This window comes from Balaenoptera acutorostrata, chromosome 1 (genome assembly GCF_949987535.1).
Source record: "Balaenoptera acutorostrata chromosome 1, mBalAcu1.1, whole genome shotgun sequence".
Taxonomy (NCBI): domain Eukaryota; kingdom Metazoa; phylum Chordata; class Mammalia; order Artiodactyla; family Balaenopteridae; genus Balaenoptera; species Balaenoptera acutorostrata.
The window spans coordinates 104,213,740-104,332,768 of NC_080064.1; the positions used below are offsets into that span (position 1 = coordinate 104,213,740).

Sequence of the window (119,029 nt, forward strand, 5' to 3'; positions counted from 1 at the left end):
TACAACAGTGCTCCATTCAGCTCCCCAAGGCCTCATATCTCCCTTTCCTCCCCACACCCAAAGGTCCATCTGGCTCCTGGCTCTTCTTAGCCAAGGCCTTATTTTCCTTGACCTGACAGCACCGGGTAGCAGGAAAGGGGGCTGTGGCAGTTATCTGAGGGCAGAGGAGTTAACAGTGCCGCCATCCCGTCCTGCTCCGGCAGGGGCTAGGAGTTCAGGGGGAATAGGCATCTCAGCATCCTCTGTTCTCAGCCAGGAAAAGTCAGGGGGAGGGGGAGGGGGAGTGTCATGGCTGAAGGCTTCCAACCACTGTCCCCTAGGAGATAACAACTGTTCCCACTGGGCCTGGGGTCCCCTCACCTTTGTTTCAAAAGCAGCTTAGGCCCTGTTGTAGCCAGAATTGGAAATCAATCAGTGCCACCTAACAGACTTGAGAAAACCCATCTATTTATTATCTATGTGACCAACAGGGTTGCTTTAACACTCATTAATTTGCATTTCCAAGGATAGCAATTTATTTTTAATTATTTTATCAGGCACACACGTCCTCTCCAAACATAATTAGTTCCTCTGCAAGGGGATTATTGGTGGCTATGAGAACTCCCACAGCAGGCCTACCGGTTCCTTGAATTCATCTCCCTTTGTAGCCTCATTTGAAATACTCCAAATGTTTTTTTAAACAGGTCAGAGCATTTATTTCTTCTCTCTCAGGTACGGGAGCAAATTTTTCCAAAAGCAAAGCTAATGTCAAGATTTCTTAACATTGAAGTGTGATGTTCCCCTCCCCCCCCCCCGTTTTTTCCAGAAACCCGTATTTTAATTGAATATTGAAAGGAAAGAGAATAGAATTGAGCCCCATCAGAGAATCAGAATAGATCCTGGTGCTGCCCCCATTTCAGGTACTCTTACCCCCAACCACTGTTCTCCCTCCTTCCCTGAATACTGCCTTTCCGCTCTCAGCTCAAACACCAGTTTGTCACATTTGAATTCAGCACAGAGACTGCACAGACCAGACACTCAAATATCCGACTGCCCCACCCAGAGCAGAGCATGGGAATGATTACTGCCCAGTGAGCACCTCCTGGGTGTCCAGCACTGGCATGGGTGTGAGGGATCCAGTGGTGACTCAAGCAGACTCAACCCTGCTCCCCTGGGACTATCACCTAGTTTTTTCTGGATGCTCTGTTTTCATTAATGGGAACTAGATAGAGCACATTGGATTTTCTAGGAAGTCACACCGCACCATTTGGCTCATAGTAGTTTTCAGGTAACTGAAACCCCAGCGTCTTCTTTCTACCTTTCTGAACTTCTTTAGAATAAAATTTGTTTTCATCCAATTCAGCAGGCATTTTTACGTGAAACCTCTTCTCTCTCCAATTATGCCCTTGGTCATTTTAGTTTTTCAGACTTAACAGAGAAGTTTACTTTTACTCATTGATTTCAGCTTTTCTATTCTCTGTCACCACCTGGTTTTATTTTCAGCTTCTTGTGTTAGTAAATCCTCTTTGGCAACAGGACAAACCTCTGTCTCAGGAGTTGGCTACCTGTAGCCCACAGGCCAAATGTGGCCCACTACCTGTTTTTTAAAATGCAATTTGTTGGAATACAGGCACTCCCATTTGTCTAGATATTATCTATGGCTACTATCATGATATAATGGCTGAGTTGAGTAGTTGCCACGATAGACTCTATGACCTGCAAAACCTAAAATGTTTACGATCTGGCCCTTCATGGAAAAAGTTTGCCACTCCCTGCTCAGTGGCAGTGGCTAATGTTCTGTCAGTTTTAGCCATGTATTATGTTCCTGGGAAACTTGATTTGAGGTGTTATATCTGTATCTGTTATACATCTGATGACTTTAATAAATAATCTTAGGCTCTCCAGATTGGTGTCTAGTCCAAGAAGTTCTGAAGCGTGAATCCTCTCTCCCACACTCCCACGAACGCTGAGAAACTCATCACCCCGAGGTATTCCACACCATCAAGTCGAGTTGCAGGACAAGATGACACAAAGAGGAATAAGGCATGACTACGCTCCTTTCATTATTTTCAGTCTATTGAGATACATGGATAGGAACAACTGATTTATGGCGGAAGATGAATGCAGTTGGTAGAAAGTCATGTGCCATAATAGTTTCTCACAATCATACAGGAGTTGTTCATCATCCCAGAGTTTCACGGCATCTCCATGCAAAAGGGGCTGGTATTCCTTTCCTGCAGGTAAGGAATTGAAGCTCAGAGAGGTTGGGTTTATCCAGGATCACTCCACCATATGCAAAAGAGTAAGAGCTCAAAATTAGGCCCACTGACAAAAAGTTCTGGACTCCTTCCACAATCAACACTATGCTCAATCCATTGATATCAGAAAAATCTGGTGATAATAGTATCCACCTCATATGAGGATCAAATCAGATACTTACATGAAGATAAGTTTTAAATCATTTCAAGTCATAAATGAAAGTAGGCATAACCCAAGTTTTTCCAGGTCTTACCCATCTATGCACATAAATGAAACTGAATCAACAATAATAATCCAAGTTCTACATACCTTTGCCCCAGAGTCTTGGCCATCTATAAAGTGTTCTTCAAGCATTTCTAGGGCTTCCTGCTGTTCTGTTCACATCTATGGGCTCCCACTGCAGCAAGGATGCTGGAGCATGTGAGATGCCAAAGCTGGATGGTGGTAAGCAAGGAAGAGTGCCTTACCCTCATTTTGTCTTTGCATGACACTCTGTTTGGATTGCAGACAGGTCCAAGATTGTGTGTGCCCCCATGTCTCTAAAGATTTTCTTGTGAAAACAGTTCCTTTAGCTTTCGTTTAACATCTCCTTTCTCCATAGGGTCTAGACACCAGCCTGTCTGGAACCAGTCTGCGAGACAGGCTTCACGCTATGCTCTCCATTTCTTATTCTTGGCTCCTAGGAACCTCTGAAACGTCTTCATCACAGGCCCCCTTTCTCCTGCAACGTGGGTCATGCACATTGTGCTTGTGGGAGGCTCCCCACTCATCAGACAGGTCCGGAGAAGTTGGCATTCCCAGTAGGTTCAGCCCGGACTTCCGTTACGCTGGCTTTTAATTTTTACCCCCTAACACAGTAAAGTTCTATGGGCAATGAGAAATCAGAGACAACTTCACAAAGGAGGTATCATTTGAACTTTAAAATGTCAAAAAATATTATGACAGCAGAAGTTGGAGTAAACAGTGGTCTGGGGGCAGAGTTAGCTTCAAGTAAAGCATAGTGTATAGAATAGCTTTGGTTTGATTTAAGTGTCAGATTTATGGAGGGGAGCAATGGGAGATAAACATGGAAACGTAGTTAGGGCAAACTCTAACTATGGTTGGGGAAGGGCAGGAAAAGAAATCATGAACATGGGTAAGAACTTGGACTTCATTTGGTGGACAAGGTAGGCCATTGGATGTTATTTAGTAGGGAAAGAACAGTTGTTCTTTAAGAGAATTGAAAAAACAGTAGCTTAGGCAATGGATGAGGGTTGTGGGCGAGGGCTGTGGTAGAACCAAGGCGAAGCAGGGTAGCCATCCTCAGCAATCTCTTCTACTTTCCCAAGTTGTATAATGCAGATAATACCAATTTTGTGAGGGTTTTGAGAACTGAACAAAATTATCAAAAAGTTTCTTGTATTATATCAAGCTCACCGAGGTAGCTAATATATATCTGTTAAATACGACACATGTTATCAGATTCTTCTTCCGTTTAAAGAATATTTGTTAACCGAATTTTCTACTCAAAAGTGTAGGGATAAGGCAGAGTTACATTGTTCATTATTTTAACTGGCTTTTTATTTACTTTATCTTTTTGATACTTGCATTTATGTTTAATTTACTTGTTAGAAATTTGTAGTTTCTACCATGTCATCTCTGAATCCAAGGCTCCTTCTGCACCAGTTCTGACTGACAAATAGAGATGTTTTGACTGGAAGCATATTTATCACATTGAACAATTTGCTGAGATGTAGGACCACACTGGATAAGGAACTATTAATAAGTTCATACATTGTAAATAACCAGCAAATGAAAACTCAAGTTCATTACATCAGGATGGCTAAAATTGAAAAGACTGACAATATCAAATGCTCATAAGAATTTGGAGGAACTGGAATTCAATACACTGCTGATGGGAGTGTAAATCTGTTCAACTATTTTGCAAAATAGTTTGGTAGTTTCTAATAAAATTAAACATACATTCACCCTATGACCTAGCACTTGCCTTTACCCAAGAGAAATGAATGCCTATGTGTACCAAAAGACATACACAGGAATATTTATAGCTCTATTCATCATTGCTAAAAACTGGAAACAAACCCATTGTCCATCAGTAGTCGAATGGATTAATTATAGTTTATATATACCACAGAATACTACACATTAAAAAACAATGAACAGGGCTTCCCTTGTGGCGCAGCGGTTAAGAATCCGCCTGCCAATGCAGGGGACACAGGTTGGAGCCCTGGTCCAGGAAGATCCCACATGCCGCAGAGCAACTAAGCCTGTGCACCACAACTATTGAGCCTGCGCTATAGAGCCCGCGAGCCACAACTACAGAAGCCCACGCACCAACGAAGAGTAGCCCCGGCTCGCCGCCCAACTAGAGAAAGCCTGCGTGCAGCAACAAAGACCCAACTCAGCCAAAAATAAATAAATAAATAAATTAATTAATTAATTTTTAAAAAATGAACAAACTACCAACTTACATGACAATATGGATGAATCTCACAGCATTGTTGAGTGAAAGAATCCAGACACAAAAGGGTATGTAGTCCAAGAATGAGCAAAATGAATCCATGGTGACAGAAGTCAGAATAATGATTTCCTCTGGCAAGGGGAGCATTGACTGCGAGGTAGCATGAAGGAAACTTCTGAAGCAACTGAAATGTTTTTTATCTTTATCCAGGTGGTGGTTTCATGAGTGCATGCATATGTAAAAAGTCACTGAGCTGTCTTAAGATTGAGTACTTTACTGTATGTAAATAACTGAACTTAATAATATATAGTTTAATACATATTAATATAAATATTATAATAATACATAACAATAGTTTACTATATGTAAATAACTTAAACCCGAGTTTTTAAAAAGGCATCTTTTGGGACTTCCCTGGCAGTCCAGTGATTAGCACTCCACGCTCCCAATGCAGGAAGCCCCGGGTTTGATCCCTGGTCAGGGAACTAGATCCCACATGCCACAACTAAAAGCCTGTATGCCGCAATTTAAAAAGATCCCGCGGGCTTCCCTGGTGGCGCAGTGGTTGAGAATCTGCCTGCTAATGCAGGGGACACGGGTTCGAGCCCTGGTCTGGGAAGATCCCACATGCCGCGGAGCAGCTGGGCCCGTGAGCCACAATTGCTGAGCCTGCGCGTCTGGACGGGAGGGGCCGCGATAGAGAAAGGCCCGTGCACCGCGATGAAGGGCGGTCCCCGCACCGCGATGAAGAGTGGCCCCCGCTTGCCGCAACTGGAGAGAGCCCTCGCACGAACCGAAGACCCAACACAGCCATAAATAAATAAATAAATAAATAAATAAATAAGAAAATCCTTAAAAAAAAAAAAAAAAAAAAGATCCCGCGTGCTGCAATTAAGACCCAGCGCAGCCAAATAAATATTAAAAAAATAAAAAGTAAATTAAAAAATATCTTTCTTTCAAAAAGTATTTGAGAACCAACTAGATGACCAACACCAAAAAAGGGATTGTAATATAAAAGAGAAATAGTTTTATTTATTCCATAAGCATTTTTCTGATATCTAACATGTACCAAGACATACACTAGGAGCTAGGCATGCAGAAATAACTGACATCATCCATTTCCACAAAGAGGAAAGGGGAAAGAGATTAATGAGTTATGAGGACTGAATCTTTATGACAAACTTGTGAAGAAACTGAGGTTAAACCACAAACCAGGAAAATGCAGTTAAAGTGTCATGCCTAAGGTCACCTAGCCTTAAGGGGCAGAGCGTGTGCATGGACTCCAAAAGCAACGTTCTGTCACAGTATGCTTCCTCTAGCTGTAGAGATTCTGCCATCTCATCATGAGCAAAGATCTGTACACATACAAGGTAATGAGAAGATCATTGGGACGGAAAACAATGACAGGTGCTTGTTTTGTCACACGCTCTCTAACTGCTGGTTGGCTCTAGAAAGGGGAGATCAATTTGGATTGGAGGAGCACTCCTCCAATCCAAATTCATTCAACCTTTGCACTCTTTGTCTTGGTTCCCACAGATTTCCATTCAGCTCAGCACATGTTGATTGAATGGCTACTCTGTGCTGCCTTATGATGCTGTTCAAATAGACACACGAGAGCATGTTCTGTTATGGTCTCCCATGACTAAAGGCAGATGTTATGAGTTCTTCAGTCTGTCTTTAGGGAATCTTTGTATTGTTTAATGGTCTGTCCAACAGCAGCTACTTGTACCACCTGCTGGCAGCAGGAAATTGTTTGAAGATTCTTCTGTTCTCAATACCCAAGATAGGACCAGCCCAATAAAAGGACCCAAGTGTTAGAATGGCCTTTCTTCCCCATATGTGGGCCAAATATCTTCTAGCCCTAAAATTGACAAATAGGGCTGCTTGTGCAAAAAGCACCACTATTGAAGCAAAAAAATGAGCATGTTACAGGAGTCTGAAGCGGTTGTGGGCTGGCCTTAGCTTCCATATTGAGTAAGGGTTACTGGCTCTGTGTAGTGTCAGCTCCTAACACTCTGAACTGTCGTTTGCTCTGTACTTGTGCCCTTCATGCCTGTTTACATGGGTCAGATGGAGTAAGTTATTTGAGTGCTACATGTTTGGTATTTTCTGTTGTATGTGCACACACATGGGTAGGGTGTACAACTTAAGAGTAAAACCATTCAAGCATGCAGAATTTCCCCACCTACCACTTAGCCATGCTTCAGCTCTTCCATCAGATATAGGTGATTACTAAAGTGGCAGGAATGGTGTCATCACGAAAAAGTTTCAGGATGAAAAGGGATTGCTTATTGCAGAGCTCTGGGTGAGAATACAAAGAACCTGGAAGATCCTCTTTCATAGCCAATCATTAATGTTGTGTTTGTCTCTTCTGGACCAAAGGAGAAGTGTTGAGGGTTTGGAGGGGTGGGGTAGTGGGGAAAACAGGAGAAAAAAAGGAATGGGAGAGAAGAAATGGTCAATTAGCACATAAGAGTGAGAAAGCAGAAACTGAAGCCACAAACTACAGAAAGAAGATGCTCACAGCCCCGGCCCCACCCAAGCTCTTCTCTTGGGCTCAGGTGGGTCTCTCTGATTCCCTGCACCAGGTGCCGGTGGCTTCTGAAGGAAGAAGACCACCAGCTTTCAGGAAGAAACCCTTCAGATGCCAGGAGAGGCAGCAGTCCCACAGCACTGGGGCAAGGCTCGTCGTCTCTCTGGAAGAGTAGAGAGCAAGTTCTGTCTACTGTGTGTGGAAACAGGTCTGTCAACTTCTGCTCAGAGTAAGCTGGAAGTCAGTCCAGGAAAGGGAGGGTGAGAGACTACTAAAGAAGAACTGAAGAGCTAGGAAGAGCTAGATCTTTTGAAGGGGATGTCCTGGGCTGCCCAGGAAGGCTGCCTCAGATCTTCATCAAAAGAATTATTAACTCTTCTTCTCATTGTTGGATTGTAGCAAACCGCTCCCTTAGAAACTTCCTAGCCTTCATCCAAATGCATGTAAACCTTGAGAGAGGACCAAGAGGGAGAAGAAGGGCATTGCAGATTAGATAAGATGTGAGAAGTGACAGGTGCTGTGAGGCAAATCAATGAGACAGGAGATGATGTGACTGAATGGGAGCCTTCATCCTGAAGAACTACATCACCCTGAGGCTTCTAGGCTGCTACCTGTGCTGCTCACCACGAAAAGAAATCACCCAGATTCACCTCACTTCCTTTTCTGCCATGCTTTGCAGGCTGGGACATCAAGGGACAGCTATAGATAGAGCATGCATGACCTGCAGTGGGGTATTTGAACAAGAAGGAGCAACGTGGCATTAATGAGACTCCATGTGTGACTGAATGACAACACCCAAAGCGTGATGACCAAGGTGCCATGTTTACCTGGAAGAGAGCTCTCCGGGTTGTGCTAATGTGTCTGCCTTGTTCAGCATTTTTACTGGCAACTTGGATGAAATCAAAGTGAGCAAGCTTGTCAAGTGTTCAGTTGACACAGAGCCAGGAGATAGCACTAATAAGTCAACTGACAGGAACAAGATTCAAAAAGATCTAGACAGGTTAGAATGATGGATCAAAACTAACAAGATGGAAGATAGAAGCTATAGTTAAGTTCAAGCAATTAGATGCACCAGGTAAGGGAGATGAGTTCATGCATGAGTAATGAAAGCAGTGGTTTTGGTTGATTTCACTCTTGATATAAATTACATATATTTACATATATTACATATACATGTATTACAAATTACGTATATTACATATTCCATATATACCATATATTTATGTATTCCAAATTACATATTACATAGCGTAACATTTGTTAAAAAAGAGAGAGAGAAAAAATTTTTGCAGATTTATATTGCATACATAAAGTGGTCATATCCAAAAAAAAAGGAGATAATTATCTCACAGTATTCTTCATATTGAATTCTATTTGAGATGACTCAAATTAAGCAAACATTCATTGAAAAATGCCCACGAGGGGGTCTGGCGAGGAGAGAAGTAATTGAAGCAGTTGGAGCAGTTTCTCTGAGGAATTTGAGAATATGTGCAGAGTGTGGGGAGGATGAGATAGTCATATTCAAATATTTGAAAGTGACATTGAAAAGAATTTAGTGTCTTATGTGTAACTCCAGATGACGAGTAAAGGGAAGTTTCAGACAGAAAGATAGATTTCTGCTCAATATACATTAGAATTAATTGACATTTTGAGATACCCAAATAGAGAATTTGCTGTGACAGGAATTTTCCAACTTGGACCCATTAGGGATGATGTGGAGTGGATTGGGAGGACACACTAGGTGACTTGAGGGTCCCTTCCACTCTATGGTTTAATTTATTTCACTTAAAAGGTATGTATTGAATTTCTACACACCGTGTGTATAGTGAGTGGTGAGCAAAACATAAGCTGCTCTCTTGGCACCTACATATATAATCGATGGAGGAAACAGACAATCAACAGGTAAGCGACAACTTACTATAAACTAAATGCTATGTAGAAAGCAAACAGGGTGCTGAGATAGAGAAAGATTAGGAAGGCCCTCCATAGATAAAATGGTCAGGGAAAGTCTCACTGAGGGGATACTTAAGTGAGACCTAAAGGGTGAGGGGATAGGCTTTTAAAGAACTAGGAGAAACATTCCCAGCAGAAAGCACAACATGAAAAAAGGCCTCCTTGGTAAGACAAAGCTGGGCACACTGAGGAAGGGAAAGCAGGTCAGGGTAACTGGAACACAGGAGGCAAGGAACAGGATGGCAGAGGTGAGAGGGAGACATAGGCAGAGCCAGATCACATGGAGCCCTGTGCGAACAAAGATGAGAATTTACACTTTTTCCCTAAGTTCAATAGAAAGCCACTGAAGAGTTTTAAGCAAGGAGAGACAGAATCTGATTCACGTTATAAAAAGGTTGATGAGTTCTTTAAGACTGTTTTAGTGCTGAAAAATAGCAGAAAACAGAGGCTGTTCTGTTCCAGCACCGAGGTTAACTCAGAAGGGAAATGTAGGGAGAACCAGCCAGAACTCTGCCAGAGTTTCCTCAGCTCTTAAGAGCCCAGCCCCTAGGGAGGCTCAAAACATCATGGTAGAGGGCTTTGAAGCACTGGGCAGTGTATTCGTTCTCAACTTGAGAACCTGGAATCTACCCTAGTGTCATTTGTGGCCTTCCAGAAGAAATGCAACTCAGAGTGACTGCCAGAAAACAAGTACAGAACCACAAGTGGCCTTGAGACTCTACGTGATCTAATCTCTAAAGAGGCAAGCGTTTTACAAAACAAGTGAGAAGTGTCCTTTCCTTCTAGTAATATTTGGAACTGGAGTTGAGGATAAGGTTAGAATTAAGCAAAATAACTAGAATAGAGTTAAGGGAAAAGAGATCTTGCTATAAAATTGAAATTCGACATCAAAAAGGAAATGGGATGAATTAAGAAAACACAAGAAAGGATTAATTACAGGAAGGTCAGCATTAAATAGCTAGATTGAGAACTAAGCAAGTTTAAGAGGTGCTGTGGTGAGGTGTGGAGATGTGGGTCCTACAACTGATAGTATAATAACATTGCAGGCTGTATAGAAAAATGGGGAAAAAGAGAAAAAAGCTACCAGTAAGCCTTCCACCTTAATTGGCATTATTATTAATTTTGTGCATGTCTTCTGTTATTTTTCCCTTGCATCTGCTTTTAATATCTTTATTAGATTTTTGTTTAAGTCGTAAGAGCAATACATGTGAATTGCAGAAAATGAAACCTGCTCTGGTCTCCCAACCCAACCTCTCAGAGGTATACAAATGGAGTATAGTCTTAAAAGTTAATAGTTTGTTAAAAGAAGTCAAAAGAAGATGAGATATATCTATACACACATACACACACACAATGGAATACTACTCAGCCATAAAAAAGAATGAAATTTTGCCATTTGCAGCATCATAGATGGACTTGGAGGGCATTATTCTAAGTGAAATAAGTCAGAGAAAGACAAACACTGCCTGATCTCACTTATATGGAATATAAGAAATATAACAAACTAGTGAATATAACAAACAAGAAGCAGGAAGAAGGAAGAAGAGGGAAGAGGAGGAGAGGGAGGAGGAGGAGGGAGGTGACCGTGCCGTGGCGGAGGAGCAGGAGGGGGATGGAGAGGAGAAGGCTCCTGGGTGGCATGGAGCTCCTGCTCCTCCAGGCGCTGCCCAGGCCCCCGTCAGCCAGGGCTGAACCCCCGCAGGATGAGGAAACCTGCGTGGGTCCCAACAATCAAAGCTACATCTGTGACACAGGACACTGCTGTGGACAGCCTCAGCACTGCAGCTACTACTGTGAACTCTGGTGCTTCTGGCTCGTGTGGACCATCACCATCCTCCTGAGCTGCTGCTGCGTGCGCCACCACCGCCGAGCCAAGCACCGCCTTCAGGCCCAACAGCGGCAACATGAAATCCACCTGATCGCCTACCGGGAAGCCCACAATTACTCAGCGCTGCCATTTTATTTCAGGTTTTTGCCGAACTCTTTACTGCCTCCTTATGAGGAAGTGGAACCGGCCTCCAACTCCTCCCCCACCATACAGTGCCTTCCAGCTCCAGCAGTAGCAGCTGCCTGCAGTGTGGCCCTACAGGCCTACTGCCTACCGTGTGGCCGATCTCACCAGGGGCTCCCAGGGGCCTCCGAGCAGCCCCTCGTCCGGGCCCAGTAGAAGCAGCATGCGCCCCCCGGGCATTGCTGACCCTGAGCAGCCGCCAAAGCCCCTGGGACGGAGCCCAGCGGCTCTGTGGCCGGCCTGGGGGAGGTGGACCCTGGGGCCTTCCTGGACAAGGATTCCGAATGTAAGGAGGAGCTGCTGAAAGGGTGCAGCTCCGAGCAGGGAGGCGCCCTCCCTGACAGCAAAGACAAGACGTCCGGCAGACATCACGGCTTCACAGGTGACTCGGGCACAGAGGTGTGTGTGCGCAACCGGGGCCACCATGATGACGACCTCAGAGAGTTCAACGTGCTCATCGACGATGCTCTGGACGGACCCCTGGACTTCTGCCGCAGCTGCCACATGCGGCCTCCTGGCGATGAGGAGGAAGGGCTCTGCCAGCCCTCGGAGGAGCAGGCCCGGGAGCCCGGGCGCCCCCACCTGCCGCGGCTGCCTGCCTGCCTGCTGCTGAACACCATCAACGAGCAGGACTCCCTAAACTCCCAGAGCAGCAGCTCCCCCAGCTAGAGCAGGCCCTGCCTGCGCCCGAGAACTTGGCGACGCAACCAGGGTAGGGAACCATGAGAGAAGCATTAAGTGACTGTGTTCCTTTTTTTTTTTCTCCCCCTCTGCTCCTGCATTTTCCTGCCTCTCCATGTACAGTTTGGGGTGTGGGTGCCTCACCCCGCATAGAAACACAGTGTCGTGGAGGGCCAAGAAGTTGTCCTGTGACTCATTCCTCATACCCCACCCCGTCCCCCTTTACCTCTTTTCAAGTCACGTGTCACTACCTGCTTGGGTCAGAGAGATGTGTGTTTCAGAAGCCCCCAAGGAGGGGGTGAGACTGTGCCCTGAGGTGACTCTTGGTGATGGAGTGGATTCATGTTCTGGTGTGAGATTACAAGAACCGCGCTGCGTCTCAGTCCGAAAGAGGTGGCAGGTCTCAGCCCTGGGTGAAGCCCCCAGAGGTCCGGAGATTGTCGTTCCTCGCTGCCAGTGTCTCCGCGGCCGGAGTTGGGCCCCTCCTGTGGGAGGATGAGAGCTGACCGGCGGTTTCGTGGTGGGTTGGTAAAGGGCTTGTGCTCTCAAATTCCAGGTGACGAGATCGAGGTGGCACGATGCATCCTGGAGGGGCCCCTTCCCAGCAGGTCCTGGCTGGCTGCGGATTGGTTCAGTGCGGAAGATTACACCTGCCTTCTCTTGGTTTTTTTTCTTTTTTTAAAACAACAACAACAACAAAAGTGAGCTGAAAATAAGAACTTGACCAGTGGGCAGGCAAGAATTCTGTATTAGAAAAGGAAAATTTGTGGCTTTTTCCCAACTTGGCCTTCAAAGAGTCCTGGCTACAGTTGAGCCAGAAGGAGATGTTTTGTGTGCAGGCTTGGGCGGGAGCTGTCTCTGGAACTTCTGCGGGTGAGCAGGAGGCCCCGCGCTGTGGCAGTGGATAGAGGGGCAGCTTTCCGCATCTCTGCCCTTTGATCTGTGCCCACAGGTGACCAGTACCCTCCCCCATCCCAAGCACACATCTGCCGGCCTTCATGTCTCACTGTTCTCTACGAACAAATGAGGAAACTGTGGGTCCTGAGAAAGGGCGGTCCCGCAGCCTGACTCTCACACAGTATTTTCTCTTGATTCTGAATAAGCTGTTTTGTTTATTTGTTTGTTTTTTCAGACTGACCATTTGGAAAAAAATGCCTTGGTTATCTGTGGTTTTCGTGCCCTTTCCCTGCTCCGCGCCCCCTTGAGTGGGGTAATTAATTTTTGTAGCCTATGTCAAGTGTCTAAGTGGCCCAGGTAGGAGGGTGAAGGCAGCCATCCTGAAGGACCACAGGATCCTTATTACTGTAGTTTGGCTTCAAAAACCAGTTGAGCTTTGACAGGAATAATCTGAATGGAGAAAGCAAACTGCCGAAACTAACATTCCCTGTCCAGCCCTGTTCATATGAAGAGTTTGGTTCTCCTCCCACTCTTGAACGATGACATTCAGACTAGGCATTGATGTTATGGTAAGAAAGGAAGGTATATATATATATATATATATGAATACACACGTATATTTGTGTGTATGTGTATATATATATATGTATATATACACATACACACAGTATAGACAAATCCAAGGCTGTGAGGTGAACGAGTGTCTGAGTTTGGAGTCCACAAAACCAAAATCCACGTTGAACAAAGTGCAGTCCGTATACAGCGACTTTTTGGATAACCTGTGTGTGTCTGTCTGTTGTGTGTGAGCCCCCAGCCCTGTTTTCCTGTGACTACACTTTGAACGGCAGCCACTCTGCTCACGTTACCCACGCGTTTGGAGCAGGCGCGGCCCTCTCAAGGTAATTTATTTTACGCATTTACTGTTTGCTGAGCAAATGTCTGACTGTGCACTTGGGTGTACTCAGCAGCGCTGTCGGCGGCAGTCCCCACGTTTGCCAGAGATGCTGTGCTCCGAGTAGAGGTTTTACTCTACCCATCACTGCAATTTGCACATTGCTCCGTGGACACTCGGAGGCCTGCGTTCTGCTCCCTGTAAACGGAAACGTGCTCTGAGCCTGTCTGCCTCCCTCAGCTGCTCCTGGCCCTCGGCGTCAGCCCCCGGGGGTGTCCACAACCGCTCGGGACAGAAGGCCAGGGTGGAACCTCAGACAGAAGCTGGACTGGATCTTCAGTGTCAAGCTCGGACTGGCGGTGGCCCAGACATCAGCCCTGCCCAGAATTGCCAGGAGGGTTTGGCGGCCTCCACAGTGTCGTAGGGCTTACCTCCCTCTGCTGAGGTCCAGCGCGTGGCCGGAGTGTGGCGAGAGTGGGCAGGAGTGTGCCAGCAGCCCTCAGATGCCTTTCCTGCCACCTTATTTTTTGTTTTTTGTTTTTATCCCAAACAACTCACTGAAGTGTCTCAAAGGAGATCAAGTTTTACCAAAATGAACCCTGCTTGAGTTAACTGGTTGAAGGGATGGATTCTGGCCCTCTCAGGATTCCTTCTCCAGTCAGAGTGGGGACCTGGTCCACGTGTTTACTGCTGGGTTCACTGCAGCATCCAACGCGAAAGGCGTGAGAAGAAGAAAACGCAGGCGGTGGAGCTGGGCTCGAGTCCAGAGTCACAGCCTGGCCCCTGCTACATGAGGCTGCCCCGCACGACGCAAGACGGAAGGAGGGAGCTGAAGGACTCGGGAGGGGGCCGGGGAGATTTGAGGGAGTCTGGTGTTCCAGGTGAACAAGAAGAAAGGGTTGGTGGAGGGTTTGGTGCTACAGTCGGAAGATTTGCAAATGCTAACACGTTCCCCGTGAGGCACATCACCCTCTGTCAGTTATTGCGAATGTGTGTATTTTAAGCAATAACATTCAGCTGGTCAGACTTTTCGGGGCAGTCTCGGTGATGCATTTCCTGTGCTGTGATTGTTCTGAAGACAGAGTGGCTCTAACCACTGTGAGAAGCCCAAATAAAATCGATCCCCGAAAAAAAGAAAAAAGAAGCAGACTCACAGATATAGAGAACAAACTAGGAGTTACCAGTGGAAAGAGGGAAGGGGGGAGGGGCAATATAGGGGTAGGGGAGTAAGAGGTACAAACTATTAGGTATAAAATAAGCTACAAGGCTATATTGTACAACACGGGGAATATAGCCAATATTTTATAATTACTATAAATAGAGTATAACCTTTAAAAATTGTGAATCACTATATTGTACACCTGTAATTTGTATAATATTATACATCAACTATACTTCGATTAAAAGGAGTTAATAGTTTGTTGTTAAAAACATTTTTCAAAGGACTATAATTATAGTATATATGCAATTCTATTACTTAACATTCTACAAACATTAACATTATACGTTAATATTTCTTTGATCTCCTTGAGTTAATAACAGTTAATGTCAATTTTGCTTAGGTTTTAGTTTAAGTTTCATACAAACCTTTAAAGGAAAAGGCCTTTCAAGACCATTATAAAAGAGGAAGATGGGGGCTTCCCTGGTGGCGCAGTGGTTAGGAATCCGCCTGCCAATGCAGGGGACACGGGTTCGTGCCCCGGTCCGGGAAGATTCCACATGCCGCGGAGCGGCTAGGCCTGTGAGCCACAACTACTGAGCCTGCGCGTCTGGAGCCTGTGCTCCGCAACAAGAGAGGCCGCGATAGTGAGAGGCCCGCGCACTGCGATGAAGAGTGGCCCCCGCTCGCCGCAACTGGAGAAAGCCCTTGCACAGAAACGAAGACCCAACACAGCCAAAAATAAATAAATAAATAAATAAATTTATTAAAAAAAAAAAAAGAGGAAGATGGTGGCTAATAAGCACATGAAGAGGAGCTCAACATCAATAGTCGTTAGGAAATGCACATTAAAACCAAGCTGAGATATCACTTCACAGCTGCTAGAATGACTATAATAAAAAAGACAGACAATAACAAGTGTTGGTAAGGATGTGGAGAACCTGGAACCTTTATATGTTGCTCTTGGGAATGTAAAATGGTACAGTCACTTTGGAAAACAGCTGGTAACTCCTTAAAAATTTACACATAAACTTACCACCTGACCAGCAATTCCTCTTAAGGTATCTATCCAAGAGAAATGAAAAAAAAAAAGTCTATATAAAGACTTGTTAATGTTCATAACAACATGATTGCTAGTAAACCCTAAGGGAAAACAATCCAAATATAATGGAATACCATTCAGCAATAAAATGATTGAAACTTTGATACACACTACAACACGGATGAACCTCAAAACATTATGCTAAATGAAAGGAGACAGAGGCAATGGACTACATATTGTATACTCCATTTATAAGAAATGTCCCAAAAGGCATACTTATAAATACAGAAAGCAGATCAGTGGTGGCCTTGGTGCTGGGGGTGTTAGTGGGAACTGACTACATACAGATTTGAGGGAAGTTTTGGGGGGTGATGGAAATGTTCTAAAACTAGATTGTGGTGATGGTTGCACAACTTTATAAATTTACTAAAAAAGTATTGAATCGTACACTTACCAAAAAAGAAAAGTGGATGAAGGAGGGCCTGATTTGAACCATTTTGGGGATAATATTTTAAGACCAGTGACATTTGGAACGTAATACAAAATATGGTACAACAAAAGAATTTGTAAAATCTCTTCATTTTTCCAATTATAACCAGATTTGTCTTTACTATATTCTCATCCTGACTGTGCCTTTATCAAAGTTTAAAATGGTCATATATTTGAAAGGCACAAAATAAAATGAAATCGAATTACCATTACATATTGTTAAATAAAAAGAATGAAAACAGCAGAAAAGGTGGACCTTGTGTTTGGCTTTTATGTTAATATGCTGCTACCTAGTGATCATTTATAAGATGGCAGGACTTGGTTTGTTTTTTTATCTTGGATTTGTTGAGCCACGTCTGTATAACAGAAATATCTGAATGCTTGGTTATGTGTAGGTTAAATACCTAAATGAATCACTGAATAATTTATGCTGCCTAAAAACACTGTGGTGGCAAGAACTGGATTGGGAGTCCCCCCAAAATAGCTTCCAGTCCCTGATCTGTCCAGTGTCAGCTTTCTGACTTTGAGCCAGGAAAACATTAATCTTCTGGTTCCAAAGTTCAAGGAGAGGCTCATAAGGAAGTGGCTAATAGCATGGCCTTGGGGCAAGCTCCTTAACTACTCTAAACCTTGGTGTTCTATTCTTTAAAATGGGGATAGAGGAATACCCACTGCCAGGGTACCTGTGAGAACTACATGTAAGAATGCGTGTAAAAGCACTTATCTCAAAATATACCTCAGAAGTTAGGCTACAGTGATGTTTCCCTATAGTAATAATGTGCCTCATGGGGACAAAAAATCCTTTATCTACTGTTTAAAATTAGTTACCACTCCCCACCCCAAAGCAATTAGCAAAAAACCCAGAAGGATATAAATTCAAAATATACTTAGATTATCAGCTAATTGGAAAAACATATTCGGACAATTTCATTTTTAAAATAAGGAGTAAAGGTAAAGGTTGCATAGAACTTTGAATTTTACAAATAACTTGAAATTTGGAATTGCTGATTATTTTAAAACAATCCAGACGGTGACAGGGATGTCAAGGGGTGACTTCTAGCTGATACTCTCACCACCAGTATCTTACGGATGCCTGTCATATTTAATATATGCCAGCCAGCACAATTCTGACCAGATAAAATACAACTGTTCCATTTCCCCAAGAATTAAAATGAGTGTTTGCTCCACTCTGGATTTTATTCCACAAGTCAGTGAACCATTCTGCTTAAGGATTAATACCATCTAAAACTAAAGGGTTTCTACTATTTACTCCTTCATCCATTAATTTCCTTAGGATGTCAAAACATCTAGGTGATTGATCTTAGGTTTTATTTTCCATGCAGATGTTTTGGCATTGCTTATACAGTGTATCTTTGTCTTTAACAGCTTTATTGAAAGATAATTTAGACACCATAGAATTCACCTATTTAAAGTGTACAGTGCCCTGAGTCTTAGGAAATGTAAATAGTTGTGCAGCCATTACTACGATCCAGTTTTAGAACAGTTCCATCACATACTTTACGTTTGACCAGCCCCATACAGAAAGAATGTATTGGCTCATTAACCTGTGGATTTAAACCATCTAGCTCTAGGACTTAGTCTAGCCATTCATTTTGAATCAATCAAGTTTTAAAGAAAAACAAACTCAAAGTCTCAACTTTACTCAAAATAGGGGTCCGTAAAGCACATCGTGTCCAAAGGGCTCTCCAAGAGTCTACAGGCTAATTAAGGATATAAATTAAAAATAAGTTAATATATACACACTAATGTATGTATTTTGAAAAGTGTATATTGTATAATTCACTATAGTTTATGCCAACATTATGGCCACCTTTCACAAAAAAACTTGTTTGTATTTTCACTCTTATAAATATGATTAAGTGGGACAAACTGTCCAGAGCTTAAACATTTTGTTCTAGCATATCCCAAATTTATGGGAGAAATAGTTCCCCTTTCTGTGATTTGGCTGTGCACATTTTCATGGGGTTGGACCTGATACTGGCTTGAATACTTGCAGAGGAAGAGCTTCTTCCTCAATGGGATATTTAAGAGGCCCCAATTTTGTCTTATTTGTTTCAAAAAGATATTATTCAAGAAATAATTAAATTATCATGCCCCTTTTCCTGCAAATCCAGTGTTCATGGTCCTCCTCTCTTAACACAGCATCTATTAAAAATGTGCATAAAAAACTCTCAATGCGAGAATTACAATCTGGGAATAATGAAAATACCTCTATTTATTTATTTGTTTTTTGCTCCTTTCCTGTCTCTACATTTATCTATAGGTGTTTCAGAAGGGATAGTTATGTATAAACTAATTCCACTTTGCTTCCAGACACATCTTTATCTAGTCCTACAGAGTTTACTGCTAACTCCACTCATCTTGACATTTAAATACTATTTTACATTGTTATTTAAGTGTTCAATATGTGCTAGTTCTGTCTCCTCCAAATACTGAGCAAACTCTTTGTGGTTAGAATAGTCATCTTAAACTTTGTATATGAAAAAATGAATTGTATATTTCTCAAGCACCTGGTCCACACTGGGCACACAGAAAGCTATTTAATAAGGACTCATTTAATTAATAAATGATACCTTGGGGCTTCCCTGGTGGCGCAGTGGTTAAGAATCCGCCTGCCAGTTCAGGGGACGCGGGTTCGATCCCTGGTCTGAGAACATTCCACATGCCACGGAGCAACTAAGCCCGTGAGCCACAACTACTGAGTCTGCGCTTCTAGAGCCCGTGCTCCACAACAAGAGAAGCCATCGTAATGAGAAGCTGGCGCACCACAACGAAGAGTAGCCCCCGCTCGCCGAAACTAGAGAAAGCCCGCGTGCAGCAACAAAGAGCCAACGCAGCCATAAATAAATAAATAAAATCTATTAAAAAAATAAATAAATGATACCTCAAGTTTGTCTCCCCTCCTCTGGAACCCCTAGGACATTTACATTTATTATATAGCCCAGATTTCCTAGAATTTGCAGATTTCCTGTCCTACGGTCTCCATAAGTACAGTTGCACACGCCATATGTCTGGACATATGGTCCTCAGTAGTTTTAAGACGAAGCCATCTTTCTTGCAATAAGTCTCTGATTTCTATTCCTCCCTTTTTGTTGACTAAGAGACCTGATTACGATTTCAAATAGTCCCTTTCTTTTAACTTCACCCTCGATTTTTAATATTACAAAAAGCATACTAGTAGAAAAAGTCTGACAATACAAAGTGTGCAAAATAAAACTCCCTTTCACCAAAGGCAATCTATTTCTCCTGCTGTTTCCACTTTGACATTTCTAACTCAGGTCTCCTACACTGAGCGCCTAGAGAACATGCAGTACACAGAGGAGGCAGCTGCGCTGTCCCCTGGGCACCCGTCGGCAGACGGCCCACTCGCTAATTCTCTGACCTCAGGTGAGTCACTCAAACTTCTATGAGTGTCGGGGGTCCTTAAAATGCTGCCCATGTCACCAGGTTGTCAAGAGAGACATGTATGGGTTAGCGCTTTGTGTTGTGTAGCCCTAGTCTTTATGCCTGCTCTACGATAGACTTGCCAGTTCACCCCGCAGCTTTAAAGGACGCCCCATCGGCCCTCACTCGCGCCCCGCCCCTCGCCCCTAAATTGCAAATCCAGTGCCTCCTCCTGCGGTGGCCCCTTCTCAGGGACTCCTCCCCTCCCCAGTGACCCCTCGCGGAGGCAGGGCGCCCACTAGCGCCAGGCCCCGGCTCGCAGATGACCGCGAAGCTCCAGGCGCTCTTGGACTCCGGGAGAAGGCAGCTTTCTTTGCAGAGGAGTTTGTAACGTCTGTTTCCTCTAGGGCCGCCTCTAGATCTTAAATGAATATACGCTAGAGTCGCCCCGCTCACAGTCCCGTTCTTTCGTCTTCCAGGACCTGCAAAGCAAAGCTTCCCTCGTCCGGGAAGCCCTGCCAGCCCCCAAGCCTCCCTCTAGCACCAGCCACGCCCCACCAGCCAGACCAGGTTTCCCCTCCGCCCCCTCGCCTCATTTTTGATTTCGGCGCGCCGCGAGCCTAGGGCGGCTGTGATTTGGTTGCAGGTGAGCACACTCCCCGTCTGATTAACGGATAGTAGCTGGGGTGGGTGGGGCTAAGGCCGCGGCGGTGAATTATGGGGGTTAAGACTACAGGAGGTGGGTGACGATTGGTTCCTGAATGAGGGGGGCGGAGTAAAAGGCGGAAGCAGGCGTTGTAGGTGGGGGTGGTTTCGGGAAAGAGGAAAGAAGCAGCGGGATGGAAGTAGTTGGGTGTCCGCAGCACGGTAGGAGGTCAGGGTCCTAGGGTCCTTCGGGGTCTGTCAACCTAGCGTGGCGTAATCATTGTCGACCTTCTCTCCTCAGGGACCTTATGTATTCTGAAGACCGGCGTCCGAGATGGCCCGAATAAAGGAAAGAGCTTCTACGTGTGCCGGGCGGACACATGCAGCTTCGTGCGGGCCACCGAGTAGGTCTCGAGCTGGGCACGATTCCCTGCGACTGCGCGTGGCCTCCCAGGAGAATTCTCCGGCTCCCCGCTTCCCACAAGGACTAGGAGAGCTGGGACCCCTGGTCTGCGGAGCCAGGGCCCTTTAAGTAGTTGGAAATCCCAGGAAAGTGTGGCATGTTAGGGACACGCTCCGCCATTGCTTCCTGTGTGACCCAAGGCTGGTTACTTTCCCTCTCTGGGCCGCCAATTCCCTCACTTATAACTTGGAGGATTGGCTACATCTGGATCCTTCTGGTCCTTTTCAGTTCTGGGTTTCTGTTCACCTGTCAGGCCTTGACCCTCCCTTCTCCTGCTTGAACATTACCCCCTTCCCATTTAAGTGAGGCATACAGGCATAGCAGAAATTAATTGGCGCCAGCTTTGCACTAGTTTTAGGCAGAACTGGTTTTTACTTACTTTTAAAATTTTATTTATTTATTTATTTTTGGCTGCATTGGGGCCTCGTTGCTGCGCGCGGGTTTCCTCTAGTTGGGGAGAGCGGGGGCTACTCTTCGTTGCAGTGCGCAGGCTCCTCATTGCGGTGGCTTCTCTTGTTGCGGAGCACGGGCTCTAGGCACGCGGGCTTCAGTAGTTGTGGCGCATAGGCTCAGTAGTTGTGGCTCTCGGGCTCTAGAGCATAGGCTCAGTAGTTGTGGTGCACAGGCTTAGTTGCTCCGCGGGATGTGGGGTCTTCGCGGACCAGGGCTCGAACCCGTGTTCCCTGCATTGGCAGGTGGATTCTTAACCACTGCGCCATCAGGGAAGCCCTCCAACTGGTTTTTAAATGTTTGAAGTTAAAACACTCTGGTAGTCAGATTAACAGCCCCCTTTAAAAATAGTATTCTCTGCATTTAAGTGGTGAGATTGATATTCCAAAGAAACAAATTACTTTAGGGATTAAGGCTGAAAGAAACATCAGAAATCTGATTCAGCAGTCTAGTTTTTTACAAAGGTGAAAGCTGAGACCCAGAAATATTAAGCATCTTCTCTGAAGTGAGGAAAGTTAATACTGTTCTCATAAAGTGTTGTTAATGTTTTCACAGTACCAAGTGTCCACAGTTTCTATGTGAAATTTTAAACTGTCACATCATTATGCATTTTTCCTGCTCTCTACTGAACTTGGTTTAGAAAAGGTATTTTTCTACATACGTAAGGCGCACATAATGGATATCAATACTAGAAAATATTTTTTCAATACGTATATTAACTTCTCATGTTTCCCCCAAATGATTTAGATGATTTGTGTTCTTGTTATGCTTTGAAACTAAGTGGAAGATTTTTACCCTTTTTCAGATTTAGAAAATAAATTTTTAGAGAAAATATTTCCTTAGCCTTCTAATAAGTTTTTACATTTGAAAGAAATTACTGGGATCCAATTTAATTAAATACAAAATGACTCTATTTAAATCAGTGTTAAATCTTAAGATAGAAGGGACCAAACAAAAATACTCAAGCTATCAACACCATATCATTATGTCAGAGTTTACTGTTTAATTTCTGATATCTATATGGAGCTTCTTAGGTTCAGTACCTAGCTCAAGTTTCATGAGACATGAAAGCACATTCAGATTTGCAGGAGTTAAACATTAATGGAAGCATAACATTTGGTTTTAAGTGAAGAGAAAAATGCCCTTATATGGCGTACCATTTATAAGAACATATTGCTATACAAACTAGTATAATAATATTTGACATGAAGATGGTTATTTGATAAATTCGACCTCTTTGGAATGTCTCGTAACCAGAATATAAGCAAAAAGACAGAAAGAAAATGCCACAGGTCATGTGAGAGTACTTTAGATCGTCACTCTCAAATGTTATACATAAATTCTTTCATAATAAGAAGTTGGAAGGGAGGAGTTGAACTTATGCCAACCAAGCATGAAGCAAATTAGTAGAGTGTGTTTGCAGAGTTCGCATGCCAACAACACTGAGTGACAGTTAACAGGTTATCAGGAAAAAGGATGATGCAAGAACCTGGGGAAAATTCACAGCTTGGAGGTATTGCAGTATAGTGGTCACATAGCACAGTATCGTTTTAAACTTGAGTCCTCAGGAAAAAGATAGGTATATTTACTGTCATGTTTTATTTGGGGGCATGAGAAAAGATGAAAGCTGTGGGCCCTTTCCGCAGAGGAATGCACCTAGACATAAAAGTGTGTGGGATTTACAAACCCAGTAGAGGTCATACATGGACCCTTAAGTTTAAAACCCATATTCTGGATTTAATTTTAGGATACTGACCTCTATTCTTTGCCTCCTAAAACAAAATTTCAATTTTTTTTCCCTCTAGCATTCCTGTTTCTCATTGTTTATTGCATGAGGACTATGTGGTAGAGCTTCAGGGTCTGTTTCTATCACAGGGCAAGAAAGAATACAGGTAAGTGTCCAGAAGGAACAGCTAAGTGTATTTGTTTTTGATTTTGTTTTGCTTGGCCTGGTGGGGTTACAGTCAGGTGTTTTCCTAGGATTGACTATTCTTTAAAAGTCATTAAAAAACAAACGGTATTTCTATATATATTGAATATCTTTTGGGCTGTCACTTCCTAACTTCTGAGCTACTGGTTAATGTGAGAAGCCTGACTTCTGGTTAATTTCTGGATAAACTGCTCTACCTCTCCCCCTCTCCAGCTCTCAAGTAGCCAATTTAACATCAGCCCACCAATGGTCATTAACTTGTACTAACTTGTCAACTTTCTCATTCTGGTAGTAGAACGAGGTAATGTGTAAAAATGTCTAATGTATGTTAAGTACTCAATAAATGCTAGTTTCCCTTCTATGGGAACTCAGAGAAAGGGCAGAGAAGTCTATATAGGTGACAGATATTTGTCATGAGTATTGAAAAATAAGTAGGAATTCGCTAGGGGCAAAAAAGAGGTCATATTTAACAGATCAGTATCCTGCATTAGTGTACAGGGGCATGAAGTAATTGCAAGCATTTGGTTCAGTGGTAGTTTAGCATATATTTAAGTGGAGACTTCAGAAGATAAGACTGGCCAGGAAGGCAGGGGCCAGATGTAATGTTTTTATATGATATTCTGTGCAGTTTGGAATTTATATATTCTAGATAAATTTTTCCCCCCAAGTATAGGCATTCAAGTACCATCTTCACAATTTTTACATAACTGAAAACTGCCTGTACTACTATATTTCTTAACTGAGTTATGCATGTGGTAAAATGCACAGTTCTTTTAAGTGTTCAACCGGTTGAGTTTTGAAAAAGATATATACCCATCCTTTATAACCAAGATCCCAGTCAAAATATAGAATATTTATTTCCATTACCCCATTAAGTGCCACTGGATCCCTTCTAGTTAATCCCCCCACCCACTGTAGCCAATCATTGTTTTGATTCATACTGTATGTATTCTTTAGTATCTGGCTTCTTTTATGTAACAGTATCTGTGAGATTCATCCATGTGGTTGTGTGTATCAGTAAGTCATTTTTTTAAAATGAATTTATTTATTTATTTATTTATTGGCTGCGTTGGGTCTTCGTTGCTGCGCACGGGCTTTCTCTAGTTGTGGCGAGCAGGAGCTACTCTTCATTGCGGTGCGCGGGCTTCTCATTGCGATGGCTTCTCTTTGTTGCAGAGCACGGGCTGTAGGGCGTGCAGTCTTCAGTAGTTGTGGCGTGCAGGCTCAGTAGTTGTGGCTCGCGGGCTCTAGAGCACAGGCTCAGTAGTTGTGGCGCATGGGCTTAGTTGCTCTGCGGCATGTGGGATCTTCCCAGACCAGGGATCGAACCCATGTGTCCTGCATTGGCAGGCGGATTCTTAATCACTACGCCACCAGGGAAGTCCCCAGTAATTCATTCTTTATTATTGCCCGATTGAATTCCATTTTATGAATACCATTTTTAATACCATTTATGAAAACCATTTTGTTTCATGTGGTTTTTTGCCATTTCTGTATATCTTCTTTGATGGAGTATCTGTTTAAAATTTTTGCCCATTTTTTAAATTGAAATTTTTAAATGAGATAATTGTAGTCACAAGCAATTAAAAGAAATATTGATAGTACAGATAGATCCTCTGTAGACTTTACCTAATGGTAACATTTTGCAAAATTTAGTATAATATCATAACTAGGATATTGATATTGATAATCCACTGATCTCATTTGTAAAGATAGTTTTACTTGTACTAATTTGTGTGTGTACATATACATTTAGTTCTATACAACTTTATCAAGTGTAGTTTCGTGTATTCAGTACAACAGTCAAGATATTGAGTGGTTCCATTCCCAGAGGATCCTTCTTGTTGCCCTTTTATAACCACACCCACCTTCCTCGTTTCCCCCTGTTCACCCCTGCCAATCATGAACCTGATCTCCAGCTCTAAAATTTTGTCATTTCAAAATGTTACATACATGGAATCATACAGCATAACTTTGGGGGATTTTTGCCTATTTTTAAAATTGTGTTGTCTTTCGTTATTGAGTTGAGAGAGTTCTTTATGTATTCTCTGTACAGGTCCTTTGGCAGATATATGGATTGTGAATGTTTTCTCCCAATCTGTGGCTTTCATTTTCTTGACTGTCTTTTGAGGAGCAGAAGCTTTTCATTTTATGAAGTCCAATTTATCATTTTTTTATGGTCTGTGCTTTTTGTGTTCTCTGAGAAATCTTTCCCTACCTCAAGATCATAAAGTTCTCCAGTGGTTTCTTCTAGAAGTTTTATAGTTTTTTTTTTTTAATGGCTTTTTTGTTTAGTCTATGCTTTACCTCATATTATCAATAATTTGGGATACCTCATGAGATTCAAATTGAGGTTCATTTAATTTTTCATATAGTAATGAATGAATGTGATTCAATTGTTTCAGCACCATTTTTTGAAGGCTTTCCTTTCCCCATGGAAACGCTTGGCACCTTTGTTGAAAAATCGGTTGACCACCACGTGTGGGTCTATTTTTGGACTTGCTAAGCTCTTCCATTGATCTATTTGCCTATCCTGACACGATCAGATAAGGTCGTGTGAATCCAACTTTCCTTTTCAAGATTGGCTATTCTAGGTCCTTTACATTTCCATACAAAATGTAGACTCGACTTTTAAAATTTCCTCAGAAAACTCAGTTGGGATTTCATTGAACCTATATAGATCAGTTTGGGGAGAACTGACATCAGTATTGATCTTCCAGTTCATGAGCATGGTATATTATTTATTTATGACTTTTAAAATTTCTTTCAGCCTTATGGAATAGTTCTCATTATAGAGTACTATACCCTTGTGGTTAAATTTAGTCCTCAGTGTTAACGTTTTTTGACACTGTTATAAATGGAGTTTTTTTTTTTTTTTGGCTGCACCATGCGGTTTGCGGGATCTTAGTTCCCCGACCAGAGATTGAACCCTGACCATCGGCAGTGAAAGTGCAGAGTCCTAACCACTCAACCGCCAGGGAATTTCCTATAAATGGAATTTTTAAAAAATTCACTTTTCTGTTGTTTTCTACTAGTACAGTGGTGCCAGTAAGCCTCTAGCACATGAAGTTAGGATGTTCTCCTTTACACACTACTGGGGGCCCTGAATCATACAGAGATATTGTTCTATGTGGTAGGAAGACGCCGAAGAATTTTTCATTCAATTTGCATTAAAAGAAGAACTATTGAAGTTAGATTAGGAAGTGAAGGCAGTGGAGGCACGGAGCCCACTGAACTAATAGCTGCTATTGAATGCCTACTACGTGGCATGTTCTTCACCTCTTATCGTCATAGAATCTGCTGTGAGAGGTTTCAATATCCCTGTTGTATAGACAGATGAGGAAACATTTAGAGAGGTTAGAAAAGGAATCTGAGGTGCCATGGTTATGATGTGGCGTCGCTGGGATTGGAGCCTAGGTCTAACCAACTCCAGGCACACCCACCTTCTCTCAGTGAAAGCTGGGTTTGGATTGAAGCCCTGGCAGTGGAGTTGGGTGCACTTAGACTGCAGAACACTTGCTGAAATGGACATGGCACATTCCCTGGTAGGGTGTTTAAGCACGTTTAAGCATGTTCTTTCCTCCATTTACTCAGCTGGGACAGTGGTCATGGTAGCCCCGATTTCACTGGGTTGTGAGGGTTCGCTGAGGCCGTGTGTGTGCTGCACTTAGTCTGGCATTCGGCACGTGGTCAGTGCTCAGGAAATGGTTGCCTAGTTGGGTTTATGGATGATGAGTTTACCATTAAGCAAGACAAGGAAGGAAAGGTAACATCAGTAGAGGATGGCTAACACATACAGCTTTGGACTCATTGTGTCTTATGTATGTATGAAACCAGCTAGCAAAGTGAGTGGGCAGCTCCGAAGAAAGGTCTAAGCTGAAGACAGAAGTTTGAGAACTTGTCTCTAATATTCTTCACACTAGGTAGATGAGGCTCAGTAGTTGTGGTGCACGGGCTTAGTTGCTCCGCGGCATGTGGGATCTCCCCAGACCAGGGCTCGAACCCGTGTCCCCTGCATTGGCAGGCGAATTCTTAACCACTGCGCCACCAGGGAAGTCCTACAGTTTCATTCTTTACATTTTTGTTCCATCTTGAATTTTTGTGTAAAAGAATGAGGTAGAAATCCAGCTTTATGTTTGTCCGTTGCTGCATATATAGATGTGAACCCATATTTCTAAGGTCCCTGTGACACAATTGGGATAAGAGACACACGGAGGTTGGCGAGCAGTCCGATCTGCACGTTAGAGTGCTATATTGGATGTGTTCAAGTGCCAGATGCTTCTGTGACTGTAAGACTAACAGTAGGAGATTAAGGCTGATGAAGGTTACCGAGAAAGTGGAGGAACTGAGACTTGGATTTGGCCTTGAATGACCTCTTGCTGGTTTCTTCATCATTATTGTTCATAACCTATGTCCTGGAAAATAATTAATGAATATACTATAGAAATTATGCTCTTTTTTCATAGTGGAATCAGTATTTGCTTTCTCTATGAGAATATATTTCCACTGCTTTCTCTGTTGATTTACAATTTAATGAATGTAAGAAACTTTTTATCCTAAAAGCAGAGAAGCCCACCCAAATTGATTTTAATAAAAATGTAAGTAGAAGCATTTTTTGCACTGTGCCTAGCACATAGTTGATGCTCAGTGTGTGTTATTTTCTTCCCTCTTTCTCCAAATCTTGCCCTTCTTCTGAAAGTCTTTGAGGCGTGGGCTTTAAAACAGATACTATAAAATATTCTTTCAGTAAAGGTTTCAAGTACTTGATACACTTTCAACAACAGCAGGAATTTGTTCTTGACTTATTTTCATAAGTAGTAGTACTCCCTAATAGTAGCCAGTACTTTGAATTTTTACGCATTCAAGGCATTTCAGAAATTTTCAGAACTATATGTTCAATATAGTATCCTATTGCAGTAAGATAAATTAGAGACCAATACATGTTTTTTAAAATTGTGAGCTTGAATGGGAAAATTGTGAGTTTGTATGAGAGGGGCTGGTCCTGTTTTCTTTTTAACTTGACTTTTATGGAATACTTGTCCATTTGGGGCTTGTTATCTTTGCTTCTATGTCCAAGCGAAGTATGGCGTTGAGGGGTCGTAACCTGCTCAGGATTTGTTTTTGAGTTAGGACTCAGACTGTTGTGATTCCTGTTGTATATCACAGGACTAATTTAAGAAGTTTGAAAAAGAACAAGAAATTAAACAGAAAGAAAGCAGAAAGAAGGAATTAGCGCAAGTAAAACTGAAATTTAATGAGTTAGAAAGCAGCAAAAAGAGAACTAATAAATAAAACCTAGAAGCTAATTGATGAAGAAAAACAGAGAAGGCTCTAATCCACAGTATGAGATATAGATAGTTGCCTTACGGATATATTAAAACACATGTGAAATGACATATACAAAAGGTTATTCGTTGTGATATTGCTTTTAATAGGAAAGAATTGGAAACAACCAAACTGTCCCCATCAAGAGGGTCTGGTTAAATAAATAATGGAACATCCTTATAGTGGAAAACTGCAGCTGTGTAAAAAACTGTGCAGCTGTAGAAAAAAAAATATATATATATAAGGAAGTCCTTTATGTGTATGTTTTTATAGAAAAATCTCCAAGACATTGTTAGGTTTAAAATAAAAAAAAGAAACAAGCAAGGTATTTAGTACCTTGAGTAGAGAAGGAAGAAATAAAATATTATATTGATCTGAATATGCATTAAAACCATCTCTGGAAAGGCAAACAAAAAATTAATGGAAATGGTTACTTGGGAGGGATGTGAACGGAACATATGAGGAGGGGGTGCTTTTCACTGCCATTTTACACTTTTTGATTGAGTATATTACCTATTTAAACACTTAAAATATGTATTTTAAAAGCTCTTTTTTAACTGATTACATGTTTTTGAGAAGTCATTTGGGGTAAGGAAAAACTCAGTTGGTTCTGTTTAATTCAGCAATACTTAACTATTATGTACAAAAGGCGAGGCTTAGTTAGGAATGAAGAAATCATATATGGTTATAGCCTTCTGGTTGCTGAAAATATAGTTGGGCAGGCAGGCAGATACAAGTGTAATACAACTATATACAACAAAAATACAGAAGTAGTACAATGAATGAGCAGGGCAGGGGATATGGGAAAACCTTGCAAAGGAGGTGTGTCTTGAACTAGGTGTGGAGGGACCTGTAGGACTTTAACAGCTGTTGATGGGGTAATGGTGGGCAAATAGGGATAAGGAGGACATCCTTTGGATGGAGGATGGTACACATGCAAAGTCCAGTAGGATGGAGAGTGCGTGGCTTAGTTTGAGGATGGGACAGAGTAGCCATTTCTGGATAGCTGGAGTGTAGGTAGTGTTTGTGTGAGCAGGGACTGTCTTGTACTGGGATGTAAGTCTGTATTCAGTCTTTTTTTTCTTTTTTTTTTTATTCCTCTTTTTTTTTATTGTGGTAAAATATACATAAATAATATTTATTTTAACCATTTATAAATATGCAGTTCAGTGGCATTCAATACAGTCACAGTGTTGTGTAACCATCACCACTGTCTATAACCAAAACTTTTTCATCATCCTCAACAAAAGCTCTGTAACCATCAAACAGTAACAACCCCATTTTCCCTCCCACCAGCCCTTAGTAACCTCTATTCTATTTTCTGTCTCTATGAATTTGCCTATTCTAGGTACCTCGTGTAAGTGGAATCTACAATATTTGTCCTTCTATGTCTGGCTTATTTCACTAAGCATAGTGTTTTCAAGGTTCATCCATGTTATAGCATGTAACAAAACGCCATTCCTTTTTTGGCTTAATAAATCCCACTGTGTGTATATACCATATTTTGTTATTCATCGGTTGATTGACACTTGGGTTGTTTCCACCTTGTAGCTATTGTGAATCATGAAAAGGAATGTAGAGCTACCATATGATCCAACAACTCTGCTACTACCTACACTGCACATCTAAAAGAACTGAAAGCAGGGATTTGAATAAATATTTGTACACCAATGATCATAGTCTTTTTTTTTCTTAATGGAAGATTGGAAATATATACAGAATTAGGATAGAATAATACAGCACATGAGCTTCAACAATCACCAATTCATGGCTAATCTTGTTCCATATATACCCTACCCACTCCACCCCCCAACTCCTGCCATATTTGGAAACAGATCCCAGATAATGTCATTTCTTCTGTAAATATTTCAGTGTGTAGCTCTAAAAGATATGAACTCTTTTTTTTTTTTTTAACCAGTTGGAGTACAGATTTCCAGTAGATTCATAAATGTTATAAATAGTTTATTTTTTGGTAGTTTTTGTTCATTTGCTTAAGTCAAGATCCAAATAAGGTCCACAGATTGCAGTTGATTGATAGGTTTTTTAAGTCTCTTAAGTAGGTCCCCCCAATCTTATTTTCTCCCTTGTGATTTACTTGTTGAAGGAATCAAGTTGTTTATCTTAATAGCATTTCCCACTGTTAAGAGTTTGCAGATTACATCCCCTGGTCTAGTTTTATGTGTTCCTCTGTTGTTTGTATTTCCTGTAACTTGGTAATTGGATCCAAGTTTGACCAGATTCAGGTTAGTTTTTGTTTGTTTTGGTTTGGCTTGGTTTTTTTGTTTGTTTGTTTGTTTTTTACTTTATGGGAAGTATTATGGCTTCCCATTAGGGACACATAATGTCTGTTTATCTCCTTTTTTCTGATTTTAGCAGTCCTTGCTGATCAGTGTTCCCATGTCAGTCATTCTGTAGAGTTAAAAGAATAAATCTATGAATATCCTCTGGTTACCATGACATCTGTATCCTTTCACTTCTTAGCTCTTATAAATATCCTGTGAGATAAAGAATTTTTAAATGTCATACATATAAGAGTAATTGGTTTCAAGTGACCTTTGAAAGCTGATATCAGATAATTGTAAGATGTTTTCTTGGGTTAAAAACAAATTTATCTCTTGTTTTAATGTATTTTCACAAATTTGATTATTTCTGTTTTATACTTCATTAGGTTATTCTTCCGATGTGTTAGAAGTAAGGCAGAGGGGAAGCAATGGTGTGGAAATATCCCATGGCAGGTAGGAATTATTCATCTGTTTTCAAGCCTGACTATTAAGATTGTTTAATCTGTGGGATCACCTGAAAAGACCCTGAAGTCCAGTGTAAACTGGTTTTCATTGTACTGTCTCTGAAAGACAGTTCTTTTCTTTAAGCATGGTAGACCTTGTTGGGACTCTTAATTCAAAGGACTATTTGGGTCTTAAATATAGTTAGTATCCTGCTATTTAGGGAAAAATTTAAACTTACTTGACTAACTTCAGCATGTTTTTATAGGCTGATATCTATTTGATGTTGGTATAAGCTGAGTATAATTCATAAGCTTCCAGAATGTGAGAATTAGGAGAGACCCTACAGAAATCCAGTACATGAGGAGCTAGACTGTGCAAGGTCATGAAACTTGTTTTTGTAGGGAGATAGCTTGGACTTAAGATTCTGGATTTGCACCGTGAAACCTTCCTAAAGCCAAAATCAAAGCAAGTATAAGGTACTGTTTAGGTTTGGGGAAAAGTTCATCTTGAGAGAATAGTTTTTCATGAAAAGCATACATTGTGGCTATTGCTATTATTAAAACACTTTGACTTGGTCACTACTGTTCCTTGAGGCCTGGAAAAGCAGTGATCACGGACAGAGAAGGAACCAAGCATTGAAAGTACTGTTAAGAAACGAATACTTTGTGAGTTTGGCAGTCCTTTCTAGAGGGAGAAATGCTCCCAGGAACATTCAGAAAAATTGGACTGCTTTTACTGTGTTTCCATTTCCTCTGAAAAAAGGTATTCTAGATGTTAAGGTTGCTTTAATATTTTATATTAAGATTATTTCCTTTGTCTTTTAGGATCCTAATTCCAAAGAACATTCTGTAACCAGTAAGTCTCAGCATGCCTCTGAGCCATCTCGTTATCCTTCCAGCCAGCAGAGAAACCCGTTCAAGTTAGTTGACAAGAATCAAGAACCATCCCTCCGGAAGCAGTTCATCAAAGGCGAAGATGAGGAAAAGACAGCTGGTAGGAAGCAAAGGGAAAAGGGAGATCCACTTCTGGATCAAAAGAAGGAACAGAAGCCTGAATCTAAGTGCTGGATGGAGAAAGATCTCTCATCTGGCCTGGCGGTAAAGAAAAAACAATCTGCTGTTCAAGAGACGCGGCGAGGGGAGAAGACAGAGTTTCATAGTGCAGCAAAGGAGGTTGAAGGGATGCACAAAAGAAACCTTTCTGAGATGAAATCCAAACAGGTCCGTGGGAGTGAGCTGAGAGGACCATCTGCATCTCAGGAGAAGTCAAATGGTGAGAGTCATTCTGTCCAAAAAGAATCAGAACCTCCAAGGGAAAAGGAAACTGAGACTTTGCCTCGAATTGTTCACAGTCAACACCCAATAAGCCAGCCCCTGAAAGGGGGACACCTCAGCAAGGAGCACCCCAAGAACTGGGAAGCTAGAGAAACAAAGGCAAAGAATGACCCAAGCACGCAGACCCGCCATAAGAGTCTGCTCCAGGGCCATTTGCAGGCACAGCTGGAGGCCCGGGACACACCTGCTCCAAAGGGACCGGCTGCTCAGCCTGCACCGCCGGCCGCAGGGCATCCCCAGGGAGAGAGGCGAGATGCCGATACAAGCGGTGGTGACAGTGAGGAAGGTGACGTCGTTTTTGTTTCCTCTAAGCCAGGGAGCCCCTTGCTCTTTGACTTGACTCTAGACTCACAGAAGAAGGAGAACCTTAAATGCCCTGGTCAGAGTGTGCAAAGAAAAATTCCTCCTGACTCAGGCGTTTCCAAGAAGGGAGAATCTTCAGACCCAGCAGCCCAGCATGTGTACCTCACAACACAGCTGAAACAAAAGAAGGTACTACTGACCTGGTGTTTTGTTTATAAGTTTGGAGCATTGCTTGCTGTGGGCAGATAAGGGACGCCACAAACAAGTTAAATATATTAACGTGAGAAAGGTTTTTTTTTTTTTAAACATCTTTATTGGAGTATAATTGCTTTACAATGGTGTGTTAGTTTCTGCTTTATAACAAAGTGAATCAGTTATACATATGTCCCCATATCTCCTCCCTCTTGCGACTCCCTCCCTCCCACCCTCCCTATCCCACCCCTCTAGGTGGTCACAAAGCACCGAGCTGATCTCCCTGTGCTATGCGGCTGCTTCCCAATAGCTATCTGTTTTACGTTGGGTAGTGTACATATGTCCATGCTTCAAAAAAAAAAAAAAAAAAAAAAGTGAGAAAGGTTTTAGCGGTGGATGTTTAGTTTCTGCCTTTTGCTATGTTTATATTTTCAGGCTTGGTAAGTCGCCTGGGTTTAGAAAGAAAAAAGTTTCTGGTTTTCACACATATAGTTAAAAGGCCATGATTTCAGAGTTTTAGCATTTTAGGCTATTTTAATCTGAGACTATCTTTCTAATGACTTGAGAGGAGAGACCCACGTTATAGGATCTGTTTTCCAGAGAACACTGGCATCTGTGAACATCCAGGCTCTTCCAGACAAGGGTCAGAAGTTGTTCAAGCAACTTCAGGAGCTGGAGGATGCGCTCAGTGCCCTGGCCCTCTCCGCAGAGCAAGGTAAAAGGGGTTCTGCCCCTGAACCCGCAGTTTGCATGAACTTCACGAGACATTCGAGAGGCGTGTCAATAAAGAATAGGCTGACTCATTCACCTGCTCATCTTGTTATCTGTTACTGAGCTTCCTTTATAAGTTATGCCTGTGATTTATGAAAACTTCCTCCTATTTCCTGTGGACTCAAGTCTTTTTCCCATTGTTTAAGAAATGGTTTAAATGCTGTGCTCTCTCAGAAGTCTTCCCCAGCTCATGGCGATCCCACCCTCTCTTGACCTCACCTCACGCGTAGAATTCCTTCACTTTTCTGAAGTGTAATCTGTTCTTCCCTTGTTTTTTGAGCAGGCACTAATGAGAAGAGTAACACTCAAGTACCACAGCAGAGTAACTTCACCAAAACGACCACTGACCCTCCCCAGTTGGTGCCTCCCAAACCCCTGCAGGGCCGGGATCTCCAGCCTCTGGGTTGTCTAGGACTGAAGGCTGCCCGCCAGGAGGCTGCTGGAGGGTCTGATCAGTGCTGTGGAGGTGAGATCCGAGGGCCTGGCCCTGGTGGGAATCGCTACACCTACGAGTTAAATGCTGCCTCGTAGATACCTTTGTAACCATGAAAAGGGAGAAACCATTCTGAGCTGCCTGTGTGATAAAGCTCGTGATGCTCAGCTAAGTTTATACACAGTGTAATTTAGATCTTTGTGAGGGCAGAGACTGTGTCTGCCCTGTTCACTGACCTTGTTCACGGTCCTTGATCGGTCGGCCCGGTGGTCGGCGTATGGGAGTCATCCAGTAAATGTGAATGAAAACTTGAACTCATATCATGATGAGGGAGGCAAGCCAGTGGATATGTTTATAGTCCTTCTGTGTGTGTGTGCGCGTGCGCTGAGGCAGAGCAGGGGACTATGTGACCATGACCAGTAGACTCACAGAGAGCAGTACCACCCGATTTAAATGAGTGTTTCCATCCTGAACTCTGCAGAAAACAATGAATTCAGAGGCACCTGCAGAATGAAGATCCCAGGTAGAGCCTCAACTATGTAACATGATCGGTTGGTTTGCTGACCAGGACACAGGACCTCGAGTGGGCTGGCAGCGAGGAGAAAAGCTAAAGCCAGTTTTCTCCCAACTGAGAACTGCTCGAGATATAGGGAGGGAAAAGGAGAGAAAAAAGAAAACAGGAGGAAGGGAGGGGAGAAAGGTTGAAGGACAGTAGTCAAGAAGGGGGTAAGGAATAGACGGGGTGCCAGATGAAGCAAAGGTCTCTCTAAAAGGGCACAGAGAAAACATACTTATATGTATAAAATAGATAAACAACAGGGACCTACTATATAGCACAGGGAACGATACTCAATATCTTGTAATAACCTATAATGGAAAAGAATCTGAAAAAGAATATATATATAAAGAATATGTATGTATGTAACTGAATCACTTTGCTGTACACTTGAAACTAACACAACATTGTAAATTAACTACACTTCCATTAAAAAAAAAAGAAAGAAAAAGTACTTGGTCCAGTGGCACAGCATAGCTGTACTCCAGACTGTTTGAAGAACATTGCTGTGTGACAGCGTCATTCAGTAATCACCATGGTGATGGAGTTGCCTAGAGAAATTAAGTGATGGTGGATCATTAAGGTACGAAGTTACGTAATATGTTTAGGAAAGAATTCCATTAAAATAGCCTTTCATTTAAAAACAGTTTAACATTTAAGTGAATAATTAATTTTTATTTGTCTTAGAAGTCTCTGATTTGGATACTTCATCCCTAAACTTGCAACTGACTAAGGTGCTTGTGTTTGCTAATGAACCTCAGTGGACGTTCTCCGTGTAGAATGAGTGGGCTGCAGCACTGAAGTGTCACATGCTTGGTGCTGTGCGGACAGCCTGGGATGCACACTGTAGGGGCTGCGTCTCCCTGTCTGCCTAAACTCCGGCAGACTTCCCGTTGCTCAGCCTCTTCTACTGCTGGCTTTTCTTCTTTGCATCCAGCCCCAGGGGTCTTGTTTTCTGAAAATTCTCACGGTATTACCTTCTTCCCTGCCACCTCTTCAAAGCTGAAAGAGAAAAAAAATATTCTGGGTTATCTTATTTTTTTATTATACTTCATTTTGTCCTCTATTAGAACACTTGATAATGTGATTTTAAAAAATAACAGACAGGGGCTTCCCTGGTGGCGCAGTGGTTGAGAATCTGCCTGCCAATGCAGGGCACACGGGTTCAAGCCCTGGTCTGGGAAGATCCCACATGCCGCGGAGCGACTAAGCCCGTGAGCCACAATTGCTGAGCCTGCGCGTCTGGAGCGTGTGCTCCGCAACGGGAGAGGCCACGATAGTGAGAGGCCCGCGCACCGCGATGAAGAGTGGTCCCCACTTGCCGCAACTAGAGAAAGCCCTCACACAGAAACGAAGACCCAACACAGCCATAAATAAATAAATAAATAAATAAATAAATAAAATTAAAAAAAAAATAACAGACAGGCAGAGACTAGGGATAATGAAGCCTGTGAGTCTAGGAGAATCTGGAGGCAAGAATTTTTAGTCCATACAGATCCATCATCTGGCAAATAATGAATTGCCTTTTTGCAGCTCTGGCCAGGACGTAATACTCGCAACACTTATAGGTAACCTCGATTTGTACGCAGGCCCCATGAGCCAAGATCGCCTTCGCTCAGTGTGGCAAATCACAAGTGAAGCCATTGATGAGCTGCATCGATCACTTGAGTCACGTCCTGGCGAGACAGCTGTGGCAGAGGATCCGGCTGGGTTGAAGGTGAGCCGGGAAGGCCCACAGGGCAGAGTGTCCTATAACAGTATCCCAGCGCCCACGACGAGGGGGACCAACTACTGTGAAAGTGCCCATCAGAGTGCCATTCTGACGTATCTTTTCTACAAATAATGCTCAAGTGGCTTCCCTTGCAGTATTTTCTTTTTTTCTGTTTAGAAGTGAGAAGAAAAAAAACAACGCAGTTTTTTTTTTCCTTAAAGTCATACCGTTACATATGTCTGTAGCAGTAACAGATCCATTTATTGAGCTTCAATAGGTGCCACAAGGTTGCAAAGGAATTGCTGCTCTTAGTGGACTAGTTGGGGTGAAAGTGCATGTACAACCTGTGTAAGACAACTAGACAATGACTGTAAGACAGAAAACGTGCATTGTCATGTACTGTGGACAGTATGCAAAGTACAAAGGGATTCGAAATAAAGGAAAAGTTACTCTAGGTCAGCAGTATTATTTGTGCCTTAAAGAAACTGCAAGCCTAGAGATAGGATAGAAACCAAATACTCCAGTTAGAGGGAGTGGTGCTCAGAGGGGAGATACAGGGATTGGTATTAATAAGTGATGATCAGGTGACATCAGTGCCTGAGCTGGGAGCAGCAGGTGATGTAACTAAGCAGGAAGAGTCCCTTGCTGTGGAGCCTGGCCTTGGTGAAGGAACTTAGACTGGAATGGCTCAAGAGATATCATGGAATCACTGTAGAATTTTTGAGCAGGGATGTTTTGTGAAGGTTATTTATGTCACAGAGTTCAAGATCAACTGGAGGAAGGAAAGACTAGAAGGTGGGCCCCCAGTTAAAGGGCTATCAATTTATGATTAGCAGTGCGGACTGGGACATTGCCCACAGAGAGAAGAGGCACGTTTAAGAGAGAATGAGGAAGAGCCAGTGGAATGGCTGGTAAAAGTCGGGTGACCAGTCAGAGGTCTTGGCTGCAAACAGTAGAAACTGACTTGGGCTGATGAAGCAGACAAAGCAGGACTCTCACTTGAGAGCGAGAGAGGAGGCTCTTGATAGACATGCTGGACGACTGGCGTCAATGACAGCTGTCCTGGGCAAACCAGGACGTGTGGTGAGAGGGAGGAGTCCAGGACTTCAAGGAGAAACGAGCGGCTGATCTGACACCTAGGATATTGGGAGGGTCACTTACAGAAAATAAACAAGTAGAGTATGGAGTCCATGTGGCCCGGCTGCAGCATAGCCTCTCATCAGAAACTAGTACTTAACTTTCGTCATTACCTTTGTCAGATCCCTTTGCTGCTGCACCAGAAGCAGGCATTAGCCTGGCTGCTATGGCGGGAAAGTCAGAAGCCACGAGGAGGAATTCTGGGTGAGTCTGGCGTTAGGCTAAGAGCCAACAAATGCAGTGCTTCATTCAGTCCTCTCAACTCTGGGTAGGTACTCTAATGCTCCATTTGACAGATGAGGAAACTGCGGTGTGGGACGTTTAAGCCACATGCTCCAGAGTACACAGCCATAGGATCCGTCAGGTCTTGGTTGCAGGCAGTAGAGATTGACTCTGGCTGATGAAGCAGAGGGAGGGTTTATTCTGTGGCGGCCCACAGAATCTCTGGGAGATGTGGAGGGCCGGGCTGGACTTCTAGGAGCAATGGCCAAAGCCAAGTCACCAACGGAGTGTCCTGTAAGAACCGTCATGGCTGCTCTGTGCCATCGAGCAGTAGAAGAAAGCACTGCCGCCCCAAAATCAAACACTGCCGTCTCCAACCTTTCCTGTAGAAAGCGTTTCACAGGGAGCCTCTTTTCTAAAGTTACTCACATCTGAATCAAAGTCTGGTGTGAGTGTAAGTGCTCTGTAGAGCCAGGTCATGCTGCCGGTGCCTTAGCTTCAGAAGAGGCAGGAAGTAAGTTTTCCAGGCTCTGCTTTGCAGACTCGTCACGCTAAAATTTTCCAAGGTGCTCAACTTCCAGAGAGCATGACAAATGTCCACTATGGCTAGTAAGTGGCTGTGTCTCGGTCTCCAAGACCACCTCCAGGTTGGATGATTTGCTAGGATGCACAGCATATAGTCATATTCGTGGGTGTAATTTATTACAGTCAAATAAATTGAATAATAATTGAGCGATTTGATTGGATATAGATCAGAATTAGCAAAGGAAGAAGGCATTTGGGGCAAAGCCCAGGGAAAACCAGGTTCAAGTTCCAGAGGCCTGTCCCAGTGGAGTCACTCAGTGTGTGCTTAAGTCTTCCACATGTAAAATGTTGCCAACCAGGAAAGCTTGTTAGTGATTCGGTACCCAGGGTTTTTACTGGGGGCTGGTCACATAGGCAGCTTCAGGCTGGCAGGTACTGAGATTCCAGAAGGAAAGCAGGTGTTCAGCATAAACTGTACTGTTGGTACAAGCAGTTTAGGCACAGTGAGCCACTCTTACCCAGTCTGGGAATGGGGGGACCCCTCCTGAAATCCAAGTTTCCAGATGCCAGCCAAGGGCCAGCCTCGTAAGCTGGCCTTCCAAAGGAGAGTAGTCAGCTGCTGTGTTAGCTCTGCACAGTGGCAGAACCAGACTTTGAACCAGAGCCCATGCTGTGACATTTTACTTCTGCTTACGTCAGAATGAGTATTTAAACTGTTAAAAAGGGGATAATAATATTTTATAGGGTATAAATAGTAAATTGGATAAGCTCAGTAATCGGCACAATGATGGTACCCAAGAACTGCTAATTTATGACTTTCTTTGATGAATAAGTTAAGGGGATGGAGGACTGTCTTGAGTTAACTCTAACTCCAAAAGTGTGGTAGTAAAGTGGGTGGTAGGCTATATCTACTGGACCTTTTTGCTTTTGCAGAGAAATAAATAAGACTAGGCAACATCGTCAAACCGAGGGAGATATCGATGAATGTATTGGATAAGTAACAATATAACACGGAGACTCGAATAAGATCTAAATAATAAGTTTTAAATTTTACAAAAGTCCTAGTAAATGTCTTTGACCTAGATCTCAAAATAAATAGCAAGAGTTAGCGTTCATTTTAATAAGAAAGACAAAGGCTTCAATAGAGGAGGCAAAGCATGGGGACTGGAATGGCACTGACAGCAGAGGACCAGGGCTGGTGTCTGCCCGGGGCTGCTTCTCTTGAAGCTGAGCTGATTCTTTGCGCTAAGTAGTTACCTCTCCTATTTGTGTTTTTATTTTCCAGCGGATGATATGGGGTTAGGAAAAACCCTGACAATGATTGCACTCATCCTGACCCAGAAGAATCAAGAGAAAAACAAAGAAAAGGACAAAACCACGGCTTTGGCTTGGCTTTCCAAAAATGGTATTCAAAAGCCTGCTGTTTCCTAAATCATGTGAGGCAGCGGAGAGTGGAAATTTTTCAGCCATGAAAGGATGCCTTTGGTCATATTTAATTTATTGGAAAACTAGCATTAGACTACTTTCCTATAGTATCATTTCTGACACTGAATACGCTAACTAGAAGTGATCATTTATTCCTTTTAATATAAGGTTAGCTTGACCTGTGATTAGGAACAATTTTATGGAGAAAGCTAAGGCTCCAGAAAACTTAGTTTAAACCTAATGATTATTTTTGTTAATGTTGAGGATATAACTATGGGATAGATCCAAATTAGTTAATATGTTATTTTTTGAAAGAAGATCTGTGACAAATTCAGATTTTAGCCACCATAGCAGACACTGTTTTCCATGTTTCTGAACTTCCAGAAGTTTCCAGATTCTAGACAATTACTCTTATTTCAACCTCTGTTTTTAAAATGTAATAACTGTATAAGTACCTTAAGGGTCCTATATATTATGTATAGCCAACACCACATGTAAATTGCCATGTACACAGGTACATTTCTCAGTTGGTTAGATAGTTAAGGAATCTGTGGCCATCTGCTCTCAGGGCCTCTAGTGACCACTGTTGCAGCTGGACCCTGTGTCCCTGTGTGTAGTAGCAGCATGTGCGCACCTGCACACACACAAAGGATGGGGGGCAGTGGTACAAATACTCCGGCACTAACTGGTTCCAAAGTAATGTTTGCTTGTCCTAGGGAATTTTGTACTTACACTTTAATGTGAATGTAATTAAGTTATGCTTTTCAGAAAAGTAATAATACTCCCTTGTAATGAATCAACTCAGGATGAGTTAGGAAATGATCCAGCTTCTACATTCTGGCCACTGTGAAAGCACGTTGGGGTTTTTTGGGTTTTTAAAGCGAAGTCATGTGCTACCCACTTTCCTCGCCCTCTTTAGCCTTTCTCTCTTCCACTTTTATAGGGGAAAATAAATAATGGTTTTGAGTTAAAAGGTTATTTCTTCCGTTTTCTATTCTACTTCATGCATACTTCATTTATTGCAGTTCACTTTATTGCGCTTCACAGATACTGTTTTTTACAAATTGAGGGTTTGTGTCAACCCTGTGTTGAGCAAGTCTTTTGGCACCATTGTTCCAACAGCATTTGCTCACTTCGTGTCTCCATGTCACATTTTGGTAATTCTTGCAATACTTCAAACCCTCCACCAGTAAAAAGATTACGAGTTGCTGGAGGCTCAGATGATGTTAGCATTTTTAAGCAATGAAGTATGTTTAAATTAAGCTATGCACCTTTTTTAAAAAACGTAATGCTATGGCACACTTAACAGACTATAGTGTAGTGTAAACATACCTTTTATATGCACTGGGAAACCAGAAAGTTCGTGTGACTCACTTTATTGCGATACTCACTTTATTGCCGTGGTCTGGATCCAAACCCGCAATATCTCCAAGGTATAAGCTATGTGTAGAAATAGAAGCAGCAGTTGTTAAAAATATTGATTGAAGGAATAAATGTCAGTCAAGGGGAAGAGGTAATGCCTTTAAGAAGTTAAAACTATTTGATGAGTGTAACGAGGTGTTGATTTTCTTTTCCCCTCTCAAGACTCCTCTGAGTTCCCTTCCCATGGGACACTAATCATCTGTCCTGCTTCCCTGATCCATCATTGGAAAAATGAGGTGGAGAAATGTGTGAGCAACAACAAACTAAGAGTCTACCTCTATCATGGGCCAAACCGGGATCAACGTGCAAAAGCGTAAGTGCAGAAATACTGCAGTCAGTATGAGGTGCTCAGCATCTTGGCTTAAGGGGCCATTTGACCTTACTTCCTCTCCCTGACATTTCATTTAATCAGGGCTAGTGGTATTTGTGAAGACCAGAGGCACTCTCGCCACCAAACAGCCTTCACCTGTGCTAGGAGATGCATCTCGAGACAGAATGGTGTTCTGCTGCTATATCCTGTCCCCATTCTCCGCAAGCTGCCGTGAGAGTTAGCCTGAGATGCCTCAGTTGTCAGCCAGGGGGCAGCAGCGTTCCCCTGGTAAAAGGGGATATGTCACAATTATTTCATGAGTGCTGAATTTCTTTTTTTTTTTTTTATGAATTTATTTATTTTATTTTATTTTTGGTCGTGATGGGCCTTTGCTGCACGCAGGCTTTCTCTAGTTGCAGCGAGTGGGGGCTATTCTTCGTTGTAGTGCATGGGCTTCTTGTTGCGGTGGCTTCTCTTGTTGCGGAGCACAGGCTCTAGGCGCGCGGGCTTCGGGAGTTGTGGCTCATGGGCTCTAGAGCGCAGGCTCAGTAGTTGTGGTGCACGGGCTTAGTTGCTCCGCGGCATGTGGGATCTTCCTGGGCCAGGGATCGAACCCGTGTCCCCTGCATTGGCAGGCAGATTCCTAACCACTGTGCCACCAGGGAAGCCCCTGAGTGCTGAATTTCTGATTCCAACTTCACATTCTTTTTCTGTTAGTGTGAATGGACCCAGCTCAGTCTTACAGAGCATCTTGATATAATGTTAATGATTAGTTGCTATAGCCTAGTTACATTTTTATGGCTGTATTTTTCGTATGTGAACCATCTAAGAAGTTTTAGATTCAAAAGTTTAGGATTAAATGTAAAATAGATAGCTAGTGGGAAGCAGCAGCATAGCACAGGGAGATCAGCTTGGTGTGTTACCTAGAGGGGTGGAATAGGGAGGGTGGGAGGGCGACTCCAGAGGGAGGGGATATATGTATGCATATGGCTGATTCACTTTGTTGTACAACAGAAACTAACACAGTATTGTGAAGCAATTATACTCCAATAAAAATCTATTAAAAAAAGAAAAAAAGTGTAGGATTAAGCCTAACTGAATTCCTGAAGGGGGATGATCAGGAAGCAGGAAAGAAAATGTTTCCCCAAATGGTGATTATAGTCCTAGTCTTTGTCTTTTGGTTTTAAAGGACTTGTTTTTTGTTCTTAATTGTGATATGATGGTCTGGGTTGAACACTTGCTGATCTAGTCAAGAACTAAGTTGTTTCTGTTTCTAAGTAATCTCTCTCCCCAGCCTCTGATACTGGATATTTTCTCTCTTAAAGAACAGGGCAGTGGTCTCTCACGGGTAAATTGCCAGCGTGGTGACCCTCAGCCTTCAGGGCACACCAGCTCTCATGACTGATAGTCATTTCAGCAGACGAAAGGTATCAGGGCAGCAGTGGCTGTCCCGCATGCCTTCTTCGGCATGGAGTACTGTAGATTTTTATTTCGAAGTCAGTTGCATCTTACGTGATTTGCATTTTGATCATACTGGGTTTGAGGTTCAGAGTGCACTAGCTGACTGATTGGAATCACTCTCAATTATACATTTTTTATATGATGGTAAGGCAACATGTAGACATCGCTGCCTCTCCAAATACATTTTATCAAAAGTATTTATTGAAGTTCTCTCAGGTACACAATACTAAGCTTCCTTGGAAAAAGAATTGTGCTTTTCATTAAGAATCTTTACATGTAAAGAGTATAGGTGAGGTAAACTGAAAGTGCACGACATGTATCTTTATGCCCAAATGTCAAAGCTAGATGGATGGGTTTTCACAAATCCATTACAGAATGAGGAGGAGAAAACACCATTGCTGTAAGATGAACAGTACTTCGAGGGTTTCTTACTTCCTTGGTACTTTAGTGTCATCTATGTCAAATTAACTAAATATTAACTTCCAGACTTTCTGTTCTTGCCAGATCACTTCAAGCTTAATATGACCCCGCCAGAGATGATCTTTCCTGACTTGGCTGGGAAGAGGGAGGCTGTTCTAGTTATAGCAAATAATCTGTAAAAATGACCAGTGGTAAGCAATAAGGAAGTCAGGTGTATAAAATTTACCTCTCCAGCGTCATGTGTGTGTGAATTAAGGACATGAATTAGTGAGTTCTGCTGTCTGTCCTTCCAGCTGTAGGCATTTTTGTGAAGGAATCAACTCTGTCTCTCGTTGTCAGGGTCGTGGCGGGATGGTTTAACTTTTGCTCTGTGTTACATCTCTGCAGCCTCTCCACATATGACATCGTGGTCACTACCTACAGCCTTCTGGCCAAGGAGATTCCCACAAAGAAGCCAGAGGGAAAGATGCCAGGTGCAAACCTCAGTGTGGAGGTGAGGCGTGGGTGCTGCCAGGGAAGTAGGGTTGGAACCGCGGATTGTTTAACAGGAGTCTTTTCACAGCATCAGAGATGGCAAAGGTACCCTCCCGTGAGGTCATGAACATTCGAACTGTTTCACCTGTGGAAACAGAGAGTTCTTTCCTCTGTCCCTTCTCTTTTACTCTAGACAACCTCCTCAGCAATAAAGGTGGAGATGGTACAGTAGTTTGCTATGTTTTAGAAACAATAACTACATTTCAGTTGTGGTGGTGGTCATATCACATGAATAAAGGAAAGCTTCACTTGTTACAGTGTTTATTTGAGAGTTCTGGGGGTATATTCTCAGGATGTGTTTTATATTTCGTGTTAGGACTAGTATTTTCATATGAAGCCATTATTCCCTGCCTTCCTCCACTTTCCAGGAAACGGGGTTGCAAATAATAAGGCTACAGTGGGCCAGAGGCTAAATGATAACCAGGGGAAAAAACCTGAATGTTTGTTGCTGTGTCCAGGGTAGTCTCAGTTACATAGAGTAGAGGCTTTATTGCATAAATATTGTGGACTTTTTCCCCGTGAAAATACAGTGTTGTTCCAAGAACTACCCTTTTGCATATGCTTTTAGTCTTAGTACAATAAGATATTCACAGCTTTCTGTATTTGGGGAGATCTCTAGAACGCTTCTCCATCTCATGACCAACTCTACCTTCTCTCGGATGATTAACTTTTCAGATTCCTCAGTAATTCCTCTTAGCTTTGAGGCTAAAACCCTCATCCCTTTAAATGATATATTAGGCCTTTTACAGTCTTGCCCTGCCTGTGTGGCCTTCCTCCCCCACACCCCAGCCCTCCCAGTGTCACCCCATGCTCAGCTGTACCAAGGAGTGTACTTCCGCCCATGATCTGTTGTGCTCTTGTGCCTTTGTTCTCCCTCTGAATGGAATGCTTTGCCTCCCCCTCTGGTTAAATGCATCTCCTAGCACCTTGTGCTTGCTTATGTCACGGCACTCCTTTAATTCCCCAAATATTGAGTATCTACTGATGCCAGAATCTTGGCTCTCTGTGCACCAATGTCGAATAGAAGTACGGAGACAGAGTTTGGAGGAGAAAAGAAAGGGTAGTCTTATTCTTTGCCAGGCAAAGAGGGAACACAGCAGGCCAGCACCTCAAAAACGCCTCCTCCGCCACCAATCCCTGGGGAATCAGGAGAAGTCTTATAGGTGGGGCTCGCAGTCTGGGGTAGGTGATAAGGATCAAAGTAGTGAAGGTCTTGCATTTTTCTTCTTCCTGCATTATTTCAAAACAGTCACAGCTGGCGTCAGGCAACCTGGTAATTGGGTCTGTTCTTCGTCTCTGGGTTATCCGCCCGCAACCATCTTTCTGAAATGCAGAACGCTACAAGGGGTGATTTGCTATAAGAGAGTGTAGGGAGTGTGAACACCAGGTTCAGGATGTAATTCACATGGAGATGGAGAGTGTTAGGTGCAGGATGTAATTCACAGAGTCAGAGAGTGTTAGGGGTTAGCTTTGTGAAGGACAAATCTAGTTACAGACACTACAGATTAGTAACAGTTAAAATAAAACTAGGATTGATTAACTCTTTCAGGCCAGTTAATGCTCCTTCTCCACCCTGTTCATTGTTCCCTTTATTTTCCTTGTTAACAGAAGAGGAAAAACCTCATTTCTATTTTTGTTGTAACACTACCCCATGCCAGATGCTATTTCAGGTATTAGGGATACTGCAGTGAACAAGACCAACTAGATTCCTACTGTCCTGTATTGAATTATCCAGTGGGATTTACTATATATACATTGTGTGTAATGATCTTTATGCTTGTTTTATTTTTTGTCCCCTGCTAGATTGTGAGCTCCTTAAGGGTAGGAAATGTTCTTTGTGTCTGGCTTAGCATTTTATATATAAAAGTAGACTTTTATGTATGTACCACGTCTTCTTTATCCATTCCTCTGTTGATGGACATTTAGGCTGCTTCCATGTCCTCGCTATTGTAAATAGTGCTGCACTGAACATTGTGGTGCATGTATCTTTTTGAATTATGGTTTTCTCCAGATATATGCCCAGGAGTAGGATTGCTGGATCATATGGCAACTCTATTTTTAGTTTTTTAAGGGGCCTCCATACTGTTCTCCATAGTGACTGTATCAATTTACATTCCCACCAAGAGTGTAGGAGGGTTCCCTTTTCTCCACACCCTCTCCAGCATTTATTGTTTGTAGACTTTTTGATGATGGCTATTCTGACTGGTGTGAGGTGATACCTCATTGTAGTTTTGATTTGCATTTCTCTGATAATTAGTGATGTTGAGCATCTTTTCATGTGCCTCTTGGCCATCTGTATGTCTTCTTTGGAGAAATGTCTATTTAGATCTTCCAGCCGTTTTTTGATTGGGTTTTGTTTTCTTGATATTGAGCTGCATGAGCTGTTTGTAGATTTTGGAGATTAATCCCTTGTCAGTCGCTTTGTTTGTAAATATTTTCTCCCATTCTGTGGGTTGTCTTTTCATTTTGTTGACGGTTTCCTTTGCTGTGCAAAAGCTTCTTTAAGTGTCATTAGGTCCCATTTGTTTATTTTTGTTTTTATTTTCATTACTGTAGGAGGTGGATCAAAAAAGAGCTTGCTGAGATTTATGTCAGAGAGTGTTCTGCCTATGTTTTCCTCTAAGAGTTTTATAGTGTCCAGTCTTACATTTATGACTTTAATCCATTTTGAGTTTATTTTTGTGTATGGTGTTAGAGAGTGTTCTAATTTCATTCTTTTATATGTAGCTGTCCAACCACTCTTGGTTTCTTAAGCTTAATTCTTATATCAGTGTACCTGATCTAAGCCCTCAAACTTGAAGGTTAGAGCGGGTCTTCGATACTTGCTTGTTATTTTCTCTTATCTTCTTGATGACATGAACGTTTTCCCGTACTCCTATTGGATTTCACCTGTGTTTCTTCCAGGGTATCTCGTCACCTTTGCTTCGAGTAGTCTGGGCTCGAATCATATTGGATGAAGCTCATAATGTTAAGAATCCCCGAGTGCAGACTTCCTTGGCTGTGTGTAAGCTCCAAGCCCAAGCCCGTTGGGCTGTCACTGGAACCCCCATTCAGAACAACTTGTTGGACGTGTATTCACTGCTGAAGTGAGTAAAACTCTTTGGACTATGTAGATGTGAACCCTGTCGGTAACCCTTCATAATTATTTCATATCTCATCTCTCCAGTGTGTACCAGACTATCTTGTGTAGCAGATGGCAAGCCTGTCAACCTTTAAAGGGCAGAAGAATTAATATTTATGAGATATAATCTGTTGATTGACTGGCTGATATAGGACTTTGATGACATCCAGCCCCTATATATGGAAAAATAAGGGACCAATTAAATTAAAGGAAACAACAGTCAACTTTCTTCAGTCCCAGGAATGTTTTGGGCTACTTCTGCTTTAAAACATATGGCCTGGGGACAGGACTACAATTTATTTGAAGCAAACAGAAAAGAAGGCTGATTTTAAAATACTTGTTTTAATTCAAGTCAGCTCATAAGAGGATACAGAATTTCTTTACTAGCCTTTGAAGTTTTAGGAGTGAATGCTAGCTATTGGTTATATGTCCTGTTGTGACGATATAGACGTTGTTAATGGGAAAATTCACATTTTTATAATGTGGTTTTATAATGTGGTTATTGACTTGGATCCCTTTGCTCTGTCTAGCAGAGTTTTGCTATGAAATTGACGTTTACAAATGATTGGATGACATGTAAAATCTGATTTGCTTTTCACCTTATGTCTGTCTTTGAACCTTTCCTCCATCCTCCCATGCGTCTTTCCTATTCTCTGTCCTTCTCCAATGAAAAAGATTTCTCCGTTGTTCTCCATTTGATGAACTCAGTCTGTGGAGGAGTCAGGTTGACAATGGTTCAAAGAAAGGAGAAGAACGGTTAAATATTTTAACCAAGAGCCTTTTGCTGAGGAGAACAAAAGACCAGCTGGACCCCACCGGCAAGCCCTTGGTAATCCCACTGACACATGTCCCTGGGGGAGGCCAGGAAGGAGGGCGACCATGTCCTTGACTCGCCTTGAACCGCCATCTGCTTTGCTTCAGGAGCCTCTGAGTCTCCCATTTTCCTAGGAGGAGGCCCTCGGGTTGCTGTCCTGCCCCTCGTGTCACAGCAGCCCCGTGTGCAGTGTGTTAGAGCAGTCCTGTTTTCAGGGGAGGGTGGGAGCTGCTGTCCAGAGCCTGACTAGATTTCTGGTGCCAACTCTGGGGAGTGTACTCCCTAATGTTCAGTTAATTTGTATAACTTCATCCCAGCTGCTTGTTTCTTTTACTCTTCCAGGTGGTGCTCCCCCAGCGTAAATTTCAGTTGCACCATTTAAAGCTTTCTGAAGATGAAGAGAATGTTTATAGTGTCCTTTTTGCAAGATCAAGGTGTGTGCAGTGAAGAAGCACCTTCTCACATCTATTTCATTCTTGTTCTTGCTTGGGAGTGAGTCGAGGGTCAGGGTTCCTCTAACTGTAATTATGGTATTACTGACAAGTTGGATACCTGTGTTCCTATTTTAAAAAACCTCCCTTTCTCTCTCCTCACCTCTCCTCAGCTCACCTTTGTCTCACATACACATTGAACCTGTTCTCCATTGGCTTCCTCGCATAGAAGGTCTAGGGTGTGCGCACTGTACACCAGGTCTTTCTGTTCCTCATGGGGCTGTATTAGGAAAGTATATCTTTGACCTTTGACCTGTTACCCAGCCTCTCATTGGAACTTTTAAAAAACTGCTCAGTAATCCTTCTTGTCATCTGTCCTTTGCACTTGCTCTGAAGCTCTTATCCTTCCCTGAATTCCAGATTTCTACTATCCTGGTTGGTACCTCTCACTTCCAATGTAAATAAGTTTTTTCTCTTTGTATACCTTATGTTTATTAATAAATATTATAATAGTATATTAACTTATACTAATTAATATGTTACTGTATTACATGTTAATATTAAATTGATATTAAATATAATACTAATATTTGATATTAATCTTTGTTAATATTTATTAATCATTTTTAAGTGGTTTGGGTTTTAAAGTAATTACTTTTTATTACCTTTGCCCAATGCTTGCTGTGAGCCTACCTTCATTTAACAAGTTCGCTTTTATAATTTTTCAAGGTGCTACCGCAGACACAGTTAAACAGTGACCATTGTAAACCTGTTTGGTCTTAGCGACCATTTTATGTGCATTTTCATTTTCGATCTGAGGCAGGTCAGCTCTGCAATCCTATCTAAATAGACATGAAAGTGGGGGCAGCCAATCTGGAAGAAGCCTTGATAATCCATTCAGTAGAGGTAAGCAGTGGGACACTCATAAATACAGAAAACTCATGAAAATGTGGACGCAGATTTGGTAAACTTACAGAAATCGGGAGGGGTCATGAATTCTTGATTGCAGAGACTTGACCTTAGCTTGGAACCTCAAACCAAAGTAAAATCTGCTGACCTGCAAGCACCAGACCTGGTGATCTAAACTTCTTTTTAGTTATTTTCAAAATCTGTTTGATTAAAATACAAGTAGGTGTATAAAGAAAACCAGTATTTCGTACTTCTCTAATTGGTAGAGAAGTGAGTTAAAACTGTATGATTGAACCTCAGATCAAAGAAGTTTAAAATCTCCTCATTTAGTTCACAGTTCTTCCCCATATTTCTGTTTTAAACCCTGTACTGTTTCCTGTGTCTGTTTTCCTTCTTGGAAGTGGCGCAGGAGTTTGGGTCCAGTGGGCCTGGGCTCTCGGTGGCAGCAGACTCGCAGACATCTAGCACCGCCCACATACTGTCACAGTTGCTGAGACTCCGCCAGTGTTGTTGTCATCTTTCTCTACTGAAGTCGGTAAGCAAAGCCACCTGTGTGGGACCCCAGAGGGGCTGTGGAGAGGTCCACCTCAGTCTCCTGAAACTGGGATCCAGTCTGCTGGATCAAGGAAAATGGGGTTTGAGTGTGTTTTGTTTTCTGGTGGGATAGGAAAGAGAAGACTCTTTATTTTACTTTATTTTATGTTAATCTTTATTGGTCTTGAGATAATTCCCATGATGTTGAGAACAGTTTTTGTTGTTCGTTTTATTATTTTTCTTTAATTAATTAATTAATTAATTGGCTGCACTGGGTCTTTTTTTTTTTTAACAGATTTTTTTTTAAATTAATTAATTTATTTATTTATGGCTGTGTTGGGTCTTCGTTCCTGTGCGAGGGCTTTCTCTAGTTGTGGCAAGCGGGGGCCACTCTTCATCGTGGTGCGCGGGCCTCTCATTATCGCGGCCTCTCTTGTTGTGGAGCACAGCCTCCAGACGCGCAGGCTCAGTAATTGTGGCTCACGGGCCCAGTTGCTCCACGGCATGTGGGATCTTCCCAGACCAGGGCTCAAACCCGTGTCCCCTGCATTGGCAGGCAGATTCTCAACCACCGCGCCACCAGGGAAGCCCTGCACTGGGTCTTATTTGCGGCATGTGGGATCTTCGTTGCGGGGTGTGGGATCTTCTTAGTTGTGGCATGCGGGGATCTTTAGTTGCAGCATTCGGGATCTTTAGTTATGGCATGCGGGATCTAGTTCCCTGACCAGGGATCAAACCCAGGCTGCCTGCATTGGGAGCATGGAGTCTTAACTGCTGGACCACCAGGGAAGTCCCTGGTTTGTTTAAATAAGCTTTATTTTCAAATAGAAAATGGCATCTTGTTAAAAAGGAAGCCATATATGAATACTTCGGTATTTTAGGATATCATAAAGCTTATTTAGCTACTAGTGTTAAGTCTAGTTATGAAAACTCAAGTATTTAAAGTTGTCTTGATATTGGATAGAGGCACATCTGTAATTAAGAGGAATATGTTATAGGCAGAACACTCTGACATAAATCGCAGCAATATTTTTTTGGATCTCTCTCCTAGAGAAATGGAAATAAAAGCAAAAATAAACAAATGGGACCTAATTAAACTTAAAAGCTTTTGCACAGCAAAGGAAACCATAAACAAAATGAAAAGACAACCTACAGAACGGAAGAAAATATTTGCAAACAATGCTACCAACAAGGGATTAATCTTCAAAATATACAAACAGCTCATACAGCTTAATATCAAAAAAAAAAACAACCCAATCAAAAAATGGGTAGAAGACCTAAATAGATATTTCACCAAAGACATATAGATGGCCAAGAAGCACATGAAAAGATGCTCAATGTCACTAATTATTAGAGAAATGCAAATCACAACCATAATGAGGTCCTCACCTCACACCAGTCAGAATGGCCATCATTAAAAAGTTGACAAACAATAAATGCTGGAGAGGGTGTGGAGAAAAAGGAACCCTCCTACACTGTTGGTGGGAGTCTAAATGCGTGCAGCCACTCTGGAGAACAGTATGGAGGATCCTTAAAACTCTAAAAATAGAGTTACCATATAATCCAGCAATCCCACTCCTGGGCACATATCTGGAGAAAACTAATTCAAAAAGATATATGCACCCCAATGTTCATATTCATTACAGCATTATGTACAATAGCCAAGACATGGAAGCAACCTAAATGTCTATCAACAGATGAATGGATAAAGAAGATGTGGTGCTTGTGTGTGTGTGTGTGTGTGTGTATATATATATATATATATATACATATATATATATATACATATATATATATATATACGTATATATATATATGCATACATATAATGGAATATTACTCAGCCATAAAAAGAGAATGAAATAATGCCATTTGCAGCAACATGGATGGGACTAGAGATTATCATATTAAGTTAAATAATCAAAGACAAATATCATATGATATCACTTATTTGTGGAATCTAAAAAAATGATACAAATGAACTTATTTACAAAACAGAAATAGGCTCACAAACATAGAAAACAAACTTATGGTTACCAAACGGGATAGCGGAGGGTGGTGAGGAAGGGATAAATTAGGAGTTTGGGATTAACATATACACACTACTATATATTGAATAGGTAAACAGCAAGGACCTACTGTATAGCACAGGGAACTAAACTCAATATCTCGTAATAACCTGGGAGTTCTCTGGCGCTCCAGTGGTTAGGACTTGGTGCTTTCACTCCCAGGGCCTGGGTTCGATCTCTGGTCGGGAAACCAAGATCCTGCAAGCCACGTGGTGCAGCCAAAATAAAAAAATTTTGTAATAACCTTTAATGGAAAAGAATCTGAAAGAGAATATATATGTGTGTGAGTGTATGTACGCATAAGGGAATCACTTTGCTGTACACCAGAAACTAACACAATACTGTAAATATACTTCAATTAAAAAAAAAAAAGGGGAATATGTTATTCTTTTTTTTTTTCTCTTGGCAGTTAAAATTTATTTTCTCCTTGGTTATCAAGGATTCTTACTTTCTTTACACTCTTCTGAACTTTTCCAGATTTTCTAAAATGAGCATATGTTATTTTTATGAACAGAAAAAGAACTATTCCTGGTATTTGAAAATTTTTTCTTTTATTAAAAAAATTTTTATTGAAGTATGTTATTCTTTTGAGGTGCTGTAGTAATCTTTTTTTTGGTAGTAAATTGCATCTTGATTATCAATAGCTTAATTAACTGTAGTGTTCTAGCTGGGGAGAATAGAATGATCTTGCAATCTGGCAATTTTCTAAGAAGTTCCATCATTTGATTGATTGATTGATTGATTGATTAAATGGATTCCTTTTTTTTTTTTTTTAATTATTTTTGATTGCGTTGGGTCTTCGTTACTGCGCATGGGCTTTCTCTAGTTATGGCGAGCGGGGGCTACTCTTCGTTGCAGTGTGTGAGCTTCTCATTGCAGTGGCTTCTCTTGTTGCGGAGCACGGGCTCTAGGCTCACGTGGGCTTCAGTAGTTGTGGCTCACGGGCTTAGTTGCTCCGCGGCATGTGGGATTTTCCCGGACCAGGGATCGAACCCGTGTCCCCTGCATTGGTAGGCGGATTCTTAACCACTGCACCACCAGAGAAGTCCCTTGATTTATTTTTGATCTGGTGAAAAAAGCTTGCAAGATTACATTTTAATCTGGGTTTACCCGAGGAGATACTGATGGTAAATTATGAGACATTTTACCATGTGCTGTGTTAAACAGTTAGCACTTTGGCAGGTCATGTGCCTTGCTGCCTCAACCGCCCATCTGCTCTGTCCCCTGTCTGATTCTGCTCAGGCCCTGGATCCGAAAGAGCTGAAGAGTGAAGGCCTGGTCCTTTCCCTGGACGAGCAGCTCAGAGCCTTGACCTTGTCCGAATTCCATAACTCAGAGCCGTCTGCCTCCGTTTCCCTTAATGGCAAATGCTTCAAGGTGGAGCTTTTTGACGACAGGAGAGAGAGCACCAAGGTAGTATGATCACCTCTATTCTAGTAGAAAGACTTTGACTCCTCACACATTTCCCTGAGTGAGAGCGCCACATTTGTCCAAGCGAGTCCAGCCATTTGACAGCAGAGCTGGAGCTGTTAGATGTTGGCTGGTCAAATTCTCCCTCCAGTCTTAAATTCTAGTTTGAGTTGACGAATAAAACTGAAGTCTTACTACATAGTGGGCTTTCAGAGAGTGGCTTGGGCCGACCTGGCATCAGGGAAGATTTCTGGCATGGATTCCTGGGGAAGGAGCCTGTCAGGTGTATGCCGGCCACAGGGCCCAGGCAAGTGAGCAGTTTGTTTTGGGAAAACAACGAAGGCCTGAGCCTCGAGACTGTGTAATACGTCTGAGCGCCAGTTGCTTTGCTTTGTTGCGAGGCTTCCATCTGCCGGGTTTGTTTCCTACCAGCCTCTCCTCATTAGTCACTCTGTTCTGTTTTCATTGAATGTTTTAAGAACTGAAGGGTTCTATCAGAGGAAGGCCGGGGTGTGTGTCCTGCCTCTCCACTAGCTCGCTTGGAACCCGCCCATTGTCTCGCCTGCCCTGAGGGCTGGGTTCCCTCTCTGCTGCTTTCTGAGGCTGCCTCAACCTCTCTTCAAAGGCTTTAAAAGATGTAACTGGAAAGGAGGTCACTGCCAGGGGAATGGTTTTACCAAAGAATTACTTTTAATTAGATTTTTAAAATATTTACCTAGGTCTTCACCCTCAGTAACTGAGAGAAACATAAGAAGGGCACCACATGTGGCCGGACTTCAGGCCCTAGCACCCTCAGTTAGCTATTGGGTTAAAATTCATGTTCCGAATAATTTGTATTCCTAACAGCTTGTCTGATACTCAGGTCATCGTTCACAAGGCTTCTTAATGTGAACCCATTAATCGTAGTTCACACCGCTTAAGGTGGTTTCACGTGAGGAAGGGAGTTTTGTTTGGTAGCACAAACCTAAACTCATACAGAATGTTAATAGAATTTGGCCCCAGCTCACAGCCCATGAATCCTGCTCTCCCACTGCATTTTTTTTCAAAATACCTATCGCCAGGTTTTTCATGAGGCAGTTCGAGAACTTTCCACAACCTTGAGTTGCCAAGACACCAGGCACTTCGTGTACCTGCTTTTTTCCTTCCTACTAATTCAAAATGGTACAGTCCTGTGACTGTCTTCCTGCCCAGGCATCAGCGTGTTTGTTCAGGTGGGAGCGCAGCCTTACGCGGGGGCCTCCACAGGTTGCCACTAGCACCACGACGGTGTAGAATGGAAGAGCTAAGGACACCTCAGTTCCTCTGGCTCAGCCCCTTTTTACTGATGAGGAAGCTGAGCTCTTAACTGGGAGTTCCAAAGTGATCCAGCCCTGTGATGGCAGAATAAGAACTCTCTTCATCTCCTGATTCTTGGTCTAATTTTCGTCCTCTTCCGCCATTCTGGGGATGAACTTTAGAGCCTTTGGAAAGGTCATTCACATTAGCAGTCAGGAAGAATGAGCCCAGCTGCTCTCCAGAGTCCTGCCCACGTGTTCTCATCGCCTGGTCCCTCATAGGCTTGAATATGCCCTGAGCAGTTTTGGTAAATACCCAGAGAGCTTGTTGTGAAGCTTGAGCAAGTATTCCTCAGCCTGGACAGGTTCTCTTCTTCAACATCTTTTGCAGCAGACCTCAAACTGGGTCAAGCTCTTTCACTTTCTCCTTCTGCAAATGTTAGGATAGTATCTTCTCTGGTCCAGCAATATGCTGAGTGCTAGAGGTGCAGAAATGAACCAGACATACGCTGGCTCTGCCTCTTCGGAGCATATCTGGCCATGAAAGCAAGAGATGACTAATAAGCAATTAATATATAGTATGAAAAAGACCATGATAATAGAAAGAAAAGGTGGTATAGTAGCATGTAGGCAGTGGGCTCCTAGGATTGGAGAGGACCTCCAAGAAGCTGACACGTAAGGCTGTCCTAGGCAGAGGGAACAGAATGGACAAAGAGGAGACAAAGCATGGCTTAGTGGAGGGAGAATGTTGGTATCGCCCGAGCATCATTTGAAGAGCGTGTAGTGAGGGTTGAGGCTGGAGATGTGAGTGGAAGGCAGGGTAGCAAGGATCTGGGAGGCCACCGTAAGGAGCTTGGGCTTTGTTCTCAGCGGGAAGCCACTGCAGGGGCTTCAGCCAGAGGAGGAAAATAAGAAACTGACATTTTGGAAATAGCCCTCTGGCTGCAGAGAGGAAAGGGAACTAGACAGGAGTAAGACCAGAAGCCGAGAGGCTGTGGAGGAGACTGATTATTTAATTCAGAAAGTGGAGAAAAGCAGATTGGCTTAAACCTCCGTATGTTAATTCCACCTTTTCCCAGATTTCATCTCTGTTGGCAGAATTGGAGGCAATCCGAAGAAATTCTGGGTCCCAAAAGAGGTAAATGTGTTATTTCATTATCCAAGCATTGCTTGTAATTATGCTAGAAAATTTAATATTGCAGATAGTTATAAATCTTCGCTTTTTATATCAAGGACCTTGAGTCATGCTTAGCAGAAAGCACTCAGGTTACAGCACAGATTCCCTTTGATTTCTAATTAAAATATTTGTGGCACTGGCTGAAAAGGCAATCCCTAGAGGATCCAAGTAAACTGAGCATCTGAAGAAGTGTTTAAGAGCAGAGAAGAAGCATCTCAAGAAAAGCAAGAGAGTAACAGGTGGGCGAGGGAGGGAGAAGAGTGGGGTCAGACCGGGAGCCCCCATGGTGCTGGGGATGTTCCTAAGCTGGGGACGTGGTTATGGGAGGTTCATTCGTTGTTTGACTTTACTGTGTGCTATTCAGTGCATTTGTAGATCGGAAATATTTTGATCTAAACACATAAAACTCTAATGAAAGCACAGCATGGGGGGAACAGAGAAGCCCTAGCAGCTTATGGTTCTGACTGGCAAGGGGAGGGGCCTCTACCCCTCTGCAGGGGCACAGACCTCCTCTGGAGAAGCACTAGGCCCCAGATGACCAGAGGCTGCAGCCAGTACTTTAGCTTAGCCACCACTTTATTCTGACTTCATTTTGCACAAAATAAGTTGTAGACTGGATCTAGAAATAGCTGGAAATATTGTAATCTTATAATGTCACCGAAGTGCGTACCCTTAGGTAGCAGAAGGCCTTTCCTCGTCCACATTTGATAACTGAATTGTACAAATAACAGGCGTTAAAGCCTTGCAGATGAGTTTGTTTCATCAATTTGGAGGCATTGGTTTTCTGTTTTATCCTTCCTTCCAGTGTCATCGTCTCTCAGTGGACCAGCATGCTGAAGGTTGTAACCTTGCACCTTAAGAGGCATGGACTGACTTATTCCACCATCGATGGCTCTGTTAACCCCAAACAGAGAATGGACTTGGTGGAGGCATTTAACAACTCCAGGGGCCCTCAGGTATGAGCTGATCACAGCAGAGCTCTGTAATCAAGAGCAAATTGTTCCCAATTATACAGAGGAAATTTTAACATAGCTCGATTCAAAAATATTCATAGCTTTGATCCCTCCAGGTGTTTTTGATTCCTTCGACATTTATTGGGGATACATATCAAAGTGTGCAAATACTCTAAGAGAATAAACTAGAAGGGCTAAAAAGAGAGTAAAAACATAACTGGTTAGGATCAAGAGACTCTTTGTGGAGGAGGCAAGCCTGGCAGGATGGGTGGGATCTTGATGTGAGGAAAGATGGAGGGAAGTGGTAGAACAAAGGCATCTAATTATGGATAATGAGAATTTGGAAAGCACTAGTTGAGTGATGGCAGGAGAATCATGGCAGTGGTTGGGGGACTGATGGAACAGACAGAATCCGGTTGATGGAAAGTTTATTGAGCTAACCACCCCCGGTGCTCTAAATGGTAGTATTCATATATTTCGGCAGGCGCACAATTAATGTTTTGAGAATGACTCACCAAAAAAAGGTTAAATGAGAATTTTCTCAAAGGTGAGGCATGGGAGATAGGATCTCAGAGTTTCGAAACAGTGCCTTTATGACAGCAGAAGGAAATTTGATAAGCGCATGTTGCTAAGAAGGAGAGGTGATTTATGAGACCAAGTCTGTGTAAAGTTAATGGTGTGCTTCCTTTTGAAGGTTATGCTAATCTCTCTCTTGGCTGGAGGTGTTGGTCTAAACCTGACCGGAGGAAACCATCTTTTTCTTCTGGACATGCACTGGTAATGATTCTGGATTTTTCTTGAGTTGTCACAGCATAGCAGGGAGACCAGAGGGGCAGTAAGGCCTGACTTCTTATATTGAGTGTGTTCCTTTCATATTATGGAGCTGCCTCTGTGCATACATGTGTATAAGATACAGATCAAAATGGTGTAGGGCTAGGGACTTTGCTGGTGGCGCAGTGGTTAAGAATCCGCCTGCCAATGCAGGGGACATGGGTTCGATCCCTGGTCCGGGAAGATCTCACATGTCGCAGAGCAACTAAGCCTGTGTGCCACAACTACTGAGCTTGCGCTCTAGAGCCTGTGAGCCACAACTACTTGAGCCCATCTGCCGCAACTACTGAAGCCTGCGTGCCTAGAGCCCGTGCTCCGCAACCAGAGAAGCCCCTGCAATGAGAAGCCCACGCCCTGCAACGAAGAGTAGTCCCCTCTCACTGCAACTAGAGAGAAAGCCCGCGCACAGCAATGAAGACCCAACACAGCCAAAAATAAATAAAGTAATAAATAAATTTAAAGAGAGAGAAAGAGAAAAAAAGTTGGTGTAGGGTTAGTTGCCGGCCCTGAATTCCTGAGCAAGCAAGGCTTCAAATGACTATTTAAAATAGTCTGTTCACTATTTATTGTTAATCTAACATCTGTTTCCATGGAAACTGGGAGTGGGGTGGGGGGTGCTTTTCCTTATGGCCAAGAGCTGCTTCACTCAATGAAGAGTTTTATCTCTTCAAAACACCGTATTTCAGACATACTTGCTGACGTCCAAGGAAATCTCAGCCTTGGCGAAGAGGGAGAACTGTTACTCCAAAGGGAAAAGGCAAAGGAATTTTCTAATTATGTTAGACACACACTTAACACATAGCCTTGGACTCACTGCACATAGTGTCAACACCGGGAGTATGGCAGCATCCTTCCTAGATACAAAGTGAATGACTCATGTATTGCTGGGAGGAAGCGTCATAATTTGTCCCTGTTTTGAGTTTTCAGTGATGCCAGTCAGGGATTGCTGCACCAGGCACTGGTGCCAGAGATTGTCATTTGTTAATTCTCCAGGCAGCCCAGATGGGCACAAACAGGCCAACCTGTTATTATCTTCCTGGAGGATGTGGTTAGGTCTTACTTGGGACTCCCCTATACTCGTGAGTGAGGAAAGCAGAATGGGGATCATGCTGGTTTCTGAATTGGAGCAATGTTATCCAAGATTTTAAAGAGGTAAGATGAGAAACTAGTTTAGAATTGATAATGAGAATCTAGAAAGAATGAAACAAATTAAGTCTCCTTAGTTGAATCATAGAATATTAAAGTTGAAAAAGGCATTAGAGATCATTTGCCAGCCCTCCCGTTTCCAAGTAGCCATCTGAAGCCTGGAGGGTTGTGGTTAGATGACTTGCCCAAAGTCACTCAACTAGTTAGTGACAGGATTTGAGCATTGGTTTAACCTCTGTTACTTAAGAGTTTCCAACTGATGGTGGTGCTAAGAGTTCCTATTAGCAATCTGACCCCAGTTTCTCATGAGACGGCAAGAAGACACCTGGGGCTTTCTGAGTCCCACATAGACTAGAACAGAGATCTACAAATTTTTTCTATAAGTATTTTAGGCCAGATAGTAAATATTTTAGGCTTTGCCAGCTACATAGGTCTCTGTTGCATATTCTTTGCTGTAGGTGTTTTTGTTTTGTTTTGTTTTGTTTTACAAACCTTTACAAATGTAACAACCATTTTAAACACAAGAGCCATACAGAAACAGACTGCGGGCTGCGTTTGGCCCGTGGGATGTGCCCACCCCTGGTCTAGGATGTCAGTACCTTTGAGCTTTACTTGTCTTCTAACAGGAATCCGTCACTTGAAGATCAAGCTTGTGACCGAATTTACCGAGTAGGGCAGCAGAAAGATGTTGTCATACACAGGTAAGTAAGTAAAAGTCTCCAGGACAAAGGTCTGCTTCCATGAAAATTTTTCTTGGGTAATGTTTTAATAGGATGTGTGAAGTATTTGATGATCACTGTACTAATGGTGCTTGTGGGGTACATCCTTGTTGGTACTCACAGTCAGGAAGGGAACACAAGCAATTTGTGGATAACCTTGCAGTTGGTCCCGCAGAAGAAGAAAAGCTTATGAACAATGCTGAGCCTTAACTCAGTCAAGGCTGCTCATGAAAGGACCCTCCCTCCTCCTCCCTCCCTCTCTTCCTCTCTTCCTCTCTCTCTCTCTCTCTCTCTTTTTCTTTTAACTTTTATTTTGACATAATTCCAGACATATAGAGAAGAATATAAGAATTCTTACAAGAATACCCCAAAGTTCTTGATTGCAAGAATAATACCAAAAAATTCCTGTGCACTGTGACATTTGTGTGTGTGTGTGTGTGTGTGTGTAAGTTTTTTTCTGGACCATTTGGCAGTAAGTTGCAGACGTGATGCTCCTTTACCTCTAAATATTAAAATATGCATTTCCTAAAAATGACATTCTCTTACATAACTATAATAAAGTTATCAAAACCAGGATGTTAACAATGATAGAATACTCATATCTGATCTGTGGACCTTATTCAGTTTTGCCACTTGTCCCAGTGATGTCCTTCCCAGCCAAAGAAAATTCTAGGTCCTGTGTAGCATTTGATTGTCATGACTCTTTTGTCCCCTTTAATCTGGAACAACACCTCAGTCTTTCTTTGTGTTTTATGACAGTGACATTTTTGAAGTGCACAAGCCAGTTATTTTGTAGAATGCCCCTGTCCTTGAGACCCTCTTCTCTTTAAAAACAACAACAGAACCTGCCTTAATGGTACAATACAGTCTAGTTATGGACCTCTTTTTCTCCTTCCTTTTCATGGCTACGTTTTCTGAATAATTAGAAATCCTTGTCTGTCTTTACTTACTTACTTCTCATTCATTCCTCAACCTATACAAACTGGCTTTCACCCCCATCGGTCCATCGAAGCTACTCTTGCTAAGAGACACCAATGAATTCCAAAATGCGCCAAATACAGCGATTATGTCAGTTCTGTCTTTAGCTCTCTTCTCAGCTCACTTTGTATGCACCTCTCTTAATAATCCTGTCTACTCCAGTAAGTCCAAAATCTATACCCTTTGTTCCAAGGTTTCCTAAACTTCAGGCCCAGATATCCAAATCCCCATGAAATATCTGAATCTGAGTGTCCACATCCACACCCATTATTCATTCACTCATGCATTTGTCTCATTCAACTGAAAAAACGAATACCTGTTGAGGAGTCCCCATGTAGCAAGTACTGTTACATGCTCCAGGGACTCACAGTGTCACAAGCTGAGATTGTTTCTCCCTGCTACCTCATATCTACTGATTCTTCTGAATTCCTTGTCTTTGTGAATAGTATCACTGTTTATGTATTCTTGGAGCCATAACTAGACTCCCCCTTCTTGCTCACGTTTCACAAACCAAGTCCATTCATTTTATTTTCTAGGCGTTTCTTATAACCATCCCTTTCTTCCCATCCCACTGCCATTTCCTCCTTTCAAAACTAAGTTTCTTAGCATCACAGGCAGAGTCACTCGTGATCCAGCCCCCGCCAGCCTCTTGAGCTTCGGCTGTTGTAGTACAACATAGTTTTTTTTTTTTTTTTTCAAACATCTTTATTGAAGTATAATTGCCTTACAATAGTGTGTTAGCATCTGCTTTATAACAAAGTGAATCAGTTATACATATACAATATGTTCCCATTTCTCTTCCCTCTTGCATCTCCCTCCCTCCCACCCTCCCCATCCCACCCCTCTAGGTGGTCACAAAGCACCGAGCTGATCTCCCTGCGCTATGCGGCTGCTTCCCACTAGCTATCTATTTTACATTTGGTAGTGTATATATGTCCATGTCACTCTCTTACCCTGTCACATCTCACCCCACCCCCTCCCCATATCCTCAAGTCCATTCTCTACTAGGTCTGTGTCTTTATTCCCGTCTTGCCGCTAGGTTTTTCATGGCCTTTTTTTTTTTTTTCCCTTAGATTCCATATATATGTGTTAGCATACTGTATTTTTTTTTCTCTTTCTGACTTACTTCACTCTGTATGACAGACTCTAACTCCATCCACCTCATTACAAATACCTCCATTTCATTTCTTTTTATGGCTGAGTAATATTCCATTGTATATATGTGCCACATCTTCTTTATCCATTCATCTGTCGATGGACATTTAGGTTGCTTCCATGTCCTGGCTATTGTAAATAGAGCTGCAATGAACATTTTGGTACATGACTCTTTTTGACCTATGGTTTTCTCAGGGTATATGCCCAGTAGTGGGATTGCTGGGTCGTATGGTAGTTCTATTTGTAGTTTTTTAAGGAACCTCCATACTGTTCTCCATAGTGGCTGTATCAATTTACATTCCCACCAACAGTGCAAGAGTGTTCCCTTTCCTCCACACCCTCTCCAGCATTTATTGTTTCTAGATTTTTTGATGATGGCCATTCTGACCGGTGTGAGATGATATCTCATTGTAGTTTTGATTTGCATTTCTCTAATGATTAATGATGTTGAGCATTCTTTCATGTGTCTGTAGGCCATCTGTATATCTTCTTTGGAGAAATGTCTATTTAGATCTTCTGCCCATTTTTGGATTGGGTTGTTCATTTTTTTGTTATTGAGCTGCATGAGCTGCTTGTAAATCTTGGAGATTAATCCTTTGTCAGTTGCTTCATTTGCAAATATTTTCTCCCATTCTGAGGGTTGTCTTTTGGTCTTGTTTATGGTTTCCTTTGCTGTGCAAAAGCTTTTCAGTTTCATTAGGTCCCATTTGTTTATTTGTGTTCTTATTTCCATTTCTCTGGGAGCTGGGTCAAAAAGAATCTTGCTGTGATGTATGTCATAGAGTGTTCTGCCTATGTTTTCCTCTAAGAGTTTGATAGTGTCTGCCCTTACACTTAGGTCTTTAATCCATTTTGAGTTTATTTTTGTGCATGGTGTCAGGGAGTGTTCTAATTTCATACTTTTACATGTTCCTGTCCAATTTTCCCAGCACCACTTATTGAAGAGGCTGTCTTTTCTCCACTGTATATGCTTGCCTCCTTTATCAAAGATAAGTTGACCATATGTGTGTGGGTTTATCTCTGGGCTTTCTATCCTGTTCCATTGATCTATATTTCTGTTTTTGTGCCAGTACCAAACTGTCTTGATTACTGAAGCTTTGTAATATACTCTGAAGTCAGGGAGCCTGATTCCCCCAGCTCCATTTTTCTTTCTCAAGATTGCTTTGGCTATTCGGGGTCTTTTGTGTTTCCATACAAATTGTGAAATTTTTTGTTCTAGTTCTGTGAAAAATGCCAGTGGTAGTTTGATAGGGATTGCATTGAATCTGTAGATTGCTTTGGGTAGTAGAGACATTTTCACAATGTTGATTCTTCCAATCCAGGAACATGGTATATCTCTCCATCTATTTGTATCATCTTTAATTTCTTTCATCAGTGTCTTATAATTTTCTGCATACAGGTCTTTTGTCTCCTTAGGTAGGTTTATTCCTAGATATTTTATTCTTTTTGTTGCAATGGTAAATGGGAGTGTTTTCTTAATTTCACTTTCAGATTTTTCGTCATTAGTGTATAGAAATGCAAGAGATTTCTGTGCATTAATTTTGTATCCTGCTACTTTACCAAATTCATTGATTAGCTCTAGGAGTTTTCTGGTCGCATCTTTAGGATTCTCTATGTATAGTATCATGTCATCTGCAAATAGTGACAGCTTTACTTCTTCTTTTCCGATTTGGATTCCTTTTATTTCTTTGTCTTCTCTGATTGCTGTGGCTAACACTTCCAAAACTATGTTGAATAATAGTGGTGAGAGTGGGCAACCTTGTCTTGTTCCTGATCTTAGTGGAAATGGTTTCAGTTTTTCACCATTGAGGACAATGTTGGCTGTGGGTTTGTCATATATGGCCTTTATTATGTTGAGGAAAGTTCCCTCTATGCCTACTTTCTGCAGGGCTTTTATCATAAATGGGTGTTGAATTTTGTCAAAAGCTTTCTCTGCATCTATTGAGATGATCATATGGTTTTTCTCCTTCAATTTGTTAATATGGTGTATCACATTCATTGATTTGCGTATATTGAAGAATCCTTGCATTCCTGGGATAAACCCCACTTGATCATGGTGTATGATCCTTTTAATGTGCTGTTGGATTCTGTTTGCTAGTATTTTGTTGAGGATTTTTGCATCTATGTTCATCAGTGATATTGGCCTGTAGTTTTCTTTCTTTGTGACATCTTTGTCTGGTTTTGGTATCAGGGTGATGGTGGCCTCGTAGAATGAGTTTGGGAGTGTTCCTCCCTCTGCAATATTTTGGAAGAGTTTGAGAAGGATAGGTGTTAGCTCTTCTCTAAATGTTTGATAGAATTCGCCTGTGAAGCCATCTGGTCCTGGGCTTTTGTTTGTTGGAAGGTTTTTAATCACAGTTTCAATTTCAGTGCTTGTGATTGGTCTGTTCATATTTTCTATTTCTTCCTGGTTCAGTCTCGGCAGTTTGTGCATTTCTAAGAATCTGTCCATTTCTTCCAGGTTGTCCATTTTATTGGCATATAGTTGCTTGTAGTAATCTCTCATGATCTTTTGTATTTCTGCAGTGTCAGTGGTTACTTCTCCTTTTTCATTTCTAATTCTATTGATCTGAGTCTTCTCCCTTTTTCTCTTGATGAGTCTGGCTAATGGTTTATCAATTTTGTTTATCTTCTCAAAGAACCAGCTTTTAGTTTCATTGATTTTTGCTATTGTTTCCTTCATTTCTTTTTCATTTATTTCTGACCTGATCTTTATAATTTCTTTCCTTCTGCTGGCTTTGGGGTTTTTTTGTTCTTCTTTCTCTAATTGCTTTAGGTGCAAGGTTAGGTTGTTTATTCGAGATGTTTCCTGTTTCTTGAGGTAGGCTTGTATTGCTATAAACTTCCCTCTTAGCACTGCTTTTGCTGCGTCCCATAGGTTTTGGGTCGTCGTGTCTCCATTGTCATTGGTTTCTAGGTATTTTTTGATTTCCCCTTTGATTTCTTCAGTAATCACTTCGTTATTAAGTAATGTATTGTGTAGCCTCCATGTGTTTGTATTTTTTACAGATCTTTTCCTGTAATTGATATCTAGTCTCATAGCGTTGTGGTCGGAAAAGATACTTGATACGATTTCAATTTTCTTAAATTTACCAAGGCTTGATTTGTGACCCAAGATATGATCTATCCTGGAGAATGTTCCATGAGCACTTGAGAAAAATGTGTATTCTGTTGTTTTTGGGTGGAATGTCCTATAAATATCAATTAAGTCCATATTGTTTAATGTATCATTTAAAGCTTGTGTTTCCTTATTTATTTTCATTTTGGATGATCTGTCCATTGGTGAAAGTGGGGTGTTAAAGTCCCCTACTATGATTGTGTTGCTGTCAATTTCCCCTTTTATGGCTGTTAGTATTTGCCTTATGTATTGAGGTGCTCCTATGTTGGGTGCATAAATATTTACAATTGTTATACCTTCCTGTTGGATCGATCCCTTGATCATTATATAGTGTCCTTCTTTGTCTCTTGTAATAGTCTTTATTTTAAAGTCTATTTTGTCTGATATGAGAATTGCTACTCCAGCTTTCTTTTGATTTCCATTTGCATGGAATATCTTTTTCCATCCCCTCACTTTCAGTCTGTATGTGTCTCTAGGTCTGAAGTGGGTCTCTTGTAGACAGCATATATATGGGTCTTGTTTTTGTATCCATTCAGCCAGCCTGTGTCTTTTGGTGGGAGCATTTAATCCATTTACATTCAAGGTAATTATCGATATGTATGTTCCTATTCCCATTTTCTTAAATGTATTGGGTTTGTTATTGTAGGTGTTTTCCTTCTCTTGTGTTTCTTGCCTAGAGAATTTCCTTTAGCATTTGTTGTAAAGCTGGTTTGGTGGTGCTGAACTCTCTCAGCTTTTGCTTGTCTGTAAAGGTTTTAATTTCTCCATCGAATCTGAATGAGATCCTTGCTGGGTAGAGTAATCTTGGTTGTAGGTTTTTCTCCTTCATGACTTTAAGTATATCCTGCCACTCCCTTCTGGCTTGCAGAGTTTCTGCTGAGAGATCAGATGTTAACCTTATGGGGATTCCCTTGTGTGTTATTTGTTTTTTTTCCCTTGCTGCCTTTAATATGTTTTCCTTATATTTAATTTTTGACAGTTTGATTAATATGTGTCTTGGCGTGTTCCTCCTTGGGTTTATCCTGTATGGGACTCTCTGTGCTTCCAGGACTTGATTAACTATTTCCTTTCCCATATTAGGGAAGTTTTCAACTATAATCTCTTCAAAAATTTTCTCAGTCCCTTTCTTTTTCTCTTCTTCTTCTGGTACCCCTATAATTCGAATGTTGGAGCGTTTAATGTTGTCCCAGAGGTCCCTGAGACTGTCCTCAGTTCTTTTCATTCTTTTTTCTTTATCCTGCTCTGCAGTAGTTATTTCCACCATTTTATCTTCCAGGTCACTTATCCTTTCTTCTGCCTCAGTTATTCTACTATTGATCCCATCTAGAGTATTTTTAATTTCATTTATTGTGTTCTTCATCATTGCTTGGTTCTTCTTTAGTTCTTCTACATCCTTGTTAAATGTTTCTTGCATTTTGTCTATTCTATTTCCAAGATTTTGGATCATCCTTACTATCATTATTCTGAATTCTTTTTCAGGTAGACTACCTATTTCCTCTTCATTTGTTAAGTCCAGTGTGTTTTGAGCCTGCTCCTTCATCTGCTGTGTGTTTTTCTGTCGTCTCATTTTGCCTATCTTACTGTGTTTGGGGTCTCCTTTTCACAGGCTGCAGGTTCGTAGTTACCGTTGTTTTTGGTATCTGTCCCCAGTGGCTAAGGTTGGTTCAGTGGGTTGTGTAGGCTTCCTGGTGGAGGGAACTAGTGCCTGAGTTCTGGTGGATGAGGCTAGATGTTGTCTTTCTGGTGGGCACGTCCACGTCTGGTGGTGTATTTTGGGGTGTCTGTGGCCTTATTTTGATTTTAGGCAGCCTCTCTGCTAATGGATGGGGTTGTGTTCCTGTCTAGCTAGTTGTTTGGCATAGGGTGTCCAGCACTGTAGCTTGCTGGTCGTTGAGTGAAGCTGGGTCTTGATGTTGAGATGGAGATCTCTGGGAGATTTTTGCCATTTGGTATTATGTGGAGCTGGGAGGTCTCTTGTGGACCAGTGTTCTGAAGTTGGCCCTCCCACCTCAGAGGCACGGCCCTGATGCCTGGCTGGAGCACCAAGAGCCTTTCGTCCACACAGCTCAGAGTAAAAGGGAGAAAAGATAGAAAGAAAGAAAGAAAGAGGCTATAATATAGTGAAGTAAAATAAAGCTATTGTAAAGCAAAGCTATACAGACAAAATCTCACCCAGATGCATATACATATACACTCACAAAAAAAGGAAAAGGGGAAAAATTAACATCTCCTGCTCCCAGAGTCCCCCTCCTGAATCTGGGCTGATTCGTTGTCTGTTCAGGTGTTCAGCAGATGCAGGCACATCAAGTTGTTTGTGGAGCTTTAATCCGCTGCTTCTGAGGCTGCTGGGAGAGATTTCCCCTTCTCTTCCCTGTTCGCACAGCTCCTGGGGTTCAGCTTTGGATTTGGACCCGCCTCTGCGTGTAGGTCGCCTGAGGGCGTCTGTTCCCCGCCCAGACAGGACGGGGTTAAAGGAGCAGCTGCTTCGGGGGCTCTGGCTCACCCAGGCCGCGGGGAGGGAGGGGTACAGAGGAGGCGGGGCGAGCCTGCGGTGGCCGAGGCCGGCGTGACGTTGCACCAGCTCGAGGCGCGCAGTGCGTTCTCCCGGGGATGTTGTCCCCGGATCCCGGGACCCTGGCAGTGGCGGGCTGCACAGGCTCCCGGGAGGGTTGGTGTGGAGAGTGACCTGTGCTCACACACAGGCTTTTTGGAGGCGGCAGCAGCAGCCCCAGCGTCTCACGCCCGTCTCTGGGGTCCGCGCTGATCGCCGCGGCTCGCGCCCTTCTCTGGAGTTCGTTTAGGCGGCGCTCTGAATCCCCTCTCCTTGCCCGCCGCGAAACAAAGAGGCAAGAAAAAGTCTCTTGCCTCTTCGGCAGCTGCAGACCTTTTCCCGGTCTCCCTCCCGGCTAGCTGTGGTGCGCCAACCCCTTCAGGCTGTGCTCATGCCGCCAACCCCAGTCCTCTCCCTGCGATCCGACTGAAGCCCGAGCCTCAGCTCCCAGCCCCGCCCGCCCCGGCGGGTGAGCAGACAAGCCTCTCGGGCTGGTGAGCGCCGCTCGGCGCCGAGCCTCTGTGCGGGAGTCTCTCCGATTTTCCCTCTGCGCCCCTGTTGCTGTGGGATCCGCGCTGATAGCCGCGGCTCGCGCCCTTTTCTGGAGTTCGTTTAGGCGGCGCTCTGAATCCCCTCTCCTTGCCCGCCGCGAAACAAAGAGGCAAGAAAAAGTCTCTTGCCTCTTCGGCAGCTGCAGACTTTTTCCCGGACTCCCTCCGGGCTAGCTGTGGTGCGCTAACCCCTTCAGGCTGTGTTCACGCCGCCAACCCCAGTCCTCTCCCTTCGATCCGACTGAAGCCCGAGCCTCAGCTCCCAGCCCCGCCCGCCCCGGCGGCTAAGCAGACAAGCCTCTCGGGCTGGTGAGTGCTGCTTGGCGCCGAGCCTCTGTGCGGGAACCTCTCCGCTTTGCCCTCCGCACCTCTGTGGCTGCGCTCTCCTCCGTGGCTCTGAAGCTTCCCCCCTCCGCCCCCCGCAGTCTCTGCCCGCGAAGGGGCTTCCTAGTGCGTGGAAACCTTTCCTCCTTCACGGCTCCCTCCCACTGGTGCAGGTGCCATCCCTATTCTTTTGTCTCTGTTATTTCTTTTTTCTTTTGCCCTACCCAAGTACGGGGGGAGTTTCTTGCCTTTTTGGAGGTCGGACGTTTTCTGCCAGCGTTCAGTGGGTGTTCTGTAGGAGCAGTTCCACGTGTAGATGTATTTCTACTGTATCTGTGGAAAGGATTGTGATCTCCGCGTCTTACTCTTCCGCCATCTTCTCCCCGCTCCACAACATAGTTTTTGACTTTTGCCCTGGCCAGACTCTACGACCCCCGCAGCAGACCATGTTCCAAAACTCAGCCATGGTTTTGCACATGTTCCCATTCCCTGGGATGCCCTCCCCACTGTTCTATCTGGCAAACCCTTGTTCATCCTACAAGTCACACTAAGAGTCAACTTGTCAACGGAGCCTTCCCTGAAGACCCCAGACAGATTTCTTTTCACTCCTCTTGTACGCTGGACATACTTCCGTTATAGCGCTTTCCAGGTCATATTATTATTGTTGCTGTTTATTTTCATGTCTTTGTTTTGTGTTCTCTTTGACTGCAAGGCCATGTTCAAATCTCCGTTCCTACACCTAGCATAGTGCATGGCATATAGTGAATCTTCATCAGCAGTTGTTGAATGAGTGAATAAAGGACAACAGAGGTATTTCCTCGGTTTGTAAAACCTGTTTTCAGTGTGAATTAGCCAAGAGATAAGACACTCTGTACTTAAACCAGCATACATATTCCTAGCAGAAACTAGATAAGCTTTAGGCCTTCTGACCTTATCAGGATGGAGCTTTTTGTGTAAAAGCTGGATCTCTATCCTTTTTTTTGGATCGGGATATCTTTTGCTTATTTTGGCGCTTCTCAATTATCTCAGCTTCAGAAAGAAATAAAAGGTCAATTTTAGGTCAGATTACTTTATTTTTAAATTTTTAAAATATTTATTTATTTATTTAGGCTGTGTTGGGTCTTCGTTGCTGCACGCGGGCTTTCTGTAGTTGCGGTGAGCGGGGGCTACTCTTTGTCGCAGGGCGCAGCCTTCTCATTGCGGTGGCTTCTCTTGTTGCGGAGCACAGGCTCTAGGCACGCGGTCTTTGGTAGTTGTGGCACGCGGGCTTCAGTAGTTGTGGCTCACGGGCTCTAGAGTGCAGGCTCAGTAGTTGTGGCGCATGAGCTTAGTTGCTCCGTGACATGTGGGATCTTCCTGGACCAGGGATAGAACCCGTGTCCCCTGCATTGGCAGGCGGATTCTTAACCACTGCGCCACCAGGGAAGTCCAAGGTCAGATCACTTTAAATGGATATATATTTAGTCTAAGTTGTTTACATCTCCTAAATATAGAGTTCTTAATCAAACCTAAGAAAAAACAAAGGAAGAAATCTCATTTAAAAACTAAAGCATAAATAGACGTTTGAATATGTTATTAGATATGCTGCTTTGGGTTTTTGATTATTTGCTTGTCTATTTTTCAGATTTGTTTGTGAGGGAACAGTGGAAGAGAAGATCTTGCAGCTCCAAGACAAAAAGAAAGATTTGGCCAAACAGATTCTGTCAGGATCTGGAGAAGTTGTCACCAAGCTCACCTTGGCCGATCTCAAAGTCCTTTTTGGCATCTAACTTCCTGTTTATGGAGCTTAGAATAGTGCCATTGTTGGTTTGTATTAGGATCTGGGGAGAATGACCTAACCCTGGTCCTTTGAGCTCTCGTTGCCATTCAGTTTCACCTTCAAGCCCGCCTCAAAGTGAGGATCAGTTATCATGTTAACCACTTGGTTAACCAGTCATGTTAATCTATCAACATATTTAATGTGTGACATAGAAACCAATAAATTACTTCAGATAAGAGAAAAGGCTTTAGAGTTAGAGAATTTGGAAAACAGCCCTGGGAGAGTTGTACCTAAGCTTCAGTAAAAGCTCAAAAAGCCCTCTGTTGCTTTTCTCTTCTCAGCTGGTGGGGACCCAGTGTTACTGCCTTTTCTAACACAGGCTCCATCCCATCTCTTCATCTCCTGCCAACGAGGCTGCTCATATAACCATCTCTTTATGGGCTGAGCAGAAGCGGGTCTCTACGTAATACGTAGATGGTTAGTATTTGTATCATCGTATTATTTAGAATTTGGTGTCATATCATTTAGTGTTATTATATCATTTTGTATTGCTATCATATCATATAGTATTTGTGTCATAAAATTTAATTTTTGTATCATTTTTCTAGTATTTGTATTTTTACAAATTTACAGTATTTGTAGCACTTAGTATCATTGTTTCATTTACTATTACTGTGTCATTTAGTATTTGTATTATCATTGGCATAATCCAATAAACATGTGTTTGACAGTGTAGCAGAGATAATGCTTTGTGTCCACTAACCCCCATTTCCTTTTCCTCCTGGCCACCAGAGACTACATTTCCTAGTCTTCACTGCAGTTACATGGGTCCGTATTACTGAGTTCTAAGTCAGTGGAATATGGAGAGAAGTGATGTAAGTCATTTCTTATCTGCCTTTCTAAAACCTTGCAAATGATTCTTTGTGCTGTTTCTTCTCTTGTTGGCCCACTGAATACAAAGGAACTGATGGACGACTACAGGGCCCTAGAGATTTGTGAAGCCACTAGGTCGGAGATTCTTAACCGACTGTTGGCCACAGACCCTCTGGCAGACTGGTAAGCCTCAGTTCCTGAACGACATCGGAACAAAGCCTCCTGTATGTGCCTCCCTTCTCACCCTAGCTCGCCTACATTGGACTATGACATGATCAAGAAATAATTTCTTTTAAAACCATGAGACTTGGATGTTTGTTTGTATAGCATTTTGTATCCTGACTAATACAAACTCTTGAGAATTTCTTACTTTGGGAAACTATTCAGATTCCCTTCTTCCCGTTGGCAGTCATTTCCAAAACACTTACTCAGCTAATTTCTGCTAGAAAGAATTGTATTTCTTCCTAGATAGAACTGTTGCCCTCCTCTGAGTTAGGATTAGGTGACAAAGCCCTGTGTTAAGCCAGTCACAGTATGGGCTGAGGCACTGGGGCCTGTTTAAGCAAAGGTGCCCTCTAAGGACATGGTCTAAAGGCCCACAGAGGCAAAGACAGGTGGCCTGGAAGGAAGAGTTCTGACTTAACTCTACTTCCAGGTTCACCTTAGCTGGGGGTGCAGCCTTGAAAAAAATCATTAACTTCTCTACACTTTGGTTTCCGCATTTGTGGTGGGCACTGTTTTTAGAACTTCGGCAGCTATAGTGAAGTCCCTGATAAAATCGGGAAATGGAGGATGTAAGGTTACCCTTCGGGAGTTACGCTGTAGGATCAACGCACCAGGGCAAAGGGAGTGTCACCTGAGAAGCAGTGGCTCCCAGGCCAGCAAGAACGTACAGACCCTGCCTCTGCCGTTTGCTGACTGTCTGGTGTTCAGCCAGTTGCAGATTCCCCAGGCACCTCACTTCTTTCATCTGTAAGATGTGAGGATTAGCATGCAGCTCACTGTGCTCTACTGGGAATTTAGCAACACACATACACACCATACCCCGTTCGACCAGATCGACAGATGGGTCACGTCAGTCAGAAGGCGTGTTAGGTGAACACTGTTAGTGTCCTTTCCAGGGACTGTTTAGGAGAGAGGCGGTGTCAACTTTGAGGTTCAAGTATTCTTGCTTTTAGTCTGAAGATGGATGCAGGGATTACAACCTACAATCTTCAGATATTCAGAGCCCATTGACCAATGTAATCTACTCTAATATTCCTTCTGGTATCTTAAATAGTTTCTCTAGTGTTCCTCATTCTGATTCTAAGCTAGCAAAGCCACTCAGTCTTGTCTTGGGTAGGTGTTCCTATAACAGGGAGATGCTATCGATGTGAGGCGGATACAGCAAAAACTGGAACCACTGTCATACCAGACATGCATCCCTCAGTCCTAGCCCTGGGGTGGAAATGTCTCATGAATTAATATAAGTAGCATTCTGGTGTCCGTCTCAGGCTCACGTTCATTTTAGTTACTGTGAGTCCATTGCTTAAGGTCAGGGCATGACAAGCTGGATCCCTGCACCCTCTAGCAGTGGGCAGCATCCCACAGTGTAGTGATCTAATTGAGGTGCTGCCCTGTGAGTTCTGCCAGTGTCAACCAGCCTTCCTTTATGTGACACCATGACTGTCAGATTTTCTTTTTACCTCTCTCTGCCTACCTCGGCAGACTTAGGCAAGAACAGTAAATGCTTTGTTAACCATGAAGTGCCATCCAAATGCTAGTGTTCTTGCTGTGGGACCAGGTCTTGGAATATGAGAATAACATAGAAGCGTGGGTGCAGCTGAAGGAGCCAGATGGTGAACATCTGTCACCAAAGTGCAACATTGCTGAGCACCCAGTTTACAAGGTATTTCTTATGTGACAGAGTTGCCTTCATGGAAGGTTTATAGTTTGACTTCTCTTTGGCAGTGTTAATCAAAAAAGGGCATCGTGCATGCCATGGCTGGATGGAACCTGGGCCCTTTAAAGCCTTACCAAGGACTCCTGTTGCCATCCAGTTATTATGAACACAATAGGTAGAATGATGTCTTTGTGGGGCATGACCCCTTCCTCTAGCAGTCATGTATGTGATCTGGAATGGCTACGTATGAATACTGGGCTCTTTCCTCTCTCTGATTGTCTTGCCCAATGAAGTAGCTTTCTGCAGGGCTGAAAGGTAAAGCCAGATTATCCTGCACAGATAGTCATGGAAACGCCAGTGCTCGGTGTGGCCCCTCTAGTGTCCTGAAATCTTGATATCTACCATAATGCCTTGAGAGAATTTGGGTTTACAGAGTGGGATGTGGTACTGCTATTTGCTATGTAGCATGTAGCCCTAGAGAAGGCCAGAAAGAATTAAAAGGCATTCCTTCAAGCACAAAGAGAATTACAATAAGAATTTAGAATTTGTAGGCGTATGACCTCGATTAAAATGTTTTCATAGGTAAAAATGAAATCAGCGTCAGTTATAGTACAAAGTACCACCGGAGTGAGTACAGGGGACGGGGATGGAAATGAAAGAACGGCCTAACCCCTAGCGGGGAACAGGGAAGATGATGTCTTCGCTAGCTCAAGTCCTTTTTACCAGAATGCTTAGCTAAATCTGAGTGTAGGAAGAGATTACATATGAAAGGAAGGATGGGAAGAATACTTTCACTGCTTAATTATTCATACATTAATTTAAAAACATATATTAAACATGCCAGGGCACTCCTGGGCACTGAAAACATAAGGATAAGCAAAACCCAAAACAGTCCCTGTCCTCCTGAGGCTTCCAGCCTAGAAGGGGCGACAGGCATTAATCAGATCATCACGTTTGGCTGCAAAGTGGCCACTGTGATGAGTGCTACAGTGGCGGGAGGTGGGGGGGGGGGGATGTCCGCATGGCTGGGAGGGCGTAGAACAGGGATTTGACCTAGTTAAGGAGGACCTCCCTGAGGAAGTGTCGAAGGAATTGAAATCAATACGTAGAAGCTAATAAGGCAAAGAGTGAAACGCCTCTTCCTATATTCTGCTTTTAATTAGCATTCACTTCACCCAACCACCTCTTAATTGAGAAAAACCTAACACACAGGTATACATCCTCTGGAGTAGAGCAGAGTGACTGCCGCATTTTAGAGATTAGAGAATGGGTGGGCTGGCAGGTACGTGTGTATGTTTGTTATCCAAGACGGCCCAGGTGTTTATCCAGTTACAACATCCCAGGGGACGGAGGCTGTAATTTGCGGCCCGTTTCCTCCTACCTGTAACACCAAGAGATATAGCTTACATCCTGCTGCTGCACTTTGTTGATGCTTCAGTGCTCACAACTCAGAGGTGGTTTCTGAAGCACTTTGCTACGCTGGGGACAGTTCCTAAATCCTGAGACTTCTTTTTGCGCTCACCTTGGAATCGTGGGCTCTGCAGATCAGTCTTGCTCTGCCAAGTCTTTCAGCTAGGTTTACCCTCCACTGTAGCACGGATCAAATAACAGCCCCACTCCACCCCCATCCCACCCCACCCCCGCACAAACTTTAAATATCTGTAGTGGAACTGTTACCATTAATATTGCTTAAAGGCTAGGGCATTTGCCAGAACCTAGGTATCTTATAGAAATTTTCTGTTGCAATAGAACTTCATCTACAGTAGAGTTATCCAATTATCAAAAGCTTTTTCCAACTGAAATAAACGATAAGCTTTTTATCCTCAGTTCTGAAATCTCATTCATTAAAAGACACATGGGGCAAAATGATGTAAAACAACAGGCTTCTTCATGGCAAGCACTTCCCTAGATGTCTGAGGTAATTGGAAAATTCAAGGCTGGTCCCTAAGGTGCATATAATTTATCCAACAGTTTTGAGAGAAGGCTGAGATTTTTTTCCAAGTGGTATTTGGTTGAAGGAAAAATGTCAGTCTGGGGGAAGGGAAGTCTGGCCTGTAGAAACAGATACCAAGGAGATCCAAACTAAAAATTCTACCAATTAGATCTTTATTCATTCAACAAAATATTGATTAAGCCTCTGCTATGTGCCAGGAACTGTCTTCCATGGGGATAGTATAGTGGTCAATAAATGTCAAATCCCTGCCTTCATAGACCTTACGGTCTAGGGTAAGAGGACAGCCAATAAAGAAATAGAGTATATATGTTAGATGGTGATGAAGCGGAGTAAGGATGCTACAGAGTCTTGGGCTGGGGAGTTGCTATTTTATACAGGGTAGTTAGGGACCTCTCCAATAAGATGGTGTTTGACAAAGGAGCAGAAACCTGAGGAAAATGAGAGAGTGAATCATGTAGGTATCCGTGAGAAGGGCATTCCAGGTGGAGGGGCAGTGATTGTAAAGGCTTCAAGACAGAGTTTGAGGGGCCCCAGGCAGGCCAGTTTGGCTGGAATAGAGTGATGGGGGTGGGGGGGATGGTTAGGAAAGAGAGAAGAGCGAGGATCCAGGTCCTGCAGGGTCTTACATGCTGATGTAAAGGCTGTTCTGAGTAAGATGGGAGGCCTTTGGAGGTTGTCGAGCAAGACGAGTGACACGATCTGATGTATTTTAAAAGGACTGTTGGGTGGAGAATAGACTGTAGACAGTTGAGAGTGAAAGCAGAGAGACTAGTTAGAAGGCCATTGCAAAAGTCCAGGTGAGAAATCATGGCATCTCAGACCAGTGTGGTTAGCAGTGTAGGCAGAGAGCAGTGCTCAGCAGATACATTTTGAAGGGATGGCAGATAGGATTTGCCAGTGGATTGGACTGCCTGAGAGGGGAGTCAAGGATGTTTCCAAGGTGACTGGCTCCACCCCCTGTAGGAGTGGATTTGGACTTTCCTTTCAAAGAGCTGGAGAAGACTGCAGGAAAAACACTTTGGTGCTGGTGGTCAGTTGGGCAGTGAGAATTGGAAATTGAGAGTTCTGTTGTGGACATCTTAAAGATGAGGTGCGTATGATACATCCAAGTGGAGATGTTAAGTAAACTCTTAGATATAATCATATGGAGTTTGGAGCTGGAGATAAATTTAGGAGTCATCAGTGTATAAAAGGCACTTAAACTCATGAGAGGATGAAATCACCTAGGAAGTGGGGGGAAGATAAAAATGCAGGAACTAATCTTTGGAGCTCTTAAATGTGTAGAGACTGGAGAGATGAGGAACTAGAGAAAGGAAGTCAATGAGATAAGTGATTAAGAAGAGTGATGCGGGACTTCCCTGGTGGCGCAGTGGATAAGAATCCGCCTGCCAGTGCAGGGGACACGGGTTCAATCCCTGGTCTGGGAAGATCCCACGTGTCGCGGAGCAACTAAGCCCGTGCACCACAACTACTGAGCCTGTGCTCTAGAGCCCATGAGCCACAACTACTGAGCCCTCGTGCCACAACTACTGAAGCCCACGCACCTAGAACCTGTGCTCCACAACCACAACAAGAGAAGCCACCGCAATGAGAAGCCCACGCACTGCAACAAAGAGTAGCCCCCGCTTGCCGCAACTAGAGAAAGCCCGTGCACAGCAACGAAGACCCAACACAGCCAAAAATAAATAAATGAATGAATGAATAAATAAATAAAGAAGAAGAGTGATGCCAGATAAACCAAGTGAAGAAGATCTTTCTTGGAGGGGAAAGTGATCAGCTGTGTTAAATGCTGTTGATAGGTCAAAGAGGATAAAGATCAAGAACTGACCATTGGATTCCATAACATGGATATTACAGGTGACCTTTACAAGAGCTGTTTCAGGGGAGTGGTGAGGATTAAAGACTGGATTAGATCCAAGAGAGAATTCAAGGAGGGGAAGTAGAGATAGCAAACAATTTTTTTTGAGGTCTTTTTAAAGGGAAGCAGAAAAATGGAGCAGCTGTCAGAGGGGGATGAAAAAACTGTTGTGGACTGATCTGTGTTCCCCGCAAATTCATAGATTGAAGTCCTAGCCCCCAGTGTGACTGTATTTGGAGACAGGGCCTTTAAGGAGATAATTAAGGTTAAATGAGATCATATGGGTGAACCCTAATTCAATAGGACTGGTGTCTTAATAAGAAGAGGGAGAGACATCAGGGATGCATGTGCAGAAAAAGGCCACGTGATGACACAGGAGAAGGTGGCCATCTGCAAGCCAGGGAGAGGCCTCGGAAGAAACCAACCCCGCTGGCGCCTTGGACTTCCAGCCTCCAGAACTGTGAGAAAAGAAATTTCTGTTGTTTAAACCACCCAGTCTGTGGTATTCTATATGGCAGCCCTAGAAGTCTCATACAAAAATCAAGGGAAATTTGTTTTTTAAGATAGGGAATATTGTAGCATGTTTATTTTCTGAAATTAGCCATCCAGTAGAGGGGAAAATTACTGGAGCAACGTTCCTGGGTTGTAGAGATGGAATGAGAGCTCATATAAAAGTTTGCTTTTGATAGGCATATAGGTAGATTTGTAGACATGGGAAGGTCAGGAAATTCTCTTCTGAATTCTTTCGTTTTCTTGGTGAAATAGGAAGCAAGATCGTAAGTGGAGAGGGGAAGTGGAGTACAAATTGCAATTTGAGAAGAAAGTAGGAAATATAATTGTCTAGGAGAGTGGAGAATAAATGGACTAGAGAGATGTCAGACTACTGGGCAATGCTAAGAGCCCATCAAGATCAGTGGTCATAGATTTAAAGGGAGACTAGTCATCATACCTTCGTGTTTTTCTCCAGGATCATTCAGTTGGGTTAGATGGAGATCTGGATCTAATCTGGGGTTTTGCCAGGCAAAGAGGACAGAGGGAGACTACATGCAGGAGCGTGACGATGCTCTGTAGAGTCCAAACTGAGTGAGGATGAAGGAAAGGACACGAGGCGGGGGAAGGGAACAGTGGGAAGGGGGTCACTGCACTGGGGATTCTAGGGAGGCAGAAGAATTAGTAGAGTCAGGTGGGTGAGCTGGAAAGATGGGAGGTCGTGGTTGCAGGATGCTTGAAATTGAGATTATGCAGAGGGAGCAGCTGGAATCAAGGTCTAGGGTATGACTGACTGCTGGGTGAGGGAAAAAGGAACATTAGAGTCATGGAGTTAAGATGTCTTCGTGGATATTGAATTATTCTAAGACTGATGAGGAGTAGTACTGGAGTAGCAGCAAGTTTGGTGCTAAAATCTTCAAGGAAAAAGGGGGAACGACTCGGGGCTCTGTGCAGGGCTGAACCACGTAGGGGTAACAGCTTGCATAAAAGCCTGAGCTTCAAGGCTGGCCTTTTTTTTTTTAATTGTATTTATGTATGTATGTATGTATGTATGTATTTATTTATGGCTGTGTTGGGTCTTCGTTTCTGTGCGAGGGCTTTCTCTAGTTGCGGCGAGCGGGGGCCACCCTTCATCGCGGTGCGCGGGCCTCTCACTATCGCGGCCTCTCTTGTTGCGGAGCACAGGCTCCAGACGCGCAGGCTCAGTAGTTGTGGCTCACGGGCCCAGTTGCTCCGCGGCATGTGGGATCCTCCCAGACCAGGGCTCGAACCCGCGTCCCCTGCAGTGGCAGGCAGACTCTCAACCATTGCGCCACCAGGGAAGCCCAAGGCTGGCCATTTTTAAAGGAGGAGGAATAATGGTCTAGAATGGGATTTCTCGACAGCAGCGCTATTAACACTTTGGACGGAATAATTCTTCATTGTGGGAAGCTGGCCCGAACTGGGCATAAGCAGCATTTCTGACTTCTACCCAAGAGATGCTCGTGGCACCCTGCCCCCAGCTGTGGCAAGGAAAAATGTCTGAGACCTTACTGAACATCCTTGGGGGACAAATTCACAACATCAGTTGATAACCACTGATCTTAAAGCAGCAGTGCTGAGCTAAAGGACTCCTACCTGACCTCTGGGCCCAGTGATTATAAGGAATGAGGAAGAGCAAATAATAATTTCAGAGGGTTACAGGGCCATCAGGGTCTTCTGGGAATATCAGATTTTGGTCAGAGAGAGGGCTGAAGGGAATCTTTCCAGAAAAGGGAGAAAATATAGTAAATATCTTCGTATTTACAGCTACAATGTAGCTCACATCTATCAGCTTTAAGGAGGAAATTTTTCCAGGATGACCTGACAGTGTGTTTTGTCTAATTATTTCACTTCCTTTGCCTGACCCAATTCACCATTCCAATGAGTCACTTCTTAATGGATCTTACATTGCAGATTTCAATAATTATATTTAATACATGCTGAGTTTTTGCTATATAAGAAATCAAGTGTCCCAGAAGAACACACAAACTATATACAGTGAAGACCACGGCAGGGCTGGGGCACCAGTGCTGTGTACCTCCTCTCCCAAGAATTCTCTTCAGTTAAGCAGGCATGCTCTAGGAGTCAAAGCTGCTAGTTAACTTCCTAGGTATACAGACAAAACTGAAGACGGTTCTTTAAAAGACAAAGAGGGTGAGAGATGTGCGGAGGATGAAGGTATCTGGATCACCTGGCATGAGTACATCTGCAAGGAATTTATGAGGTTCTATTTCAACAGCATTCCCCTTTATTTACTGACTACGTGTCTGCCCCTGACCAAACAGTAATCTTCTAGGCTCTAGGGTTATGAGATGAACGTGGTGTAGAGGGGAAGTGGCGGACCTCCACCTAAACAGCAATATCACATTATAATCCATTTAAAGTGTGCTAGCAACAAGTGGATATGAGGAAATGAGGTTTTTATTCTCTGAGGGAAATATCTAAATAACACGTAGCTCAGGGAGAAATAAGAAAGTTATACATCAAAAAGTGAGGAACTAGGGGCTTCCCTGGTGGCGCAGTGGTTGAGAATCTGCCTGCCAATGCAGGGGACACGGGTTCGAGCCCTGGTCTGGGAAGATCCCACATGCCGTGGAGCAACTAAGCCCGCATACCACAACTACTGAGCCTGCGCGTCTGGAGCCTGTGCTCCGCAACAAGAGAGACCGCGATAGTGAGAGGCCCGCACACCGCGATGAAGAGTGGCCCCCGCTCGCCGCAACTAGAGAAAGCCCTCGCACAGAAACGAAGACCCAACACAGCAAAAATAAATAAATAAATTTTTTTAAAAAAGTGAGGAACTAAATTACCCCCGTGAGTGCTAAATTCCAATGGCATGGGTACCTCCATGTCTGTACAAAACAAAAGGGAGCCTCCTTGGTACAGAAAGGACATTTTTTTTTTTTGAGGGGGTGATACAGAGTTTATTCAATTAGATTTTTTTGTTTACGACTGAGATCACATCTACATACTATATTGCTAGTCTACACGAGTACATTATTTCTAATGAGTTTATTAGACTTACGATGAATGGGCTCAGTCATACAAAAACATGCACACACTGACACTGTTTTAAAACAGGAGTGCATACATTATACTCCTCCTATAAAGCCAGCTTTGATTAACAACCGCTAGTTTCAAAGATCTGTCTGCTTTTGAAGATGAACTAAGATACACAGTGTATGATTCTAAAATCTATTTTAGCCATTTTGTACAGTCGCTCTCCTACTGGACTACAGTGTATATGCTTTAAAAGGACACTAATGAGGGGCACCATCTGGTATTAACTTTAACCAGACAGCTGACTGCCTCCCCTCCCCCCAAAGACCTTTGGCCAAGAAGAAGAGAAACGTAGTGTGGTCTCTGGTGCTCGACCACCTGCATGTACAATCAGTGAGTAACTCACAAAAAGGGACTTGGACTCCAGGGTATAACATAAGGCACTTTGTTTTTAATTCTATCAGTTTCTTCAGCATTAAGGTCAGGGTTCCTCTGGTGATCTGAAGCCGTGCTGGCCGCAGCTGTGACCACAGACCCAGGAAGCCGTCAGAGGGCCACCGTCCTCAGTAGACTCCGTGCTGCGCTCTGCCCACCTGCCCACGTGCATTCCGACTTTTCGGTAAACTTCCCACAGCACGACCAGTGGGGGCGCCCCGGGTGGCCTTTGTGTCCGTGGCCACAGCCTAGGTACCCACCTGCATGGTTCAAAGAGGAGAGGGGAGAACCACCATTAGAGGAAAGTCCAGCGGTTACCACAGAAATTAATGCTCCTGGCGACATTCAGACTCATGGACGTGAAAACGTCTAATAAAAACCCGGCGAGAGGAACAAGCTATTCGACGCCTCTGTAGTCAAGAGAACTCTCAAGACTGAAGACAGCAAATCAATTCAGGTTAGCTGAAGTTCTAAGAAGAGTGTTATTTTAACACTCTGCTAACTCAAGGAGAAGAACTGGTTTGGATTTTAACTGTAACATAATCTAGATGAAAGGGAAGGGCAGAGTGGTGGAAATAAACAAAATAGATCCTGAAGTGTTTATATAAAAGTTTACAAGAGCCTATCTTAAGGCCCACCATTAGAGTAATGACACCACAGAATACTGAAAATAATTAGATCTCTTGCCTGAGCTGACCCTCTTGCCCAGCCTCCCTTCCCCCAAGAAAAGAGCCAGACCTGGTTCAGTTAATTTATTCATCTGTTCTCCCATCACTGCCTTGTTTGGAATTTCTGTAAGGTTTTAAAAGGAACGGAGCGGGTTTACATCTTTGATACTGCTCAGGCTGTTGGAAAGGGTACAGGCTGAAATCGAGCATTCTAGGAGAAGCACAGGGCTCCTAGGATTGGTGAAGTGTATCAAAACTAAAAAACTCAGAACTTTGCAGCTTGCTACTTCAGTTTCCAGAACGAAGAAGCTTTAAATGAAACTTTTAGAACTGTGACATATTTATATGCACAGACTACATTCCTAGAAACAAAGCCTAAGTCTGCACACCCCGAAGCTGGTCGCTGTGGTAGTTGATCCCGCCGCCGGGAGACAGCAGCAGAGGGAGAGCGAGGGCTTTCAGGAGCGACTGGTTCTCCTTACCTGGCATGGTACCTCCACACGCGCAGCGAGCAGTCTTCTGGCCTCCACTGGAGCAGAACGTGCAGCAGTGAAACACGCCTGGGTGTGAGCGGTGCCGTTTCCTCACGGTCACAGTGAATGGTGAGCCCTTCAGTGTTCAGACCAAGAGCAAAGAACAGCACCTTGTGAGTCAACAGGGGTGTGCTGAGCGTCACACGTACCAAACAGAGTGCAAGCCGCAGGGCCTGTCCCCGGAGGGACGAGGACAGCAGGAGGGAGACAGCGACTGGGGGACAGCAACCAGCTGGGCGCTGAGCTGCACGGGGCCAGATACAAATGCAGTGAGCGGGGAGTCAAGGAATCCGTGCTGCTCTCCCAGCATGCAGACCACCTGACACACTAGGAAACCCAACTGTGCTTTCACGTCACTGACCTTGGTCTCTATCTCCTCCATTCCTGAGCAAGCTTGGGTAACTATAGAGCACACAACCACAAGGTGAGGACATCTGTGGTCCTTTCTCCAATTTCTCAGCCACACCCCCCCTCCCCTCACATACTGAGCCAGCTCCTCTCCTTCCATCCCTCCATCCTGGACACAACTGTTTACCCATCCCCTCACTCTGGGTTGGTGAAGATAGATGGAAGGGAGGAAGGTTAAGAGCCTGTGGTTAATAATTCTCAGATTAGAAACTCTCCTGCCTCTTTTCCTTCAAGGATAACTTCCATTCTCCAATTTCTACCCTATGTTAAACAGTAAATATTTAATAAGTGTTGCTATGTGCCTATCCCTGCATGAGAACCACACGTTCTGCAAAAGCACAAAGCAGAGAGGCTGGCACCTTAGAAGCCTTTCAAATGTTAAATCTCTCTGCCTTTAAAGAGTTTACAATCTATTTTAAAAACAACCTGGAGTTCAAAGCTATGGGTTCAAATTATGATTTTGCCACACAGGTACCGTGTATTGTGGCAAGTTTGTTTTCTCGGTCCAGTTGGATGATGATCCTTATGCCTCAGTGATTTGGAGGAAAAGTGAAATAATGTTTGTAAAAACACCTAACCCGGGCTTCCCTGGTGGCGCAGTGGTTGGGAGTCCGCCTGCCAATGCGGGGGACACAGGTTTGAGCCCTGGTCCGGGAGGATCCCACATGCCGCGGAGCGGCTGGGCCCGTGTGCCGCAACTACTGAGTCCGTGCGCCACAACTACTGAGCCTGCGTGCCACGGCTACCAAAGCCTGCGTGCCTAGAGCCCGCGCTCTGCAATGGGAGAAGCCACTGTGATGAGAGGCCCACGTACCACAATGAGGAGTAGCCCCCACTCGCCACAACTAGAGAAAGACCATGCACAGCAACGAGGACCCAATGCAGCCAAAATAAATAAAATAAATAAATTTATAAATAAATAATAAATAAATTTTTTAAATTAAAAAAAAAAACAACACCTAACCCGTCTGACATCCTGTAATTAGGCAAGCAGCAAGTGGCTATTGAATATGAGTCTTCCTAGGGCACAGACCACAAGCCTAACACATCATGATGCTCTATGGTGCTTTATTGTCCCTGTCAGTGTTGATTTCTGGTTGGGGGAAACCTCTGACAGCTCGAATGTCAGCAGAGATTCTGCTGGACATGTTGAGTATTACCCAATTTTTAAAAATTCATAATCTCTAAACCAGAAAGCGTTACATGTATCTGTGGAGGTAACAGACAAGCATATACATATAAACAGAGTAGAGAATTATCTGGGCAGATGGTTAGGCAGACAGATGACTGGTCAGTCAAGAAGAGAGGGTATAACTTTCCCAATGGTGTTCCAGTAAGTCCATGTCTGGTCATAGTCTGAAAAAGCTGGAAAATCCTGAGCTAGATTATACTGCTCGAACGTGTGTATGCTTGTCCGCTGGTAGATTGGCCCCTCTGTGATCAAGGCATCTTTCCCAAATTAAGAATTCCAACAAACTAACTGGGAGAATGATAAAATACAAGCACAACTGCCAGGAGGTAAAGTAGGGATAGAGAGTTCTTATGGTCACCAGCATCCTCTCGTAAGAAAAAGAGCTGCAAAATCTGGGCCATTTCTAAAGTGAGGCGAAGTAAGAAAAAAAGAGAATCCTGTTCAAGCCCTCTATACAGCTGATCCTGTGAGAAATGTCTCCACGTCCTAAGATGACAAAACCCAGGGGGGCCAGGGTGAAAGGAGGTCAGGGAAGCACAGGTAAGGTCTCACTCACCTGCACGTGTTGTTCCTTGACACAGACGAACACAGTGTAGATGCCAGGTTCCTTGGGGGTATAGGAAACGTAGTATGTCCCATCCTTGTTATCGTGGACCATCGTTTTGACTGGACTGGATGGAGGGGAGAGTTCAAAGATACCACTCATTCTCACAAGCCTGCTTCAGTTACCCACTATTTTAGGATGTAAACTCTACACCAGCGGTCCCCAACCTTTTTGGCACCAGGGACTAGTTTCGTGGAAGACAATTTTTCCACGGATGGGGTGGCGAGGGGAAGGGTTCAGGCGGTAATGCGAGCGATGGGGAGTGATGGGGAGCAGCAGATGAAGCTTCGCTCGCTTGCCTGCCGCTCACCTCCTGCTGTGCGGTCCGGTTCCTAACGGGGCTGGGGACCCCTGCTCTAAACCATAAATCCACTATTAATTTTAAATGGCCCCCAAGCAGGATGTATCTTCTACTTGTCTCGGAAATTAATTTTACAACAGAAGGCAAGCAACATAAATGCTGATTTAATCGGATGTTCTGGTGAATTCCTTGAAAGCGTCACTGTGTTCTCTCCCATCAGCTTCTGTTGTACGCTCCTGCTCTTCGTCCTCCCTCCTCCCTCCTCTAATTCCAGAGACGTATAACTTTGCTCCCAGCACAATTTAGTAGCAAAGTGAGGCTGAATTTTGAGAAGGGCGCCATTCAGTCTAACACGGAATATTTTTCAGTCTATTCGAAGCTTGGGATGAAGACAGTCTGAGGGGCAGATCAGACTTTTGGGAGAGAACTGAATACAGGCCTAAAACCCACACAAGGAAACACATCTGGTCCACTTGGTCCTATTGCACTTTTCAATGGCATCATGGGGAGGTAGGCTGGAACTACTGCCGTTACAGCCCCACTACTGCAAAGGACCTCGGGTTTCCAGTTGCATCACCGCTCATTACCTGTGACACCTGAGTGTATAATACAAACCTGTCTTTCTTATCTTTAGGGACTACTGCGACTTGAATGTTCTCTCCTCCCCTGCCCATGCTCTCTCCTGCTGCGTCCTTACAAATGACGGTGAAAGAGGCTGTCTGTTTCTCGCGGGCTCTGTGGAGATCTGCGGAAGATAAACACTCCATCCTCACCTCAAAGGCCAACTTCGGTGACTGTATCCCCAGATCAGACACCATCTTGCTTTTTCTCTTTAGAACAAAAAGTTGTGTTTCCAGTTTCCTCCCTTTCTTTTCTCTCCCGGCATACCTCTTGGGAGTCGCTCCCGGTGAGCCTGCTTCTGTCTCAGCCAGCAGCTGCTCTTGGATCATATAGGATCCTGGACCTTAATTTCAGCCTTAAGGAAGCTTTGAAAATACTCAGGCTTGATGTATGTATTCAGAGAAAAAAACCTCTGGACACTGTGAGAGAGGCTGGTAACCCCAAACTACCCTGAGCTGCAGATCCTGCTGGAAGAGGCAGGGGGTACAGGGTGACCACCTGGGACTCTTCATGCTGTGAAGTCCTCCACAGCGTGGTAGCTGTGCCATGGTGTTGGGGGCATATTCAATAGCTACAGCCTCTGGTCCAGAAGTCAGATGAAACAGGCTTCTTAACCTGGGGTTCGTGAACTACTATGAGGCCTTATGAAGGGTCTAAGAATCTCCTGAAATTGTATGCCCAAATTAATGGGTGTTTCTTGGGGAGAGATCATTCTCAAAGGGATCTGTGACCTCCAAACAGGTAAGAATTCCTGTGCCAGTTAGGATGACTCTAGAATAGAGTCTTCCTGTGAGGACTGATCTGTGAAATATATGTTTGATCAATGTGCTTCCTTCAGGAAGAGAACAATGTGGTCAAAAGAAATTGTTTTTCCCTTCTACTGACTGAAATGCCTACCATATTCTTTCAAATGCCAACATGTGGCTTACATGAACCAAAAAGGGCACAGAAGAAAGCAAACCATAATCCTGTCATCCTCACTCCTCAGCAACTCTCTTCAGAACTTGGTCCAAGCCATCCTCTCTGAACAGGCAGGATTCTGCCCTGCCCTGAGGTCTTTGCTGTTATCTCCTATGGACACTGCCTCTGTCCTGTCATCTGAGAGAAACAGCATGATCCTTGAGTTCCTTGGTAGTTACTACTTTTCTCTACTGGAAAAGGGTCAAGCTTCACCCCTGTAGGGATCTTAACTGTACCCTGACCAGAACAAATCAGAAAGAAAAGGACAAGGGAGGGGTCACCATCCATTGGATCCATATGTCTCTCTCCCTAGCTAAATGAAGGCCATGGCTGAAAAAGCCACATGTCTTTAACACCATGTCCTGTCCACTGTCCTCTCAGTGCCAGTGGGAAATGCCTTCCTACCTTCCCCTTGAAGGACACATTTGGCTGGATCGACCTCTTTGGTACTGATGGCCCCATAAACTTCATAGCCACGGCACAGGCCTGCTTTCTCCTTAGGAGAGAAGGTGATCTTCTCGTTCACTCCAGGACGGGCACTATATGCCACTTTGTTCAACTTTGTGAGCCGTTCCATGACCACCCCTTTGGTGATGAGGATCTCCAGGTCGGAGCCACTGGTCAGCAAGCGCTCGGTGAACTCCACTCCGGTCCGCATGTCTGCCAGCAGCTGCTCCAGCTGTGCCTTCTGCAGCTGCAGGGAGTTTTCCTTCTGGATCCGGATGTCTTCCAGCTGCTTCAGCAGCTTGTCCCGATGCTCCTCGATGGCCCTGATGTAGCCCTCGGAGAAGGTGCGGACGTCGGCGGCCACGGCCTCCACCCGTTCCTGCAGGGCGCCGTTGGTCCCTTCGATCTGTGCCAGGGCCTTCTCCAGGGCCTCCACGTGGGGCTGGGTGCCTTTGAGGAGCTCCCGCACGGAGTCCCCGTGCTTGTGGACAGCGCTGCTGGTGAGCTCGCAGGGGTGCTCCCGGTGCTCCCCCACCACGCAGTCCCGGCACACGGGCTGGTCGCAGAGCTCGCAGAACCGTCTCAGCTCCTCCGCGGGGTGGGCAGGACACGGAATGGGTTTCCCCATCTGGCTGTAGCCTTTCAGGTCTTTCAGGTCCACCATGGTATGGTAAGTCGTCTTCTTCTGCCGCCTGGGGGCAAACAGAGTCGGGAACGGGAAGTGAGGGGACAACTCTACTTGGGAAACAGTCCGGCAGTTTTAAGAGCACGGGCTCTGAAGTCCAATAAATCTGGGTTCGGTTCCTCATTCTAACCTCTTACTAACCACATGACCCTCTCGGATTCCAGTTCCTCTTCTGTACCGTGGGGATAATACCTACCTGAAAGGGCTGCTGTATAGGATTAAATGACAGTAGGCTAGGGCTCTCTGGCTCGGCACCTGACTTTGCCAGAGGCTGCAATGCTAAGGCTACATCCTGGAACTTTCCCCAAAGAATTAATTTGTCAAGTGTAGGCAAGAGCCACAGCCTACTCCTGCAGCAAGCTAGAGGGGAGAGCACAGTGGAGACCCAGCAGCAAGAGACCAGACCTGTGCCAGGTGGCACAGCCATAAACCTCAGGCAACTAAAAAGCAGCTAGCTGGCCACGACAGTCTCCCTCAGCTTCCACCTAACACTCTGGTAAAGCATTTCCTTTGACTAGTGCCTACGTCACCCAAAGCAGCAAGCTAGAATTTTCCTCAACAAGCGTCATCAACATTACTAGAGAGAGCAAAATCAGTGGTCAGTAAAATCAAACCTCTCTTTTAATTCCCCTTTTCTGTAGCCCTCTAGAGATTCAGGGAAATCCCTAGGAAACCATGGTAACTGTTCAGATTTTCCCCGTTAGCATTATAGCAACATCAAGCTTACATGCCTATTCCGGCACCAGAAGAGTGGCTGTAGACAAAATAGGGTCAGCTGTTTAGCTGGCAGCAAAGTAGTCCTAATTACAAGTTAAAAATAGAAAGACCAAAGACTACTAACTTATTCTGTTGGTAAGGCCAGAAAACACATGGAAGGCAGAACTTAAAACTACCGTAGGCTAATCCTAAAACCTTGGTCATCTTACATTGTGATGTTCTGGAATGGGGGAAGGGGGTCTGAAAGGGGCAAAGTGATTTATGTGACAAACTGTTCACCAAACACCCTAAAAGACATAATCTGCACCCCATTACGCACCTACCAGCCCATGTCGCCAAGTTCCAGAGTAACACTAGGGTACAAGGCAAAGGCTGAGGTTGGGCCCCACCCATCAGCACCTTATACTGGGAAGGCAGCAGAGATTAGTAGCAAGAGCGTAGAAGGCAGTCAGAAGATCTGGATTTTAAATTCAGTTCTGTTATACACTACTTACCAGCTATGGGACCTTGGCAAATCACATATTGCTGAGCTTCAGTTTCCCCAAATAACAAATAGGGATGAAAACAGCGCCTGCTTTTCTATGAGTTGCAAGGATCAAATGAGATCGAGGGCACGGGATTTGTCATTATACTCATTCACTTTCTCTAGCACCCAATACAATTATTCACTATACAAATGACTGATGATCCAAGGAAAGTGTAAAAGTGCTTTGTAAACTGAAAAGGACTCTGCAAACCTTTGATGCTATAATTATCATGGGTATTATATAAAGGCTGCAGGAGTTAACTACTGTTCTGGAATATCTGTAATCATATTGTATACTGCTCTCTGACCTTCCATGGAATTCAAGCTTTCCTTTCCATCTGCTCACCAAGGTTATTTCTCTGTCTTGACACCTCTTTGTACTCCGTTCTTAAGCCACACCAGGTGGGGTATCCCATCTTTACCTATGAGCCTGGCAGCAGAAGTGGCAGAGATTGGCTTTGCAGGTCTGACACCTCTTCTCCACTTCCCTGTCGCTGCACAGGTCACACACCAGGCCCTGGCCTTCCCCACGCAGACTCTCCAGCATCACATCATTCATGGCCAGGTGGTCTATGGTTAAAGCCTTCACTCCACCCATGGGCAGGTCCACCTGAGCATCACATACCGGACAGAGGATGCCAATCTGCGGCTGCAGAGTGCGTGGCTTGAGTTCCTGGAATACTGACCCCTCAGAGCTTGTGTCAGAGTCTCCCCCTCGGATGTCCACTACTGAGAAGGGTTCCAGCTGCTCCAGACAGGTGGTGCAAACTGTGTGCAAACAAGGCAAGAGCCTGGGGGCTTTGAAAAGCCCCATGCACAAAGGGCAGCGAGTCTTGCCTGAGTTTCCAGGTGTGGTCCCACTGGGGAGTTTGCCCACGAAGCCCAGCAGCGGCTTCCTCTTTTCTGCCATATTCCCTACGTTTGTGCTCAGTATGAGAAAAGGCCCTGGGCAGTTCTATAATGAAGTAGTATGTGATTAGGCCCACCCAAAGAGAAAGTTTCCAAAACTTGAACAGAGACCATGGGGACTCTCCCTTTGGCAAATCAAAGGGCAAAAAGGAAGAAAAGGATTCCTCAAAGGAACCACCCACAGATCTCAGCAAGGCCCCCTCCTTTGCAAGGCATCCCATACCAGACACGCCCACGCCCTCCTCTGTCTCCCCCAAGTCCTCCTCCCCGGAAGCGCTTCCAGATTTAGGTCTCCAGCTAGTCCTGCTGTCGACTCCAGAACCCCTGCACCTCCATCACCCTCCACTACCAGCCCGCCCCACTGGTCCCGCGGCCGACACACGACAAGTGCCACCCCCGCCCCCGCGTGATGAGGTAGGGGGCGCCTCCCACTCCTTCCCTTCACTGGGCCCTCCGCAGAAGGCACGCGGCGGACGAGGGACCTGCGAGACCCCACCGACTCCTCGGTTGCCACCGCCTCCCCACCCTTAGGTCCAAGGTGCCCGACGGCCCTGGCCCCTCCTCGCACCAATCGCAGCCCGGGGCTACTCAGGCGAGCCCAATCACCGTCCGAGAGGGGCGGCCCTCGCCGCTGCGGGCCCCGCCACCCTCCAGAGTGACACCATCTGCATCCAATAAGCTTTGGAAATTCCACATCTTTGCCTGTCCTCTCCGGGGAGGGGCGGGATCAAACTAAGGGCCTGAGGCGGGGCGGCCTGAGGGCTTGGGCCTCGGAGGAGAAAAAGAGTAAAGCTGGGAGTGAGCGGCATAGTATAGCCAGCGTCACCATTTCACGGCGACTGTCCCCCTCTCTACGGCTGTGGCGACCAGAGAGGCCAGAGTACCACTTAAAAAGCCGCGCTGATGTGCCACGGGGACGGCCTCCTTTGCGCCCTCGGATTGGTCCCACCAACCCAGCCTGCGCCCTCTCATTGGTGGGTGGCGCTGTCAGGTGGTCCCGAGCTCTGCCCAGGGCTTGCTGGGAGTTGAAGTAGGAGGAGTTTTCCTGGTTCCCGAGCTTTCGGACCCCGCGGCTGGCGTTTTTTCCTCGGCGCGGCTGAGAGCCTGCGAGTTCCTCTCTGGGCCTCCCAGCTTATTTTAGTTAAGGAGTCACCGAGGCCTAGCGTGCTGGTTACCAGAGCTTCTAGAAGCGGCTTGCCGGCTCCTGGCATTTTCCGGGCCAGACTGGTTATGAGGACGCGTCAGGGAGACTGTTGAACCCAGGTCTAGCGTTGCCTTCGTTCGGCCAGCGCCCGGGAGCTCGACTCCAGATTCCCTGGGGCTGGAGAAGCCGTTGTTTCGTCCGTCGGGGCCAGAGGTGCAGATGGCTAAGGGGTTGTTTGTCATCCAGAATTCTACAGTTTTGTGTAAGAGAAGCAGGGCAAGTTTGTCCGCTGTTTTTATCAATCAGGGGCGGCCCGTAACCGGTCACAATGGGATAGTGGAAGATATCAAAGAGGGATAAGCCCTTTGTGGGCTCACAAACTAATGGGAAGATGAACACATCAGGCACTCTTTCCTTCACAGTTTCTTTGTCTTCTTATAGTGTCCTTACGAGTCTCCTGATTTGGCCTTATGGGGGATTTGCTACACCTGGGATCTAGGACCTGTATCTCTAGAATTACAGAAATGGTAACACTCTGGCTCCTTACCCTCCACTTGTTCTCCTTAGCCTCTTAAGCCAGTGTAGGATGTCTGATTATCTATCTCACTGCTTGCTTTGTTAATGACTTTCCCTACTTGATTTGGACCCAATGGGCAACTGTCTCATTGATGTCTTCATTATCCATTTCGTGCTGTAGGCACAGAGCCTGGAGCCTAAGCTTTAAGAAATATGGAATCTGAAACAAACGAACAAAAACTTGACTCTGAAATATGAAAAGAAACTATAAAATAAAAATTGAAATGTTTGGCCATATCCAAAATATAACATGTCAGTGAGTCAAATGCCACTTTTATATGTAAATTACATGTAATTTCCAAAAGTAAGCATGCCTACAAAGGTCTTAAAATAGTCCTTACCTAGATTTCTTCAGCTTCTTGCCCTTCTCCATACCTACTGGCTCAGAATCTGCTTTCTCCTCTCCAGTATGCTGGGGTGAGTCACAAAAACTGTGCAGACTTGGGTTTGCTATATATTCTTGCTCTGAACTTCACCTCAACCCTCCCTGATGCCCGGTCATGCTTTGCTTCATCTCTTATTCATGCTCTATCATATTTCCTATGGTAGATGTTCCAAGCTTCTCTTGTTTAAGAAGTGCTTTATAATTTACATGTTTATTATCTTACTTAATCTTTTAACAACTCTCTGAGAAAAGTCTCAAGTTTGGTGGCCAGCCCAAGGTAACACATCTGAGACTTGAACTCTGTCTTATGACGCCATGTTTAAGATTCTAACCCAACCACCTCTCTACCCTTTCCTTTTCCAGCTTCTTAAGCATTGAATCCTTTATATACTCAGCAGGTAACTGCGTTTAATTAAGAAAAGCAACTCCCTCACTTTTTACTAAAAATATCTATGATTCATCACACCTCCTTTCAGACCTCTCCTGACTGCTTTTCTTCTATTGCAAGTTTAACCCCACAGGACTTTTGCTCTTGATTCCAACCTTTCCTGCCTTCTCAAAACCTTGCTATTCCTACATTTTCAGTCAGTCCTTTACTAGCATGTTCTTTTACCAAATCCTCCCTTGACTAGGTTGCCTGTCAACTTACTGACCTTTGTGACTCTCACCACTACATTTCAGAAGAGTAATCTCACTTTCTGCTTTCCTCATGGTCTTCTCAATATCACCATCGCCACCCATTTCTTTCCTCCCCCAAATAAACTAACTCCTCTTTCCTGTTGAGATTTCTCTTGTGGATCACAAGTGACCATGTCACTGGCCTTTTCTCACTACAGTCTCTTTAGTAGTCACCACTGTTATGTACTTCTTCATCCTTAAAACTTGCTTTCCCCCTTGCCTTCTGAAATACCCTCCTGGCCTTCTGGTCTCCTGGACTGCTTCTCACGTTCTCCTTCCTCACTAGTTCCCCTTCCTCCACTTTACCTTTTCGTCTTATGCAGATGATCCTCAGAGTCACACTTTCAGTACTGACCTCTCTCCTGAGCTTTGGTCACAGCCATCTGTTATAAACCTGTGCTCAAGTGTGACCCCATCACCTTAAGCCCTGCATATCTTAAACTTCACTGAGCTGCTTTATTCACCAAACTATGCTCTTTGAATTTTCCTATTTTATTCTCTCAAGGATATCATCCTTCTCCCTTCCCTCCAGCTTGAAACCTTATAGTGCTCTTGGCCTCCTTTCTCTTTTTCCATATCCAGGCAGATACCAGTTTTTTTCCATCCCCACTGCCAATACCTTACTGTGTAGAATTTTCCGATGATAAGGACATTATCACCCTTACTTCAAGTATTAGACTAGCCTCTGAATTATTCCTGCCCTCCATTTTTTCTCAGTTGAATTTATACAGTTTTTCCAAATTAATTGTAAAAATATGATACAAATCAGTCTTCATTCTAAAAGCTTCAGTAGCTCCCAATCCCCATAGGATAAAATCTGGATTCCTTAATAGATCCATAAAACTTGCCTTTTAGTTTACCTAAACATTGCCAAGAACACTTCTTGGCCTTATCCAATTTTGTCTTCAGAATTCTTCCACCTTTATTATTTAAATGTACCTTCTCTTTTTTTTTTTAATTAATTTTTATTGGAGTATAGTTGCTTTACAATGTCGTGTTAGTTTCTACTGTACAGCAAAGTGAATCAGCTGTACGTATATGTATATCCCCTCTTTTTCGGCTTTCCCATTTAGGTCACCACAGAGCATCGAGTAGAGTTCCCTGTGCTATACAGTAGGTTCTCATTAGTTATCTATTTTATACATAGTATCATTAGTGTATATATGTCAATCCCAATCTCCCAATTCCTCCCACTTCTTTTTTTTAATTGACTTTTTCTTTTTTTATTGAAGTATAGTTGTTTTACAACGTTGTGTTAAATTCTGCTGTAGAGCAAAGTGATTCAGTTATACATGTATATACATTCTTTTCCGTTATGGTTTATCACAGGATATTGAATATAGTTCCCTGTGTTATACAGTAGGAACTTGTTGTTTATCCATTCTATATATAATAGCTTACATCTGCTAACCTCAACCTCCCACTCCATCCCTCCCCATCCCTCCCCATCCCTCCCCAACCCTCCCCAACCTATCCTCCCCCTTGGCAACCACAAGTCTGTTCTTTATGTCTGTGAGTCTGTTTGTGTTTCGTAGATAGGTTCATTTGTGTCATATTTTAGATTCCACATATAAGTGATATCATATGGTATTTGTCTTTCTCTGTCTGACTTACTTCACTTAGTATGATAATCTCTAGTTCCATCATGTTGCTGCAAATGGCATTATTTCGTTCTTTTTTATGGCTGAGTAGTATTCCATTGCATTATATATATGTACTGCATCTTCTTTATCCATTCATCTGTCAGTGGACATTTAGGTTGTTTCCATGTCTTGGTTATTGTGAATAGTGCTGCTGTGAACATAGGGGTGCATGTATCTTTTTGCATTATAGTTTTGTCTGGATATATGCCCAGGAGTAGGATTACTGGATCATATGGTAATTCTATTTTTAGTTTTTTGAGGAACCTTCATTCTGTTTTTCCATAGTGGCTGCACCAACTTACATTTCCACCAACAGTATAAGAGCATTCTCTTTTCTCCACACCCTCTTCAGCATTTGTTATTTGTAGACTTTTTTTTTTTTTTTAAAGAAATTCACGTTCTTTTATTTATTTATTTATTTATTTATTTATGACTGTGTTGAGTCTTCGTTTCTGTGCGAGGGCTTTCTCCAGTTGCGGCAAGTGGGGACCACTCTTCATCGCGGTGCGCGGGCCTCTCACCATCGCGGCCTCTCTTGTTGTGGAGCACAGGCTCCAGACGCGCAGGCTCAGTAATTGTGGCTCACGGGCCCAGTCGCTCCGCGGCATGCGGGATCCTCCCAGACCAGGGCTCGAACCCGTGTCCCCTGCATTGGCAGGCAGATTCTCAACCACCGCGCCACCAGGGAAGCCCATTTGTAGACTTTTTAACGATGGCCATTCTGAACAGTGTGAGGTGGTACATCATTGTAGTTTTGATTTGCATTTATCTAATAATTAGCAGTGTTGAATATCTTTTCATGTGCCTATTGGCCATTTTCTTCTTTGGAGAAATGTTTATTTAGGGCTTCTGCCCATCTTTTGATTGGGTTGTTTGTTTTTTGTTGTTGTTGAGTTGTATGAGCTGTTTGTATACTTCGGAAATTACAGAGATTTGGAAATCTCTTGTCTGTTGCATCATTTGCAAATATTTTCTCCCATTCCATAGGTTGTCTTTTCATTTTGTTGATGGTTTCCTTTGCTGTGCAAAAACTTGTAAGTTTGATTAGGTCCCATTTGTTTATTTTTGTTTTTATTTCTATTGCCTTGGGAGACTGATCTAAGAAAACGTTGGTATGATTTATGTCAGAGAATGTTTTGCCTATGATCTCTTCAAGGAGTTTTAAGGTGTCATGTCTTATTTTTAAGTCTTTAAGCCATTTTGAGTTTATTTTGTATATAGTGTGAGGGTATGTTCTAACTTCATTGATTTTCATGCGGCTGTCCAACTTTCCCAACACCACTTGCTGAAGAGACTTTTTCCCATTATATATTCTTGCCTCCTTTGTTGAAGATTAATTGACTGTAGGTGTGTGGGTTTATTTCTGAGCTCTCTATTCTGTTCCATTGATCCATATGTCTGTTTTTGTTCCAGTACCATGCTGTTTTTTTTGGGTTTTTTTTAAACCATGCTGTTTTGATTATTGTAGCTTTGTAGTATGGTCTGAAGTCTGGGAGGGTTATGCCTCCAGCTTTGTTCTTTTTCCCTAGGATTGCTCTGGCAATTCTGGGTCTTTTATGGTTCCATATAAATTTTAGGATTATTTGTTCTAGTTCTGTGAAAAATGTCATGGGTAATTTGATAGGGATTGCATTATATCTGTAGATTGCTTTGGCTAGTATGGCCGTTTTAACAATATTAATTCTTCCCATCCAAGAGCATGGGATATCTTTCCATTTCTTTGAATCAATTTCAGTTTCCTGTATTAATGTTTTATGGTTCTCAGCATATAAGTCTTTCACTTCCTTGGTCAGGTTTATTCCTAAGTATTTAATTTTTTTTTTTTGGTGCCATTTTAAAAGATATTGTTTTTTTTACATTTCCTTTCTGATATTTCATTGTTAGTGTAAAGAAATGCAACCAATTTCTGAAACATACCCTTCCTTCTATGTTACGCTGCTTCACACTACTTCCGTGAAACTTTCCCTGTTATTTCAGAGCTCCAGATTTGACTCCAATAGCTCTTCTGCCTCTACTTTTCACTTTTCAGTTTGTGCTACATTCTGGTATTAAACGTTTTTATTTATTATGCATGTATTGATATATGTATATATGTATACATATATATACACATACACACATACATTCTTTGTCAATTGAGATGAAAAACCCTTGGCAACCAATCCTGTGCCTACACAGTAGACATCTAAAAAAGACTTATTAGTGATGAGGCAAATAAATGATCTTGAAGTAGAACAAATGGGATGACCTGCAACCAAGAGTTTTGTGGATAATGCAGACCATAAGTGATATGGGGTGAGATTAAGGGAGAGGATTATTTAAGGATTCTACTTTCCCAGAATTAGTTAGTGTTTTGTTCCATGCTCACATACTGCTTCATCTTTCTGGGGACCCCAGGCAGAAAATAGTTACAGGGAAGTGCAGAGTCATGAGATCAGAGGAACAGGACTGATGTAAGTGAGCAGGTCCATTAAGGTGTCTAAGGAGTTTCAGCCCACTCCTGTAGCCCAAGACAGGGAATGTACCAAAGACAAGAAGACTAGGAAGGGAAGATGACCCATCAGGAAACCAGGCAGGTCTGGATTAGACAGTATGCCTGATCATCACCACCAGCCATGGAGTGAATGTATAGAAAGTGAACCAGAGAGCCATGTCAGACTTACCTTTCAACATTATAGCTGTTTCTGTCACTCACCATCCTTCCTCCTGCCTTATTTCAGAGCAAGGACAGTCCTTTCTCCTAAGATCTGTGTTCTGAAGCCCAGTCTCAACTGCCTCCTCCTCCTCTCTCTTCATACTTTTTTTTTTTTAATTAAATTTAATTTTCTAGCTTCATTGAGATATATTTGACATATAATATTGTATAAGTTTAAGGTGTACAACTTGTTGATTTGATACATTTATGTATTACAAAATGATTACCAACATAGCTTAGCTAACACCTGCATCATAACACATAATTACCATTTCTTTTTTGTGGTGAGAACATTTGAGATCCACTCTCTTAGCAACTTTCAAGTATACAACACACTACTGTTAACCGTAGTCACCATGCTGTACCTTAGATCCCCAGAACTTATTCCTCTTATAACTGGAAGTTTGTACATTTGATCACCATCTCCTATTTTCCCCTGCCACCTACCCCTAGTAACTACCATTCTAGTCTGTTTCTATGAGTTTGGCTTTTTCAGATTCCACATGTAAGTGACATCATACTTTCTGGTGGATTTTTCTTTCAGCTCATACCCATGCTTCACTCTGTTCTTCTACCCTACAACCTGTCTTGAGCTCCTGATTTTGCTCTGCCTCTTAAAAAGAATAGTCTACACTTGTTTCTCTAATTCTTCTCCTCACATTTTACTCCTAAACAGAGTACAGTCTGGCTTTTCCTCTCACCATTCCCTGAAATTGCTGTTGCCAAAGTCTCTGATAACTTCCCACTTGCTGTATCCAGTGGATACTTTTCAGTTATTATCTATAGAATTTGCTATAGCTTTTGACATTGACAATTTCTTCTGGAAACTTCCCCCTGTTTGGTTGCTATAACACTCTTCTTGATCTTCTCTCCTCTTCCTGCCCCTCTAATCATTCCTTTTCTTTCTCCCTGGGGTGTACTACTTCCTCTATATGGCTTTTAAATGTTGTTATTTCCCAGGGCCCTTTAGCCCCCCTCCACCCTTTAAAAAAAAACAAACAAACAACTTTTCATCCTCCCTTGGTTGTTGTGGGATTTGGAGGTGAAAGCACCAGCCCACTGCAGGGAGCAGCTCCCTCCCTGCTCTTCCTGCTTTACTTCAAATTCTTATCATACTTTGTTTGGATTACGAATTAGTGTCCCTATTTCCAATCCATTCGCTATAATCCTGTTAGAGAGCTTTCTGAAACTACATTTTGATCATGATCTTCAGTGGCTATTCAGTACCTTCATTTATTCATCAAATATCATTTAAGCACCTGGAATATGTTTTCCCCAAATGTCTTCGTGGCTTGCTCTCCACTAGAATAATCTGTTCTATGAAGGGAGGGACTTTTGACTCTGTGCCAGGATTTATCATTGTGTAGAACAAGCAAAAGTCCCTGCTCTCATGCAGATTATCTTCTAGTAGGGGCTTGACTCTACCTCTGCCAGCCCAGCCAAGTTCATTTCTTGCACTGCCCCACCCTGACCCCAGCATGCACCCTGAGCTTCTGCCTCTTTTATGATTGTACAAGCTACTTGCTCTGCTTAGGACACCCTGATCATTCTCCTTGCCTAGTTAATTCCTACCCATTGGTCAAAGCTCAGTTTTCAGACAGCAGCTTCTCTAGGAATCCTTCATTGATTAAGTCTTTATTATGTGCTGCTCTATGTGCTACCCGTGGTACTCTGTGATGACCTCTAATAAGTCTTTAACATTCTGCATTTCAATTTTATACTTGCTTGTCTGTTTCTGTCCTCTGCCCTCACTACACCCCACCCCTCCCACACTAAGAGCAAGGAACTGTTTTATTTCTGCATTCCCAACATTGGGCACATGTCTCAAACATAGTATGGTTTAATAAATGTTCCATATGTGAATAAATGGCCTAGATTCATGTTTAATTTCTAAGAAACTGATCATAATGATAGGATAGATGACTGGAGAAATTTATTGTTTATTTCAGTAGGTCATTTTTGCTTTCTGATTTTTTTTTTTTCAAAAGCCTGAGTCTTTAGTGCCATCTAGTGGAAGTAGCTGCAATAAAAAGCTATGCTACTGGTAAAGCTTGGACAGTGCACGGTGTTCTATCTTGTTTATTTTGAACAGAGACAGAGAAGGTAGAACTTGGTTGCATTGCATTATTGGCGCTTTGATTTACATCTAGAAATTCACTGTACCCTGAGATGATTCTAATTGTGAGATCTAGCAAGTATAAATACTCCCTTATAATGGATATTTTCTGATAAATGGGAAACTCCTCAACTTTGAGGTGTACGATGCAATGGCTAGAATGATCTGAGCTTTGAGGCTCTCCTTGTGTAACTGCTTTTAGGTCAGACTGGAAGTAAACAAGAACTAAGTTCCATTATTACTTAACTACCTACCTTTTCAGAAAAAAAAATTTTCGCTGTCTTATCCAAGATCTTCTGGCTCTTCTCACTTGACTCCTAATCATCTGACCAAATTCTCTGCCATGACCCCAGACATTCTATAGTTGTTGTAGTCAGGAAGCTGCACCCAATCTTAATTGGTTTGGTATAAATATTAACTATTCTTAGACTATTTATACATTATTGCACACTCTATTCATATCTTTGTGTAAATTCCTTTGCTATATTTATCATGTAATAAAACTCATTAACCTTTTAAAAAGCATCTGATACATTATATTAAACAAATTAATGTGGATAAATGCTTTGTGATCATATCTCATATAAATTTATCTTCTATATAAAATATACAGGATTAAATTAAATCAGTAATAATATAAAGAAACTGGCACATTTGGAGATTGGTGATGATTCTCGTGATTCAAATTAGAGCAGCAGTTGTGCAGTGCTCAGTCTGTTATATTAGAGAATGGATCATAAAAGTCATGCTTTGCACTCTTTATAATGTTGCATTATAATTTAACATATGCTATTTTTTTTTCCTCTTAGGATTCTTTTGTGATTTATATTTAATGAACATGTCAACTTCCAAGATAAATCATGAAAATTTTGATTTGGAAGAGACCCTTTGTTTGGAATACGTTTGCCCTAGATATCTTCATGGCTTATTCTCTACCAAAATGGTAAGTCTTTGAGGGCAAGGACTATTGTCTATTAAATTCTATGTCTATCCACAGTATCTAGGTGCATGCCTGTCCCATAGTTGGAGCCCAATAATTATTTATTGAATGGATGTATGAGAAAATTGAGGCGTGGCTAGGTAAAGACATTGGCTTAAGGTCACACAAGAAGTTAGTGGTAGAACTGGGCAAGAATCCATGTTTTCTGACTCCTACTCTGTTGAGTGATTCAATACAACACCTCGTCTCTAATCGGTGCTGCTTTTAAACCAGGCCCCTGGGTCCCCTGCCCTGGGTCCTTTGCTTTGAAAGGACCCCCTGTGGCCCTTCTCCAGTTACATCCCTTCCCAGGGGCCAAGATATTCTAAGAGTACATCTCCCCACTACTCTCCACCCCACCCCACCCCCCACTGACACACACACATTCCAGAGGATACTCTAGCTACCAGGGATTCTTGAAATTCCCTGACAGATAGCTGGAAGCCCACTTCCAGGGCCTGTGCTGGCTCTTCTTTGGTTATAGACAGGATAAGTGTGCCTACACCTAGGCCTCAGGAGTGGTAACGGCCAGCTGTTGTGGGTGGTGGAGCTTGATCAAGTTTGTTGGGATAGCCACACAAATGTGTGTGAGGCCCCTCTGTTGGGTGGAAGAAGAACAGATCATGGGCTGTTTGCACCTGTTTCTCCTCTTGCTCATGGTCCCTCAAATGTTAGGGGCAGGCCTACCTCCATAATAAATCTGGTTCTCCCCACATATTAAATGTCATTTAAACCGGCACTAAGTGAGTACCTGTATTGTGCCAGACGCTGCACTAGGCATTTTCAAATGTATTTTCTCATTTATGTGTTACCCTTAGGAAGACTCGGAAGTGACTTGCCTAAGGACCCACAGCTGACTAGGTACAGAGCTAAATGCATAGCAGTATCTTCAGGAAGAGTTAAATGCTCTATACTTAACAAGACACACACATGCATGTATATGTAATGTAATTATATACATAATTATATATTTTACATATAAATTATATAAAAATGTATATATATCATATATATGCACGTGTATGTACATGTCTGGGGGTGTGTGTGTGTTACATACATATATACGTTGTGTGTATATAGATTTTTTTTCCATTGATAAAATAATGTTTGATAAAAACACGTGAACAATTTAAGAAAGTGTAAGTAAATAGTAAATCTCCCATGCCACACCTTGAGTCAGAGACAACCAATTAACTTTTATGTTGTTGTTGTTGTTAAAGATACTCATATATTTTAAAACTTACCACCAACAATTTTTGAACTTTTTTTATTTGGGCATCTTTATATATAAGCTGTGTACAAGAGGAGAGAAAAGTATAACACAGCCCCAAGTACCCATCATTCAGCTTCACCAGTTAGTGGCATTCTGTCATTCTTATATATTTCTCCAACTTTTATGATCATTTTTCTTTGTTGGAGTATTTTAAATCAAATCCCAGGTAATCATGTCATTTTATTAAATTATATTAAGATACTTATTTGAAAAGGTTTAGGTATAAAGATGGAAAAATTTTGACTTTTCATGTAGACTTTTTAGTTTTAAAAATGCCACATAGGGCTTCCCTGGTGGCGCAGTGGTTAAGAATCTGCCTGCCAATGCAGGGGACGCGGGTTCGAGCCCTGGTCCGGGAAGATTCCACATGCCACAGAGCAACTAAGCCCGTGCGCCACAACTACTGAGCCTGCACTCTAGAGCCTGCGAGCCATAGCTACTGAGCCCACTTGCCGCAACTACTGAAGCCCTTGCGCCTAGAGCCCGTGCTCCACAACAAGAGAAGCCACCGCAATGAGAAGCCTGCGCACCGCAACAAAGAGTAGCCCCCTCTCGCCACAACTAGAGAAAAGCCCGCATACAGCAACGAAGACCCAACACAGCCAAAAATAAATAAATTTATTTTAAAAAAAATAAAAAAATAAAAAAAAATAAAAATGCCATATACAGTTAAATACCAGTTTTATATATTTATTTTTAAATTTCTTCCTTTATTTGAAAGAGGACTCAGATGGGAGTTAGACCTTTAATAATGATTTTTGTAACTATAAATAAAGCTTACATGATATGTGTGCATTCTGCTTTATGTCATGCTCTTTTCTTTGCAGGATTCTTTGGGACTGCCCTTTTATTTTGTTATAATTGGTCCACTTTCTGGTTTTTTCCTTTCCCTTCATTTGGAAGAGCTGTTAGAAATGGTAAGCAAATAAATGCTTTTTTTCCTCATTTCTGTGAGTGATAGAACTTGAAAGTGATGAATATGAAAAGGCAGACGGATTTAACATAGTGCCTTTTCTAATTCAAATGACAGCTAACTTTTCTGAGCTGAAGTGCACCCGCATCTTGGCAATAGCATTTAGAGCATGAGTAGATTATAATGTTTCATGGCATACAGAGAGGTCTGTACATTAGTTCCAGGAATGTTGCTAGGAAATATAAATAAATAATGTTTCTAGTTGCAAGGAAATATAAATAATCCCCACCAACTGAGGCAAAGCCTAGTTATTTATTTCCATAATGACAAAAACTACTTTTATTTTAAGTACCTATTTTCTAGGTAGCATTTAAATCTGCTGTGCATTTTAATAAATTCTTCATTTTCTTGCACAGTGTACAGTACTTGAAAGCTTTTTCTCCTGTTATTAATGAGGAGTACACCTAATACTAATGAGGTATTTTCAGGAAACTCTGGTGTGATAAATTCCTTCTATTCTTCAGTGTTCCATGCCTCTCTTTTAGACAGAGTCCCATAAAAAATAATCTTTGGAGTGATACTGTCTGGAGGGCTGGACTGGGGAGGGGACTCTCTGGCAAGATGCTCCTGAATATCTATATGAGAGGAGCTGAGAGCCAGCAATCTGGGTCGAAAGAAGATTCAAAGGGTTGTTTGGAAGCTGCAGTTGCAGAGCAAAACACTTTTTCCTTATATATGTATCCAGTGTGGCTTGGTGCTGCCACTGCTTTAGACTTAAGCTATCCAGTATGGGAGCCACTAGCTATAAGTGGCTTTTGAGCACTTGAAATGTTGTTAATATAAATTAGAAATGGTGTAAGTGTAAAGTACGTGCTGGTTTTCAAAGATTTATTATGAAAAAAATGTAAAATATCTCATTTAATAATGTTTTATCTTGATTGCACATTAAAATGTTATATAATATATATTTTAAATATAGACTATTTTTTAGAGTAGTTTTAGATTCACAGCAAAATTGAGCAAAAAATGTGGAGAGTTCTCTATGTCCCCCCCACCGCCAGCCTCCCTCACCATCAACACCCTGCACTAGGGAGTTACACTTGTTATAACTGATCAGTCATAATTGATACAAATTATCACCCAAAGTCCATATTTACATTAGGGTTTACTCTTGGTGTTGTACATTCTATAGGTTTTGACAAATGTATAATGACATGTATCCACTATTATAGTATCATACAGAATAGTTTCACTGTGCCCCACTTGTTTATCTCTTCTCCCCAAACGGCTAACAACCCCTGATCTTTTTGTCTATAATCTTGCCCTTTCCAGAAAGTCATACAGTGAGTAGCCTTTTCAGATTGGCTTCTTTCACTTAATAATATTCATTTAAGATTCTTTCATGTCTTCATGGCTTGATAGCTCGTTTCTTTTTAGCGCCGAATAACATTCCAATGTATGAAGGTACTACAGTTCATTTATCTAAAAGTGATAATATTTTAATTAAAATCTATTAAATAAAATCTATTATTAAATTTATTTTCACTTCTTTCTTTTTCACTTTTTAAATGTGGCTTCTAAAATAAAATTACATAGACTGCTGACATTAAATTTCTACTGAACAACACTGCTCTAGACTGTGGTAAAACAGTGTTACTGGTAGAGTTCTTCTTCAGTACAACATTCTCATTCAAACACCTGTCTAAGTTTCTCTGCCTCCTACGAAGAGCATTCTCCTTCTCCAGCACTTGCCTTGATTAGGTCCCTCTGTTGCCCCCAAACTACTTGGGATTGCAATGCTCCTCCCCTAACCCCTCCCAACAGGGACTTACGTTATTTAATTCATTTTGTCAGGACCAGATGATAATTGACTTATTAGGTCTTTTACCACCATACTAGGTTCTCTGGAGCGTATAAATAGGGGGTCTATGGCCAAGTGGCTTACAATAAAAAAACATTTTCTTAGAAGAACTGAAATAAAACATTAGGAGTTAACAACTTTTTTGTTAGAAATCTTAGAGTTTATCTTAATTTATATAAGTGATTCATATAATAATATTGTTTCTAAAAGCTAATGAAATAGGAGTTTATAATCTGATTTATTCCTCTTTTGTGTTCTCAGTGGTAGTGACATTGCCTGTAAGTGGGCAGTTTTTTCATTCTTGGGGTATAAAAAAATCTTACTCTTTAATGTATAAAGAGAGAGAGAGAGAGAGGGACCAGATATATAGTATATCTGTATATTAAAATTTCCTGAGGGAGGCAATTAGAAAATAAATGTCTGAAAATGTTCCTTAGGGGGTTGGTCACGAAAAACAGTTTGAGACACACTGGTTTACTGGACTAGGTATTCTTAGAGTATGCATAAGAATGTTTTTATAACCAGTTAATCTCCAGAGTTTCCAAAGAGTGGAGAGGAGGAAAAAATAGAGGAAAGATAATTGAAAGATGTACATTTATAGGTTGGGGGAAAAGGAGCATCTCAAGAATGTTAGAATTCTCTACCACTAATTGATTTTTTTTTTAATATCTTTTTTTTGTTGTTTTTTTTTAAACATCTTTATTGGAGTATAATTGCTTTACAATGGTGTGTTAGTTTCTGCTTTATAACAAAGTGAATCAGTTATACATATACATATGTTCCCATATCTCTTCCCTCTTGCGTCTCCCTCCCTCCCACCCTCCCTATCCCACCCCTCTAGGTGGTCACAAAGCACCGAGCTGATCTCCCTGTGCTATGTGGCTGCTTCCCACTAGCTATCTGTTTTACATTTGGTAGTGTATATATGTCCATGCCACTCTCTCACCCTACCACTAATTGATTATTAACATTTTGCCAAATTAATTAGTTCATTCATTCATTCTCTCTTCCCCCACCCCAACCCATATCATCTAGGTGAACAGAATATAGACACTCATTGCACTGTTTTCTCAAGTGTTTTCTAGGTGTGTAACATTTTGAAATAAAAGTTGAGGTTAAATGCTATCATCTCCACATCCTATCTCTATCACTCCTGTACCCTAATTCTACATTGGGGCCCTATTGAACCACAGTTTCTTGGTAACATGTTTTCTCTCACCTTTGATCTTTTGCATGCATTGCTCCCTCTGCCTGGAGATATCATCTGGCCTCCCCATCTTCCTTCACACACAGCCTTTCCCTGGATAACTCCCAGAAGTCTTCTAAGGTTTAACTTCCTCCAGGAAGCCCTCCCTGACTACTCAGCACCACTCAAGCCTAGGTTAAGAGTCCTGCATTTATTCCCTTTGTTGTGATTGTCCTTATTATTGCCCTTGCCATGTAGTATTATACCTGTGCATTAAACTTAATCTGTCTTCATTGCACTGTAAGTTCCTTAAAGGCAAGAATTATGACTTATTTTATTCATCTTTTTGTCCTCTGTGGTTATTATGGGGCCTCACACAATATTTATTAAATAAAGCAACAATTAATTTTTCTATGAGGTGCATACTTGTTTTATATAATTCCATTTAAAAGGAAAAAAACCCCAAGAAATAAAGTCTTGATGTTTTATTTATCTTGTAAAGCTTTACTGCTGATAACAGTATAATTTCAGGTTAGATTTTTATAAGTATTAAATATAGCTCCCAGAGCCCCATTATTACCCCTGTAAAACTCTTGGTGAAATGTCCCTGACAATCCCAGGAGAAATTGGTTTGTTATTTCTCTCAGCTTCAACAGAACTGTCTTTCTGCCTCTGTATTATAGCATTCCGAGGGTGGGGTGGGGTGGGGAGATACCAAGATAGGAAGTTTGGAGTTTGGTGAGAGACTTATGAGTGATACTAAGCATTTTTCCTTACATTTGTATCATTTTTTATAGTTTACAGTGCACTTATTCCTCACAAAAGCCCTGTGAAGTAGACATTATTAACTCCTTTTTAAGGATGCTGCTAATAAAAGCCAGAATGTGTTATGAAGGTAAGAGAGTCTCTTTTTTTTTTCTAGACTTTAGGCATTTCCCCCAAATCTGGGGTCCACTAATTTTAAATCTACAGCACCTTACCAAATTCTGCCAACTTCTCTTCCATATAATATTGTGTAGGTACAACCCAAGCTGCAACTTCACTCTTCAGCAGCAGGAACTACTCTCTAATGAGTGATGTACTCCAGATTGAAAATTCCTCAAGTGAAATGCTTGAGATTAAGTAAGGTCAGTTGTTTTTCTAACTTATCAAATCTTTTGGTATATAATTCTATATATTTACCCAGGATGAAGGCTATGATTGCAGCTGTGTGTGCAGCGGACAGAGACTGGAAAGGGCGTGCACAGACATAGTGATCATTATTAGGGTAGTGGATTTAGGGGTAATTTTTTCTCTATAAGTTAAAAATCGTATATAATTTTTAGAGTAGGTACATACCCACGTTTTTTTGCACATTAATTAAGGGAAGCTAATAGCCACCCATTTTGAATCTTATTAGATTCTTAGCTAATTTAACTCACTTGTTGAGCAGCCATTTTCCCTCTGTCTTTCCATCTCCCATCAAGAAATCTCCCTCCCTCTCCTCTCAGTAACATGCATAGTACTCTGCCAGAATCATTGGATCAAACCACAGCATCATGCCACATTGACCCGGAAAGACTTGTTCCTCTATTTCTTAACTCTTTCATTCCTCTGTTGTGAATCAGGCCTAATGAATTCTTGCTTTTCTCCTCCTGAAGCAAATTACTTTGTTCAGAAGAAGTCAGTCTTAAATTCTACCACGCCTCAAAGGGGTGGTTCTTGGATCAAAAATCAAAAATTAAAATGAAACTGGAGGCAAGAGGATTCGTTTAGAGGCTGGGCAATTGTTCACTTACGAGAAGATGCTGAATTAGGCAGGAACAATAATGATGAAGAGGAGTAGATGGATTATAGAGGCATTTTGGGAGTGTAATTGACAAGAATTGATGACAAATTAATAAGGATGTGTTAGGGATCAAAGATGACTCTGAGAACTCTAGCTTAGATGACTTAAGTAGATACTGCAACTCACAAGAATGAGTTTGTTTTGGATATGTTTAGAATGAAATAACTTCAGATGGACTTACTCAGTCAATAGTTGGGAACATGTCTGTATCAAGAGAAGATGATGAAAACTGGAGATAAAAATTTGAGAATTATCAGATTTTTTTTGTAACTGCCAAAAATGTATGTGATCTTTCAGTTAAAATGACCCTCTTCCTTTGTTGTAAATTACATCTGCTCCATAATATATGTTTGAGACATCTTTACTATTTTCATACTGTTAATGATAGGATTCTGGACCTTCGTTTGCCCAGAGAGCAATTGCGTATCTGAAGCAGAGAGGAAAGTCAAAGGGAAGGAATTGATCATTTAGTGAACTCAGAAGCTATCTATGTTCTGGGAATAAGAGACCGTGGGTGGTCTTCAAATGACAAGATAACTTAGAGATCCACTTTCATGGCCCTTTCTGGCAGTCTAACTCCAGAGGGGTTTTTTTTGTTTTTGTTTTTAAATCACAGCTTGGGTCCTAATACAAATCTGAGCAGAGTCCTGTAGGCCTCTTCTTTCCACACCTAGCAGGGAGCTGGCTCAGTGTGGCCACACCGTGTGAAAGCTCCTTAAAGTTGGTCACTCTTTGTGCTGCCATTTCAACTGACCAGTAGTCCAATGACATTTATACATACTGAGGATTGCCTGACCCTCCCTACAATGGCTGATAGATAGGTAATGTGATTATTCTTTTTCCTTGACTGAGCAGGCTGTACTTCTGGAGGGCCCTGGAAGCCCTTGACAGGAGAATGACCTAGTACAAGCTTCTGAGCTTTGGAGGATACCCTTTCTAACAAGGCTATTTCCTCAGGGGTCTTCCATAGCATCATAGTTGCCTGCTCTTTCTTTTCCTACAAATATATAGAGCATTAGTGTGCAGAAGGGTCACTCTGTACTGTAATGGGAGTTGGGTGACTACTCTCTACTTGAACGCTTGGCCCTGATTAGTCCAGTGCAGCTATGCCCAGCCTAAGCATTCCACTCTAACAACAGCTCAGAGGATTGCTGTGCTCCTTCAAATCTGCTTGGAAGTTTTTTCCCCAAATAAGCCCTCTTTTTTTTTTAATTCAAAAAAATTTTTTTTAATTTTAATACAATTTTTAAAGGTTACTTTGCATTTACAGTTATTGCAAAATATTGGCTACATTCCTCATGTACAATACATCCTTGAGCTTATCTTATACCCAGTTGTTTGTACCTCCCACTTCCCCACCCCATATTGCCCCTCCCCCCTCCCCACTGGTACCCACTAGTTTGTTCTCTATATCTGTAAGTCTGCTTCTTTTTTTGATATATTCACTAGTTTGTTGTATTTTTTAGATTCCATATATAAGTGATAGTATTTGTCTTTCTCCAACTTATTTCACTTAGCATAATGTCCTCTAAGTCCATCCATGTTGCTGCAAATGGCAAAATTTTATTCTTTTTTATGACTGAGTAGCATTCTGTTTATATATACATCACATCTTCTTTATCCAGTCATCCATTGATGGACACTTAGGTTACTTCCGTATCTTGGCAATTATAAATAATGCTGCTGTGAACATTGGGTTGCATGTATCTTTTCAAATTAGTGTTTTTGTTTTTTTTGGGTACATACCCAGGAGTGGAATTGCTGGATCATACGGTAGTTCTATTTTTAGTTTTTTGAGAAACCTCCATACTGTTTTCCACAGTGGCTGCACCAACTTACATTCCCACCAACAGTGTACACGGGTTCCCTTTTCTCCACATCTTCTCCAACGTTTGTTATTTGTGTTCTTTTTGTTGATAGCCATTCTGACAGGTGTGAGGTGATATCTTATTGTGGTTTTGACCTGCATTTCCCTGATGATTAGCGATGTTGAGCATCTTTTCATGTGCTTGTTGGTCGTCTGCATTTCCTTTTTGGAAGAATGACTATTTAGTTCTTCTGACCATTTTTTTAATTGAAATATAGTTAATTTACAATGTTTTGTTAGTTTCTGCTGTACAGAAAAGTGATTCAGTTATACATATATATACGTATTCTTTTTCATATTCTTTTCCCTTATGGTTTATTACAGGATATTGAATATAGTACCTTGTGCTATACAGTAAGACCTTGTTGTTTATCTATTTTATATATAGCAGTTTGTATCTACTAATCCCAAACTCCTAATTTATCCCTCTCCCCCATCTCCCTTTCCCCTTTGGTAACCATAAGTTTGTCTTCTACGTCTGTGAGTCTGCTTTTGTTTCGTAAATAAGTTCATTTGTGTCACGTTTTAGATTCCATGTGTGAGTGACATCATATGGTATTTGTCTTTCTCTTTCTGACTTACTTCACTAATCTGTAGGTCCATCCATGTTGCTGCAAACTCTTCTGCGCGTTTTTTAATTGGGTTTGTTTTTTTGATGTTGAGTCATATGAGCTGTTTATATATGTTTGATATTAATCCCTTATTGGTCATATCATTTACAAATACTTTCTCCCATTCAGTAAGTTGTCTTCATTTTGTTGATGGTTTCCTTTGATGTGCAAAAACTTTTTAGTTTAATTAGGTTCCATTTGTTTATTTTTGCTTTTGTTTCCTTTACATTAGGAGATGGATCCAAAAAGATATTGCTGTGATTTATGTCAAAGAGTGTTCTGCCTCTGTTTTCCTCTAGGAGCTTTATAATATTTGGTAGTACATTTAGGTCTTTAATCCATTTTGAGTTTATTTTTGTATGTGGTGTCAAATAAGCCCTCTTATATTTACATTCTGTAGCACTAGAGTTAGTGTCCCTTTTGCATGACTTTGACCAACACACAGATGTTTCACTCTACAAGGACTGCAAAAACGATTTTAGTGAGAAGGATAGAAAAAAGAAAAAAGCTGTTTTCTATCCTGAGAGCCCCAGGACAGAAAAGATTGTAGTCTACCTCTAGCCCAAAGACAGCCTTAGTTCTCAGCAATTTAGTTTAGTCACATGGAGCCAAACTGCGCTGTCACTCAGTTCTACTTGTTTGAAGATTGGACCCACACTGGTTTTATTTTTCATCTTTTCATGCTCTGTGGTCTTTTGTGACATTTAAAATAGTAACCTGTGGTTTGCGGAGGCCATTAGCCAATTCAGTTCCCTTAACAGCATCCACCTGCTGAGCCATTGTGCTCTAGTCTTCAAGTGTCCTCTGACCTGGTTTGAAGCAGTAGCTCTTTGGACAAGGCTTTCTCTTGTGTCCCAACTGTTCAAACATTAAACATCTATTCTTGGTCAAATAGGGGGAAAAAAGCTAAGTTGGTCACATCTTTCCTATTATGGTTGCCTTGATATTCAGTTGCCCTGCCCAACACATATTTAATACTTAATAATAGCTCATTTTATTAGTTCCTTCTTCTATGCCAGTGTTACGGACTGAACTGTGTTCCCCCACATTCATATGTTGAAGTCCTACCCCCCAGTACCTCAGACTGTGACTGTATTTGGAGATAGGGCCTTTAAAGAGGTGATTAAGGTTAAATGGAGTAATATTAAGGTTAAATGGAGTAATATGGGTGGACCTTAATCTAATATTACAGGTGTCCTTGTAAGAAGAGGGACAGACGCCAGGGATGCATGTACACAGAGAAGAGACCATGTAAGGACACGTTGAAAAGGTGGCCATCTGCAGGCCAAGAAAAGAGGCCTTAGGAGGAACCAAACCTGCTGACACTTTGATCTTGGATTTCTAGCACCTAGAACTATGAGAAAATAAATTTCTGTTGTCTGAGCCACCCACCGCCATCTCCAGGGAATAGCTGGGTGAATATATTTGCAAGTAACTATTCTTTTTCCTTTCCTGTATATACTGGTTAAAATTGTAGGTCTCACAGGTTATCAAAAGTTCAGAAACGGATATAAGTATACATATAAGAACATGCAATATAGTAAAATATTTAAAAAGTCAGTAGGGGTAAGGATGAATTAATTAAGAAGTAGTATTGGAGAATCACTTGAAAAAACAACATTTAACTCGCTTACCTCACAGATTATACAAAAAATTAACTTCAGATGGAATAAAGATTTAAATGTTGAAAAAGAAACATGGAAATACTAAAATATAAAGATTAATATTTTAATGTAATCCAGGGTAGAGAAGGCATGTTTAAACATATGTAAACATAAGTACTAAAAGAAGAAACAAAAATGGAAAAAATTGATAGATTTGATTGCATAAAAGGTGTGGTTCGTCCTGGGAGAGTAGACAGGACCATTTGTGGTCCAGTGCTCAACATTTGTGAATTCAAGGAAGAACTTATAATAATTAAACATGTTCTTTCCAGGTATATTTGAGGCCAAACAACATGGAACATATAAACTGGTCTCAAGAGACATTTTGGATCATCTGGTAAAGACGATTATAGCAGTTTACAACCATCTTCTGAAGTCTTGGAGACAGTCCCCAAGGAACTTTTGGGAACACATGAAGGTGACGTTAGAGTGAGTTAGGAGGAGGCTTGCAGTTTCACTGCCAGCCCCTTTGTGAGTTAGGGAAGGGCTTTGGTGGAAATGCCCAAGTGTAATTTAGGAATCATTGCAGTCTCCTCCAGGAAGAAGGGCCGTCTTCCTTACAGATGGCTTCAGATCTTCATGAGCAATGAAGCTGAAAGCTCCCAATGAGTCCTCATAGTTTAATATATATAATAACACAGTAGCCAATATTTATATAATGTTACAAATATTATAGCACTTTTACACATGACCGTACTTTTTCAGAAATAGTATGGCTTGTGATGAGAGATTTGAGTTTGAATGCTTTTTCAACCTGTTGGCTTATATGATCTTTTGTAAGTTACTTAACCTCTCAGGACCTGTTTTCCCCTCTGTAAAATGGTGATGGTGATGGTGATGGTGCTAGGGTCAAGGTGATACCACCTTATAAGATAAGGACTGAATGAGACAAATACCTAGTATAATGTTTGAGACCTAGGAAGCACTTGATTTCCTTTCCTTCTCTAAAGATGGTTATTTGTGTCAGTAGACCTCACATTCCCACAATAGTTATATGTTTATGAAGGTGACATATTCAAATATGTCTCACATTACGCAGTGATTCTTAACTGCAGCAATGGGGGTGGAAGTGGTGACGCCTGTATTGTTAAAGAGCACCCCCGCACCCTCAGTGAGAGTCCTTGGTCTACACTTGATACCCCAAGGATCTCTCACTAGTTGGATATTTTTACTCCTGCTTTACTTCAGTGAAGTGAGGATTATTTACCTCCGTGGGAAGACAGTACATTAAGCTAATGAAAAAGGTAGTCGAGAAATTACCTTCTCATGTGTGGCTAGATGCCAGGGAGCATTGTTTTCTTGGGGTGAGGGGGTGCCTGTGAGGAAGTTGTGACGGAAAGAATGGTGGAAAGACAGAATACTCAGGGTCTAGAGGACAGTTGATTGGGCTGTATGGGAGAAAATGGATAAAAGGGAAGGTGAGAGGAACTGAAGACCATTGTCATTTTTCTCGTAGATCCTCATTTAGCAGTCTGTGACTTGGCTTCTTCTGGGGTACCTACTGCCTCTCAATAGGAACTGCTGTCTTTATGCTGTAAACTTGTCCCATTTCCAGTCTCACCTACCCTAGGTATGAGACCTGGACCTACCAGTTGAATCGTATACGGTTATCTCCTTCATCAAAGTCATATTAAGTACCATAAGGTCCTGGAATTTTATCTGTCAAAGCCTAGTAGTTCTCCTTATAATGATACATAATGGTTACAAATAAATTTTGGGAAGTGCAAATATGGAAGGCAAAGAGAGAAAGGAAATGGTTTCAGTTTGCTATGAACTGCTTACAGGCTAGATTAACTGAGCATCACTTTTGGCTTATTCTAAAGAAGGGATATAAGACCAAGGTATCCATAAAGTTCTTATTCGAAGTATCCTTTAGAGTTTTGGGTAATCACCTTATAATTGAAAATGCTAAGGATACTTCTTAGGCCAGGCAATTAGATTTGAGCTGAAGAGATAAGATAATGCTGCAGGTGAAATTATGACTTTGAGAAGAGAGAGGCATATCATTATCTGGGGGAGCCATGCCGTTCAGTAGACACAGAGGCTCCTGTAGTGGTAACTACAGACCCCCCCGCACTTCTAAGTTGTGACTTAACTGCTTTGGCCCAGCAGATGCTATCAGTAAACAAAGCTTCCTGGGAGTGTCTGCTTGATCCTCTTTTAAGAGCAAGTTTCCAAAGACTGCCTAGGCCCCCATCCTTATTTTGTCATCATCTTCAAACTGTCCAAGTACTCAGCAATGAGGAGCAATAGACAAAAACAACGTGTGATTTTGTGTTAAATTGCATGTATAGACTAGAGAAGAGTAAAATCATAGTGCACAGGACCACTGAAAGACAGTTTCATGGGAAAGAAGAATTTATGCTCGAGAGAGAGAGAATTTAAAGAAAGACAAGGGAGCATCTCTAAGGTTCTGTTTTTGTGACTGTTAATTTTTACTCATGGCTCCCATACTGAAACTCCTGGAGATGATTGATGTGAAAGAGGAAATAAGACAGTGCTAGAAGGAGCAAGGTGCTCAGGCGTATAGTAAGACAGTCTGAATTAGAGCAGCTGGTTGGATGTATGGAGACTTTAACAGCTGGAGGGAGATTAGGAATTACAAATTTCATTAATAGAACCAAAGCACATCACAGATGCCATCAGGCAGAAGCCTTATTATGCAGCAATGACACCCCGCACGCCCCATCCCCCAATTAACAATGCACAGATTGAGGTCACTGTGCACTTCCAACAAATCTGGGTATAGCTGGTAGCCAGTACTTCTCCTTGAAGTTTGACTTGTTCCCTCAAATTGTTAATACTTCTGAAATGTTTTAGCTTTTGGCATCCGGATTTGAGCTTCCCTAGATGTTTGTGGTGTACATCATATTCTCGTCTTTGTACTTCAGTTAATATGGTGCATCTGGTGTCTAATGCCTCTGCACATATCACTGTGTGGTCATGGACAAGGCCAAAGAATTAACCTGGGTTGGGAGTCATTATGCTTTCACAGTTTACTTTCTCAGTTTGGTTCAGCATTATTCTCTCTTGCAAAAGGCCGATTGGGAACAAGCTGGCAATGCAGCAGAGTTATTTCAGAAGTCCCCTGGGAATTTGCTCTTTAGCAATTAAATTTTCTTTAGACTTTATTCCTCTACCAACTACGAGTGTGATTTTGAGCAAGTTATATAGCCTGAGGATAGCCAGTTACCCACACTTCACCCTGGGCCTCTGGGTCTTCATCTGAAAAGTGAAAGGACTAGGAAAGAGGATTTTGAGGTCCTTCCACCTCTAAGATTTTGAGAATTTGATAATTCCTAACTAGTAAGAATCAGATTTTTTTTGATACTAGAGCAATGGGTTTGTCCACCCCTGTGTATTCTCCCACATTCATCTGCCTCAAGTCTACTGTCACCACTTATTTTCCCAGATGGAGACTTGGCAGGCTGTTAAAGCCTAATGTAGTTTCCTTAAGAAACTAGACCCAGCCACCTTGCCCATACTCACAGGCTCCTATCGATCATTCCCTTCCATTCATTTATCCATTCATTCATCCATTCATTTAACAAACATTTATTGAAGGCCCGTTATGTGCTATGTACTAATCTTTAGAACCTGATGTATGGCTTTTTATCCATTTTCCCTTATACTTGCGTTCTTTGACAAACTAGGCAGACGACAGCATAGGAAATGTATATTTAATCATTCTCTTGAATGGTCAGAATTCTAAAATCAAGTTTTCTATAACAAAATGTAATACAGGCATAGTAGGTCCAAAGTGCCAGGGAGGCAGTGGTCAACATGCAAAAAGTGTGGGAATGGGCCTGGAAAGAAAACATTCTTTTCCATCAAAGTTTCATTCCTCAGGGCCTCATTTCAAAGGTTCATTGCCCCTGCTTTCAGAAATCTCTGTTTCAAGGAAGTTACATGTTTTTGCTGCCTTAATTTGAATTTTGACTAGGCAGAGTCCTGAGATCTAAATTCAGAGTGAGAGAACTTGTGATGGAACTCAGGCAGCTCTCTCACAGGACTTAATTTGTAGAGTAGAAAGAAAGGAAAGGAACGTAGAAGCTCAACCAGCTGAAGATAATCCATCAGGAATTCCTGGTTGCCTGAAACTGAGTTCTGGCTCTCTGTGCTGAGGCAGCAGCCAAAGAGAGAGAAACTAATGCCTAATTTTAGGAAGCAAACAGTTTGTTTGCTCCCCTGTTTTCTAGATCCTTTTCTACTCTACATCAGGGTTTCTTAGTCTCAGCACAATTGACATTTTGGGCTGGATAATTCTTTCCTGTGGGTGGATGGCCTGTATGTTGTAGGATGTTGAGCAGCATCCCTGGGTTCTATCCACTAGATGCCAGTAGCACGTCCAAGTTGTGACAACAAAATCGTCTCCAGAATTTCCAGGTGTCCCCTGAGGTGGTGCAAAATCACCTGGCTGTGCCCCACCGCTCTAGGTGCTGGTGAAAGCTGGGGCGATCACTGTCCATGCAGGGTATAGAGTAGAAGCCTCAGACCTTGTGATGGCAGGGTATCACACACAGTCAAGGTGAGAGGTCTTTTCCTGCACCATTCCAGGATGAACATCATCTGAGAAGTAAAATAGCATTCGTTTGTTTTAAAAATCAGGTGTTCACATAGTTTAGAAAATCAGTGTTGCCCAACTACATTTTTTATGTTAAAATTATGATTTTCCACATATCTTAAGCATGTGTCAGGTGGGAGGAGATGCCAGGGCACTTTTGCATTGTAAATGAAAAGTGAATCATTTGACCCATCACTAAAATACAGCTACCTCTGAATTGTGAAGTGGCAGCTGATTGGCAGCTTCTTACTGAATCCACCACAGTTTAATTTGTGGATTATAAAATGTAGATATATTGCAATCAAAACTTTCTAGAAACTTCCTCAGAGCAACATTACAGCAGTATAGCTAAAGATTCTGAGACAAATGAGATGCAATATCCCATTCTCTCACTCCCTGGATGGGGATGGGGAGGTCCCTGAGATATGGGGATATACTTGTCTCCACATGCACTTTACTTCAGAGTCTAATACACTTCTCTAGTTCAGATGAATTATTTCCCAACTTTTAATATATGTCTTTGAATATAAATTTATCTTGTTCATATTGAAGTCTTCTGTGGGTTGCTTTTGGCTTCTTCTTCTTGATGTTATTTGTTCACTCCCGAGTTCTAGACATAAATTCATTTCTCCCCAGAACTATAAAACTAGGTCATATCTTGTGGTGAAATAGTTCTGCAGATTCCTGGAATTCTGAAAATAACAGCAATAGGATACCATTACAGCCATTCAACAAACATTTATCAAGAACTGAGTCTCCCTTCCACTGTATGAGTGTATTTCTTGTTCAGAAATGGGCTTGTTTTTCTGAATTTTGATGATATTCTATTGAGGCCACATGGTATCATGGGTTGCTAGGGGAAAGGCGATGGCTTGAATCTTCCCTTAAGGAAAGGGATCATCCTCAGAGCAAACAGGAACTGAGAGAGGAACTATGGGCAGGCTCCTAGATAGAAGTGGAAAGGTGGCTTCTATCTGAGTTCTCAACCAGGCAATGTGTGTGACCTAAAGTGTCATGATCAGTTATAATATGTATCTCAAGTAATGATCTCTTCATTTATTTTTTAAAAATTGATTTAAGGTTATCCCTCTATAATTCTAGAGAGAAAGAGATGGAGCTGCAGCTAACCAGGTAACAGTATATAACCCTTTGTGTACTGCATATGAACATGTATGTCTTGGTTTATTTTTAAAAAAATACTGCAGATTTTACTGCTCTAAGGGAATACAAGATAAAAATGAATAAGCTATAATTTATAGGTCAGATTATCTAGGCACAGTATATTAAAAACTCATTTCCTTGTGGGAATCAAGGAAAGAAGAAAGGGCTCCTTCTACTAATGAGATACTCAAAGGAGAGTTTCCTAGGGAAATCTCCCTCCAGTGACAACCATGGAGGTCGGAAATGATGGAAACTGGCAGACTTCCTTACAAAGAATCTATTTTGTGCACTGCACCATAGTGTCTGGAGAACAGGAGAAAGAATGAAAAGCAGATCAAGAGATCCCCAGCCAAGATGGTGGAGTAGAAAGACCCTGAGCTCACCTCCTTTCACAGGCACACCAAAATCACAACCATTTGCAGAAAAACCATCGATGAGAAAGACCAGAGCCTACCAGAAAAGATCTTCTACAACTAAAGACATAAAGAAGGAACTACAATGAGACAGGTAGGAGAGGCAGACTCAACGATATAGTCAAGTCCCATACTCCCAGGTGGGTGACCCACACACTGGAGGATAATTACATTGCAGAGTTTCTCCCAAAGGAGTGAGAGATCTGAGCCCCACATCAGGCTCCCCAGCTCAGGAGTCCTGCACCAGGAAGACAAGCCCCCAGAACATTTGGCTTTGAAGGCCAGTGGGGCTTACTTTTAGGAGAGCCAAAGGACGGGAGGAAGAGAGACTTCACTCTTAAAGGGTGCACACAAAATCTCACATGCTCTGGAACCCAGGGCAGAAGCAGTAATCTGGTAGGAGCCTGGGTCAGACATACCTACTAATCCTGGAATGTCTCCCAGAGAGGCAGGAGGCAACTGCATATCACCCTAGGAACACAAGCACTGATGGCAGCCATTTTGGGGAGCTCCTACCATGTGGACACTGGTACTGGCAAACACCATTGTGAAACTCTCCCTCTAGCTCATCAGCACCAAGATCTGGCCCACCCAACAGCCTATAGTCACCAGTGCTGGGATGCCTCAGGCCAAGCAGCTAACTGGGCAGGGACACAGCCCCACCCATCAGCAGACTGGCTGCCTTAAGAGCCCATAGCTGCCTCTGGACATGGCCTCACCCACCAAAGGGCCCAGGACCCAGCTCCACCCACCAGTGGGCAGGTACCAGCCCCAGAATCCCCTGGACCCTGATGCTGCCCTCCAGGAAGCCTGTTCTAGCCTCTGGGCCAGCTTCAGCCACAAGGGGGCAGACACTAGATGCAAGAAAACCACAATCCCAGAGCCTGCAGACCTAGCCTGCCACCAGCAGGCCAGACCCTGCCCTGGGGAGCAGCTGGGCCCCAGCCCTAACCACTAGCAGGCCAATGCAAACTTGAGACACCCCAGACCCAAATGTGTCAGGAACTGTGCCCACTCCCCCCCACCCCTCGCAGCAATCCAAGACCAGCCCTGGGACCCCTGGGCCCTGCAGCTGGACTCCAGGACATGGCTTTGCCTGCCAGTAGACCGGCACTAACACCCTTGCTTAACCCATCAGTCGGTGGACAATATTACCAGAGTTTTCTGGACCCTGACTCCATCCACCCATGACCCAGCACTATCCCTGGGTCCCCGTGGGGTTCTGCAGTCAGCTGCCTCTGCAGCCAGCAGCCTCCACATGAAACAGGGCCTGGCCACGTTGGACCAATGGCTAACCAAGCTTACCAGACCTCCCACATAGCCTGTGACAACAGGAGGACCCATGCCACCCTCATATGAAGGACTCTAGTGCGTACAGCTAGAGTGATGAGAGAGGAGTGTGCTGTTGGGACGCATAGGAGGTCTCCCACAGAATGTCACTTCTCCACGGTCGTAAGATGTACCCAACCTACCAGATACATAAAAATACAAACAGCAGCGTAGCAAAATGAGGTGACAGAGGAATGTGTTCCAGACGAAGGAACAAGATAAAACCCCAGAAGAACAACTAAGTGGAGATAGGCAATCTACCTGAGAAGGAGTTCAGGGTAGTGATTGTAAAGATGATCAAAGAACTAGGGAGAAGAATGGACACACAGAGTGAGAAGTTAAAAGTTTTTAACAAAGAGTTAGAAAATATATATTGATAGAACAACCAAACAGAGATGAAGAATACAATAACTGAAATGAAAAATACACTAGAAGGAATCAACAGTAGACTAAATGATGGATCAGTGAACTGGAAGACAGTAGTGGAAATCACTGATGCTGAACAGAAAAAGGAATGAAAAGAAATGAGGACCGGGCTTCCCTGGTGGCGCAGTGGTTGAGAATCTGCCTGCTAATGCAGGGGACACGGGTTCGAGCCCTGGCCTGGGAAGATCCCACATGCCGCAGAGCGGCTGGGCCCGTGAGCCACAACTGCTGAGCCTGCGCGTCTGGAGCCTGTGCTCCGCAACGAGAGAGGCCCGCGCATCGCGATGAAGAGTGGCCCCCGCTTGCCGCAACTGGAGAAAGCCCTCGCACAGAAACGAAGACCCAACACAGCCAAAATCAATCAATCAATCAATCAATCAAACATACGCATCTGATTCAAGATCCTCATTAAAAAAAAAAAAAAAAAAAAAAAAAAAAAAAAAAAAAAAGATGAAGTGTTTGATACTTTAAATTTCACTATTTGTGTGTCTGTGTGTGAACTTTTTAAAAAAAAAAAAAAGAAAAAGAAATGAGGACCGTTTGAGACCTCTGGGACAACATCAAGTGTACTAATATTCACATTATAGGGGTCCCAGAAGGTGAAGAGAGAAAGGAACTGAGAACATATCTGAAGATATAATAGCTGAAAACTTCACTACCCTGGGAAAGGAAATAGACATCCCAAGTCCAGAAAGTGCCGAGAGTCCCATCCAGGATTAACCCAAAGAGGAATACACCAAGACACATTGTAATT

The 119,029-nt window shown here is 42.7% G+C and overlaps 2 protein-coding genes, 1 long non-coding RNA gene and 1 pseudogene across 7 annotated transcripts; 3 read left to right on the forward strand and 1 right to left on the reverse strand.

Annotated features, from left to right (window-relative positions):
- Positions 1–10,797: 10,797 nt before the first annotated feature.
- LOC103020736 (WW domain binding protein 1-like) lies at positions 10,798–11,865 on the forward strand (annotated as a pseudogene).
- Positions 11,866–20,563: 8,698 nt separating this feature from the next.
- On the forward strand, positions 20,564–84,846 carry TTF2 (transcription termination factor 2). Of its 4 annotated transcripts, XR_449914.2 has the most exons (25): positions 20,564–20,628; positions 20,708–20,810; positions 23,125–23,211; positions 31,243–31,309; positions 32,125–33,126; positions 33,730–33,844; positions 34,184–34,366; positions 36,479–36,606; positions 37,860–37,941; positions 39,770–39,889; positions 41,494–41,644; positions 43,910–44,015; positions 46,961–47,142; positions 47,853–48,006; positions 48,334–48,425; positions 49,246–49,328; positions 49,733–49,866; positions 53,177–53,347; positions 55,698–55,756; positions 56,601–56,751; positions 57,443–57,525; positions 59,352–59,426; positions 69,746–70,357; positions 70,673–70,755; positions 84,733–84,846. XR_449914.2 is itself a non-coding variant. In XM_007169318.2 (23 exons), the coding sequence occupies exons 1-23, from the start codon at positions 20,601–20,603 to the stop codon at positions 69,888–69,890; spliced, it is 3,501 nt and encodes a 1,166-aa protein (XP_007169380.2). In that variant the 5' UTR covers positions 20,564–20,600; the 3' UTR covers positions 69,891–70,613. The 4 variants fall into 4 exon arrangements, 2 of the variants coding, with proteins under 2 accessions (XP_007169380.2, XP_007169381.2); XR_449915.2 differs by lacking the exons at positions 70,673–70,755; positions 84,733–84,846 and adding an exon at positions 70,842–70,921; XM_007169318.2 differs by lacking the exons at positions 70,673–70,755; positions 84,733–84,846 and having other exon boundaries at positions 69,746–70,613.
- TRIM45 (tripartite motif containing 45) lies at positions 79,998–89,474 on the reverse strand. Its single transcript, XM_007169320.2, has 6 exons — positions 88,477–89,474; positions 86,085–86,818; positions 84,714–84,843; positions 83,750–83,864; positions 81,543–81,669; positions 79,998–80,652 (listed from the first exon to the last, which is right to left on the reverse strand). The coding sequence occupies exons 1-6, from the start codon at positions 88,962–88,964 to the stop codon at positions 80,504–80,506; spliced, it is 1,743 nt and encodes a 580-aa protein (XP_007169382.1). The 5' UTR covers positions 88,965–89,474; the 3' UTR covers positions 79,998–80,503.
- Positions 89,475–90,024: 550 nt separating this feature from the next.
- Positions 90,025–118,377, forward strand: LOC130704914 (uncharacterized). 2 transcript variants are annotated; one of them, XR_009005476.1, is made up of 7 exons: positions 90,025–90,369; positions 99,010–99,143; positions 101,280–101,369; positions 105,210–105,307; positions 105,432–105,539; positions 109,911–110,149; positions 110,655–118,377. It is a non-coding gene; the product is annotated as an uncharacterized LOC130704914 (long non-coding RNA). The 2 variants fall into 2 exon arrangements; XR_009005478.1 differs by lacking the exons at positions 105,210–105,307; positions 105,432–105,539.
- The last annotated feature ends 652 nt before the right edge of the window (positions 118,378–119,029 follow it).

What these genes read in the sequence shown, in the direction of transcription:
- TTF2 (XM_007169318.2), top strand. Translation starts at nt 20,601, where the DNA reads ATGGAAGTAGTTGGGTGTCCGCAGCACG. An exon ending in GTGCAAACCTCAGTGTGGAG is followed by an intron (nt 44,016 to 46,960) that starts GTGAGGCGTGGG and finishes TGTTTCTTCCAG; the next exon opens with GGTATCTCGTCACCTTTGCT. An exon ending in AAAGATGTTGTCATACACAG is followed by an intron (nt 59,427 to 69,745) that starts GTAAGTAAGTAA and finishes TCTATTTTTCAG; the next exon opens with ATTTGTTTGTGAGGGAACAG.
- TRIM45 (XM_007169320.2), bottom strand. Translation starts at nt 88,964, where the DNA reads ATGGCAGAAAAGAGGAAGCCGCTGCTGGGCTTCGTGGGCAAACTCCCC. An exon ending in ATGTGTCCTTCAAGGGGAAG is followed by an intron (nt 84,844 to 86,084) that starts GTAGGAAGGCAT and finishes TATCTTCCGCAG; the next exon opens with ATCTCCACAGAGCCCGCGAG. An exon ending in TCAAGGAACAACACGTGCAG is followed by an intron (nt 81,670 to 83,749) that starts GTGAGTGAGACC and finishes TGAACACTGAAG; the next exon opens with GGCTCACCATTCACTGTGAC.